General features: G+C 40.2%; 5 protein-coding genes across 8 annotated transcripts; 1 reads left to right on the top strand and 4 right to left on the bottom strand.

Moving 5' to 3' along the window:
- Nucleotides 1-7,153: 7,153 nt before the first annotated feature.
- LOC113444692 (hexokinase HKDC1-like) lies at nucleotides 7,154-56,538 on the bottom strand. Its single transcript, XM_026713549.2, has 18 exons — nucleotides 56,363-56,538; nucleotides 48,021-48,183; nucleotides 45,087-45,235; nucleotides 43,489-43,608; nucleotides 42,462-42,557; nucleotides 40,929-41,028; nucleotides 38,587-38,770; nucleotides 37,533-37,688; nucleotides 35,515-35,748; nucleotides 31,233-31,537; nucleotides 28,539-28,687; nucleotides 28,268-28,387; nucleotides 24,757-24,852; nucleotides 22,203-22,302; nucleotides 21,536-21,719; nucleotides 19,645-19,800; nucleotides 17,776-18,009; nucleotides 7,154-7,901 (listed from the first exon to the last, which is right to left on the bottom strand). The coding sequence occupies exons 1-18, from the start codon at nucleotides 56,423-56,425 to the stop codon at nucleotides 7,757-7,759; spliced, it is 2,754 nt and encodes a 917-aa protein (XP_026569334.1). The 5' UTR covers nucleotides 56,426-56,538; the 3' UTR covers nucleotides 7,154-7,756.
- Nucleotides 56,539-60,153: 3,615 nt separating this feature from the next.
- SUPV3L1 (Suv3 like RNA helicase) lies at nucleotides 60,154-81,396 on the bottom strand. Its single transcript, XM_026713551.2, has 15 exons — nucleotides 81,062-81,396; nucleotides 77,078-77,155; nucleotides 76,356-76,463; nucleotides 75,687-75,801; nucleotides 72,885-73,053; nucleotides 71,665-71,776; nucleotides 71,342-71,419; nucleotides 70,685-70,776; nucleotides 68,913-69,093; nucleotides 67,771-67,864; nucleotides 67,198-67,417; nucleotides 65,110-65,190; nucleotides 63,041-63,217; nucleotides 61,773-61,921; nucleotides 60,154-60,649 (listed from the first exon to the last, which is right to left on the bottom strand). The coding sequence occupies exons 1-15, from the start codon at nucleotides 81,339-81,341 to the stop codon at nucleotides 60,196-60,198; spliced, it is 2,388 nt and encodes a 795-aa protein (XP_026569336.1). The 5' UTR covers nucleotides 81,342-81,396; the 3' UTR covers nucleotides 60,154-60,195.
- A 28-nt stretch (nucleotides 81,397-81,424) lies between these two features.
- Nucleotides 81,425-86,070, top strand: LOC148125759 (uncharacterized). Of its 4 annotated transcripts, none has more exons than XM_087932308.1 (5): nucleotides 81,425-81,767; nucleotides 83,705-83,822; nucleotides 84,014-84,146; nucleotides 84,829-84,969; nucleotides 85,728-86,070. In XM_087932308.1, exons 3-5 carry the CDS (start codon nucleotides 84,023-84,025, stop codon nucleotides 85,826-85,828), a joined length of 366 nt encoding a protein of 121 aa, XP_087788434.1. In that variant the 5' UTR covers nucleotides 81,425-81,767; nucleotides 83,705-83,822; nucleotides 84,014-84,022; the 3' UTR covers nucleotides 85,829-86,070. The 4 variants fall into 4 exon arrangements, with proteins under 4 accessions (XP_087788434.1, XP_087788435.1, XP_087788437.1 ...); XM_087932309.1 differs by having other exon boundaries at nucleotides 83,515-83,822; XM_087932311.1 differs by having other exon boundaries at nucleotides 81,635-81,767; nucleotides 83,515-83,822; nucleotides 84,087-84,146.
- Nucleotides 86,071-90,111: 4,041 nt separating this feature from the next.
- Nucleotides 90,112-104,952, bottom strand: VPS26A (VPS26 retromer complex component A). The gene is made up of 9 exons (XM_087932307.1): nucleotides 104,824-104,952; nucleotides 100,496-100,645; nucleotides 99,403-99,478; nucleotides 97,638-97,794; nucleotides 96,934-97,098; nucleotides 95,822-95,928; nucleotides 93,657-93,725; nucleotides 92,966-93,108; nucleotides 90,112-91,778 (listed from the first exon to the last, which is right to left on the bottom strand). Exons 1-9 carry the CDS (start codon nucleotides 104,824-104,826, stop codon nucleotides 91,665-91,667), a joined length of 984 nt encoding a protein of 327 aa, XP_087788433.1. The 5' UTR covers nucleotides 104,827-104,952; the 3' UTR covers nucleotides 90,112-91,664.
- A 5,338-nt stretch (nucleotides 104,953-110,290) lies between these two features.
- Nucleotides 110,291-122,732, bottom strand: SRGN (serglycin). The gene is made up of 3 exons (XM_026713509.2): nucleotides 122,574-122,732; nucleotides 113,511-113,640; nucleotides 110,291-110,776 (listed from the first exon to the last, which is right to left on the bottom strand). Exons 1-3 carry the CDS (start codon nucleotides 122,644-122,646, stop codon nucleotides 110,572-110,574), a joined length of 408 nt encoding a protein of 135 aa, XP_026569294.1. The 5' UTR covers nucleotides 122,647-122,732; the 3' UTR covers nucleotides 110,291-110,571.
- Between the last annotated feature and the right edge of the window lie 10,045 nt (nucleotides 122,733-132,777).

The following is a 132,777-nucleotide window of genomic DNA, read 5'->3' as shown; positions in this document are numbered from 1 at the left end:
CCTCCACCGCTGAGTGCCCCCCCCCCTCAGGACTGTCAGTGTCCCAGCAAATCTCCATTCCAATCAGTAACTCTGAGACAAACATATCTCAAAAGTACCTTTATTAGAATAGCACCTGGCACATCTGTGGAAACCCGAATCTAAAAGGTTTTTTTTTGGCTTTCCACAATTTCTCAAACTACAAATCCATCCCCACCCCCTTGGTCCCCCTCACATCACATGGCCCAATCACGATCCATCCAAAAGCAAGATCCTTATTTCATCCTGCGCCATACTAAATGACCTTGAACTAACAAAAGAATTTTGTTTTGTCTACTTAGAGCTACTTAATTGAAATCACCCCCCTCCCACTCTCCCAGGCTACGTGGCAGCGTGGAATATGGCTTCCAAAGCTGACAAGGACTCCAGGCCAACTGAGAAAGCCAGGTTTTAATACCCTTCCAGAAGGTCAAAGGGGAGTTCCCATCTTCAGTGGTAGAATGTTCCACAGGGATGGGACCACAGTGGGAAAGGCTCTTCTTGAAACCACTTGCTTCAATTCCCTAGTAGACAGGATCTGTAGCAGGACTCTTACGCTGGTGAGAGGTAAGTGACCTTGTCCCTGGGGGAGAGAGGGCTCCTCAGAAACCCTGGACCTATGTCATGTAGAGCAGTGGTCCCCAACCACTGGGCTCCGAACCGGTAGCGGTCCATGGATCATTTTGTACCGGGCCGCAGGTTTGCTTGGGCGCCGCCATCTTGTTTCGACGGTGCTTGAGAAAGTGCTTCCGGGTGAGCTTGTCGGTCGCCGGTTGTTGGAAAGCGGCGTTTGGATGCTGAAGGAATCCTCGCGCCTTAGTTTCGTTGAGGGGGGGGCGGCTTCGAACGAAGAGCCATCCCAATGGCAGTGGAGTCTCGCATTACTCAGGAGGAGATTAAGAAAGAGCCCGAAAAGCACAAAAAAGGTACAAAGGAGGAGTTGAAGGTGGCGGGGAGAAGCGGGGGACGGCTGGCTGGCCGGTCGCTCGGCTCGCCTTGCCTTGGTTGTGCGTGCTGATGCCGGTACCGGTCCGTGGATCATTTTGTGATGCCGGTACCGGGCCGTGGTACAAAAAAGGTTGGGGGCCACTGATGTAGAGCTTTAAAGGTAACAACCAAAACCTTGAATTGGATCCAGAAGCAAACTAATAACCAATGCAGCTCATGCAGTAATGGTGTTATACCTGCAGCACTAGAAGCTCCAAGGAGCTTGTGTATCACTGCATTCTTCACCAGCTGTTGTTTCCAAATATTCTTCAAGGGTAGCCCCATGTAGAGTATGTTGCAGTAATCTAGTATATCTGATTAGGGTAAACCGGATTACCCAATCTTCCAAACCCAACTCTCCAATTTAGTATCTAATCTGAACAACGAAGGAGAAATGTTTCTATCAATCCCCTTGCTATTTACGTAGCTAAAGACATGCATTTTGGAGCGTGTTCATGCCTGTTTGAAAATGAACCAGTTTTTTTTAAAAAAAACACCTTAGAGGATTCTTCCAAATTAGCGCTGCTTTCTAAGAATTTTGGCATCTTATGGGCAGAGAAATCTCGCCTCTGTTTCTAGAAAATTATTAAAATTATAGAGATTTGAAAGGGAACCAGAACCATTTAAGTGTTTTAAATAAGTGACAGCCTATTGCCAGGAGCAATAGTAATATTTGCACGCCTAAAATTGGATGCTTTATGTAATATTTGCATAAATGAAGAAATTATACATATATATATATATATATATATATATATATATATATATGTTTTCTGAGGTTCTCGCGGGTATTTGTATGTGGATCTTTGGTTGTTCGGGTTTTCTCCCGCGTAAGATTCGAAGTATCTAGGCAACGTTTCGATGAAGTCTCATTCATCATCTTCAGGCTTCTGTCTCCGGCTCTGTGCTTCTCAGAGTATATATATATATTCATGCATATGTAATTCCTAAAAAAAAATCATTTGCACTTAAAAGTGTCATTAGCAGCACCCCAAACTTTAACTTACCGTGATTTGAGAAAATGCAACTGTTGTTCAAAAGGCTTTAGTAGCAAATAATAACAAAAAAGGATTATAACTGATGATAGCAGTCAAACTGATATAGGACCCTCCAGAGGTTTTCTGGTGCATTTAGCTCTCACCCTTCTCTAAGTACACAAAAGGGCCTGTATGTTTGGTTAATGATGGCCGGAAAGGAGATAGCAGACAGAAAACTGGGGAGCGTTGATAAAAGAGTGAGAAGCACGCAAGTCCAAACAGATACTGCAATTCATTGTTTGTCTGCCAGTTCTAGTTATGTGGTCAGATTACTTTCGCTTCCTAAAATACTTCACCAATAGTTTCTCACTTTTATCTGTCCAAGAGGCGATATTTATTATTTGTTTAGATCAACTTTAAGCAAACCCAGTGAAAGGAAGATCGCTGTAGAATTTAGGTAAGGGAAAGAAGTCAGCAGAAAAGTGTGTTTAGTCTCCGCAATGTTAAGATGCATGGACTTCAACTCCCACAATTCTCCAGCCAGCATGCATTTTCTTCATATTTGCAACCAGAACATTCAGATCTTCAGGAATTCTGTGCTACCAATGAAAGAAATAAGAGGAGAAAAGCAGCTGAAAAATTAAAAAAATGTTTTAATAAGCAGAGAAAGCCAGATATTTTGCAAAGAACGCGGTGTGTGCTCCCTTTGAACTAAGATGAGATATTTCTGTCATTTGTAAAGAATATTCTTTCAGAGTTATTTAACAGCTGCTTAATGCTGTGGTGTACTGAATAGGATCAGTTTTGTCCACATATTGTTTCAAATAAGATGTGTTTGTTGATGTAACATCCTTGCAAAACTCCAGACATACCATATTGGACTTTTACTGTCCAGATGAGATATGCCTCGAATTCTGTAATCCCTTTACTCCTAGTTCCATATTAATTGTTTCACCATTTCCAGATAGGAAAAAGATGATAAGAGAGCAAGACATGTCTGATTAAAATCTCCCTCCCTCCCTCTCCAGTTTACAAGGGCAAGGGAAGTATATCAATGACATTGCGGAACAACAGAATACAGTACAATTTTATTTTTAGCATGATTGACTGGTGATTAAGAAAAACAGATTTGAAGCAGATTGAAGCGCAGCGCATCTAATCTGCATATTTTTCCTTTGCAAAAATTTAAAATGTATACCGCATTTAAAAAGTTCAGCCTTTTGTTGCCACATTTATCAAAGCCACAGGGAAATACCTAGCAGGAAACCTGCTCAAGATCTTTTTCACTGCCTTATTTGGAAATAATGTTGGAAATGCGAATAGAATAGAATAGAATAGAATAGAATAGAATAGAATAGAATAGAATAGAATACCTTTATTGTCATTGCATTCCACGAATACAATGAAATCATCACAGTCATACTAGAATAGTCATACTAGAATATTTAATAATAATAATAATAATAATAATAATAATAATAATAATAATAATAATAATAATAAATCACAAATATACTGTTTGATTCAAGACAAATACTGCCTTGGAAAAGAAACTGTTTCTCAATCTATTAGTCCTCATTTTAAGACACCTATAACTCCTCCCTGATGGTATCAGTTCGAAATATGAATGACCAGGATGAGAACGGTCTGTGGAGATTTTTAGTGTTCTAGAGAGGAGTCTGGTCTTTGCAATCTCTTCCAAAGCAGAAAGACAGCAACTGATGATTTTTTTGTGCTGTGTTTATAACTCTCTGGAGCATCTTCTTATCCACTACAGAGCATCCAGCATACCACACCGTTACACAGTATGCCAAAATGCTCTTGATGGTAGAACGGTAAAAAGTAACCAACAACTTCTAGTGTAATGAAGAGAGCAGGAGACCACATATATATATTCTGGCTATTGCTTTTCTCGATAAGGTAAATTCGGTGAAAATGGTATTAATTGATCACTTGCAAAAGTATCCTAAACCAGGGGATCCCCAATTCCCAGTCCACAGACCAGCACTGGTGCAAAGCATGCCAGAAACTGGGCTGTTCAAACAAGCGAAGCCCTATCCCTGGAATGCAGGCAGCATGCAAAATCCCACCCCAGGCAGTCCGCAGAAAATATCTTTCCATGTGTAAACTGTCTTCGCCCTCTAGAGGTCTAGGCAGAAATGCCACATGAATGTTTCTATTAAGATAAAAAATATATATTGAAGAATAACTTGAAAAAGACACAAAGGTTTGGCAGGTGAAAAAGTGATATCGAAATCCCTTGAAGAACAGATTATAGAAATATTTTTTTTAAATGTAAGGAGATAATATTGTTAGAGAATGAGTTCCTTGGAAAAGTGAGGTGGCAAACGGCCAACTGGGAAAGCAACAAGTGCAATATTTTTTATACTTTTTACACTACTGTGCTTAAAGCTATACAGGTGTAACTTGAAAAATTAGAATATCATGCAAAAGTTTATTTATTTCAGTAATGCAACTTAAAAGGTGAAAGTAATTTATGAGATACTCATTACATGCAAAGCAAGATAGTTCAAGCCGTGATTTGTCATAATTGTGATGATTATGGCTTACAACTCATGAAAACCCCAAATCCACAATCCTTTAACCCAACTTCATAACAACCAGTGAACAGTTCGAGAAAGAATGAGTAGGGATGAGATGAGGACAAAGTTGTGGGACATTGCAGAAAGAAAGATATTGCCATGACATCTGTGCTCTGTGCTTAAGCATCAGCAGATAAAGTGCCTCTGTTATATTATTTATTTTTTGTCCAGTGTATTCTTATTTTATAGAATCATAGAGCTGGAGGTCTTGGTCCAACCCCCTACCCAATGCAGGAGAATTTATTCCATCCTGGATGAATGGCTGTCCAATCTTTTCTTAACAAACCTCCAGCAATGGTTTGCTCACAGCTTCTGGAAGCAAGAGGATTAATTGTTCTTTCGGGAAATTTCTTCTTAGTTCCAGGTTACCTTTAATGAGCTTCCATCCATTGCTTGTCTTGCCTTCTTGCTTTAGAGAATAAATTGACTCCGATTTCTCTGTGACAATCCTTTGTTGAAAGGCTGGAAAATGCCTTTCTTTTGAGGATTCGATTTTCCTGCTGGGAGGGCTCCAGTGCAAGGACATAGACAGAGACAACTGCTTGGAAGCGGGTTCCTTTAATTTTCAGGAAGGCAAGAGATAGCAAGAAGTCTGCGTTCCTGGGGCTAGCCATCTTTGTATAATAAACTCCTGATTTTTATACCTTTTCTCCTTTTGTGTGTGAGTGCTTGTGTTTGTATTTCTTAATGTTTTAAATCCTGTCAGGGGGTTGTCTTCATTTCCGCCAGAGGGTAAACTCTGCAGGGTGGTTTGATTGGATTATCAGTTTCATCCTAATGTTTTCTTATATTTGTTTGGTGGCAATCTCCTGTCTGCTATGGAATTTATTTCGTGTCTTTTGTCTATTTGTTTTGCTGATTTGGCATGACCTTTTGTTTGTAAGGGATTTCTTTTTCTTGTTTCCCTAGCTTTCTTAATTACTTGGCTTTTGTCTAGGGGGCTTCTTTCAATACCTTTTATCAAATCTCTTTTCCTATGCAAGTTTGTTTTATGGCTGGCCTGATGTTCCCTTTGGGCTTTTCCTGCTTGGGTATCACCACTGTCCTCATGAAGTTCCCTTTCCACACCTTCAAATACTGGAAGACATTCATGTCATCCCCAATCTTTCTCTTCGATAGGCTAGCGCAGGGGTCTCCAACCTTGGCCACTTTAAGCCTGGAGGACTTCAACTCCCAGAATTCCCCAGCCAGCAAAGCTGGCTGGGGAATTCTGGGAGTTGAAGTCCTCCAGGGTTAAAGTGGCCAGGGTTGGAGGCCCCTGCGCTAGCGTGACATACTCACCTCGGAAGGATAGAAGGTTGAGGCAACTTTGAGCCTGGTGAGATTCAAATCGCCAAATAAATGAATGATAAAATTCTGCAGAAAATCACTGGCTTCTATTAACTCTTAACTGTCATAATTCTCCCCCTTTAGACTTTCTGATATGAAATATTCCATAGTTACTTTCTTGGATAAAACAACAGGAATAAGAACAAGGCATTTTTACTTTTTTTTTTTTTCGTCTATGTGCAGAAGTAGGTAGATCAGTGTTGTTCAGAAGACATTGCATTATCTTTGCATAATGGGATTCTTGGAGAAAGGAGCAGACTTTAAGATGTGTGGACTTCAGTTCCCAGAATTCCCCAGCCAGAATGGCTGGCTGGGGAATTCTGGAAGTTGAAGCAATAGTGGGATTCAAAAATTTTTACTAGCAGTTCTGTGGGCGTGGCTTGGTAGGTGTGGCAAGGGAAGGACACTGTAAAATCCCCATTCCCACCCCTTTCCAGGTGAAAGGTTACTGCAAAATCCCATTCCCTCCCTACCCCACTAACCTGCTTTCCAGCTCCGTTCTCCTATGCAGGGCAACCAAAGAAGACCCAGCCGATCAGCTGGGACTCGGGAGGCAGAGAATAGATGGGGCAGGGCCAGTCAGAGGTGTCATTTGCCGGTTCTCCGAACTACTCAAAATTTCCGCTACCGGTTTTCCAGAACTGGTCAGAACCTACTGAATACCACCTCTGAGTTGTGAAAGTTGGTAAGGTTGAGAACCATGGTCCCAACCTGCTGTGCAAAGGCCCCTGAATCCCTCAAAACCCTAACTAGGAACATACTACTGATGGCTGGAAAATGGGAGGGCTGGACTAAGGTGATTTCTAACATTTTCACACCTAGAATCATTATAATTTCTCTGAGTGCAATCTCAACCAATTCTGAGTTTAGGGAAGGACAGATTAAGGAGCAGGGTATGAAATTGAAGCATTAAAATGAACCCTTGGAGAAAACAAACTTCAGGTGCTGTAACATGCTAATTTTTGTGGGTTGCTGCTTTTTTAAAGTAAGTACAGGACATGAGAACCAATCTGCTTGAGTGTCTCTAGAAAAATAGCTCTTCAAACTGAACAGTGTGTAGCCACAAATGTTTTCTCCAGCAGGCATTGCTTTTTCAAGAAAATGCATGAGGAATTTCTTTTTCTGCTCTCTCAGCATTATTAAACATGCATTGAAATCAAATAGACTTCATATTTTAATAGCAACATCAAATAAATGCAAGAAAACTTAACATACAATGAGTGCCACCCAAGAGACAACTTTTATGGGGGAAAACATTAATTTATTACATTTTATACATTAGCCTTTTTGCTTGCTTGGATGGATATGTGTTGGAGATGCTGTAAGATTCCTCCACCCAGTAGTGAGATTGACTAGGTGATCTCGGAGGTACCTTCCAACCTTCATATTCTGTGAAAAAAAATACTGCAGCAGGTAAACAGCACCAGCTCTCGACATATAGCTATGGTATATTATACCTATTCTCCAATAAGTATTTATGCAATACAAATGATATTTTAACATTAACAAGAAATTACTAAATTAGGACAGAGAACAGGGGTTGTATAAATACACTCAAAAGAAACTGACTTCTTTAAAACAAACCTATGGAACTTGGCCATTTAATATTTTGAATTGTGCTAGGCACAATGAAGAAATACGAAGTACGGTGTTGTATATCAGGCAGCTTAGGAGACAGTGTCCAGATAAGGCAAATTCTCCCATCGGTTTTGACATGACAAATTGTATCCCGTGTTCTTTCTGACCATCAACTGCAAAAATGGACCCTTTTGGATTGATCGGTGCCACAACAGTTGATGTTGCAGTTGATCTTTCTTGCCCACTCAGGTCTGTGAGATCAATTTAATTTTCAGCAACTTGGTGCATACGTTTGGCCACGGCTGTAATTAAGGCTGCTCCTTTTCCACTTCCATCTTCAGACAGCATAAAAGTTACATCACATTGTGGTGCCAGCTCCTTCACAGTTTCTTGCAGAATCCTAGAAAAGCTAAACGCAAAAAGAAGAAACACAAGCAGGTTTTGACAGATATGATGTTTTGCACAATCCAATTGCAAATGTAAGAAATGGTTTACGTTGCAAAGACTGGAGAGAGGAGAATGCACAAGATACTCTGAATGTCTTGTAATGCTCTCAATCCACCGAGGGCAAAATTTTACAGTGTGTGCCCAGGTTAAGAGGGCCAACTTTGCTCTCACATCAATATAAGATAGTATTATGCAGGCAATTATCATTTAATGATCAGATTTGGGGCTGGTAATTCTGTTTGCTAAGGGACATAGTTGTTAAGCAAGAGATCCTGTGACCATGTTAGGCTTACAGCCTCACTTCCACTGTGGTTAAGTGAATCACCGGCAGTCATTAAGTGAGATGACCACGATTTGCAATTTCTTCTTCACTGCTTGTCAGAAGTTGGCTGTGAAGTTCAAAAATGGTGGTCAATGGCCACCCATCGGCTGCCAAGCACCAGAAACTCGATCACAGGGGAAATTGCAATGGTTGTAAGCAGGGGTGGGATTCAAATTTTTTAATAACCAGTTCTGTGGGCATGGCTTAGTTGGTGGGCGTGGCTTGGTGGTCATGTGACTGGCTGGGCATGACCAACTCAACATCACTCACATCGAGGCACTCATCTCCTCGCCTGGCTTCTCATGACTGTGGGGATGCTGCAACAGTCGTAAGTGTGAAAAATGGTCATGAGTCACTTTTCAGTATCATTGTAACTTTGAACGGTCACTCCACACAACCAAAGTACCAGCAAAGGAGGGGGAAAAAACTCCAGAGAAGTTCCTGAGACAGGAAGTCTAGTCCTGCCAAGAATGTAATAAGGATTAACGGAGAGGAAGTTTCTGTAAGCAACACCAGAATGTTTCCTTCCTGCCTTCCTTACAGGATTAGGCCAGTAATTTCTTTTAACAACCGGTTCTCCAAACTGCTTAGAATGTTAATAACCGGTTCTAAAGAATAGGTGCAAACTGGTAGAATCCCACACCTGGTTGTAAGCACATGGACTGGTCATAATGTTACTTTGTCAGTGCCCTTGTAGTTTTAAACAGTTGCTAAACAGGGCAGTTGTTAAGCGAGGTCTTCCTGTTAGTTCTTTGTAAGAGCAAAGGATCTAGGAATGTTGAAGATGTGACTTGGGATGGCCTGGTTCTAAGCTCCTTCACTGCTAACAAATACAAAGAGGAGGTGAGATCCTCACAAGGATTCCTTTAAAGCAGAGGTCTCCAAACGTGGCAACTTTAAGACTTTGGACTTCAATTCCCAGAATTCTCCAGCCAACTGACTGGAGAATTCTGGGAGTTGAAGTCCACAAGTCTTAAAGTTGCTAAGTTTTGGGACCCTTGCTTTAAACCTTCTCCTTTATCTCTTGCTCTGCCAATCCTTGTTTGAAAATTATTAAACACAGTGTCCATCTCTTTCTTTGTTCCTTTCTGATCTTCTGCAAAGTTGTATGTAGCTACTCAAATACACATTCTTCATCTATTTCCAGTATATAAACTTCCTTTTCATTAAAATTACAACATTACAGGCCAGGAAGAAGCCCCCCCCCCCCACCCCCTAGCTAAAAATGTTTCCTGTTCCCTGATACAACGGAAATGCACAAGAATGCCCTTACTTTGAGAAGAGCTATTAGTGACACTCGCCATACGTACCCAAACTAATACATTTGCAAACTACACACCCCTCTTGGTTCTGCTTTGGGGATCATAAGACTATAGAAAAGAATATAAAGGCTCTTTTAAATTTGAATTATTTGCTTCCATATCTGGTTACTCAAGTCAACATTTTCCCAGCAATTCTTCTACCACAGTGTCACCGCTCTCATACTTGAAGTATCTCTTGATATCGCTCAGCCATCGCTGAAATAATATAAAGCCTCTTCTAATGATGTCTCAATGGCCAAATGATGTGCCACAGAGCGAGATGCTCATTGGAGGCATCCTGGTCCAATTTTCATAATGGGTACAGAATAAATATGAAACATTAGCTCTCACTGGAAGAAACATCCCACTTAACATCCGACGTGTAACCCAAGACAGACTTGTCTGAGGCTGTATCAATTGCCCTCCATCAGTTAATATCTCCAGGTTGTGAATATTTCTTGTTGGCAAGTTAGTTGACTCTTCTTGCTCCTAAGACAGAGAGAACATCCCAAGAAGGTCCAATATGAAGTCCCATCTCTGATCCAACATCACTCAAAACTAGGCAAGCATGCCCCCAACTACCTCTATTCCAACCACAACTAGCCTTAAATGCAAGAAGCCCTGTAAATAAAATACCTGAATTTCTCCTCTTACTAAATATGACTAAATTTGACATTATATTTGTCTGTGAAACATGGCTCAACGCATCTCTCCCCGACTCCATTACCACAGTAAGAGACTATCATGTTTACCAATCAGATCGTGAAATCTGTAGAGGAGGTGGTGTTGCTATCTTCTATAAAAAAAGTCCCTACATCTAAAAAACATCCAAGTTACTCAGGAGTTTGCTATCCCTGAGACCATCATCCGTGAACTGTCCTTAAATATCACATTTCAGTTCTTACTATGTTACAGAGCTCCTGATTATGACATCGAACATGCAAACAAGCTAAATACACTACTAACATGGGCAGCATCCTGCCCACACATTTTTATCTTCCTTGGTGACTTCAATCTACCTCATATTAACTGGACCCTTAACAAATGTACAACTGAACCCACACATGCAACTTTCTACAATGCAGTAACAAATCTGGGACTAGAACAACTAGTAACCAACAACACTAGACGTAACAACTGCCTCAATCTCATCTTCTGCAATAGTTTGAATTCAATTTATGGAATACAAATTAAAGAACCTTTTTCCAACACTGACCACAACATGATTGACTTTTGTCTCAAAATACGTCCACACAAAGATCATTACAACAACGGAATCTCCAATTATAACTTCAAAAAAGGCAACTATGATCTTAAAAACAACGATCTCTCATCCCTTGATTGGCAATTTCTATTCTCTGGATGCAATACTGTAGAAGACCATTACAATATATTTTTATTTGAAGTCAAAAGAGTCATCAAACTATATGTACCATTAACAAGTCCCAAAACCAGAAAAAATAAATTACCCATAACAATAAGGAAGCTTCAATCCAAAAAGAAATCACTTTGGCAGAAAAACAAATCTGATCATGTTGCCAACTTCAAAAGCCGATACAAAAATTTATGCCACCAGATAAAAACTGAATGCACAAATTATCACATTAAACAGGAAGAAAAACTTCTAAGCACCAATTCTACCCACACTTTCTACAATTTTGTAAACAACAAACTAAAAGACCCAAGGTCCATCCCACCCCTGAAAGGACCTAATGGTAAGGACTGCAACAACGACACTATTAAAGCCAACTTCTTTAACACATTCTTTGGCTCAGTATTTGTAAACAGCAATGGATCATGCCCAGTATTTCCTAGTCGAACCACAGACAACTACAATGATCTAATATATATTGATTTTACAGAAGACAATGTTGAAAAAGCACTACGCAATATAAAACCATCTCTATCTATTGGACCACACAGAATATGTGCCTACTTCTTTAAAAAGCTATCCACTGCCATAGCAGAACCTCTAAGCATAATCTTTGAAAAATCTTTCAGGACCATCTCCTTGCCAAAACTATGGTCACAAGCCATGGTCATCCCCATCTTCAAAAAGGGAGACCCCAGCCTCGTTGAAAACTACAGACCAATCTCTTGGTCTCTCTCCTGTAAAGTCATGGAATCAATTATTAACTAATCCATCATCCTCCACTTAGAAACCCAAAACCTTCTCTCTAATAAACAATTTGGTTTCAGGAAAAAACTATCATGTAATCTGCAACCCTTACACTGCAAAAACATATGGACTACACAACTCGATCAGGGCAAAGCAATAGACGTAATCTACACAGACTTCTATAAAGCCTTTGATTCAGTGGTACATGACAAACTACTCCTAAAACTAAAATCTTACAGTATCTCTGGACACCTGCATAACTGGATAGAAGAATTCCTGTCAAACAGACAACAAATGGTCAAAATTGGGAGCATCCTATCAAATTCTGTACCTGTCAACAGTGGTGTCCCCCAAGGCAGTGTTCTAGGACTAACTCTTTTCATACTCTACATAAATGACCTCTGTGATCATATAAAGAGCAACTGCATTCTCTTCGCTGATGATGTAAAGCTATTCAACACCACAGACAATACTGCTACCCTTCAAAAAGACCTTGACTATGTATCAGAATGGTCAAGCAAATGGCAACTTCAAATCTCAACAAATAAATGCTCTGTCCTACATATCGGCAAAAAAAATCAGAAAATAAAATACAGGCTGAATAGTCAAGATCTTGTTGATGATCCAAACTCTGTCAAGGATCTTGGAGTACTCATCTCTAATGATCTAAGTGCTACAGCCCACTGTAACTACATAGCCAAAAAGGCGTTAAGAGTTGTTAAGCTAATTTTACGTAGCTTTTTCTCTGGTAATATTTCACTAATAACTAGAGCATACAAACCATTTGCTAGACCAATACTCGAATACAGTTTATCAGTCTGGAACCCACATTATGTATCTGATATTAACACAGTTGAGAAAGTCCAGAAATATTGCACAAGAAGAGTTCTCAACTCCTCTACTTGTTGCAGAATACCTTATGCCACCAGACTCAAAATTCTAGACCTAGAAAACCTAGAACTACGCCGCCTTCGGTCCAATCTAAGTATAGTATATAAAATCATGCATTGCAATGTCCTACCTGTCAAGGAATACTTCAGCTTCAACCATAACAACACAAGAGCAAATAATAGATACAAACTCAAGGTTAATCGCACCAAACTTGATTGCAGGAAATACGACTTCAGCAACAGAGTGCTCAATGTCTGGAATACTCTACCTGACTCTTCCCAAAACCCCAAAAACTTTAACCTTAGACTGTCTACTTTTGACCTCACCCCTTTCCTAAGAGGCCTGTAGGGGGCGTGCATAAGTGCACCAACGTGGCTACCGTCCCTGTCTTATTGTTTCTTTTATATTTTTTTAATTCTTCTTATATGTATCCATGTATTCAGAACTATGTTTTTACCTATACCTATTATCTTGTAAGTAAAAAATAAATAAAATAAATAAATAAAATATTGGATTACATAATACAATGCTGTTTCTATCAAAAGTACACTTAAAATTATATTGTAATAGATTTCCAGGCAGCAATGATTGGAAATCACAGCTCTGCTTTTTGCGGAGTCAACAAATGTAGCCAGTGAATGGATCGGCTTCTTGGAATTCCTCTCTGGACTAAGGAGAGGACATGGATCACCCCTGTTGGCTCCATACAGAATCTCCCTGTGAAGAGATCATAAAACAGTGTTCTCCAGCAGGGAAAGAAATAGGGATTTTCAAAAGCTAAGAGGCTTGTTGGACTAGAAAGAATATTTGCTGTGGGGTGTTTAAAAATGTATAAAAGAATGTATGCAGTAATTGAATTGTAAGTATTCCTTCCGTGAGAAAGTTTTGTTGATTGGAAAATAAACAGATAAAAGGGGACTTGAAGGCTGGCTGGAGGGAACCAGGGAGAACAAAACAATTATTCTTAAAAGAAAACAGTCACATAAATGCAATGGAGCAATTTGACTACAGAAGAAATGAAGGCTATTTGGGACAATATACTCAGAAGTTGCTTACAAGATTGTTTGACACTAAAGCCAGGATGTAGAATGACAAGAGAATTTATCGGATAGAACAGAGTCTGATTTGAATGTGGATTTGATTTTTAAAAAAGTTGCAAAAGTGAAATGGAAAAAAGATGCTGTGGATCTGAAAACGGATTTTAAAATGCTAAGAGCATAAAATCGAAATGGAAAACGATGCCAAAATGGATTTGGAAACGAAACAAATTGATGTCTTGATCATCAAAGGGGTCAAAAATAATAATAAAAGGGCAGAATGACATTGAAAGCCTTCTTTTTTTTGATTTACAAAAAGGAAGTGTGAAGCCAATGAAACTCTTTCTGAGAGGAGATAGAGAGGAATTACAAAGCTATTCTTGAAAGTAGACCAAGAGAAAATGATAAGAAATCAATTTGTAAGATTCTAGTGGACAGAACTAAAGATCAATATTTTTTTTTAAAAAAAATAATAAATTCAGGATTAAAATATATATGTTGTAATTCCTCACAACTGTTGATGAAATACCAGGACTGAAGGTTCAGACTTTAAATATCTGTTTATAAGTGAAAAAATAATTCTTTTGCCTCATTTCTTCACTGAAATGTATATATGTTAATATTTTTGGTAGCTCTCAGTAGACTTTGGCATTTGCAATTTGATTATTACACAGGATGAGATATGGGGAAAGCTTTTTTCATTGAAGTATTAGAGAAAGTGTCAAATTATTCAAATTGTTTATACTTGCCTGTAGGGAGGGAGGAGTTATTTTTTTTATTTCTTATTTTTCTTTTCTCTTTTTTCTATTTCTTTTCACTTTTCTTTTTCCTTAATTTTTATATTTTATTTCATTTCTATTAATTCATTTGCATTTGCAAACTTTGACAAGATTATTGTAAAAAATTATCACATAATACAATATAATAGATGTTCAATGGATACTGCAAACTTCAAAAAATTGTAAGCTTGATAAATAAATTATTTATTTTTTAGCTGATTAAGTGATGCTGGAAAATTTCTTAAGACTATTTTCAGGTGCATTAGTGAAGCAGAACACTTATAAAATATTCATGATAGCCTTCTAACAATGGAAGCGATAGTGCATTTCTTTAACGATAAGAATTCTTATACCACCTTAGGCATAACAGAAGATTTCCATTTTATGGTTTTGATGGAGTACACATTTATGAAATTTTCCATTCATAAAAAAAGTACATGACAAGTGATTTGGAAATTCTCTTTTTCAGGTAGGTAGCAAGAGAAAGACTGATCTATGTATGGAAACTGTGAAACAATCTGAATTTGAAGAGAAAAGGGAATTTGGAAAGTGGATAGTTGTGCCTGATTCTGTCTCTATATTATAATATACTGCTGTTATACTATAATAATGGAGTGGTATTCCTGGAATCTCTGTGGGAGTATTTCTCAGCCTCGGCAGCTTTAAGATGTATGAACTTCAATTCCCAGAATCCCTCAGCCATCAAACTGGCTGGGGAATTCTGGGAGTTGAAATCCTCACATTTTGAGGCTGCGCTAGTGTGTCCACTTCTTGAACTGGAGGTGTCCACTTGAACTGGAGGGATGATGTTGATTAGATGGTCTTCAAAACCAGTGCAGTTAAAGGCAACTTAAGTCTGTTGCCCTCACAGACTGCAGCCAAAGTGAAGACTGTGTTATGAGGGCACAGCAGAAAACCATTTGTACTATGGTTAAATGCCAGTGGGGATCACTACAGAGGTGGTATTCAGCAGGTTCTGACCAGTTCTGGAGAACTGGTAGCGGAAATTTAGAGTAGTTCGGAGAACCGGCAAATACCACGTATTACTGGAGATTTTACAGTATCCTTGCCCTGCCATGCCCACCAAGCCACACCCACAGAACCGGTAGTAAAAAAATTTGAATCCCACCATTGCATCACTAGTATAAGTATAAATAATCTTTGACTTAAAACAGTTCATTTAAGGTAAAGGCTCCCCCCGCACGTACATGCTGGTCATTTCCGTCTCTAGGGGGCCGTGCTCATCTCCATTACAAAGCTGAAGAACCAGCGCTGTCCTAAGATGTCTCTGTGGTCATGTTGCCGGCATGACTAAATGCCGAAGGCGCACGGAACTCTTTTACCTTCCCACCAAAATGGTCTCTATTTTTCGACTTGCATTTTTTACATGCTTTCAAACTGCTAGGCTGCCAGGAGCTGGGACAAGCAGGGGTGGGATTCTACCAATTCGCACCTATTCGCTAGAACCGGTTGTTAACATTCTAAGCAGTTCGGAGAACCGGTTGTTAGAAGAAATTATTGGCCTAATCCTGTAAGGAAGGCAGGAAGGAAACATTCTGGTGTTGCTTACAGAAACTGCCTCTGTTAACCCTTATTACATTCTTGGCAGGACTAGACTTCCTGTCTCTGGAACTTCTGTGGAGTTTTTCCCCCTCCTTTGCTGGCACTTAGCTTGTGTGGAGTGACCATTCAAAGTTACAATGGCACTGAAAAAAGTGACTTATAACCATTTTTCACACTTATGACTGTTGCAGCATCCCCACAGTCATGAGAGGCCAAGTGAGAAGATGCATACCTCGATGTGAGTGATGTTGAGTTGGCCACACCCAGCCAATAACATGACTACCAAGCCATGTCCACCCAGTCACATGACCACCAAACCACGCCCACCACCTAAGCCACGCCCACAGAACTGGTTGTTAAAAATTTTGAATCCCACCCCTGGGAACAAGTAACGGGAGCTCACTCTGTTACGCAGCACTAGGGATTCGAACTGCCGAACCGCCGACCATTCTGATCGACAAGCTCAGCATCTTAGCCATTGAGCCACTGCATCTCCCGAAAAACAGTTCATTTAGTAACCATTCAAAGTTACAACAACACTGAAAAAAGTGACATGACCATTTTTCACACTTACAACCCAGTCACATGATCAAAATTCAAACGCTTGTCAATTGACTCATATTTATGACAGTTGCAGTGTCCTGCGGTCATGTGGTCCCCCTTTGTGACCTTCTGACAAGCAGAGTCAATGGGGAAGCCAGATCCACTTAACAACCATGTTGCTAACAACAACTTTCAGTGCTTCACTTAACAACGGTGGCAAGAAAGGTCATAAAACGGGACAAAGCTCACTTAACAAACACCTCACTTAGCAAAAGACCTGTTGGGCTCAATTGGGATCGTAAGTCGAGGACTACCTGTAAATAGGGAAGAATAGAGAGGCATGAAGGGAGATGGAGAATCCTTGAAAAGAAAAGAGCGTCCAATATCTGTGTCCATATTGGACTAAAATACACACAAGGTTGGAAAAAATGATAAAACAACACATAGACATGAGATATTTCTATTGGGGATTTTGCCTGAGACCTACAGTAAAGAAATAACATACTTGATTATTAATGTATTAACTGCAGCTAGAATTGTATTTGCTCAAAATGGGAAAAATGAGAAAATTCCAATGGAGGAGGAGGTGATTAAGAAAATAATGGAACGTGCAGAAATTAGTAGATTAACGTTGGCAATTAGAGAACAAGAAGAAAAGGAGTACTATAAGATTTGGGAGTTATTCTATGGATGGCTAGAAAACAGAGTAAGAAATTAAAGGATATTGTATTAATAATGATACACTAAAATTGATCGTTTTGAATAAGCTTTAATATGAATATAAATTAGTAAGATTTGGGATTTGCCTTTAAGGATAGTTTGAAATTGAAATAAAAGCTTAATGACAATGTAATAATGATATAAGAGGATATATAATGTTAACTATAATATAATATGAATGTAAACTCAATAAGAAATGTATACCAATATTATTATATGCACTAGATATATGTACCTAACCGATACACTGTACAACTGGAAGATGGTTTTATTTGTTGTTTTTGTTATAAAAATAAAAAAATAAAAAATAAAGGAAAGAATAGGGCATCTCATTCTTTGAAGTATTTCTTATTTCCTTTCAAGTTCTACATGAATGCCACAAAAAATGTTATTCTCATCTTAATGCAAAAATGTGAAATCAGTTCAGAGTTGCAGCGTGAAAAAGGTTTTGATCCTTTTTATTCCTAATCACGAAGCAGAATATTTCCTTAGTCCTTTGCTACCCTCAAAAAAAAAAACCCAGCCAAATCCGTACAACCAAAGAGATGCTTAAATACTCACTGTGGGTGTAGCTTGTATAAGGTACCGTCCACTCCGATGGTAGTTTTGAGGTGTTCCAGTTTCCTGTTGTCACGTATCTTCTCAACAACAGCAGCCAATCCACCTCCGCAGAGCTGGGCAGCTCTTTTTGAAACGCAGCCACACACTTCTTTCACAATGATGCTGTCATCACAAGTCCCATCCAGCCCAAGTTGTTGTAAGATTCTCCTCACTTGAAGCAGGGCGAGGCGATCGCTGTCTCAGCCAAAATAGAACAGACCCTTTTGATTACTCAATAGCGCTTCTTACAAAGAACTGGAAAGCTGCATTTCTGTTTTTTTAAGGAGCATTTTGGTGATATGTTGGTTCCTTGGCACTATATTCTTCCCACCCATGACTATGATTCCTTTTTAAACAAGATTTAGAATGATTAATCAAGTGCCATCAAGACATTTTTGACACCTGACAATCGCATAGGCAGATGTTCTCCATGAGTTAAGAATGAACTTTGTTTGAATACTACATGCTACTCTTAGCTTAATGTCACAACACCCTGAAATACAAATTTTTGGAATGTTTAAAATGACTTTTTCCATTCCCAGCAGAAAAAAACATCTCCTTGTCCAGCTATTCCTGAATTGGGGCTCTCAGGAGTCACAGAAAGTATGGCTGATGATGAAGATGACCAGGAACTGAAAATTAACAAAATCTGGAGGACTACAGACTTGAACTCCTTTGCAGAACAGTCTCTCTCTCTCTCTCTCTCTCCCTCTCCCTCTCCCTCTCCCTCTCCCTCCCTCTCTATATATACTGGATATATATTTTTTCATAGATTTTCACAGATACAGGTATGCAGGTCTTGCCGTGTTCGGGTCCATCAAGCAATCAAGAAATGACAACACAGCCAACCTCCCCACCAGTATATATAGGGAGACGGCAGCTCCAATCACGCTTTGCTCGCACAAGCATGAAACCGAAAGCACCAGCCTGAAGATGGCGAGTGGGACCTCGTCGAAACATTGCCAAGGTACTCTCAATCTTACACGGGAAAAGACTCGAACACGCCAAGACCTGCATATCTATCTGTGTGTGTGTGTGTGTGTGTGTGTGTGTGTGTATCTATATAACTATCTATATAGCAATCTATATAGCGCTCTCTCTCTCTCTCTCTCTCTCTCTCTCTCTCTCATAGATGGATTAGGGAGAGGGAGAGGGAGAGAGAGAGAGAGAGAGAAAGATCAAAGAAAGCTTCATGGAAATGCTTATACATATTCATCAGAAACCACAGTCAATTTAACAGAGCCTTTTCCTCCCTATTCAAATCAGCTCCAACCTCTGATGACTACCTGGACAAGTTAATGCAGTTTTGTAGGGGACATCTGTGGAAAGATTTACCTTTTATATTCTTCCTACAGCCAAGAAAGTGATTGGTCCAAAGCTACCCCATAGACTTCTACACTTAAGACAGGATTAAAACTCATATTTTCCTGTTCCTACTCCAGCAGCTTAACCGCTAGACCTGTAGGAGAACGACAGGCGGAGCCTGGGGTGGAGTCAAGAGAGGAATCAGCCCCGAGTTGTTACGTTCCCACCCTCTTGAATTCCGTTAACACTTATCTAGTGCCAGTTTAGTGCTGGGCATTGGTGGACTAGATTCTTGTGTATAGATATGAGCAAGAAATCCGTTTCACCGGAACTTAATGTGTAGTTTTGATTCTTCGTGCCTGAGAAGACCAGGTTGGTTCTCATAACTGAGTCTTTGCCTTTTATATAAGAAACACATATAAATAAATCATGAATCCCATTCAGCTGCTTGTGGTCTCCTATGAGGTCGAGAACTAGAAGACGGGAGATGGAGAGAAAATGCTGTTTGTACAACACAAATCGTACCTTTCAATCTGAGACAAGTATTTTGTTTCAAATATTCCTCGTCTTCTTAGTGATTCTGAAATCTGGCCTCTGAACAGGAGTCCTCTCTTGGTCAGGTCTATCAAGATCTGCCTCACTATTTCACCCAAATACATCCCACTGGTCATTTTCTCATATCTATTAAACACCAAAGGGGGAAAAAACGCCATTTGGATTTGAACAACACCAAACAGATTGTTCGTTATTGCTATGCATAAATGAGCCTTCAAGTAGTGGCCACAATAAAGGTTTCCTTAATCTTGTTTCCTCCAGTGTAGAACTGATAACCTGTGAGAACCACCAAAGGACTCTTCTCAAACCAAGAACTGGTTAAGGAGACTTAATCTTACCTATTGCCACATTTAATATTTTAATAATAGTATTTTAATCTTGCTAGTGTTGCTTAACACACAGGTGGTCCTTGATTTACAAGGACCACTCCAAGTTACAACAGCTTGGAAAAATGTGGCTTATGGCCAGTTGTCACACATACAATTGTCATGTCATTCCCATGGACATGTAATCAAAATTCAGGCGCTTGGCAACCTGCATGTATTGTATTTACATTTGCACTGTCCTGGGTCGTGTGATTACCGTTGTCGTCCTTCCCAACTGGCTTCTGACAATCAGAGTCAATGGAAGAAGACAGATTCACTTAACAATACTGTGATTCATGTAATAAGGCCATGATTCGTTTCATGATATGGCAAGAAAAGCTCGCAAATCAGGCAAACAACTACCTTGCTTAACAATAGAAATTCTAATCCCGTTCGTGATAATAAGGGAAGGACTACCTGTATTTTCATTAGAAAATATGGAATTATGATGAAAGGTTCTAATGCAGTAAGGTTCATTATTATACTCAGAGATTCTGTACTATTTTATTCTAACGTGCATTTTTGGAGAATTTTTTAAAATTATATTTCAAAACACAACGTATATTCCACATTGTAGATCAGAGGACAGTCATGTACATAAATCAATGATTTCAATCACAGTACGTTTGTTCCCAAGATGCCAATAAGATGGATCCCCCCCACCGATGCCAAACGACCAAGAGGACACAATCAAAATTAAAAGCCGTGGTGGCGCAGTGGTTAGAGTGCAGTACTGCAGGCACTTCCGCTGACTGCTGATTGCCAGCAGTTCAGCGGTTCAAGTCCCACTGGCTCAAGGTTGACTCAGCCTTCCATCCCTCCGAGGTGGGTAAAATGAGGACCCAGATTGTTGGGGCCAATATGCTGACTCTGTAAAATTGCTTAGAGAAGGGTGTAAAAAGCACTGTGAAGTGGTATATAAGTCTAAGTGCTAAAATAGAACATTCACAGATGACTTAAAGATGTTAAACATCACCAGGGGAAGATGCCGAAGGACTTGCCCAAAACCGAAAATACAGGAGATTCCTTGCTGCGCAATATGCCATATAGCATGGAAGTGCTAGTGCTGATGCTAATTTTTGTTTGGGCATGTGCACAATGGAAGCAAAATAGTCAGAGTTGACCCAAGTTGCTGCCTGCAACACTGTTTTTAATCAGTCAGACTCTGCGGATTCCCCTGCATCTGTTATGTTTTTATAATGCTGTAAGCAACATTAGATGCATTGATGCAATATTCATTTTAAGGATATTAACTCACAACATACTTTTTAGTCTTCCTGCCTTTTTTCTTTATTATGTCTTTGAATAAAAAACAAAACTGTGTTTATCTTCTTTCTCTCCGATACCTTGAAACTCATTTGTGCTCTAACTCCAGACTTGCAGCTGGAGAAGACAGATTATTTTTAATATTTTGCATTGCCTGTTCTACAGCAGAGGCTACTGAGTTCCAGAGAAAATCTGAAAATTTTGGAGGGCATCAAAACATCTACCCTTACTTTTGCTTCCCAGGATTCAGAGAGCCCGAGTCCACCTCTTGATCATATCTTGTCCTGAAATTATCCATGCAGCCATTGTCACCAAATCCTCCCCATTCTGTGTTGATGCACATTTTGCCTTCGTCGCCTTCTATTATTTCTATATGTTTCATTTCTTCCATATAGCACACGTTACTGCCTGTCCCTGAAAGACAGAAAGAACAAAAGACTTTAAAACAGCAAAACGTTTTTCTCCACGGAAGTTCAAGTGTAAGGAGATGGAAAACAATAGCTGCAGAACACGAAATAGTAATGGTTCTCATGGTTACTGTAGAAAGAGCCAGGTTACATAACTGGGCTGAAAAAATCCAGACAACCTCAAAATGGCAGCAGCGAGATCAGAAAATTCTAATAAAGTCTTTCTCAACTTTGTTTACTTTAAGACGTATGGACTTCAGCTCCCAGAATCCCCCAGTGCTTAAATCAATTTTTAAATGTATACATGTCAAGAAAAAAAGGGAAAATACAATCCTCATCAAGCCAAATCAACACATGTACCATTTTCTTTTGCAGGCCATTAGTGAAAATTAGCATTATCCCAATTATCTATGTCTTCCTGCTGCTCAGGAGTATTAAAACACAATATGAAAGGCTGGGTTTTGTCTGCTGTATATTCCTCTCGTTTTACCTGCAATGAGTCCAATCTCACAATATGGATCTTCATAACCACATGTCATCATTGTCCCAACTGTGTCATTTACCACCGCTACGATATCCAAATCAAATTCCTGCAACAGAAGTGGAGTGAGGGGTAGCCAGTGTTGTAACGCAGCATGCATTAGGGTTATGTGGACTTGAAAAAAAAATGTTTCACTTAAGAATGATTGGATTTGAATAATAATTTAAATCACTGGTTGGACGCTTGCATTCTTGCGCTTTATGTTATTTCACTTTAGCGACTGGTAAACAAAAGTGTGCATAACATCGAAACAGCCCTTGAAAAACCTCGCCAGACAGTTATAAACGTAAAACAAGTTCAGTTCAACACATAGTGGTTATAACTGCGAAGTGAGCTAGAGATACACATTCCAGCCTTAAGCTCTCCATTCAGGGCTAATGGGTTTTGATGGAGCAAGGGTGAAAAAAAATGCACAATTCACTCTGACTGAGCAGAATGACAGTGCTCCAGGCTTCCTCTTAGCCTGAGCTCCCTAACTTAGCTTAACCACTCTTCAGACCTTCTACATCAGTATTTTTCACAGGAAGTTGTGGTGTGTGGGCTTCAACTCCTACAATTTCCCAGATGCCTGGAGAATTCTGGGAGTTGAAGTCCACAAGTCTTAAAGTTGCCGAGTTTGGAGACCTCTGATACAAAGTAAAGCGAGCAACCCAGTTACCTGAGAACTTCTCAGGAATTTGGGGTGGAAATAGTGGGAAGACGGGCTGTTTTATTTTAAAATAATCAATTGCTTAATAAACTGGTATAAACCCATTTGCATAATGAGAGGGAAATCTGCATTTTTAGATTATGTTGGCTGGGTTCTCAACAACCTGTTATATATTAGTATCTTGACTGCCAATTCTAAGTTATCTTTTTGGTCAAAAGTTTGGAAGAATTTTTTTAAAAAAATGCTCAGCAGTCATTGACAGTGACTCTTTCTTTCAGTTTATTGTCCATTTGCTCTAACACTTATATGTTGCTGGACGATAAGAAATTGATTCAAATCACAGGTGTTCCATATAGGTAGTCAAAGTTACAATTGTCAAGTGAGTTTAACATACAGATGCCCAGCAGGTGGCAGCACCACCTTTAGCTTAGCTATTTATTCATTTAAAATTATACTGGCATTTCCCCCCATAAACCTGCGTCCAGGGTTTAAAGGTTTATTCTGGCCAGAACCTCACAACTACTTTTTCTTCAGAATAATGGACTGTAAACAGATTAAAGAAGTTTGTTTTTGTTTAAATGAGAGAATAATATAATGTGTGGTGGCTGTGTACACACCAGTACTTCTACTAGTGAAGCAACTGTTCAGGATAATTCACAAGGACGAGGTCAAAAAAAGCCGAGATGGCAGCCATGGCCACACAAACAAAGCCCCATCCTTTCTTTGTATGTGTCACAGCACACATTAAAAGGGGGTAGAAATTCACTGTATGGTTGTTGAAACTGTCTGTCTGTCTGTCTGTCTGTCTGTCTCTGTCTGTCTGTCTCTCTCTGTCTCTGTTTCTGTCTGTCTCTCTCTCTCTGGGTCTGTCTGTCTGTCTGTCTGTCTCTCTCTCTCTCTCTCTCTCTCTCTCTGTCTGTCTGTCTCTCTCTCTCTCTCTCTCTCTCTGGGTCTGTCTGTCTGTCTCTCTCTCTCTCTCTCTCTCTCTCTCTCTCTCTCTCTCTCTCTCTCTCTCTCTCTCTGGGTCTGTCTGTCTCTCTCTCTCTCTCTGGGTCTGTCTGTCTGCCTGCCTGTCTCTCTCTCTCTCTCTCTCTGGGTCTGTCTGTCTGTCTGTCTGTCTCTCTCTCTATCTCTGGGTCTGTCTGTCTGTCTGTCTCTCTCTCTCTCTCTCTGGGTCTGTCTGTCTGCCTGCCTGTCTCTCTCTCTCTCTCTCTCTCTCTCTCTGGGTCTGTCTGTCTGTCTGTCTGTCTCTCTCTCTGTGGGTCTGTCTGTCTGTCTCTCTCTCTCTCTCCCTCTCTCTCTGGGTCTGTCTGTCTGCCTGCCTGTCTCTCTCTCTCTCTCTCTGGGTCTGTCTGTCTGTCTGTCTCTCTCTCTCTCTCTCTCTCTCTCTGTCTCTTTCTGGGTCTGTCTGTCTGTCTCTCTCTCTCTCTCTGTCTGTCTGTCTCTCTCTCTCTCTCTCTCTCTCTCACACACACACACAGAGTCATCCTGCATCTATATTTTAAAGCCCCCCATCTTTTTTCAGATTTCTACTCATGGCTGAAAAATGAGCCCCAAAGCCATTTTAATGAGGCCACTGTCAAAAGCAACTATCTCATTTCTCTCACCCTGCAAAAGTCTTGATCAAAGATGGGCTGTTTTAATGAACTGCAGTGAAATTATGGTTCCCTGCAAATTCATAAAGAGCTTCTTCCCCTGAATCATTTTCAAAGTGCAAAAGACCCCATGACTTCTACATTTATCTTAATAATTCCAAATGAAACCAACTCGGTAGGAAAACTGCAGTAAGTCAGGGTTTCTTCTCAACCCTGGGGGCAGGCGTTTAGCTCAAAAGATGCAGGATACCGTACTTACATTTCTCCGTTTTATCGCTTCCCTTAGCAAGTCAACAACGTCCTCCCCTTCGCAATTGGTTGCCTTGAAACCTTTTGTCCACCCAACAAGAGCTCCCTGAAAAGTAGTACAACCAAAAAGGACAATTAAAAAGTGTTTACTGAAGGGAGACACCAGAGTTAGATCACCCAAATTCAAAACTGACTTTACATGTTTAGGAAAGACTCATTTCAAATTACATTTCCAAAGAAAGTTTAAGATGGGGGCATCCAACCTGGGCAGCCTTAAAACCTGTAGACTTCAACTTACAGATTTTCCCAGCCAGCATGATTAGTCGGGGGAATTCTGGGAGTTGAAGTCCACAAGACTTGAAGTTACTAAAGTTGTGCACCCCTGATTTAAATAATGTCCACAATTTACCTCCTGACAGAGACCGTGATTTCCTGGAAGAGGGAGCAGGAGGATTATGCTGTTCCACCTCTCTTTCAAGGTTGAAATTGACTTTTTGCACAGAACAAAATCTGGGATCCTCAGAAGAAATTATTAGACCAAGTTTTAGAAACTGTTCTAGCAAAAAAAAAAAAAGCACTAAACTTCTGTTTAAAATTAGATCGAGCATTCTTTCAAAAGAGTGCTAAGCCCATTTTTATGAGAAGCCCACGTAGACCTGGCAAGTGTTTTTGGAAAGCAATGATCAAGCTTTTTATCTGTAGGTGCTTCTCCACCAGCCAGTTTAATGGACTTTCCTGCAGCCAAATCTGAAACAACGGTGAAGGGCAAAGCCTTGTAACCACCAGCCAGTGGAATGGAATGGAAGGGAAGGGAAGAGAAGAATTGGAAGGGACCTTTTAGGTCATCTAATCCAACCCCCCTGCCCAAGCAGGAGACCCTACACCATTTCTGACAGATGTCAGTCTAGTCTCTTCTTGAAAGGTTCCAGTGATGAAGCTCCCACAACTTCCGAAGGCAACTTCTGTTCCATTGGTTGATTGCTTTCACTGTCAGAAAATTTCTCCTTATTTCTAGCTTAAATCTCTCCTTGACCAGTTTCCAACCATTGTTCTATCCTGGCTAAAGCAGGTGACTGTGACAGGAATTGTGTCAGAAGAAAGAAGGAAAACATTGAAAGTGGAACAGTTGAGGATCATTTTAAGCTCAGCCCAGAGTAGGAGTAGTTCTTAACTCCTGATCATAACTGGGTCTGGAATTGATGTCACGAAGCAGTGCAGTGATTAGGTGAATTGTGCCTAGTTTTATACACTTTTTGCTGCAGTCGTTAAGTGAATCTGGCTCTGCTCATCAGAATCCTCACAGGAAGATTGCAAATGGGGATCATGTGCTGCATCTCTCATGTTGCATAGATTAACACTTGTAATTAAAGAGAGAGAGCAAACTGAATATTATAAGGTATGGGAACTATCCTATCAATGGTTAGAGAAAAAAATATGCCAGCTAGACATAATTAATGGATTAGTTAAGAAGGACGATCAGGGGTGGGATCCGACCAGTATAACAACCGGTTCGGTAAGTGTGCGCATGCGCATCAAATGCGTGCAGCATGCGTGTGCATGCTACCGGGTCCGGCAAGCATTTACCTTCTCCAGCTGACAAGCGGCACTCAGCTGTGCCACGCAAAGCAGCTGAGGAGGAAAACGCAGCCACTAAAGGACAGCCTAGAGGCCGGGCGGGCGGGAGGGCCAAACGGCACACCAAAACCTCATCCCAGCGAACTAGTTCAGTGTGAGCTGCTCTTCGGAGCTACCGGTTCTATAGAACCGGACCAAACCGGTAGGATCCCACCCATGAGGACAATAGATATTTTTCATTGATAGAAATCAATAAGCTAAGATGAAAGATAAAGAGACAGTGATATTAAGTACAATAAGTATAATAAGATAAGTCTAGAGAATAATACTATGTAATGAATATGACTGTAAAGATTAACTGTATTGCACAAAATATTTTTAACCAGACGACACGTCGTCCAAATTGTGGTCCCATGACTGCAGGGATACCATCCTAAGTGCAAGCACCAGTCACAGGCCACTTTTTTCAGCACTATTGTAACTTCGAATGGACGCTAAACAAAGGGTCATAAGTCAGGGATAGGCTTGGGGATGGGCAAAGGCAGTATTCTGAGAATATGGGTGACAAATGTGATGACCCAGAGTGTAATACAAATGTAACAAAATCCAAAACGTAAATAAATGTCCTTTAATGCCTCCAACTTGGCCCCACTGTTCAATAATTCTCAGTTGGAGATAAAATATACTCAAAAATAGTCTTCAAAAGAAAGCAATATAGTCCGAACTTAATGAGCAGACAGAGGTGAAATAAAAAACTAAAACAAACTCCAGTGAAAGAAATTCCACAACAGACCGGGATAAGTAATTACCAACTTCAAGGCACAGATAATAAGACACAGTCTGTTGGAAGGACGCCAACCAAGATAACTTCAGCCCAAAATAACACACACTTTGCTTCTGGCAACACTGTGTTGTAATCGTCTCTCTTATATACTATTCTCCCCCGCTGCAACCAATGAGGGGGATCATGGCCGCTTTCTCTCTCGTAAGCCAAGTTGTTGCCTTCTCCGTTCCTCCCTGCATGTCCTAGGATGAAGAGGGGATGGTCCTGGTTCTTCCTCTGACTGCCCAGTTGGCCTCTGCCCTTCTCTAGCCTCCTCCACAACCTCTGGAGCCACAACTCCACTCCCTGTCAGCTGTTCTTCCTCTCCCTCAGAGTCTGACCCTAACAAGGGCATGACAACAAAGTTGATTCCCAGGACATGACCATGCTATGCTTGGGCTGATCAGGAAGACCCCGGAGTTGCATGGTCAGCAGTTCCCACATCAGCATGCCTTACTCAAACAAAAATCAAACAAGAAGGCCTGTTACTTTCATGCGCTCAGCACTGATTTTACACAGTCCCTCCTAATGCTGGTGCTCAAGTTCTTTTAAAGAATTCTTTATTGGCCAAGTATGATTGGATACACAAGGAATTTATCTTCGGTGCATAAGCTCTCAGTGTACATAAAAATACATTCATGAAGACACAACGCTTAGTGATAGTCATAGGATACTAAATAAGCAATCAAAATCATACTAGGCAACTAAATAAAACAATATAAATCGTAAAGTTACAAGCAACAAGGTTATAATTATAAGTGGAAGGAGATTGGCAATAGGAAGGATGAGAAGAATAATAGTAATACAGTCTTAGTAAATAGTTTGACCATGTTGTGGGAATTAGTTGTTTAGCTGAGTGGTAGCATGTGGGAAAAACCTGTCCTTGTGTCTAGTTGTTCAGGTGTGCCTTGCTCTATAATGTTGTTTTGAGGATAGAAGTTGAAAGTATTTATGTTCAGGATGTGAGGGGTCTGTAGATATTTTAAGACTCTGCTAGAGATAACCAAGCAGAAATGGAAGCACAAAATCTATTAAAAAGCATGTTCTTGTGCAAGATTGAGCACCAATTAAAACCACATTAAGAGCAGAAGCCAGTCAAGGTGGAAAATGTCAGCCTTCTCACCTTATCAATACTTGTTTGCCTGCATGGGAAAGAAAAAGTAAAACCAAGAGGAAGCCGGGCACCTTTTATTCCCATGTATTCCAAAAAATCCGCAATGCATTGGACAATGTGATCAAATAACTGAAAGGGGAAAAAAAAAAAGAATAATTAAAGGCATTTAAATACCAGTGTTTTAAATACAAGTGGATCAGCAAGGAGAATTGTTCAGGATCTTGTTAGACTGGAACAGAATATAAGTCCCAGGAATAAATAGTTAAGAAGGAGCTTTTACCTCCTCTCCGGTTCCTTGCATAATTTCCAAAGGAATTGCAAATATCTTATTGTATATCCGAACCGATTTGTTTCTTCCGCTTCTGATTTTGACAAGCAAAACTCTGAAATTTGTTCCTCCGAGATCAAGAGCTAAGTATTTTCCCTTTTCTGCAAAAGAAAAATCAGTATTTATTAAAAGCCTTCTCAATTGCTTAGAATCAATGGTGGGATTCAAAAATTTTGTACTACCGGTTCTGTGGGCGTGGCTTGGTGGGTGTGGCATCACTTGGTGGGCATGGCAGGGGAACAATTCTGTAAAAATCTCCATTCTCTCACCACTCCTGGAGGAAGTCGTTCTCCGAACTACTCTAAATTTTTGCTACCGGTTGTCCAGAACTGGTCACAACCTGCTGAATACCACCTCTGCTTAGAATGTTCCTGGTCCACCTTACACACTACAAAATATCTCAAAAATGGCCTTTTGTCTGTCTAAGGTCAGAGGTCTCCAAACTTGGCCACTTTAAGACTTGTGGACTTCAACTCCCAAAATTCAGGGAGTTGAAGTCCACAAGTCTTAAAGTTGCCCAGTTTGGAGGCCCCTGATTTAAGCAGACATACTGAATTCTAGGTAAGTTTGCTCTCAAGTAGTTATATTCAGATATAGGTAGTTCATAGTGAGATATACAGATGATAGTCCTTTGCCTTACAACTACAATTAAGCCGAACATTTTCATTGACAAGCAAGACAGTTGTTACGTAAATTTTGCCCAGTTCTGCACACTTTCTTGCCTCAGTTATTAAGTGAATGACTTCAGTTGCTAAAATAATCATACAATTGTTAAATGAATCCTGCTTCCCCATTGACTTTTCTTGTCAGGAGGTTTCAAAGGGATCACATGACCCCAGGATACAGCAACTGTACATGCCAGTTGCCAAGTATCCAGATTTTGATCAAGTGATCATGGCGATGCTGCAACGATGAAATGTGTAAATGGTCGCAAGTTGCTTTTTTCAGTGCCATTGTAACTTTGAATGGTCACTAAATGAATGGTTGTAAGTCAAGGTCTACCTACAGTTCTGAGTAAGCCATTGACCAATCCTTGACCATTCTCCAGATCTCTTCAGAAAGCTAAAGTTTAGGGTACATTAGAAACACCTAAACTTTCTATGCATGTTTAATAGTGTTTTAGCACATCTAGACAAAATCTACTTCATCTTTTTTATGCAAAAGACTGAGTCAATCTCCATTTATCATTTATATATTTTAGTATCCAGGGGGGAAACGCACTGAAATCAAAAATGCATTTTTTTTTCTTCAAAAGCAATCAAACTTGCATCACCAGAAAGATCGGCAGAAATTTAGGCTCAAGGCATTTTGAGAACGCTATATATGTACAATCCACCTTCCCTAAAACTGTTAGAGCAGAGAAATACAGATATTATACTAAGTCATGCCCCTTTGTATCGGATTTTTCATAACTTCTATCCTCCCCCTGACATTTTTAAACACCCATCCCACCCTATAGAATTAAGGAGACATTTCCTAACAGTTAGAACAATTAATCACTGGAAAGACTCCCCTCTAAGAAGTTGTGAATGCTCCAGCACTGCACATTTTTAAGAAGAGTTTGGACAACCACTTGTCTGAAGTGGTGTAGGGTTTCCTGCATAAGCAGTAGGTTTGACTAGAAGAACTCCAAGGTCCCCTCCAACTCTGCTATTCTATTCTATTCTATTCTATTCTATTCTATTCTATTCTATTCTATTCTATTCTATTCTATTCTATTCTATTCTATTCTATTCCTGTCCTGTCCTGTCCTGTTCTATCCTATCCTATCCTATCCCTATCCTATCCTTTCTTATCCTATCCTATTCCTATCCTATTCCTATCCTATTCCTATCTAATCCTATTCCTATCCTATCCTATCCTATTCAATTCTATTCTATTCCTATTCTATTCCTATTCTATTCCTATTCTATTCTATTCCTGTCCTGTCCTATCCTATCCTATCTTATCCTATTCCTATCCTATTCCTATCCTATTCCTATCCTATTCCTATCTAATCCTATTCCTATCCTATCCTATTCAATTCTATTCTATTCCTATTCTATTCTATTCCTATTCTATTCCTATTCCTGTTCTATTCTATTCTATTCTATTCTATTCTATTTTACCCTATTCCTATTTCTATTCTATTCTATTCCTATTCTATTCTATTTTATCCTATCCTATCCTATCCTATTCCTATTCCTATTCTATTCCATTCCTATTCTATTCTATCCTATCCTATCCTATTCCTATTCTATTCCTATTCCTATTCCTATTCTATTCTATTCCTATTCTATTCCTATCCTATCCTATTCCTATCCTATTCCTATTCCTATCCTATTCAATGCTATTCCTATTCTATTCTATTCTATTCTATTCTATTCTATTCTATTCTATTCTATTCTATTCTATTCTATTCTATTCTATTCTATTCCTATTCTATTCTATTCTATTCTATTCTATTCTATTCTATTCTATTCTATTCCATTCCATTCCATTCTATTCTATTCTATGGACACGCTTGCTATGTGGTAGGCTGCCTAGGAGATAGTGAATCAGTTATAAACAGGTCCTGACTGATGGCTTTTTCCCAGATTTTTGCAAATCCCCTTGAGCTCCCCCAAGTGAGCAGCCTACACAGCCGGGAAAGGAATGAGGAAATACCTGTGCCATCAGGAGTGCTGCAAACAAACGTGGGCAGCATTTTCACAGTGGCTGCCGGGTGGGTTTCTTTCTTCAGGCCGTACTCCAGTTCTGTCCTCATTTTGTTTCTGACCTCGATGAGATTCTCTCGGGTTAATTTGAAAAGGGCCAAGACCTCATCAATCTGCTTCCGCTGAGACAGCAGCCTGTAGGCCACGGCGGTGACCATGGCAGCCCCCTTCCCGCTTCCACTCTCCGAAAGCAGGAATCGGACGTCACAATTGGGCACCAGCCGCCGGACGACCTTATGGAGACGCTTGGCATACCTGATAAGGAAGACCGCGGAGGTGACAGCAGTTGGGGCAGATTTACACCTTGTCATACAACCGTTGCACAACACCAGCACCTAACACCACTCACAGATGTCGGGTACTTATGTTAATGTGATAAAAGCGATGTCACAATAACACCGCTCCTTCTAGTTAGCTGGGACAGAAGGCCCAATGTAGGGGATCCCTACATTGTTCTTCAACAGCACGACCCCTGAAAGAGTCAATCCACAGCTTGGGGATCTTCCAGGGCCCGTTGCTCTCCCACCTTCAGCTGAAGTGCTGGTTGCACCCCAGCCCCACCTGGGGTGGGAGGATTTTGCTCTGTCTTACATATTGGCAAAAAAAATCAGAAAATAAAATACAAGCTGAATAGTCAAGACCTTATTGATGATCCAAGCTCTGTAAAGGACCTTGGAGTAGTCATCTCTAATGATCTAAGTGTTAGAGCCCACTGTAACTACATAGCCAAAAAGGCATTAAGAGTTGTTAACCTAATCCTACGTAGCTTTTTCCCTGGTAATATCACACTACTAACTAGAGCATACAAAACATTGGCTAGACCAATACTTGAATACAGCTCATCAGTATAGAACCCGCATTATGTATCTGATATTAGCACAGTTGAGAAAGTCCAGAAATATTTCACAAGAAGAGTTCTCCACTCCTCCACTCGTTGCAGAATACTTTATGCCACCAGTCTTGAAATTCTAGACCTAGAAAACCTTGAATTATGCCATCTTCAGTCTGATCTAAGTATGGTATATAAAATCATACATTGCAATGACTTACCTGTCAATGAATACTTCAGCTTCAACCATAACAACACAAGAGCACACAATAGATACAAACTCAAGGTTAACCGCATCAAACTTGATTGCAGGAAATACGACTTCAGCAACAGAGTGGTCAATGTCTGGAATACTCTACCTGACTCTGTGGCTTCTTCCCCAAAAACTTTAATCTTAGACTGTCTATTATTGACCTCACCCCTTTCCTAAGAGGTCTGTAGGGGGTGTGCATAAGCGCACCAACGTGCCTACCGTCCCTGTCCTATTGTTTCTTTTATTTTTCTTATATGTACCCATTTCATGTATTCATAACTGTGGCATTCGGAAAAGACTGAGCTGAAGTCTTCACTCCGGTCCGTGTTTCCAGCGGAAACACGGACTGTTCCTATTGGCTGATGCCGTTTGACAGCCGGCTATAAAAGAGAGCTGTCAAGCGGCATCAGCTGTTGTCCACCAGGTGGCTGCCTTGTTAGCACGGCAGCCGCGGCAAACCTTTATTGTTACAATAAAGTAAAAGCTGAAGTTCGCTCCGTGTTCGCCTCAGGTTATTCCGCCGCTCTACAACAATAACTATGTATATACTTATACCTATTATCTTGTAAGCAATTGACAAATCAAAATAAATAAATAAAATAAAAATAAAGTGACTCATATCCTTGTCCCCTCCCACTCCAACGCCTGCAACATGCTTTAAGATGAGGCTGCCTTAGAAGTTCACTTGAAGGTTATAGTTTCAGAGCTCAGTGGCCCATGTACTGGTCTGGTTCGTTAGCAAAAACCCCTGGCGTCATTGCTGTGGGTCCTACACTGGCTGCCAGTTGTTTGGGGCACCATTTAAACTGCTGATGTTACCGTAGAAAGCCCTACCTGCTCCGGCTATTCATTAGTTGCAGGCTCACATTCTTCTATTGGAGAAGGCCCAGCCAGGAGAAACTGGTAGTGGTTCTCCTCTACAGGGAGGTGAGAGGCGGCCAAGGCTCTGCGATGACCCCTTCTGGTGTCTGAAACTGTCCTGTGGATGAGTCCTCTGGTGGGCTCTTTTCAGAAGGAGCTCAAACGGGGGGCTCCTCCAGTGGGCATTCGGACCTTGATCTTACTTCAGGGGTCATTGGGTTTTGTTACTTTAATTGTATTCTGTATTTATTTCATTCTACATCATTGTGCAACTTTTACTTATATACTTTCACTGTATGTTGTTTTTATCTTGTAAAATCTGTCACATTTGTAATCTAATTCCAGACACAAAAGAAGGAGCGAGAGGGAGGGAGGGAGAGGCGGTGGGAAAAAGACAGAGACAGAGAGAGAGGGAGGGAGGGAAGGAGAGGGAGAGACAGAGTGACAGACAGAAAGAGAGGGAGGGAGAAGGAGAGGGAGAGACAGACAGACAGAAAGAGAGGGAGGGAGGGACAGGGAGAGGAGGAGACAGAGAGACAGAGACAGGGAGGGAGGGAGGGAAGGAGAAGGAGAGGGGGAGGGAGGGAGGGAGGGAGAAAGAGAGGCAGAGAGAGAGAGAGAGAGAAACTCCTTCCTTTTTGAAATACATTCTTGGTAGATAGGATGTTGATTTAAGTGAAATCTCAGTGGCTCATTCTACACAAGAAGAAAAATTAATAAGCTGCCCAGAGTTGCCTCAAGTTATGAGATGGGTGACATATATAAATTTTATAAGCAAGCAAATAAGTAAGTAAACAAACAAACAAACAAATAAATAAATAAGGCATATTCAACAAAACTGCCAGAATTGCATTTCTCCCTCCCTCCAATAGCAATTCTTCTAGCTTCCTAAACTTTTTAGGATCCAAAAGTCAGATAAGGGGACGTCCCGCCCCCACCCATCCACTCTGCGGCCCCCATGGCACATGCTTCCATACCCTATTTTTCAAGAACTGTGGAATCCAACCCACATGGAAAAAAAAAAGAAGTTTCTTCCAGTTCCTCTGCAGAAATTTAAATCTGGATTCGGCAGAAAGTGAGTGCTTTTGCGGCATCAGAATTACGCTTCATTTAACCCCACTTTCTGCCTCTCTAGACAAATATTAATCAGCTGAGCAAATTAAACACAATTTGCTCTTGTTTTGATCTGTTACTTGGTAACCAGAGACAAAGAACATTTCCAGACCACTAGGCTGTTTGATTCCAAAGCCTTCACAATGCATCTTAAATCACAGTTGGGTTGAGTTTCATCACTTTTTTCCAGACCTAAACCGACAGCAAAGACTATAGTCATAGACAAGTCTGTACACTATTTTGTAAACAGAGAGTACAGTGTAGGCATCAACATTCAATCCTCTCTCTTCATGTCTCCAAGCTAGCCAGTACATATTAATGCAAAAGATTACATATAAAATAAACTACCCGTATTTGGGGGGGAAGCAAACGTGGTAAGCAAAATGCATAAAGTAAGGAGGGTTAGCCAAGGAAAATGTGGCATGGGATAAGAAAAGAAGGTATCAACCTGTCTAGATCAGTATTTTTCAAACTTAGCAAAAAAGGTAAAAGATTGTTAGACTAGAATAGAATAGACCAGGCGTAGGGAAACTTGGCTCTTTTATCACTTATGGACTTCGACTCCCAGAATTCCTGAGTGAGCCCTAAAAGGTTCCCCATCCCTGGCCTACTGGTTTTTCAGTTGTGGGGGAAATCAATTTTTGACTTGAATGGGACTGTTTAATATACAAATGTATATGGCTCACTCAGGAATTCTGGGAGTTGAAGTCCATAAGTGATAAAAGAGCCAAATTTCCCTACCCCTGCAATAGAATAGCAGAGTTGGAAGGGACCTTGTAGGTCATTTAGTCCAACTTGGGTGGACTTCAACTCCCAGAATTCCCCAGTTGGCACTCTAGGAGTTGATATCCACCCATCTTAAAATTGCCAAATTTGAAAAAGACTGACCTAAATGTACTGATACCATTTACCATGACTCTCCTTGCCTTCTCATTCTTGCAAGACATCTTCAGCTCCACCCACCTCCACGTAAATACTGCTTTCCTGCCGTCTCCCTTCTGAAGGAGATCGTGGTTGGTACCACTATATACCTGCCTATCTTTAAACACGTGTGTGCATATCATTCGACTGAAGCCGCAGCACGCAGTTCAGCCATCCAATCGATCCTCTGACTCACTGGAAGGAGGAAGCATTGCCCACGGCTCCCCTGCTCCACACTCTTAACATCCAACTTACTGTGGATGGGTCTTGTACAGGGTCCCATCAATGCCAACCGTGGTTCGGAGCCTCAACAGTTTCTTATTTTCACGGAGCCGCGTCAGGATTGCTGCCAAGGCCGTGGCGCAGAGGTTGGCCGAGCGAAACGAAACAATTGTGCAAACATGCTGGACAGCAATGCAATCTTCTTCGGAGGGATCCAAGCCCAGTTCCCTTAGAATTTCTTTTGTGTTTCTTAGGCCTTCTTTATTCCTAGAGTCCAACCAAGAAATTAGGAAAATGGAATTTCAGTTACGGGAAGGGATAAAGTGACTTCTTAAAAGTTGAGGATGTACTGTGAATTACAAATTATACTGCAGGAGGGCCCTTTCTGTGAGAGGGAGGAATGGAGAGAGAGGGGGAGAGAGGGAGGAAGGGAGAGGGAGACAGTTGTTCTCAAATATGTCCAGAAATATTTCACAAGAAGAGTTCTCCACTCCTCCACTCATTGCAGAATACCTTATGCCACCAGACTTGAAACTCTAGACCTACAAAAATCTAGAACTATGCTGCCTCCGGTCCGATTTAAGTATAATACATAAAATCATACATTGCAATGTCCTACCTGTCAATGAATACTTCAGCTTTAATCATAACAACATAAGAGCAAACAATAGATACAAACTCAAGGTTAATCGCACCAAACTTGATTGCAGGAAATACGAGTGCTCAATGTCTGGAATACACTACCTGACTCTGAGGTTTCTTCCCCAAACCCCAAAAACTTTAACCTTAGACTGTCTACTATTGACCTCACCACTTTCCTAAGAGGCCTGTAGGGGGCGTGCATAAGCGCATCAACGTGCCTACCGTCCCTGTCCTGTTGTTTCTTTTCTTTTCTTATTTTTCTTATAGGTATCCATGTATTCATAACTATGTTTTTACTTATACCTATTATCTTGTAAGCAATTGACAAATCAAATAAATAAATAAATAAGAGAGGGAGAGAGAGGGAGACGGAGGGAGGGAGAGAGAGAGATTACCTTGGAGAATCAAAATGAAGACTTCTGTGAGGCTGTTATAGCAGCAGCTGAAGCTGAAAAGACAACCAGGACTATTTGCCACACTCAGGGCAGTAACAATGTTTTATAGGTGGTCTTACTTTCACAACCACAACTGAGCCCCAAATTTCTGTTCCTAAGCAAGACTCTTATTGCATAACCCTAACCCCCAAAACGTCAACCTCAAACTGTCTACCGTGGACCTCACTCCATTCTTAAGAGGTCTTTAAAGGGGGCGTGCATAAGCGCACCAGCGTGCCTACCGTCCCTGTCCTACTGTTCCCATTTATTTGTACATGAATTTCGCCTACAGTTGTTAAGTGAATCTGTTCGGCCTGGCTTCCCCATTCACTTTGCTTGTCAGATGGTTGCAAAAGGGGATCATCATGTGACTCTGGGACCCTGCAACCGTCATAAATATGAGTCGGTTGCCAAGCTTCCGAATTTTGATCATGTGATTATGGGGATAGTCGTAAGTTTGAAAAAAGTCACTTTTTTCAGTGCCATTGTAACTTCAAACGGTCACTAAATGAGCAGTTGTAAGTCAAAGACTATCTGTATTATCTTTTCTATATTGCATAGATATTCAAGTGAGCACCTCACCTCCACCACCCACCCCACAAAATCTCACAAATGCCTCCCTTACTTTCTGCCATGAAAAATCCCAATATTAAGTCAATTAATTAAATATTGATTTCTTTAAAAACCCTTTTCTGCTATCCTTGCATAGAGACTTCTTATCTGTGGCTCTACGGATAGGATCAAAGCCCAAACCAACTGCTTAAAGCAGCCAACTCACTTCGGACCATGTATTTAGTTAACTTTGAAGAGAACAGAAGGAAATATTTCCAGGGAAAGAACTGTGTAAATCCATGAAAGCAAAACTCTCAAGAGTCTTTTTAGAACAAATATAATTTTACAAGCTTACGCTTTCATCTTTTAAGGTAACGAAGAGTAAAAGAATATAAAAGAATACTGTAGATTCAAACCTCTTACTTTTCCATAGCGGCCACGTGTCTCGTCTCAATCTTCCCCTTAGTACAGAGTGCTGTGGATAACTTCCCATTGAAGAGCAAGCCTTTTCTTGCCATTTTTAAAAGGATAAACCTGACCAGTTCTCCCAGATATAATCCACTAATCATCTTCTCAAACCTACATTCAAACCGAGAAGAGTCAAATGTTAGATATATATCCCTGTAGGGAGATGTCAAAAAGGTTAAAGTGATGAAGCTTCAAACCCCATTTCATGTTCAAGTGGCCTTCAGTGAGAATTTCCTATTACAACAGATGACAAATTTCCTTTCACCCAGTGAAAATTTTCTTTTCAAAAACGTATGTTTTAAAATACAGGCATCTGATGTTTTGGAATTATTTCAAGGATGGTATTTTTGCACTTTGGATAAATAATCTGCCAAAAGTCTGAAATATGTCAGTCTGTGTTCAGTTTTAACTCAACGTTTCGCAATCTTCACAACTTTAAGATATGTGGACTTCAACTCCCAGAATGGCTGAGTGGCCAGAGAATTTGTGGAGTTGAAGTCCACATATCTGAAGGCTACCAAGGCTGAGAAAAAACTAGTTTAGTTTTCGCACAGCACTATTCTCAGCTGTTTGTCTGGAGGTCTTTTAGGCCATCAATTTATAAATTATCTGAACCAAAAGGCCTTTGGAATATAGGACTTACCAAGGTATTTGGACTCCAGCTCTCTCCAGTTCTTTTATATAGCACCTCCACTAATCACACAAATTCTTAGAGCTAAACTCAGAGTTACTGTGTGATAAGATGGGCGACTAATAAATTTTACAAACAAACAAACTTATTCAGCATAATTCCTGTTCCAATGTATGACTTAATTCAGTGTTTCTCCACCTTGGCAATTTTAAGATACATGGATTTCAACTCCCAGAATTTCCTCAGCCAGCATGCTTAGCTGGAGGATTCTGGGAGTTGAAGTCCACGCATTTTAAAGTTGTCAAGGTTGAGAGGCACTAGCCTCATTTGCTGCCTTAGTAGAAGAAAACCTTACAACGGCCTGACAACTCCACTTACAATTGTTTTCCAGGATTTATAGACCCCGAGTCAATCTCCTTGTCAAACTCTGTCCTAATGTCTTCCAGAGATGCATCGTCTCCAAAGGCTCCCCATTCAGTGTTAATGCACATCCGGCCTTCGTCCCCTTCTACTAGATCAATATTGCTCATCTCCTCCATGTAGCAAGCGTTGGTGCCTGTTCCTGCTCAGTCGTCGCAGTTTGAAAGGTGGAAAAAAAAAACAGAGAGATGAATAAACAGCTTACGTCACTCAGTCTAGAATGCGTTTCAAAACTACATGCATGAAGGACCCGATAACAAGATTGCTGGGGGAGGCACAGCTTGAAAGACATTTGCAATTCTGGAATATACAATAACAGAGTTGGAAGGGTTCTTGGAGGCCTTCTAGCCCAACCCTATTATACTATATTATACTATTCTGGACATATGATTGTCCAATCTCTTCTTAAAAAACCTCCAGCGATGGCGCATCCACAAGTTCTGGAGACAAGCCATTCCACTGATTAATTGTTTTCACTGTCAGGAAATTCTCCTTAGGTTTAGTTTGGATCTTTCCTTGACAAGTTTCCATCCATTGCTTCTTGTCCCGCTTCGGACAATAAATTGACCCCCTTTCCCCTGTGACAGCCTCCCAAATACTGAAAGACATCTATCATGTCACGCTTAATCCTCTCTTCGATAGGCTAGACATACGGAGTCCCTTTAATCAATCATTCATAGACAAGGAATAATGGATGGAAACTGAACAAGGAAAGATTCAGCCTGGAAATAAGGAGAAACTTTCTGACAGTGAGAACAATCAACCAATGGAACAGAAGTTGCCCTCGGAAGTTGTGGGAGTGCCATCACTTGAGACTTTCAAGAAGAGATTGGACTGGCATTTGTCAGAAATGGTGTAGGGTCTCCCGCTTGGGTGGGGGCTTGGACTAGATGACCTACAAGGTCCCTTCCAACTCTGATTATCTGTTATCGTACGGTTTAGCCTCCAGCCCCCTATTCAACTTTGTTGCTCTTCTTTGCACTCTTTCTTAGAGTCTCAATGTGTTTTTTTTGTATCATGGTGGCCAAAACCGGAGACAGTATTTCAAGGTCGCTCTTACCAAAGCAGTATAAAGTGGTACTAACATTTCATATGATCTTGATACTATCCCTCTGTTGATGAGCCTAGGATCGCATTGGCTATTTGGGTAGGTGCAGCACACTGGTGGATGATACTTATGTGGTTGACCACAAGGACTCCTAGATCCTCTTCACAATTTCTGCTGTTGAGGCAGTTATCTCCTATTCTATGCCTATGCATTTGGGTTTTCTTGCCTAGGTATAAAACCTTACTTTTATCACCTCCGAGTTCCATTTTGTTGGACAGGGTGCTCAACGGGGTTCAAGTTTGTCAAGATGCCAGCAAGATGCCAGGCAGTACAGGGAGTCCTCAACTTATGACCCTAATTGAGTTTGAGATTATGGCTATAAGCCATGCCGGTTGTTAGGTAGATTATCACATGGTCTATTTCACAACACTTTTTTTGTGATGGTCATTAAGCAATCCCATCGCCTAAAAATGGGTGTTTTTTTGTCAGAAATCAGAAGTAAGTGCCATTTTTTCAGCAAAAAAAAAAACCAGTGTGTTGTGGTCTTGCGACTTCAGGACATTGTAAATGGCCATAAAAACAGGCCAGTTCCTGAGTACCCAAAATGTGGGCAGCTATCAGAACTTTGAATGTGGGTGGTAAGTAGGTAAGCAACGGGTTGTAAATCGAAGACTGCCTTTATTCAAGCAGCCATATAAAAATTCAATTAACCAAGATTAGTTATTTCGATCAAAACAATGATAAACTAACTTGCATTAGCTGAAACAATGATAAAATAATAAATGTATTAGCTCAAGGCCCATGGGTTAGATATGGCCTGCGGAGTGCTTAGATCTGGCCAGTGGGCTTCCTCTAGAAACAGTGAAGGACTGGCCCACAGTGCCCCTGCACATGAAAATGGAACTTGGGAGGGCCACGGGCAGCCTTCCTGGGCTCTGTTTTCAGCCATGATGGCCCTCTGCCAGCAAAAACAAAGCCCGGGGAGGCCGGAAACAGGGCGTCAGTGACTTATGTTGAGCTAGTCACGCCCCTCCTGGCCACGCCCCCCCAAAGATCAAACACAACCCGGATGTGGGTCTCAATGAAATCCAGTTTGACACCTTTGGCCTAGAGCAAAATGCGGTGATTGAATTATTAAATGATTTTTTTTAACAACATCTATAATTTATTCAAATTAAACTTAAATTTGGAACATAAGTCTTAGCATCAGCTAGTCTGACTCCATCTTCTTACTAAAAGAATATAAACTTACCAATAATGACACCAACTTCGCATCGCTGGTCATCATATCCACAAGTCATCATTGTTCCCACAGTGTCATTGACCAATGCCAAAACTTCTACATCAACATCCTAATGACACAAATGCAACAGAACCTCCAATGGTTTTCAACAAGTCTAATTTTTTTTTAAGGAAGTAAGATCTATTCATGATATTACATAAGTTTGCTTTATACCAAGGGTCTGCAACTTGAAACACTCAAAGAGTTGTTTGGACCTGTTTCTCCACAGAAAAGAAAACACTGGGAGCCAATAATTTAACAACCGGTGTGACTGGGTGGATGTGGCCAACTCGAAGTTGCTCACTCCCACCCAGTCATCTCCTGCTCTGGAACATGAAGTGAATCTCCATCCCCCACCATCACCCTTACCTTCTCAGGCCAAGCGAGGAGTGATGGGGGAGGGGAGGCGCAGGGGCAGCCAGTGGTGAGAACAGCCAACAGGGAACCGCAACAGAGGGCCGAAAGAGCCGCATATGGCTCCAGAGCCACAGGTTGCAGGACCTTGCTTTATACAATCAGTATTGTTATATTATTGGACAGAGCTTTTGGGTCACTGGTATTCCCAGAACATGGGTCACTGGTAACTCCAGATACCTTAGGTCAGGAATTTCAACAATGGCAAAAAAAATCAAATGATCAGGCTTATATTACAAATAAATTACTGTCCATAAATAAATCAAAGTATCGGTGAAACCATCTAAATGCCGTTAAAACTCTTGTGTCGGTATCCTTTAGGTGAACTAGACCATCATAGGACCACAATTTTTTAACCAAGGTACACAAATGGGCTAACTTACAGAAATGTATCTGAAATCTGGGACTCCCACCACCTGTGGAACTGAAATCTGCCAAATTTTATAAACCATTTTATGACATTAAAATGATCCTAAAGTATTTTGTGACACAAAACAAAATGTCATAACACATTTCCCATGGCCAACTCGGATGTTTGATTGTGCTATACAGTTCAACATGGGCTACTCCCAAGGCAGATCTATCTTTGAATATCTCCTTGAATTTTTAAGAACTTTTAAGTACCTCAGAAGCTCTGTTTATGTGAAGGCATTGAGGAATCTGGTAAGGAAATTTCTCTGAGCTGTTTAGCTTTGAAATAATGAATGGGACGGTTTTTTGTGTGTGTCAAATTCAGTATGCACATCCACAGAAGTCTGGTAGTATCTTTTCCAACACATCTATTTTATTCTCATAAAAGACATCACTTTGTGCCTGTTAACAAAAGTCAGAACTGGTGCTATCAGAATCTTGATTGTTTTGTCACTATAGACCAGGGGTCCCCAAAATTGGCAACTTTAAGACTTGTGGACATAGCTGGCTGGAGAATTCTGGGAGTTGAAGTCCACAAGTCTTAACGTTGCCAAGTTTAGAGACCTCTGCTGTAGACCAAAAGAACTTTCCTTCTATTCAGCAGGCATAATCAATAAACAATATACACACTGCAGCTGAAACACAGGTTATTCAGAAAACGTATCAGGTTGAACTTGCCTTGTGCTTTCTGAGGGCTTTGCACAGATTGTCCACCACATCCGTCTGTTGCACCCCTCGGACTTTAAAATGTTTCGTCCACGAAAGAAGGACCCCCTACCAAAGGAGCAATTATTAATAATAATAAATTAGACGATGTTGATATAAATCCATTCATGTTTGTGACTGGTGACTCAGCAAAAGCGATAGGATAAAAACATAATTTATCACTGAATAAAAGAAGGACTTTTTGGTGACACGAGAGCAGCATTCCAGTATTTGAGGGGCTGCCACAAAGAAGAGGGGGTCAAGTTATTTCCCAAAGCACCAGAGGGCAAGACAAGAAATAATGGATCGAAATTAACCAAGGAGAGAAGCAACCTGGAATTCAGGAGAAACTTCTGAACAGTGAGGACAATTAACCAGTGGAACAGCTTTGCCTTCAGACCTTGTGGGTGCTTCATCACTGGAGGTTTTTAAGAAGAGACTGAGCAGCCATTCGTCTGAAAAGGTATAAGGTCTGCTGCTTGGTTGGATTAGAAAAACTCCAAGGTCCCTTCTAGCTCTATTCTGACTAAAATGCTTAAGTTTTTTCCTGGTTTTGAAATGCAATTGAGTCCTGATGTCTTAAAGTTTAATGATTCCTAGAGGAGCCCAGATTCCCTATTCTATACCGACGTTCGGGAAAAAAATGCATAGGATTGGAACAGTACCAAATGGCTTCATCTCAAGCACCATTCAGTTCTTTTCAGACAGGAGCATGGATGGCCCAGATCCTCATCCTCTCATTTTCACCCCTTTTTCAGGTTGTTTAAAAGCAAGGTCCTAGACTAGATTTGGATGAAAAACTAATTGATATATCCTACTATAATATTAGCTTGCACACTTTAGAGCAGAATTCTGGGAGTTGAAATCCACACATCTTCAAATTGTCAGAGTTGAGAAACGCTGCTTAAAATTATTTGGTGACAGTAAGTAATTTATTACCAATAATTTACCAACCATAACTTTACTCTGCTTTTAATGTGACACACACGGTTGCGCTTACCTCCTCCAATTTTTTCTGCCTACAGGGAAAAGAAAAGGTAAAACCAAGAGGTAGTTTCTTATATTTTATGTCCTTTGTCTCCATAAAGTCTGCAAGACAGTCAGCCACATATTGAAACAGCTGGAAAGGAACACAGACTAAATATTATTTTAATGGGTTAATAATACAAAATGCTTTTTGCATTTCCTTTCAAATAAAGATTCTAAGCAGCTCACACTGAAGAAGAGGTAAATATTATCAATTATCTATATAGATAGTTCTTTTTCTTAAGCATGCACGCCGGCTAAAACGTCTTCTTACATCAGTGTAACTAATTTGTTACCATTACAATAAAAAATAATATTTATTCTCAAACTCAACCTCCAAGTGTTTGGGGCTGTAATCTCTCAGAATTTGTAGCCATCAGGAATTCCGCAAACTGCAATGCTAATATAGAGGGGAAATCTGTTAGATCGCGGGAAAAGGGACTCGAGACCAGGGTGACTATTCAGCTCTTTATTTGGTATACAGATCTGTGTTGGACCTGCGAGCCGCGGCAGCCCTTCGTATAGGGATTGCCGGCGGCTCGCAACCAATGACGGCTCTTTGAATCTCCCGCGATCAGCGCGGCCAATCGCAGTTGATTCATTACGAGCCAATCACTGCAGTTCTTTCCACCAATCACAGAGTAGTCCGTTTGGACCAATCAAGTGAGGGTATTCCAAGAATACTAATATGGAACAAAATCTATGTGTCAGACCTACTCCAGTCAGATGCCTTAGGAAAGAAAGGCCTTCAACTCCATTAGGGTGAAGTCAGGCTCTTTTACCGAAGGTTGCTGGTTGCAGTAAAATCAGGCTAGAACTAAGATTCCTGTGCAAAAGGATACAAATTTCCCCCCTCATCCCAGCCCTCTTCATTCATAGGTGTTTTGAGAATCGCCAAGATGTCTGGGACAATCCACATTCCATTCTCAGGGTGCATGGCCTTGAATACTGGAACAAACTGGTTCTGTGCTTTCCTGGTCTTCATCAAACCGAAATCCCCCCTCCCTATTTTCCATCACATCCCCCATGCTTGTTTATTGCTCATTTATCGTCCCCCCGCTTGCCCCCTCCCCACTAGCTTTTGATGGCAGGATGCTGGCAAGGCACCAACCCGAAGATGGCAGAACTGACACTATGTTTGGTGTTGAACCTTCCTTATTTGAGCTTTCCAACCAGAGAGAAAGAGTTGTTAACTCAGACCATCCTCCCCATAAGCAATGTTTTTCAATCTCGGCCCCTTTAAGATGTGGGGGTTTCTGGGAGCTGAACTTCGTACATCTTAAAGGGGCTGAGACTGAAAATATACTAGAGATTTCATGATTTTGCTATCCAAGGAAGAGTTTGACAAATTAATCTGTAAAACCACAGGAACTAGAATTCACAGATTTAGGAAATCAATTTGCAGATACCTATCATCCACTGAGTTGAATGCAGCAAATTCTGGTGAAAGTTCCAGAATTTGCAACGATTAAACAAGAAGTTGTAGGATGCAATGTTCATTTATGACATGCCTCAAAATCCATACGAGCAAATCCCAAAGGGATACAAATCTCAAAATGATACGGTACTTACATCTGTTCCACTTCCTTGTATGATTTCTTTAGGAGTTGGGTAGAACTGACTATCCATTTGTACATGTTGTTTTCCTTCTTCGGCTACTTTAACGTGCAGGACTTTAAATTTGGAACCACCCAAGTCCAAAGCTAGGAATTCTCCCTTTTCTGTAATGGAAGTAATAGTGAGTAATGATTAATTCCTGTACAAATTCTTGCCAAATGATGCTTCATGAGCCTCAATAGTTTTTTAATACAGAGACAGGATACGGCTATTGGATGCAGCCATGTTTGAAGAACCTCTAGTCTACAAACACATGAGCCCACATTTAGCCTTCAGTACAACATTTAGTCTACAAAAACATGAGCTGTGGTGGCACAGTGGTTAGAATGTCGTATTGCAGGCTAATTCTGCTGACTACCAGCAGTTCAATTCTCAACAGCTCAAGGTTGATTCAGCCTTCCATTGTTCTGAGGTGGGTAAAATAAGGACCCAGATTTTTGGGGGCAATACGCTGACTTTGTAAACTGCTTAGAGGGCTGTGAAGTAGTATATAAGTGAGTACTATTGCTATCTATAAAGACATACAAGTGTCATAAAAGATCAATTTCTTGTGAATATATCAGGTGAATACTGTCCCAAGACTACGAGTAGAGCCTCACTGTGGACTTTCATCACAAATATTAAAAGTGTCATAATATCAAGAAATAATCTGAGACTTAAGCTATTGTAGGGGTGCAAACTCAATTTCATTGAGGGGTTGCATCAAGGCTGTGGTTGACCTCAGGGGAGCCAGGGGACGTGATTAACTGGGTGAGTGTGGCCAGCTTGACACCACTCCCCAAGTGCTGGCATGTTTCCTCTTCACACTGGGTAGACCGTGTAGGAGCCATTCTGGCCCGATGTTTCCTCTTCTCATTGATGACCGCACAGGCCGGATCTGACCACATTGCGGGCCAGATGCAGCCCATGGGTCTTGTGTTTGACACCCCGAGCCAGGGGTGGGATTCAAATTTTTCAACAACCGGTTCTGTGGGCGTGGTTTAGTTGGTGGGCATGACTTGGTGGTCATGTGACTGGCTGGGCATGGCCAACCCAACATCACTCACATTGAGGCACACATCTCCTCGCCTGGCCTCTTGTGACTGTGGGGATGCTGCAACAGTTGTAAGTCATAAGTCATTTTTTTCAGTGCCATTGTAACTTTGCATGGTCACTTCACACAAGCAAAGTACCAGCAAAGGAGGGGGAAAAAAAACTCCAGAGAAGTTCCAGAGACAGGAAGTCTAGTCCTGCCAAGAATGTAATAAGGGTTAACGGAGAGGCAGGTTCTGTAAGCAACACCAGAATGTTTCCTTCCTGCCTTCCTTACAGGATTAGGCCTGTAATTTCTTCTAACAACCGGTTCTCCAAACTGCTTAGAATGTAAACAACCAGTTCTAGCGAATAGGTGCGAACTGGTAGAATCCCACTGCTGCCCTGAGCTCTACCTGACTCTGTGGTTTCTTCCCCAAACCCCAAAAACTTTAACCTTAGACTGTCTACTAATGACTCACCCCTTTCCTAAGAATTCTGTAGGGGGCATGCATAAGCGCACCAACGTGCCTACTGTCCCTGTCCTATTGTTTCTTTTTTATTCGTATCCATTTCATGTATTCATAACCATGTTTATACTTATACCTGTTATCTAATACTTGCTTGACAAATAAATAAATAATAAATAAATAAATATTGGGTAAAGATCTTCTAACGTCAGAGCGATCCTGCCATTCTTGGATTTGCAAAGTTATCCAAGAATAGCAGGATCCCTCTGACATTATAACAAGGGATCCATTATAACGAGGGCTCGGTAGTGAGCTACTGTCAACTGTCTCACTCAAGTCATCTAGCAAAGAACAAGTCCTGGCCATTGGTTTTGCCAAGAGTATGCTTTACTGAAGCTTAATGGTTACAGAAGTAGTGTAAGCTGAATGCGAGGATTTTCCGTGCAAACAGCACAGTGGAAATTTCTCTCTCCCCCTTCCCCCCCCCTCTGGTTATCTGCAAATGTTCCATCAGGTGCTTGTATATTGTTCAGGAGACAGGTAGTCAGCTCCCAGCTCAGCACTTCATTAATGACCTTGGGTGGTTGTAGCTTCTCCCAAGGCTCAACTGGGCTTTCACCCCCTACCCCACTCCCGCTTCTTCCTTGCATTCCAATCTTTCCCTCCCCACCCCCGCCAATGGTGCTAATGTCAGGCTGTCGGCTCATGGAAGCTTGCATAGGTGAGATGCAGCCATGACAGATACAATGAGGATGTGGTCATGATGCAGGGATGTCAACAGAAAAGGGTTGGGGCCTGAATGTTTGGGGTTGAGCTTGGATTATTCCCAAGTTAAGTGTGTTAAGTATGTCAGAATTTTAGAGCTTGTTTAGAGCCAGGGTTCCCAACCAAGGGCGTAAGACGATGTTCCAGGAGGTGCAAAAAACTTGGGTTTAGAAGTTTTAAAATTTAAAAAGTGCATATGCACAATTATATGGATATGATTACTTATTTTTGTAAGAGGTGCGAGAATATATCAGAAGCATTCTAGGGGTGCGGAGTATAGAAAAAGTTGGGAACCTCTATTTTAGAGCTTATTTTTTTCTAAAACAGCAAAAAATAATAGCGTACTACCAAAAATGTGCTGCCAGATTTTACCAGTGTAACCTGGAAAGGCTCTAAGAACCAGAACAATGACGTTGGAGCTACCTGAAACTTTAAGCCTCCTGCCTATTGGGACACCGTGACCATTATCAATACATGCCAATTGCCAAGCACCCAAATTTTGGTCACATGACTGGGGATGCTTGCAGCAATCATAAATGCCAGGACCCATCATAACTTGTAACTGCCATCATAACTTTGAATCGTCTCTAATTGAATGATTGTAAGTTGGGGAATACCTGTTGGATCAAAAGAAAGACCTTACCTGAGCCATCGGGAAGTGACCTCACAAAAGTTGGTAGCATTTTTACAGCAGCTGTTGGATTGGTATCTCTTCCTAGACCTTTCACCATCTCTGCTTGGAAGCGAGTCATCACATCGTGTAAAATATCATCAGAAAGGCGCATCTGGTATAGGTACCGATCAACCTTGGAATAAAATATGCTAGCAACTCGTTATTGTTCTCTTTCTCTCTCTTTCACTCACTCACTCACTCCCTCGCTCGCTCCCTCTCAATAGAACTTTTGTAGGGAATATACCTATGTGTGCTTGTTGTGGGAATGAATGTGTAACTCCAGATAAGTGAACACAAGGGGAATAAAACGGAAGACCTCCCAACCTTTGGGAAGATGGAAAATGCCATCGGGTGAATCAGAAGATCAATGGAAAAAAGCTTCTAGAAGACAAAGTATTCCATTTCCACCCTGAAAACAACATTCCCTCTTTGAAAACATCAAAAATGCCCCCAAATTGTGCTGCTAATTTTGGGTACCAAAATTAATGCATTTTGACACCGTAATTTTCAGGGCCCTGGAGGCATTACAAGCGGGAAAGAACTTGACTACTTTTAATTCTGAGCACAAAAAATAAGGGGGAAGGGTTTTCCCCCAAAACAGCCACTTCATTTATGCCATCTGTGGCAGTTTTTATTTTATTTATTTGTTTGTTTGTTTATTTATTTATTTATTTGTCAATAGCTTACAAGATAATAAGTATAAATACAGGAAATGGGTACGAATAATTGGGGACAATAGGACAGGGACGGTAGGCGCGATTGTGCACTTTATGCACGCCCCTTTCTGACCTCTTAGGAATGGGGTGAGGTCAATAGTGGTTAGTTTGAGAGAAAAGGAGTGGGGGTTTGGTGTGTAGTAGTAGAGTCTGGTAGTGTGTGCAAGGCATTGACCACTCTGTTGCTGAAGTCGTACTTTCTGCAATCAAGTTTGGAGTGGTTTACATTGAGTTTGTATCTGTTGGGTGCTCTTGTATTGTTACAGTTGAAGGTGAAAAAGTCATTGATTGGTAGTCCATTAAAGCAAATTATTTTATAAACTATGCTTAAGTCAAACCGCAGGCGGCGGAGTTCTAGGTTGTCCGAGTTCAAAATCTCAAGACTGGTGGTTTCTTTTTCTTTTCTTTTTCCTTTTATTTGTAACAGCTCAGGCAGAGCTGGCCCAAAGCACTTTGCAGCTTGAAAGTCCAGATAAAAGTGGAAAGCACACCATATGGAGGAGCTAAGTCTGGACTGGGAGAAGAACTTTCCTTCAGGTTTGGTGGCAAGGCAGCATCTTTCATGATGTGTGAGGGAAGGGCGCTTGCTTAGCCTATACAGTATGGAGGGAATTGCTTTGCTTCCTGTAGGCAAGTTCCAACTTCTTCTCCTTGGAATCCCCTACCTAACCAAATAGCGATCCTTAAAAAGGAGCAAAGTCTATTGTCAGGCAGGGATTTATAATGCCTGGTCTTCTAGAGTTTGCATATTTATTCTGCGCTACCCATCAAGGAATTGGTTTGGTTCTGTCTTAATGAGAGAGTACAATCGTTGCAAGTTTATGTGCCCGAGTGGGGAAACGGTAGCTCTCCAGAGGTTGTGAGTTAAATGTTGCCCACAGCTGCAGCACACCTACCTTGTACTTGGAAACATGGAGCGCTCATGTCAAAATGCTAAATTAAAACTGTCCGTTACTGACTGAGAAATGCCATTGTGGGTACAAATGTGTTTGGAAAGAAGATGGATTGGGGAAATTAGGTCTGGTGTCCCTAGAAATTCCTCTATCTGGATATTTCATAAATAGATTCTGTTATGCAGCCAATGACTTTTACTCACACTGTATTTCGGATGATTTTATCTGTTGTCATTACTTTTGAAGCCAAATTGTAAGGATTTACAATGCTTACACAGAGGGAACGAGAGAGAGAGAAGGATTGTTAGAAACGAAGCAGATACTGTTGGGACCTTATTAGAAAAGATATTGCCTTTTATTGGGAAAATTCTCATAGATAACACATGGTGGGGCTTTGATCACATAGTTGTAGCTGCCATTTTGACTTTTTTAAGCACCCCACTTCCCCAAGCCTTCTCCTTGCATATTCCTGGACATTGAATCATGACTTCTGGTGGAGGCAGAATTACAGAATAACGTAAGACCTTGGAGGCCAAATCCTTCTCAGGCAGGAAACCCTATACCAGTGGTGGCTAACCTTTTTGGGCTCCTGTGCCAACAATTGTGCGCACGCTCGCATGCCAGCACCCAAAAGGCAATGCGCATGCCCCTCCACCCCTGCGCATGCGTGCACAATCCCCCCATCGCCCCCTGACCTGCACTGCGCATGCGTGTGCCTCCCAGCTGATTTTCAGCCTGTTTGAGGCCTTTTTCGGGCTCCCAGAGGCTCGAGGGAAGCCTCTGCAACCTTTGGAGGCCGAAATATGGGCCCGTTTCATCATTTCCAGTATTTCCAGAAATACAGCTGGGAGGTGTGCACATGCGCACTGAGGTAAGTTTGCCTGGGGCTCCGGTGCCCGTACAAATGGCTCTGTGTGCCACCTGTGGCACACTGCCATAGGTTCGCCATCACCATTTCAGACAAATTGTTCTCCATTCCTTTCTTAGAAGCCTCCAATGATGGATCACCCATTAATCAGCCATTCCACAGATTAAGTTTTCTCACTGTCAGGAAATTTCTCCTTGGTTCTCTAGGTTGCTTCTCTCCTTGGTTAGTTTCCACCCATCGCTTCTTGTCCTGCCCTTAGGTGCTTTGAAAAATAGGTTGACACCCCCTTTTTTTGTGGCAGCCCTTCAAATATTGAAACACTGCTAGCATGTCTCCCCTCATCCTTCATTTCACTAGACTAGACGGGCCCAATTCCTGCAACTTTTCTTCATAGGTTTTAGCCTCCAGTCCCCTAATCTTCTTTGTTGCTCTTCTCTGCACTCTTTCCAGAGACTCAAAATCTTTTTTATAATATGGAGACCAAAACTGAATGCAACATTCTAAGTGTGATCTTATTAAAGTTTTATACAGCAGTACTAATACTCCACATGATTCTAATTCTATCTCTCTGTTAAGGCAACCTAGGATTACATTGGGTTTTTGGGCTGCTACCGCACACTGGTGGCTCATATTTAAGTGACTGTCCACTAGAACTCCAAGATCCCTCTCATAGTTGAGCCAAGTTTCATCTTATCTATTCCTGTACATTTAGTTTTTCTTGCCTAAACCTTACTTTTTGAGTTTCTCTGAATCAGATTAAACTTTGCAGATATGGATGGGTTCTCTGAATGAGTTCTGTTACACACAGCTTACAATTTGGTTTCATGCACACACTGACTCAGAGTAGCGACTTCTTATGCCTCCTACGTATAAGATGGGAAGAAGCCGATACTACACACTTGAGTCTGTGCCTATCCCTGGATTGACAAAACACAGCTATCTCTGTGATCAAAAAGCTAACATTTGTTTTGTCTTTCTTGCAGAGTGAGTCTTCAACCCTTTGACCCTTTCTGGAAACTCAGATTAAGGAAAGGTGATGTGAGCACATATTCATACCTTCCATTTCCAGTGTTAATAATAACTGAAACCTGGGAAAGTAAACCTTTAAAATAAAGCTGTTCTTATCAGTTGGCCTGAATGTTTTCTGCATTGAAAATAGTAATTATGATTTGATTTTTGCGGATCAAAAATCCTCAACTTCTGGTTTTAGAAACAATGAAGAGAGATCTTTGTTCTCTACTAATCAAAGAGATTACCAGCTATTGATAGTGAGTTCTGATCAGCAGCTTGTAGTTTTTGTTAGTAATGCTCATAGTATGCAATACTTAAACTTTCTACACGTAGTAGTTTAGACATTACCTACAGGCTTGTAGTTTTTGTTAGCCATGCTCATAGTATGCAATACTTAAAACTTTCTACACGTAGCAGAGTTTACACATTACCCATAGACTTGTGAAATGGCCTGTTGATTTCCCCAGAACAAAAGTTTAAGACTGCAATCTTGGATTTATCCTTAATCCCCTTTGTACTGCTGAAGTAAGTTTTGAGAGGGAGTGGTTTTTAAAGACAAACCTGAAATGGCAGCACTTGAAAATCTGACCCAATCCCAAGAGCAAATAAGGGAGAGAAGAGGTTCTAACTTTTATAATAGGGATTTGGAAGGGGGAGAAAATAGAGCTGACTATCTTGGAGTATATAAATGTGGCTAAGTAACAAAAATTACAGTAAGACTACTATTAACGATGACTCGAGGAGGCAAGCAAAACTTGTTGGGAAATAGGTCAAGACTTAGGCGCGAGTGTCCACATATGGATTTTTTTTCTCTCCAGAAATCAGACTGTGTTTTTTAGAATTAAGAGGGGTGTGATTCCAGTTAGAGCCATGGTGAAATTGAAGGTGAAGGTCTAATTCTTTATCCACACATCAATCACATCACTTTCACTGTTTAAAATTAACTTCAGAAGAAAAATATTTCCTGAAGTGGTACAAAATATCTAGGTTTCCAAATAAAATAAATGGTTGAAATGTGTTTGGAGTATTAGTAGTTCAGGTTAGAAGTTAGGCTGTTGGTTTGAGCTCCGAGTTTGGCAATTGGGTTGCAAACATTTTGTCACCATTCAAGGAGACATTGTCAGTGTGTTTTGAGTATAAATGGTTTGTTCTGTAAAGTAAAGAGTAGGCTTCAGGTTTGGTCAACTGTATTAATATGTGTAGTTCTGTCAAACTTTACAAAATCCTGGAAAGAATTTGGAAGAGAATCAACTCGGACATCTTCATAAACTTTATTGGGGTCAAAGAAGAGGATGACCTGACTTACACATTATAGAAAATACTGGCCCCAACAATGACCCTTTGTTGCTCATTGTTTTGAATGACAAGCTTCATTATGCGTCTACAGCAACATCTTTGTTCTCCAGTGGTTAATACTACTGGGAAAGGGCATTTGTGTAATTTCTCTACAGTGTGAGTAGCCATCTTTGGAACAAAGCAAATTCTACATGGGGGAGGAAAGAATGGAAATATCTTAATTTTCCTAGAATTAATTTGCATCTCTAAGTTATTAATCTTAATAAATAAAACTCTGTGTGACTAACTGATAATGTTTGAATTACCGATATAGTCAGGCTAAAAAGAAAAGATGCTAAAATGAAGGGTCCTTCTAAAGTTTTGAGATAGATTCATGTGATACATATGAGGTAGATTTGAGACAGGATAATATATCTTAGATGGGCTGTGAAAAGAATCCAGATTAGCCAGCAATGGTCCATACTTGCTTGGAGGTTTTAGCTCCACATCTGAAAAGCAACAGGTTGGAAATATCCAGCCACATTAAGATTCATATTCTGCATTTTGGTTTTAGATCTTAGAGACATTGTTGAATGTCCTCCAATAACTCTGGTGAAGTGCAGATTGGCACACTATGGAATGTGAAATAGTGAGTCCCAGTTACCACACTGCTGGCAGTTAGATTAATAAAATTATCCCCCAGAGAGGAGTCCCTAACCTCCAATCCTCAGACCAGTACTGGTCCGCAGCGCATTGGGAACCAAGCCACACAAATGGGCAAGTGCGCAAAGCTCCATTTGTGCATGTGCGGGGATTAGGTTGTGTGCATGAAACCATCCCATTCCCCCCTGCCATCGGTGATCTGTGGAACTGGGAATGTTGGGGACCACTGCCTTAGAGAACCCACCTTAAGTTCATCTACGTAGAAGGAGGCCCAGAAGAGATTTTCTTCTAGTGGACCTTCTCAAACATGGAGCCAAGATCTAGACAAACAGGTGGTCTCACTGAATCTATTTTTTTTAAACTACTTATTAATGTAATCAGTTTACTCATAGAGTTGTTTTGAGTATTGTGGGCTATTTCTTAAGTATGCAAGTATTTCCTAAATATTCTGGTTGAAGTGCATGAATGAAGTCAAGAACATAAGGAAACCTGCTAGGTCAAGCCAAGGTTTATCTTACTTTGTTTCTCACAGTGGCCATTATAAGCTTCTGGGGTGTTCATTAGCAGATATGGTCCTCTCTTGCCACCGTTCTCCACACCTGGTATGTGCAGGTATGCTGTCCCCACTTGTTGTCAATGGCAGTTTCAGATGTGAATGTACTGTAGATTTGTGTAACCTCATTATAATGATGACAACATTATTTCCAGTTATTTTCGTATTGATCCTTTGCAAGGGACTGACCTTTTCACAGAACACTGCACACTGAGTCTACATCCTCCATCACTCAGTATGACCACATCATCTTTTTCCTGGTAGTAACTGACCACTTAGCCCCATTGGTATATAAGTGAAGTTTGAGGGTGGTTTGTTCCAACATGCACCCCTTCACACTCAAAAAGTGAATAGTATTTGCCATTTGATCATTCCCTCAGTTTAGAGAACCATTAGGAGCCCTTCATAGTCACTTTTGAATAGTTTAGTATAACTGTATGTTCAAGCTCAGCCAATTTACTTTTTGGCCCTAATGAAGAACCTTTATGAACAAGTTAGAAAGCCAGATTCTTTGAGAGAATCAAAACCAATAGAAAAGAATAAATGTAGCTCAGAGTTGAACTGTGGGGAACTTTGTGCTCTCTAAATTTTCTTTTAATCTCTCTTCAGCACTGAAGGTGTTGTCTTGTCCAGTCATAAAACATCTGCAAGCAAGCAATTGCGTTCAGAAAGAGAACCAAGGAATTCACTACTTGACTCCTTCCTTCCTTCCTTCCTTCCACTGAGAAAATTTGCCATTGGTTTCTACTCTTTGCTTCTCCTTTGTGACTGGATTAACAAGAGGACCTGGGCCTGTTTAGATGTGCAAGGTTCTTAAAGTCTTCTCAAAAATTCAGTGTCAGTAGGGAATCACCTCATCTACATGTCTGCTGACTTTGTAAAAAAGAAAAAAAAAGGGTGCAGAAGTTTGATAAGTAAGCTAGACTTCTGCAGATTTCCCACCAGCCAGCAAGGTTGGTTCCTGTATACAATGAGCTTCATTCTTCCCCTCAGCTTTCCACTTCCACCTACTTGGTCCAATTAGTTTGAATCTCTTCTTTTGGGGCCCTCTTCAAGAATTAGTTTCATAGGCAACCGTCCAGTCCACTGGGATTGAGGCCAATTTAAGAATCTCCGTTCCATTTTCTGCTAGGATGTTAGCAGTCATGTCTGAGCCCTTAAGAATGCTCAGGAGGATACCATCAGAACCAAGCGCTGTTGGGGGCATAGTTGAAAAACCCAGAAATCATTATCAATTCCAAATTAAGGTGGTAGAATCGCTTCATTTCAGTGCTTCCTTTACGAAGGTTGGAAGTCTGCATGACAAACTTCTCATGGTTGTAGGAATTCCTTCCAGATGATGGCCGCAAGATTACAAGGGGGTGGGGAGGCAGGCAGAAGAGCAGAAACCCGTAAGTTATTGAAGGACAAGAACAGACCCAGGAAACCACAGATTGGAATAACACTCAGCTCCATCCAGGTGCACCAACTCTACCCCTAATGATGCGATTACAGGGTCATAAATGGGGAGTTTAGAACTTTTTCCCCGTTGAATAAAATTATAGGGCATTTGATGGAAGGACCTCCAGTTGTATCGCTGTAACATTTAGCTCTGGAAAGAGATTCGGTGGTCTCTCCTAATCTTGATTTATTTTCATCTCAGGTAATGATTCATTTAAATATAAGACCGAAAATGTTACACCGATCGATGCAGGCGTGAGAAGTAACCCATAGGAACTGAACCTTCCTGTCTCATTTAAAAAAAAAGATATTTATTACACAAAACATTAGGGAGAGTTCTATCACGGCTTCATGACAACTGGTGCTGCTTTTTGACTGTATTTTGCTTCTGGATAAAATGGATAAAATAAGTTTCAGCTGAGGATAAGATCGTATATTTTAATGTGGCTTTAGGAATGGCACACTAAATTTGGTGTGCGTAGCTTACAGCACACCTTGTTTCGTAAGTAATAAAATCAGTAAGCAAATAGGAGCGCACCCTTTAGTAATTTGACATTTTGAGAATGTCAAGTTACTAAATCATCTTCTACATCAGGGAATCCTTTTAGTTGAGACTTCTGAATTTTATGCACAACCTGTTGGATTTTTTTTAAAAAGCACATATATATATTGCAATTCTTAGTTCAGTTTATTTATGCAAGTTGTAAGCCACCCAAGAGTGGCAATGAGGCTGGCTGGATTATAAAGTTAATAAATGAAAGTTGTTATATACAGGGCTGTACAATTCCTCCCTTTCTACTCTCTCTCTACTAGCATTGATTAGCAACAGGTCCACTTAGAATGCAGCTAGTCCCCTTTTGCCCCCAGAGAGCCGCACAACCAGATCTTCTTACCTTTTTGATCTGATCTTCTTTTAGCTTTGTGAAATAAAAGGCCACAAGGTGCACCGCCAGCATGTTTGCTAGTAGTTCGGCGTTTACAGCAAGTTCCTGAGGCCAAAGCTGGAATTGATATGCTGAAGAAGCCAGCAGGATCTTACCACCCAGCCATTTCTCCGATGAGTCTCCGGAGCAGCAGAGCTGAAGTAAAGCCAATCCTTCTGCATGGTTCAATGATTAAGCTTCCAGCGCCTTTCGTTGCTCCCCCCACCCCCCCCCCGGGTACCGTATAATGCTGAGCAGATGGCAAACTGCCAAGAGGCAAGGAAAAAAAAAAAGGATGATTAGTTACAGGCCCAACTTGGCAATGTTTTACTTCAGAACAATCCCAGTTGCTATGAGATATCCCTCGTTTCACCCAAACCCAGCACGGATTTCCTTAGGGTGGCACACGTCCAGCTGTCGAGTTTTTCATCCAACTGCAATGAAAACAAGGCACCTCAATGGGTATTACTGAATCTGAAACATTGGGAGGGGAGAGAGATCTTGCGAATGTAGGACCTTCCCGGGTTTTTTTTTTCCCTCTTCTTTTGCCTTCCCTCTAGCACTGTAAAATCGGGTAGATTGGAGATGGTTTTGTTCCCCCGACCTCTTTGCATTGTTTTATTGTGGGGTTTGTTTTTTTTTCCTGTGGTGGATCTTAATGATTAGCCACCATCTCTGCTGAGGGAGTAGATTTCCCAGGGAAGGTTGTGAAGTGAAATACCACAAAGATTAACTCTGTGAATGCTGCTTTGAGGACCTGTTGAACTTAAGGAGGCATAGAACTGGTTAAGTGTGCCTGGTCAGGTTTCCCCAAACTGACATGTTGCACTACAATATCCCTCATCCCAAGCCAGCATGGGGACCAGCACATGGCCTTTAAGTTTGGGATTAGCTGCAAAACAAAGCCAAAACCAAACCCACATTAGTCTTTGAAATCAGACGTGGCCATCATCTAAGTGAGCATTATTAAAACTGTGATTGCATGTCTTTTCCAAGTATTTGCAGAAGGGGTTGAAAAAGTCAAGATGGAAGCTGCAACTGCACCAATGAAGCCCCCATCCCATTTTCGTACCTGTCCCCTGGGCAGCACATGTATTAAAGAGGCCAGGTTTTGATCACACAAACATGGCTGCCATCTTGAACCCCACTATTCAGATGCCCGTCTTTGTATGTATTCACCTATGTATTGCCCCCCCAAATAACCCTTTGGATACAGACAGTTGAGGGCATAGATGTTGCTTTGCATTGCTTTAAGATCGGTTTTTCAACGCTGACAACTTTTTAAGATGTGTGGACTTCAATTCCCAGAGTTCCACAGCCAACATGGAGAAGTCCAAACATCTCAAAAGTTTGCTAAGGTTGAAAAACATGGATCTAGGCATTGGCAAGTCAAGGCAAACGATGCTTCCCAATTAAGCATTCCAGTGACTTAGGAGAACGTCCTGCTCCAGAAGACTCCAGGCTTCTTGCGATAGCTGGGTCCAGGTACAAAAGATGCGTAAAGTAATCTCAACATTCCCTCAGAGTCACATTTGGCTCAGCAGAGGAATATTTTCAGTTTGTTCTCTGCTTTCTTTCTTCATGTGAGGGCCCCTGCCACACAACCGCCTGCAAGACAAGAGATTCATTGTCTACCCGCGACCTCATATTCCCATCACTGGGCAACAGTAGTACATCACCATGCCAATCAAACATGCTTCTCTTTGTTCTTATGGCCTCTGGAAGAGAGCAGTAGGGTGCCCAGGTTCCTAAATATGCCATCCTTGTGGGGTGAGCTAGTTCGAGTCACAACTGGATACGTACAAGACGCAATGACAGCACTCTCTCTAAACATACTACTGTTATCAGCGTTGCAGAAATTAGTCCCAATTTTAAGACAACAGTGGAGAGCAGCTACTTGCAAGCATTCCAATATTATAAATACCGTAGATTGTTTAAGCAGGGAGTTGATTTTAGTAGTGTAGTAGCCTTCCCTAACAGCCCTTTTTCTAACAAAGATTAGAATAAATTTACACCCTATAAATTTCAGACAAGCTAAAAGAATGAACTCTTTGGTTGGCCTGACGAATTTTAACGTTTCTCTTGGCTTGCTATACAAAAGTTCCAGTTGCGTTTGCCACATTCCACCCTCTTCCACCAAACACAAATTCAAAATCTGCCTCTGATGTGATAATCCCTCATACTTCTGAATCCTAACAAGCAGAAAGGAGTTTTCTGTTCTGTGCTAAGTAACTCCAGATTTTTTTTTTTCAACAAAGGATTAACACAGCAGTGCACGCAATTCATTCCTGGCCCATGAAACGGGCGCTCTTCCTTGAGACTAATTGCATGCACCTCATTAGAGGAGGTGACCTTCACTTAGATTTCAGATCACCTGAACAAACTTCAAAGGGCTTATTGATGTTACTATGGAGACACTGTGGGAACCTTCCATGAATGAAATGCTAATCTCAGAAATGTGAGGGTTAGCGTTTTACTTCTTAAAAAAGACTGGAATGCAAAGCTTTCATTTTATATTTCCTAAACTGCACAGCGCACACGCTTTCCTGTCAGAAATCCAAAACAAACAGGTATCTTTAAAGGCTGCTTATGTCACAAAACTACCATCCTAAGATTGCTCCTGAAAGTGGAAGCTGCCTTCACATCCTCATTTTATACACATACGTATATAAAACAAAACATGTGTGCCGTGTTCAAAATGTCCTATTTTTTTCTGAATTTAAATGCATTCATACTAAAAACATTTGATAAAGATCATAAAAACAATTTTTGTTTCAAATTTACATACAACAGTTGACTCTGAAAGTGTTTTTAAAAGGCAGAGGTCTTTATTTGGTATAATTATGATTTTTCCCTCAAAAGTATTTCCCCCACCCCCAAATATAATTGTGGAAGATTTTAAAAATGCTGATTTCTCTGCCAAAGTTCGTATCAACCAAGTGGCCAGTCTACTAATCTGATTTCTGGTCAAGTTGTATATTAGCATTTAAAATGCTTTTATCTGCTGAACTATGTACTCTGAGGAAGCAGCAGAATGGTGAGCTAAGCTCCATTGTCATGGAACAAGCTCAAACATGACTCAGTGTGCTAACCAGTCAACATTTAAGCAATATTTGGGCTCTTTTGACAGAATTTCCTAGCTGGAGTCTACATTCACTGAAATGCAGCTGCTCCAGCTATTACAGGTAGTCCTCCACTTACAACAGTTCACTTAGTGAACGTTGAAAGGTACAACGGCACTAAATAAAAGTGAATTATGACATGACCGCTGCAGTATCCCCCATGGCCATGTGATTTACTCAATGTATGACGATTGCAGTGTCCTGTGGTCATGTGATCACCTTTTGCAACCTTTCTAATAAGCAAAATCAGTGGGGAAACCAGATTCACTTCACAATGATATAACTAATTTTAATAGCGGCAAGAGATTCACTTCACAGATGTGGCAAAAAAAGCCACAGAAAGGGGCAAAACTCACTTAACAAATTCCTCGCCTTGGGCTCAACTGTGGTCGTAAGTTGAGGACTACCTGCATTAGGCCCACACTGCGATCGCTCAGCGGTTTGAGACCTAACTTCTCCCTTTATCCTTATTATAGCTGTGCTCTCTGATCTCTCATTTCAATTTAAAATGAAAATTCCTTGGCCATTTTGATGGCTTCTGCGAAGTTGCATTTTTAAGAAGATGCCCAAGGCTCACAGATCTCCCCCGGCTCGTAGTGAGATTTCTAAAATCTGTGTTAAGATCAAAACACAAAATACTTAAGAAACGACTTTCTTTTTATTGGAAGCAGAGGCATGACTTCATTTCTTTTTTTCTTTGTGTTTGGCTGAGCCCCTGTTTTCGTTCACCTCAGGGTGAGCATCCTGTTGAGCGAGCCATTCCTTCTCCAGTTGCTTCAGCACTTCCTTGCTGAGGAGCCCCTGCTGTATTAGTCTTTCAGTCAGGGGGCCCTTCATTTGGGACAGGGGCCCCAGCTGCGCATCCGCCGACTGTAAGCCCCTGGCTCTAGGTCCTCTTGCTCTGCGGTAGCCAGGGACCATCTCTTTGTTGGCGGACATTTCTGTCATTTCTGCCTGAGGGAGCCTCTCGTCAGTGCTGAGGCTCTCCGCAGGAATACCCATGGCCTCAGAAGTGACTTGGGAAGCTTGAATCAGCCTCGTAATATTCAGCACTCCAATCTGTATGATGTCATCCAGTTCCTTCTGAATCGCCCTCACGCGACCCGCATCTGGGAACATGTCCATAAACCGATAACTGTGGTTTTTTTTTTTTTAAAAGAAAAAAGAAAAGAAAACACAAATGTGCCATCAACTTGAGAAGAGGAATTCTTCCAAAAGCAAATCAATTCTTTGTGGGTCTACAAATACTTCATTAGGGGGCATCACTTGACAAGAATTTAGTACTGACTCTTATTCACCAATCTCAAAGGTTACAAAAATGTGTGACAAATCCTGGGTCCGTAGCTCATGAATACAAACAACTGGTATTTGTCCTCTCAAAAGTCTACAATGGGGTCCCCAAACTTGGCAACTTTAAGACTTGTGGACTTCAGCTCCCAGAATTCTCCAGCCAGCATATGCTGGCTGGAGAAGTCTGAGGGGCTGAAATCCACAAGTCTTAAAGTTGCCAAGTTTGGAGACCTCCGTTATAAAGCAAAGCAAGCAATCCAGTTACCTGAGGGATTTTAGAAGGAAATAGTGGGAAGACTGGCTGTTTTATTTTAAAATAATCAGTTCTGGGAGTTGATGTCCACAAGTCTTAAAGCTGCCAAGTTTGGAGCCCTCTGGTCTACAACAATAGGGTTGTGACATGCAATAGTTTGTTTGACAATTAAATTTAAAAAAAAAAAAAGCTTGATGATTTAAATATTGTACAGGTATCATTTAGTGACTGACTCATCCAGCAACCATTTGCAATTACAACGACGAAAGAAAAAGTCATTTTATGACCAGTCCTTGCATTTGCAAACTTCGCAAGTCTGTAAAGCAAAGGAAAGCTGAAGGAAGACCACAATTAGTCACACAGTTTCACTTATGGACTATTTTACTTAATGACCAAGTTGCCAGTTCCAGTCTGGTTGCTAAAGGAGGACTACTGCATAGACTAGCATAAAAGATGAGCAAAAGAGCCTATTTTCTTCAAGAATGAGAGTCCAGCTTATTCCTGGAGAAGAGGAAGTGGAGAGAGAGATGTCACAGACCTTTTGGCAAAGATGGATGTTCACACAAAGAGGTCCCCACAGCCCTATAAAATTACATACATATTATCCCAGGAAAAGTGTATCCTTGGGGCAGATTCTCCCAACAGAAGAGATAATTTCTTAAGCTGGCCCTTTAAGAAGAAGTGGGAGGGGAGAACCACTGTTCTGTTCCCATACCTCAGCCAGAGATAGAGATCAAGAACGTCATGCACAGCTTCAAGATGGACAAGGTCCTTGATGTTCTTGGGTGGGACCAGGGGCCAGTTAATATGCCGGCAGAGCCAATCAAACATCACCGGTTCATTCCTGCTGAACTGCCGTGCAAACTGGAACACAAAAAGAGATGATTAGGCAAACGGGACCTCCACAACAGCAATGCCCTCACATTGCCAGATGCTCTCGGTAACCACCATGCTCAAGCAAGGAAAAGCAATTCCCATAATCTATAACAAGGGTCTTCAAACTTGGCAAGTTTATGACTTGTGGACTTCAATTCCCAGAATTCCTGACTGACTGACATGACTGGAGGAGGAATTCTGGGAGTTGAAGTCCACAAGTCTTAAAGCTGTCAAGTTTAAAGACCCCTGATCTATCTTATTAACTTTTTACCAAGTTTAGCACTCACATTCAAATAACAGGCAAAGCATTTGACAGTTTTTCAAAGCATCAACAAAATGCTTCCCTTCTCTTAGTACTTTAGACATTGGAAGAAAAAGAAAACGGTGAACATTCCAAACTTTCCAAAACAGGGAACAACTATCCACCTTACTTTTCTAGAAAGCTTCTAACAATTTCTTACGCTTCACAAAACAGAAACTTTGCTCTAAAATGTCAGCTGAGAGATCAAATCAGATATCTAATCTGCGAATCCTCATTAGCAGTTATAGGTGGCATTTCAGTTGATACAGTGGGATTGCCTTTAGCCAACACTCAATTTCTGAGAAACTAAAAGCTAGCTCATATGATCTTCCAGTAATGTCTTTCCCCATTGGTGCAAAAAATAGTATTTGATCTCACACACATATTTGCGAATGTGCGAATCAGCAAATTATGCTGGATTGCCTTCTGTTCTCAACTAAACAATCAAACCTATAAACATAAAATAAGAGACAGTGCAAGCTGTTCATTACTCCGTCTGTTTCTATGGTTCTAATGGAATCTACAAAAGCTGTCCCTGACAAAGAAATTTTGCAGCTGCTGCTTAGGAAACTGAAGCAGAAAAGAATATTTTGGAAAGACTTATTTAAACTGGCAAATAAGACTAGGAAATCTCCTTGCTGGAGTGGTTATTGCCAGGGATAACTTGATCCACTACAACAAAATGCACACACATATATAAAATATAAGCACATCTACTGTTTGGGCATACTGGGAGCTTAGATAGGCACCTCCTGGGAAATATGCTAAAAAAACCCTAAAAATATTACAAAACAGATGCAAGTTACCTTTAGGAGTGAGGTGCACACAAAGGGCTCCTTTTGATTAATGGGAGCTGTGCAAAACACGTATCTTGCCCTCAAATGGAGTGGAATGTGTTGAATCATTTTGGCTAAAAATTTGAAGTTATCAATATTGCAGACAAAGTAGAGTCCATCAACTTGAGAGAGGCTCACAAAAATATCCTGTTTAAAAACAACAACATTTAATTAGACAAAATCCCAGCTCTGTTAAAAGCTTTCAAACATTCATAGACCCGGTAAATTTGAAACTTTCTCTTTTCCAACCCCTGCCTCCTCACAAAATTATCAGAAACCTGGTTCTTTTAGGTTTTCTTTCCTCTACCAAGTTTTTCCCACAGAAAAAAATGTATTTTATGGCGGAGGAAAAGGTGAGATCTTTAGAATGTGTGTTATACTAGAGCCGGAATGCAGAGATGCCACGTGGTTAGCAACTTACTAGAGGTTTATTGCTCATGAGAAGGAATGATCAGTCTGTTGACAAGTGGCAAGGAAAGCAGTGATTTGGCCACTGATACATGTGGACAAGCAGAGTAGATACTTTATTACACTGACCTTCATAGAGCAGGTCAATAAACAACCCATTCACCCATTCCCAAACCCATCTCCCCAAAATGGAAAGCAACACTGGGAGACCATAAGTAAAACTACAGTAAAATCTAATAATTATCACATTTCCTACAGATAGTTAACAACCTCAAATAAAATGGATTCAGGGAGCCTGGAAATCCAACCAGGCATCATTCTCATGAGAGCAATGTGACAAACACCGGTTAATGTACCAGGAAGTAGTGGGGTACTCATACTTCGCTATGAAACTATGTGATCGGGCAAGTTTTTTGGGGAGGAAAATAAGTGGGGGAAATTCTGCCTTTGCCTACCAGCATCCATCGGTATTCATCTGGCTAGTGTCCGGTCAGTGTGTGAGAGTTGAGGGCTGTCTGGAAACTGAAACAGTATTTGCTATGTGAGCAAGGAAACAGCAAGGAGCCTGGGTGTGGCTTAGCTCAACTGTAGTTGGAACAGATTTCTTTTCATGTGGGGAAGGGGAGTAGAACTCTTTAGCATCAGAGCGTGTTAATAATAATATACAAAATACTAATGCTCTAATAGTGATTTTGAAAAATCCTTTCTTAGTGATCACCCTAGAAGCCAAGAGGAACATACGTGCCAAATTTCAAGACTGTAGGGTTTACGGTTCTGGAGATTTTGTGATGATGCGTGAGTAAGTGGTATTTCGTTTTTATATATATAGATTGCCCCACTACAGGGACAACCCTTGCTTCAAGTGGAAACCCCCATAATTTCCCAGAGGTGGTGGGAAAACGTTAAATCTTGCCAGTGGTAGGGGTTTCTGAATGCGGAAAGCCCTTTTGGCTTAAATATCTAGTCAGCTTGGAAAGAAAGGTGAATGAAAAACTAACAAATGCAATGAAGATCCAGTAGGGGTCCCATTCCTAGATGAAACAAAACCATCACTTAAAATTTGAGACATTAAGCCTCGGGTGGAGTGGGAATTAACCCTGACCACAGTAAGAGTTCAATCCAGAAGAAAAAAAAATATGGTTGTTTTATATAAAAATAAATTCAGGACACGCACAGCCTATCAAAATCTTATTGCGTGTAATTTAGAAAAAAAAACTGCCAGAAAAAGTGATTTGGCAGAGTTCTGGAAGCAATATGCATAAGGTGACAGGATTGTCTATGTCAGGGGTCCCCAGACTTGGCAACTTTAAGACTTGTGGACTTCAACTCCCAGAATTCTCCAGCCAGCATTGCATCATGAGTTCTAATTGGCACTGAGTCTCTGCTGCTGACTTTCACTTGTGCAACACAGTCCCGTGAATGAAGAATGAGTTACCCCTTTTCCTCCTGTAGCTCTCAAGAGTTTAAAAGGGAAAGTTGCCGTCACAACCTTTAAGCTTTGCTATCAGCTGCAAAAACCAACGTAAGATTCACACAAGCCTAAAACACCCAGCATGCCCCAGCTTATGTAAAGCGGCATTTAAACAGCTGCCTGCTGAAAAGGTCGAGCTAAGAAGCTTTTCCAGTCTTACAATGAGATTTGACAGAGTGGCTCCTGGGAGGTGATATGCAAACATCTCAATCTGCTCAGCTGTGGGGTGCAAGCCAGCAGCCTGGAGGGAGAAAGAAAGAAAAGGGGTGTCATTTCCTCCCAATTTATAAAGTTTGTGAGCATTTGTTGCATTAAAACAGCAACTGCCACACGTGTAACAAAATCAGGCAGAATTTCCATCGTATCAGTGTGGCAAACCATCTTGCCACTTTTGCCCAAATCTCATGCAACCCTGCAGCCTTGCAAGGATTACAAATGATGTGGCTGCTTTAAAGACCAGGAGACCCCGGCTCCTCCTGTCTGTTTGGGATACCCCTTTCAGATACTCTGCGCGCCTCTAGATTAAAAAGCAGAAATTGTCCTCATTTTCGATGTGTTCTGCTGATGGGAGTTTGCCCGCTTCGTCTACACGTATTGCATTTCAGTTCACACCAGCTGTCCCTGAGTCTGTCCAGCCCACAGTCCCAAGAGACATATAGCACAGTAGCAGAGTATCTACTTAAGTCTTTGTGGGCAGTCCTTGACTTAGAGCTGGCTGTTTAATAATCAGTCAAAGTTATGACAAAGTTTTAAAAAGCTACTCGTCAACCGTTGTCCCACTCAAGTCATCTAGCAAAGAAAGACTCCTGGCCATTTGTTTTGCCAAGAATATACTCGACCGAAGCTTAAATGGTTACACAGAAGTAGCGTAAGCAGAATCTGAAGTTTTCACCCTGCAAACAGCTCAACGGAAAATCCCCTTTCCCCTCCACCCCACAGCCACCCCCCCAGTTATCTGCAAAGGTCCAATCGGGCGCTTTTGTATTGTTCAGGAAACAGATGCTTGGTTCCCAGCTCTGTACATTGTCAGTGATCTCGATGGGTTGAAGCTTCTCACAAGCCTCGGCTGGACTTCCATCCCCATCGTCTTCCTTACGTTCCAATTCTTCCTTCTCCCCCAACCCCACCTGCTAATGTCTGGCTCTCGGCTCATGAACCTTGGATAGGTGAGACGCAGCCATGACACTACGGTCAAGGATGAACGTTTGGCAGCTACTTGCCTCTTCCTTCCAACTTGGCATTAGAGTAAAGGGGGGGTGGGGCGGGGCAGGTGTTGCTTTAGAATGGGTGAAATGGAGACATGAACAATTCCACGGAAGGCCGAGAGCCTGAAACCTTTTCAAGGACATCGTAGCAGGTGTGGAGCTGAAGCAGACGGTTCCCATAACAAAGGGAACTTGTTTACATGGGCTACGTGAGAGGTCGGGGGCTTGGCTGGGGAAATTATTGTTTAATTCTACGAACTGGCGTCTGGGAACCTCCGAGTTGGTTTTGCTTTGACATTACCATGCAGTGTATTCAATAAAGAGTAAGATTTTAGGAAACGGAATGAACCTGGAGCTTTATTTGGATTCTCGAACTGGAGTTGACAACTACTTACAACACTTCCTTGAAGTGTTCTCTCCCCCTCTGCATTTTGGCAACTGGCCTGCATTGACGACCACTTGCAATCTCCCCGTCAACGATTGTGATTTGTGACACTTGTTGTGGTTTCCAGCAAAAAAACACCCATTTGGAAGAATGGATTTGCTGAACAATCCCAGGAGTTGCTTAATGACATGATTCGCTTTGACTACAGTGACTCACTTTGTGATCCTCATTAAAGAGCCATAAAATGAAGTCCAACCATGTGGTGGTGCCTCGACTTACAACCGCAACAACTTAAGACTGATGTTCCAGCCCCCACTGTGGTCATTAAGTCAAGGACTAACTGTAAAAAATTCTGGGATACAACTCTGACATTGTCTGTTAACAGTATCAAAAATAGGAAAAGCTTCAGCTGAAGATCAAAGTAGATAATTCTAGATTAGATGGATAAATAGGAAGACCTGGTAGACTCCCCCTGTGCTAAATATGATGGCAAGTGTAGACTGGCACATCTGGAGAGCTCTGGGTGATAGGCAGCTACGGAAGGAAGTAATTCCTGGGCTCCTGTGATTAACCTATACTGTGTTGTACATTCAGAGCAGGCTCATCACCCAAGAACTGTAAAATGAACTTAACAATCTCAGAGCGTTGATTAATATACCTCTATAGGATCCACGGGCTCACTCAAAATCTTCTTTAGCAGATTGAGGTCATCTCCATGCATCGTAGTAACTTCCCCTTCTTTAAACGTAGAGCTAAATCGGCCAGCTCGGCCTGAAATTTGCAGCGCCTGAGAAGTTGTGATTTTATTCATTTCCTTTTCTCCTTTCTCGTTGATTTGTGGCTTCATTAGGGAGTTGAAAATGATCCTTTTGATGCTCCTAGAATGAGGATGAAGAACATCGAAGTCACACAAATGAATATGTTTGCATTACAACCGTGCGGTTCTCCAAATGTGATCCTAACTGAGCTAACATACCAACCCAACATGTAAATTGTGAAGAATTCCTAGAGGGCTGTGAGGGAAGTAACAGACCCCCGTGTCCCATACTGAAGCCTCTGCAGGGTCACCTGCAATGTGGAGGAAGCTCACCCACGGAAGGACACCGCAGGACCCATCTCACGGCTCTTGACCTGCTCAGCTGCGGAAAAGGAGCCTTACAACTCTCAAATCCTTTCTGATTCTACCAATACCTTGGGGGTTCATTAAGAGACCATTTTTAATTGTACTTACAAATTGAGACCCATCCCAATTGCATCGGTGGCAACCATGATTTTACATGGATCATCCGGATCGTTGAACTTCTTTGCCTGGGTAAGTTTTGTTCCTGTAACAATCAGAACAACAGATGAAGTCCCAATTACGAAAAAGATCTGACTACTTACTTTTATTTAGATTTATAATATTTACTTCTTAAAAATTCCCTTCTGAAGCTGACATTTTAATTAGGCGGTGAAAAAAATGCAGCACCGAAAACTTCATCGGGACCAGCTTCGCTATGTGACTACAAAGTATGTCCCAGGATCACACCTTCTGCATTTGCACGGAGATCTCCATCTGTCTGGAGTAGTATCGTCCACATACAATCCTACGTACATTTATGTTTCTCATAATTAAATGTTCTCAAATTATTGAATTTATAGTGGCTATTCAACAAGCCACGAGGAACTGCTAATTCACAGTACTAACATTGCTGTAAGATGACCTTAAATTAAGAAAAATATTGCAATATAAGAGAAGCTGATCTGTTTGTCTGTGGAAGAGACAACCAAGGAAAGAAAGTCATTTTGTAAGAACTTTTTAAACAGAGGAAATGTTGCCACATGCCAACATAGAGTAGGAAAATGTTTATACTGACAGGAACTTAAACTAAATGCCTTCTGGGGATATTTTCTAATTCTATTATGGTTTTGGAGTAGCACAAAATAAAGATTTCTTAAGAGTGGTATATCCCTGCTGTTTCTCTCTTACATCTTACAAGGAGTCATTCTGCTATCTATATAAATCTCTGTGAGAGAAAATTATGTCAACCCATTCAAGAAAATACAATTCATACACAGTAATAGAAAACATTTTTAAAGAAGGAACTAAAATAAAAGGAATACCACTGAGTTGCATATATTATCTTCAAGTAGCTGGTGTCTAAATAAGGGGCAGTTAATTCAAGAATCAACAAATGAAACAAAGAGTGGATGTAAACACTACAAAATTCCAAAGATAAATAAACAAATAATACATCTAAACTATCAGATGTAGAAATATGGCACAATTTAGTAATCAAAAGTAAACCCTACCAATTCTACTTTTCAATAATAATTACAGTGATAATAAGTATTTCCCGCATATAATTCACCCAAAGAATTTAGAATATGTACCAGGTGGAAGACTTCCATATATGACTGCACATTCCAAGCCCCGGAATTCAATTTGTCGACTCACTGAATAAATGTCATTCTTGTTAAAACAAACAATGCAGTCTCCAGGGTGAAGGTTATCCAGAGATCCAAGAGCCTTATTCAGAATCTTGATGGGAGTAAGCCTCTTGTATCTTTTCACCTATAAACAAACCATATTATTTATAGCCATAATTAGAATGCAATAATACTGACCCAAAGACATTGGTTACAGTCAAGAGTTTCTGAATGGGCAGCCTTTGACCCTAAAAGGCTCTCAACTTGACCTTGATCACAAGCTGTAAGAACAATGACTAAAAGTGAAGGACTCTTTCCTAGCTCCTCATCCTAAGCAGGGCATCTAGCAACCCCTTTGTAACAAATGGAGCTATTGACAGGAAAGAGAATAAATATGGGAAAGAAACAGGGACCGAACAATTGGTGAATGGCTTTTCTTAGTGGCTGGATAGGGAAGGAGACTTCACGTATTGGGGGGAAGGGGGGAAAAACCTTGTATATTCACAAGAAATTACTTTCTGCTTCAGTCATTAATAAAAGCTGCTACTTTGAGAACAATATTCCCCTTTGTAGGTTTCATTTCTAAGTGAATTTCAGAATTCAGAATTTTTTTTGAGTGAGGTGACCTCAAAATCCTATAAATTAAATTACATTTCTAGAAGTTTCTCAATAGTGGCGAATAGAGAGAAAATAAAATAAAGTGTGTAAAACCGGGGTGTCAAACTGGCCAGATGTGTCACGTGCAGGCCACGCCCACTCCGTCATGCTATGTCATGTGACTTGAGTTTGACACCCGTGGTGTAAAAGCACCGTATAATTTGCATTCAGTAAATATCACTGAGCAATTTAGCTTTAAGGATATTAACTGCTGGTGGAGGGGATAAAATATACTTTATTTATTTTATCTGTTAAGGAAAAGCATCTGGAAGAAATCTGCACAGTAAATAGCAATAGCACTTTGACTTATATACCGCTTTATAGTGCTTTACAGCCCTCTCTAAGCAGTTTTACGAAGTCAGCCTACTGCCCCCAACAATCTGGGTCCTCATTTTACCCACCTCAGAAGGACGGAAGGCTGAGTCAACCTTGACTCATTGGACAATACGAGGTTTCAAAGGGGTTGAAGGATCCTGAGGCACTTTTTTGAACCCTAAGAGTCCATTCTGTCCATAATTACTCAAAACCAGAAATATAATTACCATTACTTTGAGTGGGAAACACATGAAAACCATAGTATAAGCCAGGGGTCTCCAACTTGCAGTTCTAGAGCCACATGCGGCTCTTTCGGTCCTCTGCTGCGGCCCCCTGTCGGCCGATTTCACCACTAGCTGGCCCCTCCCCTCCCCGTCACCCCTTGCCTGGCCCAAGAAGGGTGATAGCGGGGGTTGGAGACTTGCTCCATATTCCAGAGCAGGAGGTGACTGGCTGGGAGTGAGTGAGTGATGTCGAGTTGGCCACACCTACCCAGTCACACCAATTGTTAAATTATTGGCTCCAGGAAAACGGGTCCAAATGGCTCTTTGAGTGTTTAAGGTTGCAGACCCCTGGTATAAGCCCTACAAGATATATTTTAGAAAGAAGGGAACGACTGAAAAACACTTAAAATGATTTCCCAAACTCCAGAGGAAAAAAAAAATCACTCTCTCTCTCTCACACACATACATTTTCCTGCAGCTCCAACCATTGGGCCTCCTTTCTTATCCTGGATATACAGGAAAGCAAAGAAGAGCACCTACCTCAACCTCTTCTCCTGTAGTAAACATGAGCTCTGTCACTAAATTAATAGCAGCCTCTTCGCCACAAACATGGATTTCTTTTGCACAAAGTCCTGAACAAAATAATGATGTACAAGCATTACAAAATTACATGGTGGAATTACATGAAAACAAAATGCTTTGTCTATAGTGGCGTTTCTTAACCTCAGCCATTTTAAGGCATGTGAACTCCCAAACTCTCAAAATTCCCCAGCCAGCCATTCTGTAGTCCCAGGAGGAAGGGCTTTTCCCCAGTGGGGGTAAAAAGGCAACAGAACTTGGGATGTCTGCTAGGTAGGGATAAGATGGTCCCTCTCTAACAGTTCAGAGTATGTCTATATAGTTATGTATTGCTTTAGTCTGGTAAGATTCTGTCTGTAGGCAAACAATAATAAAGACACTACTCAGAAGTAACTCCACATGTTATTCTTGAGTTTTAGAACCTGACAAATTTTTAGAACAAATATCGAAGGCATCCAAACTTGTGGGATTTTTCCATGACTGAAAGTGTTGGCCAATGTACTCTGAACAAATCTTGTGAGCTTGAGACTTGGGAAGATTGCTCGAAAACACTACGCTGCAAATTACATACAATATGCATTAAGGTAACACCATTTGGTAATAATCAACTGCCCGTACCCAAGAGTGCTCGTGTCCAGGCCCAGCCTCTGGAAGGATCTCTGATCATCTGAATTTCATCAATCACAGCCACGTCATCTTAAAAGAACAGCACGCAATAAAAGAGTCATTTGTTTATCTGTCAAATGTAAAAGTTTACTAACATTCATAAACTCTCACTACAGGAATAAGAGGCATTTCCGTAATGAAGTATTTGAAGTGGGCATCTTTTAATGGGCATTAAAAACTATGTTGTGTTTTCTCTTCTGGCCAATTTTGTATACAATATTACAAGCACTTCAAAACTAAATATGTTTTTTTTTTAAAAAAAAGCGCCTACGTACAAGGTGTGTTAACACTGCACATCTCAATAGTGCAAGCAACATGGGCAGCTGCTCTCCCTTCAGGATCAATACAGACTCGTTCTTCTCCCGTAATCAGGTCACATGGTACATTCTGTAACGTTAAAAAATGAAAAACGAAATGAACATTTCCTTCAAAGACAAGGCACTCCCAAACAAAGCACTTGAAAGCGATAACAAAACCACAGATAAATCCTCTCTTAACAATAATTGGGATTGAAATTTTCTTCACTATGTGAGGCAGTTGTTAAAATGTGATATCGAATTACTGGCTTGCTTAGCGACAACAACACTGCTATCGTTAAAAAAAAAGGGCCTCCTTGAAGGTCCCAGGAGGCTTGCAAGCAGGCCGATGGCCCGTGTAAGTGGCTACTACTGGATAGGGAAGGGGTGTGGATGGCTGGTGAGGTATGAGTGCAGTGAAGCCAAAGGTGTGGGGGAGGACAACTCACCAGAGACTTACAACCTTCCTTGACTGCTTCTCCATTGATTTGTGTGTGCGGGGGTGGGGGTGGGGGGGCGGGGCAGCAAGGCAGTAGGGAAGATCGCAAATGAACGCAGGACATTGCAATGCCCTAAGCGCGAACCAGTTGCCAAGCACCCCAATTGGGTTCATGGGACTGTATGGGTGATGGGATGGCTGTAATTGCGAGGTCCATGCGTAAGGACATTCACTGTAACTATGAATGTTTGCGGAAAGTGTGGTGGTTAACTTAGGTCTACCTGTGGTCTTATGACATCATGGATTCACGTAACCTAAAGCGGAAGATTTCTATTATTAGAACGCAGTGGAAGAAATCTCTTTTTCTCTAAAATATGGTCCAGAAAGATTTGGATTCTTCCAGAGCAGACTTCTGAGAGGGTTAGTAAATTGTAGTAAAGAGTGAAAACCACTGACAATTGTTATCTTCCCTATTCCAGTGGTGAAAGCTTTCTCATGGCCAATACAATTCGTTGAAATCCACTTTTTTTTTGTTGCTATCTTTAGCAGACTCTAAATTTGGAATGCCCTTGAAAAATACCGTAACCTTAAAACCCACCCACTGTTTCTAAAAACTCTTTATGTTTTTTCACTCCACCTTATAAGCTGTATTTGGACTCCAGACAGACACTGACAACGCACATTTTTTAAACCAACAATCATGTTCACAGAATGACTGCAAAAAAGGCAATATCAGAAGCAAATTCAATAACATACTGACAGCATCATTACTCTTTTGGAAGATTTCGTGAGCCAAGAGCTTTAAAGGACCACAATATACTCCGGATTCTGCTTTTAAATATCTCTGGATTGCATGATAGGTTTTCCCACTATTTGTAGGGCCAGCATGAAACACAATCTTTCTTTCAACGGCCCTGGCTTCCGGATACCTAGAACACATAAGTAGAAATGTAACAATAAATCAAGTAAAATGAATTCGTACTTAGTCATCATTAAATGTGTAGCTCTGTAACATTTGGAGGATGATTGTTTAATAGCAAGTTGGACAAATAGGCTGAAAAACAGCTTCTATCCCAGGGCAGTAGCTCTGTTGAACTCTACTGTATAGTGCTGTACTGTATTGGTGTGGTATCGGGAGTTTCCAATTCAATGTTTGGGGTGTGAAGGATGTGTGTTTGTGTTTATTTTCATGGTCATGAAGTGCACTGAAGATGGTGTTTGATTTCGTTGTACGAGGTGCAATGACAATAAACTAAAGTAAAGTAAACTAAACTAGTCACCCCTAGGTGAAATGGGGTGGAGAAAATGAGGTAAGAAAAACAAAGGAAAAAACAAGGGTGTTCCCTACAATACCACTTTTGCGTCTTTTCTTACATCTGGGATGGACAACACACAGCCCTTCCCAGACGTTTTATTTGTTGCCCTGCCTGGAGTATACCAGATTGAGTGTTAAGATGCAGCACCTAAGTGGTAACATTTGACAAAGCTGTTTTTCAGCCCTTTGAAAACTAAGATTGTGTAAGGTTTAATAAATTGATGTTTCTGTTTTTAAAGTGAAGGTTAAACTTCCATCTCAAATATATCACCCAGAGATATTCCATCTCTTTTCTGGTGATGTCACAATACTACTATGATGTCTTCTGAATTTCTTTCCTAAGTATATGCTCTGCCCTCAGAAAAGGAGAATTTTATTCTACTGTAAAGTTTCACATGATTTCTCAAATACTGTGTATTTTTTTTAATGAAGACATTTTTGGTTACAGGTAGTCCTCACAACCATTCATTTAGTGATTGTTCAAAGTTATAATGGCACTGAAAAAAAGGGACATATGACTGTTTTTCACACTTACGACCATTGCAGCATTCCCCCCCCCCCCCGGTCCTATGATCAAAATTCATGTATTTATTCATGTAGCTGCAGTGTCCCAGAGTCATGTCATCACCTTTTTTGCAACTTTCTGACAAGCAAGGCAACAGGGAGCCCAGATGCTCCTAACTACTGTGTTACTAATTTAACAACTACTATGATTCACTTAATAGTTCTGAAAAGAAAGGACATCAAATGGGGGCAAAACTCATTTATCAACTGTTTTGCTTAGCAAAGGAATGTTGGGAAATTGTGGTCGTAAGTCAAGGATTGCCTGTATTCTAAGTACTTTATTTTCAGTACATTTTAGGAAAAAAAAACAATATTTGTGACTGCAAGCTATCATTATTTAGAATCCAAACTTGGTTAAATTTTATTATTGCCACTGATTGCTAGGGTATTATGTTTTTCTGTTGTTTGATCTATTGGAAATATTTTAAGTGAAAAATATCTTACCATCAAAATTTACCAAGTAAACTGAGTGCAAAAGTGGTAATCAAATTATGTACTCTTGAGTATTTCTGTTTTAACAATACAGGAAACTGAACCAAAGCATTTCTGCACCAAAACTAAGCCAAAGTACGACAGTAAAAGAAACTGTCCAGAAGCCAGGTTTACTTGTCCAAATTTCCAAGTCTCTAAACTTTAACTAAAACTAAGATAGCCAAACATATACTGTAAGTATGCAATTTCAAATAAGTCTCTGAACAGAATATGCATCAGATATAAATTAATTTGCATACTGCACCAAGTGACAGCATGTTGATGAACAGTGACCAGCCATACACAATATACTAAGCCATAAGCCAACCATGTCAGGTTAAGTGCAACATGTAAATCTAAACATGGACTGGAATCCTACATTCATTAATTTCAAGCACACCTAACTTAACTGAACAGAAGTTACTCCAAAATGAGCTATAGCCAGCATCAGAGAGGAGCATATTATTGAAATTTTAAAATATATACATGTTTACTATAAAGCTACATGATCTCAAGTTCAATAGCCAACATTTCAAATAGGTAAAAGTCATCTTGTAATTCCAGTAACATTAACAGACTCCTGTTAACTAGAAGAAATCTAATATGCTTCAGTACAAATATAAATTATAAGGAATAACATAGGTTACCTAACGTAGTTTGGGTAAAATAATATATATAAACTATGATTGTAAGTTTAAGTGTGTGTCACTTTAAAACTGCAAAGCATGTAATTTTGGGTGCGGTGTGAAACCACCATAAGAGGGAGCAAGAGAACCTGACTGATTGCTGACAATTACTGGATTGCTTGGATTGATGGTTTGTTAACTGCGTGTTTCCCCTACTGCTGAGTTGCTGAAGGAAGAGAGGAGTTTTTGAGTTCTTCATATCTCTACTGCAAGGAGATATATTACTGGACTGATATTTGTAAGTTTACTGACCTCTCTTTTTCGACACTGGAATTTGCAACTGAATAATCCCTGGACGGACTGAACTAGTGAATGATATATGGACTGTTGGACTATGCTATAACTCTTACTGGAATAAACTGTTTAATTAGCACTGTGTATCTGTTTTACTGAGTGTAAGCTACAAAAACGTTTATCTCACATATTTTGCCTGCCTGCCTGACTGCTGTGCAGATTCTGCTAGGGTGTATCCCTAACATAAATGATAATGATTACACAGTATCTATAGGTAATTTAAAAATCTAACCAGTTTGGAGGCAATCTTAAATCACTGATTTTACGTAGATCATCCATACACTCCAACATAGGAAAGATCTGCCTAGCATGTTGCAAGAAAAATGGAAACAGATCATCAACATGACCTGAGGGATAAAAGAAGAGAAAAACATGCATTTAAAAAAATCACAAGTATGCCCCATTCAAAGACATATTTAGGGTATTTGTAGTTTTCTATACAATTTCTGTCTGTATATAATTTTTCACACCTCTAAAAATTAACTGGAAAGTAACTCCACATGACTTTCAGGAAATATGACTACTCCAAATTAAACCTAACAAAACAAATAACAAAAGATAAACATTAGGGTTTAAGTAAGTTTGATCGGCTTTCTCTGGCTTCTAGTTTTTCTTCTACTCTATAATTTCTGCTATAAAATTGTATTAATCACTGGGCAATGATAATAAATTTGATTCATTCATTTATGAACAGCTGTGTATCTAATAATATTTACTATTCAATTATATACATGACTTTTTTTTTTAAAAAAAAGAGTATGCTTATGAAATGTTTTAGCATCATTCATCTCCAACACAGGGCATCTAAGAGACCTGTTATATTTGGCCATGATAAAGGGGAAATGATCAGAGAGCATATCTGAAGAGCATCAAATTGCAAAGGGTTCTATTATCCACTTACCTGCACCACAGCATATATCATTGAGAATAATGTGCAGATCAGGATTCAGAAAACTAGACTCTATAATGTATTTCCTAAAACTTACAAATACTTGATGAAAAAGACGAGCTGAAAAGAAAAAACAAACAAACCTAAGTTTGGTACTGCATGTAACATTCAAAATTCCTAAAATCTGAATCGTATCTTAATACAAATATTTTAAAACACGTGTCAATAAAACTTAACTGGGTGGGGAGTGACTGATGTTGAGTTGGCCACACCCACCCAGTCACCCCAGTGGTTAAATTATTGGCTCCCAGTGTTTTCTGTGGGAAACAGGTCCAAATGGCTCTTTGAGTGTTTAAGGTTGCAGACCCCTGACCTAAACCTACATTTGTATTATACAGCAATATTCAAATATATTGTAATGCTGGTCACAAAAGACCAGTTTTAGTAAAAAGATCTGCTTAGAAAGGTAACATATAGCTTCCATGAAATCAATATGTAAAGAAGAGCCAAACACCAAACAGGTCAAAACTTCATCCACTTCATTCCAGTGACACAAATTACTCTTTGTTCTCAAAGAGGAAGGAACAACAGTAAGAATAGGCCCCAGTTGAAGAAAACAATGCTTGCCCCAGCTTAGAATACCCCAAAAGCGATCAAATCTGAACATGTGGTTTTCTAATAGCTGAAAGAAATATCCAGTAACATTCATTTATTCATCCCCAAGAATTACATACCATCCAGTCCATTTTCTGCTGCCAGTTTCTGAACTTCTCTCCTCTTGCAAAATTTATTTAATGCCTTTAGTACTTCGCCTAGAAATCAAAATATAGATGTTATCATGCTTACTGAATCAACAATACATGGAAAGCCTTTTCCTCAATAATTCTGAAGTATGTTATCAAGCTTTGGAAGAAACAGCTGTTGTACAAAAACTGTCTCAGTTCACACTAGGTGAATTCAGTTCTGAAAGAAACTTGTCATTTTTGCTGCCTCCTCTTACAAGAAACTACAAGGGATAGTGGGGTGGTAATTTAAAACAAAATACTAGAGAAACCAGTAACAATGTTTTTCTCTCTTGTTCCAAAGCATTCTTCCATGTTATAATGTTATATTTAATGTTATATTAGTAACACACTGACTTATACTAAGAAATGGTAGGAGTGACTAAACTCTTTCAAGATTAACCTATAATGTGCAAATTCTCTCACTACAAATCCATATTTAGAATTAAGGAATCGGAGAGCTTCCGGTTTGAGTTCCTTCGGCAACAAACAGAAATCCGTGATCGTGTGCGGTTTCGGTCTGGGCTCGCCGCTGGAGCGCCCCAAGCCGGCTGGTTTCGGGGCTAAGCCATCCCGTAGAGATTGTGAAGAGGGGAGAGACTGCCAGCAGGGTTGAGGAGAGCCGCATCTTTCCTCCTCAGCTGGCCATTACTCCCTTTCCCGAAGGTGGTTACAGCGGTGGTCAGAAATGGCCACCACAAAGAAGAACTCGACCAGAAAAGAATGTGCAGGAGGAAGATAAGAAGAGAAAGTTTTGGCTGACCGGGTTAAATTGCAAAAGCAACAACTAAGGTACCCTGGAATTTAAACTTACAAAAAAAATAACATCACTCCCAAAGAAGAGTCGGAAGCAGCGAAGGAAAGTGAAAAGGGAAAGGTTTGGTTTTTTTTTTTCTTCTCTCCCTTTCCCTATACTGACAACTAAGAGACTTAAATAAGAAATCAGAAAAATCCGCTTTGACATCAACAGGCAATTAAGCCGAAAATAAAACAAAATGTCAAAGGGATAATTAAGATTTCTGGACACTAAAATTTTTTTTCATAAGCAGGAAGGGAGAGAAAAAGAATAAAAGGGCAGGATCTGGAAAGAGGGAGGAGACTGCTTGGAATTAAAAAGAATCTACAATAAAACTTCAACAAGACTTCTAAAAGATACATTTTAACTGAAACTTTGTAACAAAACAATAGAACCCCAGGAAGAGAAAGTGAAAAAAAAGAGCAAAAAGAAACAGCTTGCGTGTATTTGGATTACTTGGTGATCTTTGGATTCTTGGTTATTGCATTTGAATGACTAACATTAATCGGGTGGTTGTTTAAAAATTTATACAATGGCACTACTTCTGGATGAATTGAAAATGGAACTTAAAAAGTACAAAGAAGATGCACAAGAAGGGAGAGGTTCTTTTGGCTCCGTTTTTCAATTCTTAGAAATGGAGATTTGGAACTACAAGAAACAACAAGAAACGTCTGCAAAACAAGAAGACTGGGACAAAGAAGAAGCCATCTTTAATGAACAAGTAATTCTATGTGGAGAAGAAAAAGGAAAGGGGGGAAAGCGAATGGAGAATTTAAGACTTAAAAAAACAACCAACGAAAAGAAAAATAATTCGAAAAATAAGTATAATACCGGAAAGCAACAGAAGAGGGGAATACAGAAGAGATAAATAGAGGTAGAGAGACAAGGGGGTAAAAAGGGGAGAGAGAAGAGAGGGAAGAAGGAAAGAAAAAGAAGTTACAATGAGAAAATTGAATTAGGAAGGGATGGGAATATTTTAATTAGTTAATGTTTTATAAAATATAAGTGAGGGGGGAATTAATTATGGAAAGCTTATAATTGTTCCCATAGAAGTATGATATTTAATTGAAAAGTAATGTTAAAGAAGTTAAGATTTTAATGAATATTAACATTAATGATAGAATTGAATTGGAATGGAATGTGTTGTTTTAATTACATATATTTATAATTTTTTTCTTTTTTTAAGAATATAATGTGCATTTTAAGAATGTACCAAGCAGAATCTGAATGGAAGTTATGTATTATATTGAATGTTATAACTTTAGGGTATATATTGAAGCCTAAATAAGAGTTAAATGGATAAACTTAAAAGATATAAAGGCGTCATACTCCAATCAGTAACTACAGGAGAAACTTTGTTTAATGAGAAAAGATAATAGATAATTGAAATAGGACAGACAAAAAATATAAATATAATGATTTGAATTGAGACGAGATAATTAAAATAAAATTGAGAAAATTAAAAGGGAGAAGCTATGCAGAAAATGTAAAACAGTAATAAGATATGGAATAGAACATAAAAATGAGCATGAAATTGAATTTGTGTCTGTACGAAGAAATGTAACCTGGGATTACGCTACTTTCAAAAAAGATGTTTTATTTGTTTTTGTTTTTTGTGAAAACTCAAATAAAATTTACCAAAAAAAAAAAAAAGAATTAAGGAATCAAAACTTAATAGAGATATGCAGCATTTTGGATCCAAAGCAGAAAAAGGTGCTTGGGAAAGACAAAGTCATGTTTATCAAACCCTTCCTCATCTTTTAAAGGACCTTCGTCTTTTCTGGTCTCTCACAATAGCTTCATTTTCTCCGGAAAATAAACGTTTCAACTGACCAAATGTTGAAAGCATGCTTTATAACTGGCTCTATCACATTCTGTCTGCAAGCACCTCTTTACCTAGGATCTCATGGTTAGGATATAAACTTAGAGAAAGAGGCGAAGGAGGCAACTCTGGCACACAACGTGAGTGCCCATATTTCTTCTGAAACATCTTTTTCACCCTTTGGATCCAAAGCACCAACACCTTTAAGGATTACTGGCCTAATATTCAAGTTGTCCTCACTTAATGACTTTGCTGCCTAGTTTCATCACTGCTCAGGTAAGCCCTGTTTTTAAAAAAATGGACGCCTAATATCAAAAACATCATCAAAAAAGCACAACAAAGAATGTTCTTTCTGCACCAACTCAGAACGCTCAAACTGCCCAAGGAGCTGCTGATCCAGTTCTACAGAGGAATTATTGAGTCTGTCATCTGCACCTCTATAACTGTCTGGTTTGGTTCTGCAACCCAACAGGACAGAGACAGACTTCAGAGGATAATTAGGACTGCAGAAAAAAACAATTACTACCAACCTGCTTCCAATCGAAGACCTGTATACTGCATGAGTCAAAAAGAGGGCTGTGAAAATATTTACAGACCCCTCACATCCCGGACAGAAACTGTTTCAACTCCTTCCCACAAAACGATGCTATAGGGCACTGCACACCAGAACAACTAGACACAAGGACAGTTTTTTCCCCCGAATGCCATCACTCTGCTAAATAATTCCCTCAACACTGTCCAACTATTTACAAAGTCTGCACTGCTATTACTATTAATCTACTCATCACTCCTTATCACCCATCCCCTCCCACTTGTATGACTGTAACTTTGTTGCTTGTGTCCTTACGATTTATATGGACTGTTTCCTAGAATGATTTGATTGTTGATTGTACCTTATGACTCTCATTAACTGTTGTACCTTATGATTCTTGACAAATGTAACACTTATCTATACTGAGAGTATTTACACCAGGACAAATTCCTGGTGTGTCCAATCACACTTGGCCAATAAACTATTCCCATTCCCATTTCCTTATTCTATTCTATTCCTATTCTATACCTATCCTATCCTATCCTCCTATGAGTTATGGGAAGCACGTTCATCAGGGAAGATTCTCCCTGCCTTTCCCGAGCAGGTCTCCAAGCCAGCCAGGCTCAAGGACGGTCGACCCTCGGTCAGCACCGGCCACTATTGGCCGGCGTGGCTCCTCCCGATTATCCGGTCACGACCCGCCAAGCAACCCTTGGAGACGCCGCAGCCAAAAGGAAAAGCGCGGGAAAGGGGCCTCCTCCTCCTCCTCCTCCTCCTCCGGCTTACTCTTATTCAGAGGGCTGGTCAGCTCGGCTCCCACGTCGACCTCCGGGGCGAAGGTCTGCGGGGACACTTGCAGAGGCACGAACAAGGACGTGTCCGGGCTTTTGACGCCCGAGTCCTCGTCGCCATTGGAGGAAGCGAAGAAGGCGATTCTCGCGGTGGCCGGGAGAGAAGAGGCCCGGCTCAGGCCGCCGCCCCGGCTCCGGAGAGCCAGAGGGCATCCGCAGCGGAACTGGCCGGAGGGGAGCCGAGAAAGCAACCGCGCGCAGCCGGTCACGGACATCGAAGCTCAAGCCCTTTCGGTCGCCGCATGCAAGGCCGCGCGCGGCTATCGCGTCACTGCTAAGCGACTCGAGGATCCGGGGCTGGCCCCTGGAAACGCCTGAGTGAGAGAGAGTAAATCGTAAGCTTTCTCGGCAAAGCTGGCTTGAAAGAGGCTTTCGTCCGACCAGCCGCGTGTGCCCCGTCGCCTCTGTCTATCAACACTTCTGAACGGGGCCGCTCGGAGTAAAGAAAGCTCACCCATCCCCGGCAGTGCCGTGAACACCTAGTAAGGGTCCTCTAAAATCGCACCGGAAATCAGCGGCGGGTTTGGGAGTTGTAGTCCGAGGATGAGCTGAGGCTCGTATTGGCTGCACTGGAGCCTCGCAGACGTTTGGATGGGGCACGGAGGAGCGGCGTCCCTGGGAGCCGCGGGGCGCAGGGACAGGTAAGCCCGAGGACCGTCTGTTCTCCCGATCGGGATCTCCTTTTGACCACCAGGCTGTGTTCTTTGCCTCCCTCTCCGTAAGAAAAAAAATTAAAGGTTCTATTGGCGAGTTGTGGCCTCCCCTCTTGCCTTTTTTGACCCCTGCCTGCTAGCATCCCTTATTGGTGTAGCCCAGCCAAGAGATCGCAGGTTGCACTATGTCCCTGGAAAGTGACTTACTTACTTACTTATCTGGTGAGAATGGGGCGTGCATAAGCGCACAATCGCTCTTACAGTCCCTGTCCTATTGTCCCCAATTATTAGTTTTTACTTATTTATTTTTGTCAATTGCTTACAAGATAATAGGTATAAGTAAAAACATAGTTGTTTTCTTAAAAACATAGTTATGAATACATGGATACGTATTATATATATATATATATATATATATATAGAGAGAGAGAGAGAGAGAGAGAGAGAGAGAGAGAGAGAGAGAGAGAGAGGCACGTTGGTGCGCTTATGCACGCCCCCTACAGACCTCTTAGGAAAGGGGTGAGGTCAATAGTAGACAATCTAAGGTTAAAGTTCCTATATCTTGTATTTAAACTTATTCTTGTTTCTGCTATATTGTAAGCTTTTGACAAACAAACAAATAAATAAATAAGAATGACCCTTGGTCTACTCAACCTCTTATAAAGGGAGGAGGCTACAGGTACCAAGTTTTTATTGTACCTGCCACTAGTTTCATTGGGTACCCTGGGGGTTTGCATTGAAGGACGGTGGCTTAGCCAACCCTATTCAGCCCATATGTGATTATCCCCATCCCCAATTTGGTGAATGGAGATATTGCTTCTGGAAAAGCAACTGCCCCTCTATCTCGTTAGACATTTTAAAGAAAAGACTTAAAACAGTGACTAAAAAAAAAAGAAAAAATATATGGATATAAAATACAACTATATAAACAAGGAATGAAAATGGCTATAGATTATAGTTGTTGATTATATTGTTCAGATTCAGAAGATTAAACATTGCTACAGTCTAAGCCGGGGTCTTCAAAATTGACAGCTTTAAGACTTGTGGACTTCAACTCCCAGAATTCCTCCTCCAGTCATGTTAGCTCAGGAATTCTGGGAGTTGAAGTCCACAAGTCTTAAAGCTGTCAAATTTGAAGATCCTTGGTCTAAGCTAAATATTAACATCAAGAACTATGATCAACATATTATAAATCAGCAAATGAGATTTCTCTGCTGGATTAAATGAAGCCTAAGCATCTAAAATATGGACTCCATATATAGGAACCTAAATTTTAAATGGGTACAAATCCACATATTAAACTGTAATAGTTTGTTTGAATTTAATTCGGTTCTTAGCTTAACCTTAAGATTCAGCTATTGTAGACATCAAAGCATGCTCCTACAACTTCTTCCAATTCTTCCAATAAGAAAATCCAAGGAACCTTCCTCACCAACACTCTCTGGTACTTATTACCATAATATTTAATTACTTCAGTAATTAAATGCTTCAGGGATTCCCACCCTGAGTGTCCCAGGGGTACTTATTTTCCCATTGCAAAAGAAGTAAATGAAATTGTACTGCAATTGTGAGTTGGCATTTTTGCAAGAATTTGGTAGAGGGAAGATGATGATGCAGACTGCATCCAATCATTGGTGAGACATTTTTTTCTAGACCTTTTTTAAGTGGTGAGGGATTAGTGACTGGTATGGCAGAGATGCAAGCCAAGCTATCAACTCTTCTTTCTCTTTTCTAGTGTACTGTCACTTCCTCTAAGCACCAATCATAGTGCATGACATGTTGAAGCAAGCAGGCTGCTGCAATAACTGGGCACTTTCATCTTGAAAAAGGACAAGGTTCCATGGTTTTTGCATTCATTCCCACTTTCTCTTCCTGCTTACTCATTACAGAGATAGCTCCAGTGTCTCTCTCTTGGTAATTCACAGGGTGTCAATGTCAGGTTAGGAAGCTGGTAACAGTGAAGATCTTTTTGTTGTCGTTGTCTTCGCTTGAAGTAGCCACAAAGATCCCAGCAAAAGCCAGCAAAGGAAGAAGAACCTACTTGTAAGTATAGCTGTGACTCCCCTGTTGAGTTCTGTTAATTCTGCCATTGTTACCCCAAAACACTCAGAAGTATCCCATAACTCTGAAGTTGGTTCTGCATGCACCGTGCTTCCAATTTAGTGAAGCAGTGAGTGACCTTTCTGGGCAAGTGTTGTATGCATGTTCTTGCTGATATTTGTATATCTGTTCAGGGCTACACAATGAGGGAAGGTTGTTCCCCTCTTCCTAATTCTGTGCCTTCTCATCCAAACACCTCTTTGGAAGATCCCAGGCCATCCACTTCTGCTATGGCACTAGAGGAACTGGATAGTCCCAAACGACATGGTAAGCTGGCATCTCAAAACCTCTGCCACTGAGGGCTACCAGACAGGCCATGTGCCAAATGCCTTAGAGATGCATGCTTTGCCCATTTTGCCTGTCTAATGCAGAGGTCTCCAAACTTGGCAAACTTGCCTCTACCTAATGCAGAGGTCTCCAGACTTGTGGATTTCAACTCCCAAAAGCCAGCATAGTTGGCTGGAGAATTCTGGGAGTTGAAGTCCACAAGTCTTAAAGTTGCTAAGTTTGGGGGCCCCTTATCCAGGGGTGGGATTCTACCAGTTCACACCTATTTGCTAGAACCAGTTGTTAACATTCTAAGCAGATCGGAGAACCAGTTGTTAGAAGAAATTACTGGCCTAATCCTGTAAGGCAGGCAGGAAGGAAACATCCTGGTGTTGCTTACAGAAACTGCCTTGCCATTAATCCTTATTACATTCTTGGCAGGACTGGACTTCCTATCTCAGGAACTTCACACGACCACCAAGCCATGCCCATCAACTAAGCCTTGCCCACAGAACCGGTTGTTAAAAAATTTGAATCCCACCCCTGCCCTGATCTAATGCACCTTAAAGTGAATGTGGTACAATAAAGCCCATCATGATCCCATTGTCTAGTGGGAATAATTTCATTTAGTCATCCGAAGTATTCATATTGTATCTCAAATAGCTTTCACACTGTGCCACAGGGAAACTACAAAGGAAAGGAATGGAGACCAGAGATGCTTTGACTGTTCTGGCACCAACATCACAGCCAAAGGAGGGAAGTACCAGTATGGAGGCCTTTCGACTCTCCCTGGAGGATCTCAGGGTAGCAGTCCTCCAGAACTGTAAGCCTGAAACACTTTCAACTTTTGTCTTATTCACGTACTCCCTTGACATGGAAGCCTCTTCAGCCACACTCCACAAAAATAGCTAGGAGCAATATTCCCAGGTATGCCCAAACAGAGGGAAAGATGCTTCAAGTCAAATGAATTGACCGATCAAAATTAATATGAAAGCTCAGATAGAAATGAAGATCTTGAAATCCAAGAGGGATGTCATTTTACTGAACAACTGTATAGCTTCTTTAGATTGGTTCCAGGTCTTACTTACACACTCCCATTAGTCCTGCATAGTGGAAAGGAACAATCTGTGTTGAAACCATTCCCCTTTAGACTGGTGCTGTGTCCAGAGGGCTCCCCAAAGCCATGATGGTTCTGAGAAGACATCTTGAGATTCATCTTGCTTATCAGAGCACTCTTTGAGAGAGAAAGCACTGAACAGCTTTAACTTGGGGAAGATAATGGAAATGCCAAGTGTTCCTCAGCATGCTGCCTGAGGAATTCTCGGAGTTGAAGTCCATACATCGTAAAGTTGCTGAGGCAGAGAAACACTGCTTTAACCTTTCCCGGCTCTCCTTTGGAAATATGGTTTTAATATATTTTTTTTCCTGTTGGCTCCCTCTTTGGTAACCAAGAACAGTAACTGCATTTACTGTAAGCTCATGGGATGTGGTACATTTAAAGTAGGCTTTTTCCCCAATGCTAAATGCAATCACTGCCATCAGCTTTGGTGATGTAGCTTCTTACCTTACCTCTCTTGACAGTGAAATCCATGAACCGTCGTCTTGAGGCACAAAACAGAAGACTCTGCGCCCTGGAAGAATGGAGGGCAGACTCAGAGGCCCATAGAAATGGTTTGCCCTAACCCTCCACATTCTTCAGTCCTCCACCTTTCTTCATTTTCGATTTATTTTCGATTTTTTAATGTATTTAAGTAAACCTTTTGGTGAAGGGGAGCATCAAACAAATGTATTGTCTTATTTATTTTATTCATTTGATTTATACTTCACTTTTCATCCTGGAGTTCTGGGTGGAAGATACAGTACTCCCCTCAATTTTCTCCCCACAGCAGCAGCTCTGAAATAAAGACCCAGTCCCGTATTTTAACCACCTATACTATTCTGGCTCTTTCCACACAGCAGAAATCCCCCTATCTTCATTTTCTCTGGGTGTTGAATGGAGAAGGGGCAGCTCGGCTTCTGACATTCACAAATAATTCACCTTCCCCGCTTTACACATTCAAATTCTTGGCTACACTACAACCTCTATTGGTGGAAAACTCATCCTCATATACTAACAGTATTCCAGACACTAAGCTGCATTGATTGTAGGACATCAAGCCACTTCGACTTTTCTCAAATATGAATCAAACAAAAGGAATGCTTTCCTTCAAAACAAATTCAGGCACTATCTGTTGAACGCAGAAAGTGCTGTCATTTTTCTGATGCTTTTTGTCATGAAATCAAATATTTTCATAGGTAACTATTACAGCTGGTAAGAAACTAACCTGAAAGCATTTCAACATTTCAAATTATGACCTAGAATGTGCTTATACTCCAGAAGCACCTTGAATCTTGACTAGTATCCATCCCGGTAGAATTTCTCTTAGGTTTATTTTGAAAATATCAATATTACAGTAGTTGAATTGCATATCTTTTCCCCACCTCAGATTCCCAGCAATGCAATTGTCTCTGTTGTTTTTCAATCACTCCCTATCAACACTTTGTAAGCTGCTTTCCTAGGTGGCTGATCGCCTGCAGGCTACTAGGAAGAAGGAAATAGAATTCTTTATTGGCCAAGTGTGATTGGGCACACAAGGAATTTGTCTTAGTGCAAATGCTCTCAGTGTACATAAAAGATACATTTGTCAAGAGTCAAGAATCATAAGGTACAACACTTCATAGGGTACAATAAGCCATCAAATGAGTTAATATAAGGATACAAGCGACAAAGTTACAGTCATACAGTCACAAGTGGGAGGGGATGGGTGATAAGGAGTGATGAGAAGATTAATAGTAATAGTGCAGACTTTGTAAATAATTGGGACACTATTGAGGGAATTATTTGTTTAGCAGAGTGATGGCGTTTGGGGGAAAGAAACAGTCCGAAACCTCTATACCAAGGAAGCAAATTCTCCATCCACAGGTAGTTGTGCAAGGGAAAGTTGTGCAAGCACTTATTAGTGCTAATAAGCCCAGTTCTGTGGCTGGTAACACCTGGAAGTAGCCTGGATATACGGTTGTGATTGGCTACTGTAACTAGGCCGAAGATAAAGTACCTCAAGCAAAACGATGTCCCTCTATCAGGAGCAATGTAAATAAATCGTAAGTTTCCACAAGGGTGCACTTTCATAGTACTGGTTCCAGGCATAGTGATCAGTCAAGGTGTCGGGTACGGTACTGATGCACAAGTTCTCAGAAACAGGAACATTATTGTAAAGAGTAAAAAATTGTGGCCCTGGGAACCATTGTCAGCAGAAAAGCAAAACTCTGTACTGCACTTCATACAACAGAACAAGCAACAGTTTGTAGTACTAAGCTCAGAGGCGCTCAAAAGAGTACCAAACCCATGTTTCATAAAGCTTTTAAGTGGTTTGGAAAGTTTCAGCTTGGTGTTATGCAAGCCAAGTGCCTGTGACAGTATGAAACAGCCATACAAGCTGTGCATATCCCAATATCCGACCACGTCACAGAATCTATGAAAGCATGTTAACTGCACTACACCAGGAGAAGGAAAGCAGGACCTTATAACTTGGAACAACTACTGAAGGTTAATTAAGCCTCAGGTGCGGGTTGGAAATGAGACAAAGTTTCAAAGATCGATGGTGAAGGTTTGTCATAAAAATGGTTACCAGGGCATATCTGTCCTGCAACTAAAGGACATGAAGAAGTCCACAGACATTTCTATCATTTGATCCTCCAATATATCCATGACACAAGAAACATTGAACAGAAGAACCGCCTTTGCTTTGCCTTGGGAAAAACGTAATCTATGCAGTAATCTGAATGTTTCATATGAAATTGAAAAAATGCAATAGTCTGCCCTATTCTCACTTTAACAATTCACCAGGTCATCGAAAGACATAATAAGCTGATGCATAATCCAACTGCCTCCTTAATATTAGAATTTCCTGAGGAAGTCCACTTAATTTAAGATTTTCACTTGGTAATTTTTGTATTAAGTAAACATTGCCATCTCCATCCAATACACTGAATGCTCCAGGTCCCATCCCTGATGGAGATAAACCTGGTGGGACCCAGAAGAAAGGCCTTCTTTGTGGTGGCTCCCTCTCTCTGGAACATCATTCCCCCAGAAATTAGAATGGCCCCCACTCTAATACTCTTCCACAAGGCGCTAAAGACCTGGTTCTGTCAGCGGGCCTGGGGAACCCAGAGTGGGATGGACCGCATCAAATGGTTCATGTGATCTGCTGTCATGGTGGGTGGGAGTTGGGGGTGATTTTTTATTTATTTTTTTCCAGATTTTGTTCTATTGTACATTATTAATTTGATTCTTTTTGTTGTTTTTATTGTTTTTTATTTAAAATACAGTTTTCTGTAAGCCGCCTCAAGTCGCCATGGGCAAATAGGCGGCAATATAAATTCAATAAATAAATAAATAAATCTCAAAAACTAATTATGCTTCAAGCAATAAGACAATAGTTTTATAAATGAATCAATGTGAAGATCTCCATATTGTTTAATGTATAAAACTATAAAGACAGAATTTAGTTTATAAAATGGGAAGGAAGGAATCCAGAAAGTTCAGTAGTCAACACACCCCTGCCCTTAAAGAATCATTCTTCCCGACACCATGGTCGATGCTAATATTTCAGAATAAAGAAATAAAATGCTATTTTTAAATATGACATTACTTTCCTTGTATTAAAATAGAAATTCTCAGACCTGAGACTACAGGAGTGTACCTTTGAGGTAATATTTAGTCCCTGCAATTACCTTGGCAACTGGTTTGTCCTTTCTAGAGCTGAGTGCAACTGGGGCTCAAAGTCATCCAGCTGGCAATACCTACAATGGAACCAGATTCAGTCTGCTTGCCTTACCATTTTGCTAACTTGGCTTTCCACTAACGTTTACATATTTGTTTTAATTTAAACAATGAAAGCAACCAAGTGTCTTCCCAGTTTATACAAAAAATTTTTTTCCTATCGCAAGAACTTTACGCCCAACCTACCAGTAGAATACAAGACACCAAGAAGTCTCCGTTTTCCCCATAAACTACTGCTCCCTTTTCAAAACTATCTTTTCTTAAGACAAAAAAATATTCTTCCCCATGAAGGCTATAAAAAAAAGAATTAGTAGGGCTCCAAATACGTGGCTATGACCACCATTTTGACTGACAATCCTGGAGCCAATCCAACCAATAAAAAAGCTAAAAATATTTGTTCTTCTTAGAGGTTTATTGAAGCCCACCATTCTTCTCTATCTAAATATTCTCACTCTGGGTTCTGTTTTTACGTCAGAACAAACTGCTGACACCTAAGCGATTGTCGTTGCTAGTTCTTATGTTGCCAGACTAATCAGTAATAATCTTTTTCCAAATCTACAGATTATGCTTTCAGTATGTTTGATTTAATAGATTTGAAAAATTAACCTAAATCAGTGTTCCTCAAACGCTCTCATCATAGAACCTGTGACCCCCCTCAGATAGACAGCAACACACAGCATCCCTCATCATTAACCAGGCTGACTAATGCTGCCCTGAACTATAATGCAACAATAAAGATGCACTAATATAATGCAATTTGCATGGCGGAATAGATGTATACTGAAAACAAATGGCCACTGAAACTGCTTGTATAACTGAGACTGTCTCTGCAATAAATGGATTGGTACTATAAAGTATATTACTGTCTCTCTGGAGTTTTGGAAGATTTATACCTACAATTTTAAAAAAACATTGTGAAGATATTTATGAACAAACTTGGCATCCATTGAGAATCATTAACCACTTCCACCTAAGGACTTACAATGGAGAAATCAGTGAATTTTGGAGATGGAAGTGTAATTTTCTTTTTTCCATGATGGATTAGATGCCATTTAAAACATGCAGGTCGGTTAAAGTTGTAGATTACCAATTAGAAGAGACAGATTTACTTCACAGGATATTGCACATAAAATAGTCAAGAGATTTTAGGGAGAATACAGTTATTTTTAATAATTCAAATAGCAATTTATTATGTCTATTATACATAGTTGCACAATTTGAGGCTGGTTAAATACAATCAATTTTCAAAATTTCTTGGAATAGTTTCTAGATTGCAACATGCAAGTGTCCATGAAAATATTTGGCTTTTTTTTTTCTTTTGAAATTCTGAACAGGCACTTACATGAAGGAATCAAGTTGTCTCTGTCACAGGTTTTAAGAAGAGAAATATCTCAGCACACAGATTATTCTTGGCTTTATCAAAGTGCCCCAGTAATAAAACAATTCTTTCCTAAATATAATTTAGCAATTTTGTTACTTGACACAGTAAGATAACCAACAATACTTGCACTTTAGAAACAGTTTAATAAATAGGCCAAGTGAATTGTAAATGTGAGTAACTTTCTAATTCAACAGGTCCCCATAGTGTGCTGAACAGGCAGTGTGGCTCTAAAAACTATATGTTAGTTGTGGACAAATGGAGGCTAACAAGGTTTGCCTAAAGATACTACATTCCAGAATGAATTATAAAAATAAACCAATCTTTGGCTGCACAAGAATACCATCTTCGGAAATTCAGGTGTTTTTCATCTATATATTTTTGTACAAGCCCACATTTCCTCACAGAAGCTCAGCATGGAAAAGGAATACGATATTTTACATTTGAGGAGGAAGGTGAAAAATATGTATTTGATGAGAAATAAAATTTTGTGCAAACGATCTGGTATTCAACAGTGTAAATTAGTAAAAATTATCTTAAAACATTTTATCACATACACGCATCCTCAATCAAATTGGGGTTTAATGAGAGAATACTGTATTCTAGCCCAGGTCATACAAATCTTGAAGTGAATTGGAATCTGATCAGAGTCATTGGAATGAATATGCTAAGGGGAAGAAAAGGAAGTGCAGATGCTCATTTTGAAAAACTGATTCCAAAAGAAGCTTGTTTATATACACATTCCTCAAAAAAATTCCAAAAACAGTAATATGCTCTCAGATCTATTCCAAATACATTGTATTTTGTATATATTATCTACTTCCCTGGGGTAAAGACAAAATATCATTATAAAACCTGAATTTGTCATTTTAAGACTTTTTTTTTTATTAAGTCTCCAATGTTACAGACAGCAGACACTGAGGAAATATGTATGATATGCAGTCGGATAGAAAGAGGAAATGCTTTAGTTTACCATCAATGAAAGCAAAACTTAGATGCACCATACTACATGCATGGAAACACATAACTAGACTTCTTTAAGCTTTATGCATCTCTGACTGCATCACACCAGACAAAAGTAAAATGTGCAGTATAAAATAGCTTAAGAAAGTTCCAGTGTTTCAGAAAGCACTTACTTTAAATGTATGTACAGAAGTGAATATTAACTTGAAGAATGTTTTAGTAGTATGGGAAATGCAGCACTGTAAGATGAGGAAGACTGTTGTAATGGGAGCTTGGCCTTTCTTTCCTACAGGCTGTTGCCACCTTTAATCTGCTGATCTGCTGACATCCCAGTTTTTCATCTCGTAGATCCAGTTCACATTTCAGGTTGTTCTGCAGATGCCTGGGGCTCTGGGCTTTCAAACCGCTGGTGGAAGTTGGTTCTTTGTTTCCTCAGTTTTTCAGGAGCTTTTCTCCAGAGAATGATTTCCTATTTCAGGATGCAAGAACATACTGGATTAAAATACTGGTATGAACATTTGGTCAAAGTCCTAGCAGCTGCGCTGTAAACTATCCAATCAGCCCACTTCTTTGCATGTACTTCTGTTCTGATGAAGTACAGCAGAACAGCTGCCCTGTTTTTATTCTCCTTTATACAACAGAATGAAGGTCATAGTACAGACAGTCCTTGTTTAATGATCATTTGCTGAGTGACTATTCAAATTTACAATGGTGCCCAAGCAAAAGTTATGGCTGACCCTCAAAGTTATGGCCAGTGCAGTGCCCCTGGAATCATGATGAAAATTTGGGGCATTTGGCAGCTCGCCAGATTTATAACAACAGCACGCGCTTCAACTTCCCCCGCCCGCCTGTCTTCCTCTCCATCTCTAGTCCATCCTGCACTTCCTCCTGTCATTCCCTGCTGCTCTTCATCAATTTTTTCCTCCTGCAGCAGGCAAGGCGCATCCGGCCAAAGCAACTGCTGACCCTTCACAAGACCATGCAAGGCCTCCCTCGCGCAGCATCTGAAAGGGTCGGCAGCAAGAGGAAGAAGGTGGCGAAAGAGAGTTCAGGGCAGGGGTAGGCAAAAGTAGCACACAGGATGGCCAAAAGAGCAGAGACGGGAGGGGAGAAAGGTGGGAGGGAGTTAAAGCGGAGGTACTGTAGGACAGCAGGGCAGCAGGAGTGCAAGGTGCTTGTCTAACAACAGTGCAATTCTGGCCTAATAGCTGCAACCAAGACTACCAGAACTGCTGTTGCTAAGCGGTGTGATAGGTTTTGCCTAAATGACTACCTCGCTTAATGACAGAAATTCCAGTCCCAAATATAACAATTAGGCAATCAAATAATTAGGCAAACTGCCTGAATCAAACTGTGATAATGAGGTGTCTTAAGACTGCATTAAGATCAGTATTAGTTGAAAAGTCATTAAGTACTGTAACATTTGTAAGCATGCAGATTAATGCTGAAAAGTTTCTGTTCAGTGGATACAGCTTCTTTTAATTATATCCATTTCCCTGAGACAAAGCCAAAAGGTTTGTGAAGGTTTGTGATGTTAGTCCTAATTTTTAAACATACACTTCCATATGATTTTTTAGCTGTAAAAAACTACCATATCTGGAAGCTATTATAAATACACCAATTTCATTAAACTATTCCAGTTACAAAACCTTATACCTGCTGCTTGAAGTACCGTCTGTCTTCTTCGTCTACTAGCACTAGGTTCAAGAAGTATCTTACTGAAAATTTTTTGTTTACATCTCTCATTGTGGGAGTAGGATCATAGCCAGCCAAGAAGAGTCTTATGGGAATAGATTCACCTGAAATGAAAAACAAAATCATTCTTAGTTTTGTTAAATAAATTGGTTGCAAAGTTTCATATAGAATGATTTGCAAATTCATAGATTACATTATTTTTTACAAGCCATTTTTCAATAAAGCCAGCTGAGTTAATTTCCTGAGAGCACAAATTTGTGCTTTGTGGAAATTACTTTTAGGGAATTTAAGATATCCCTGTGCATATCGTTTTCTGGGAAATAATAGCTTTGGAGAGTATTACATTCATCTTATATAGGAGTTAGAAAGCTTTTCAGTCCAATAAATTCTCACTGAATATTTAGTTTATCATAATAAAAGAACACATTTTACTTGACATATGAAAGCAAGTAATGTTTTCTCATCTTACTTGCTTCATCAAAAAAGTAAGACAAGGTGTACAGAAAGCAGCTTCTAAATTAAGAATTCAGTGATTTTAATACAACAAGATTTATTGTTGAAGGTTTTCTTTAAAATCTCAACTGATACAAATAGAATATCCTACTAGCTATTCTGGATTACAGATAAATAAGAGCTAAATGCACCTACTCACCTTTAACTGGTGCACCATCCATTATTTCGTATTTTGCAATGGTCTCTGTTTCTGTTGTTGTACTGGGTCCTATATAATTATATAGAAGTACAAATTATTAGCATGATGTTTAGTATAGCCTTTTTAAAAAAAATTCTATTTATAACTGCAATTATTTCAGTAAGATAAAATCCAATATGAAATATATAGTACTTTAACTGTATACAGGTAGTTCTCAACTTACGACCCTAACTGACCTCAAAATTTCTGTTGTTAAGTGGGTCATTTATTAAGTGAATTTTGCCCCATTTTAATGACACTTCTTGCCACATTGTTAAGTGAATCACTACAACTGATACTTTAATAACATGGTTGTTAAATAAATTTGGCTTGTCAGAAGGTCGCAAAAGATGATCCAATGATCCCGGGACATTGCAATGGTCGTAAACATGAACCAGTTGGCAAACATCTGAATTTTGATTACATGATCATGGGAATGCTCCAAAGGTCCTAACTGTGAAGAATGGTCATAAGTCACTTTTTTCAGTACCATTGTAACTTTGAACAGTCACTGCTGTAAGTTGAGGACTACCTGCATTATAACGGTACAATTGTACATTATTTGATTACACAATTATAATTTTTAAATGGCTCTGTCATGGTTCCAAGCAACAGACCCAATGCAATCAAAACTCAGAGGCCAAGGTGCTCCACAAAGTCCAAATTTATTAGTATGTCTTTTTGGCACATCTGGTGAAAACCCAACTCTGAAGGTCCAGGGGTTTTCCCCACTCAAATTAAAAATCAAAGTTCTTCCTCCCAGTCCATCATATGATCCAACCAGGTCACAGTCCCAATTCCAGTTGTTTTCAGTCCATGCCTCCCCAGCACCTGATGAGAATGTCCTTGGTTCCCAGGAGAAAGACTTTTGTTTTGGCTATAAGTCCCCAGCTATCTCTACTCTCCCCTCCCACTCCCACAGCTCCAACCAGCCTTGCTGTGGCTGCCCTGAAGACGCTCTAAAATGGTTTCTAGGTTGACAGGATCTTTCTAAATATCATAGCCGAATTTTAATTAATACATCAAGCAAGGTTTTTGCACTCCTATACTAAAATAAACTATCAAGATAATTGAATATACCTTGTTTCCCTGAAAATACAACCTACCCCGCAAACAAGCTATAGTCCGTTTTTCCACGTCTGTGCCTAATTTAAGCCCTACCCTAAAAATAAGCCCTACCCACCATCTGGTTGTATGAGGTGGGGCAAGGCCGAGGTGTAAAAATCAAGTTAGAGTGAGGGTATTGGGGTGGGTGGGTGGAGCTGCTTCACACGCCCCGCTTACCTTAGGACTGCCGCAGCCAGGCCTCTGACAGTCCTGACACCTGTCGCACTGCTGCTCAACACCACATGGCTCATCGCACCAGTGCTGCCGCTCGTGCACACAATGACACAACTCACCACCGCTCACAGTAGCACCAGCGCAACAAGCCTCACAGCATTGTGCCACAAATGGTAGCACCGGCATGGCGAACCACACGGTGTCTGGCTGCGAGCGGCCAGAAAAGTCAAGCAGTGGCGCAACAGGTGTCAGGGTGCAGGAGGCGTGGCTGTGATGGTCCTAAGGTAAGTGTATAAGACATTCCCCGAAAACAAGATCTGGTGCTTATTTTGGGACGAAAAAGAAAATAAGACTGAGTCTTATTTTGGGGGAAACACAGTAGTGTAAATCATGCCCAGAATATGCGCTAATTATTTCTGCATATTAATTTGCCAAAGCAAACAAATGTAACTCTAACTTCTGAATATTTATTATAATTTATTATTGTTCTGAATCATCTCTATTATCAAAAACTCTTATGCTATGCTCTCTTTTTTGAGATTCTTCTATATTTTAAGCCATTGTACAAAAATTTCCATTTTTTGTAATGCAACTGAAAGATAAAACGAAATTACATATGACAATTTAAGGGTAATACTTTCAAAACTACTTCAAAGGTCCCTTTGAAGAAAATTGTTATCTGCAAATCAAACTAATTAACTTTAAAGTTACAGTAAATTTTCATAATATCTTAAATGGCATTCATGCTAACAAATTATATTCAAAGATTATTAAAAAAAACAAGAGCTTAATAGAAAAGGCAAAATCTAAATAATTAACAATGAACTATTATTTTTTCACCTTACCAATTCCAGTTATTTCTTTTTTTATCAGCTGTAATTCCATATGTTGAATTTTTATTCTTACTAAGAGGAAGTAGATTTTTCCAACAATCACATCCTTTAAGTGATACCTTAAAAGAAAGAAAGAGATTTGTAAAAAGTTGAACTCTGTATGCATTAATATCTCTGTATGCATTTGGTCTCAGAGAGACCAAAGGTTGGAACACAACTATTAAGTTGGGATGATTAACAACCAACTAGCAGCTGTTAATTTTTCCATCAGCACAAAAGAAGGATTTCCCACAATTCAAGAGTAGGGAGGGAGTACTACATTGAAGTTAGTATGATTTAAACATGTTTTCTTGAATACTGTTAGGACATTAAACATATTACTAGCATTTGAACTGAACTCAGAAACAGACAATAGCTAAAGAGTCACATGGTCAAAAAAAACAACCTAGCCAGTCAAAACTCCAGCTACCAAGATTTTTCAAAGTTTGTCTCATATGCCCTCAGACATGTACTCTGCATGTACTCTTCATCTTGGTGAAGTCAGATATGCAATTAGAAGACCAGTTTAAATTAAATAAAAATACCCCTAGCTGTAGCCATTGCTTGATAATGTCATCAGCAACATAATATTCAAGAGTATCCCCAGTTAACATAATGATGTATAGCAAAAGAAGAAAAATCATGAGACAGATTTTAATATTCCCCGCAAATAATTAATTTGCTTCATAAGAGAAATCTATTCCAATTTATTCTTTATAGTATTATAAGGTTTCATTTGCTGTTCTGGGGATGCTTTAAATACCCAAGAATATGCAAGATTGTGATCTCTCCACCTAAGCCTAAAGTTCAATCTATCATGTCAAAACTCACTACTTCTATTTTCTATGAGTAAACAAGTTTATATGTAAGGAAAAAGAAAAGCTATATAAGCACTGTTTCAAAATAAAGATGAATCTTTCTGAATTTTAATCACTATGGGCCAACATTTTTTTGATAGTTTTCCCCAAAAACAATAATTTAGCAATCAATTGCTAATCATTTCCATGTGCCTTGAACTGTTCTTGGCTGGCTGAAAACTTGAAAAAAACAAGTTCATATGTGTACTTCATTTAAATCAGACATACTTGGATTTGTTATATTCAAATTCTATATGCAGACAATCTTCAATGCCAACTTCCATTTTAATAGAGTTGTTAACATCTGGGTAAGTTGCAAGCTGGTGAACAATAAGATCGTATTCTTTAATCAAGTCTGACAATCTTCTTACTATCGTCACTTTAAGGAAATACCTATAAAAGAATGACATTACTGGAGACTGCATAACAGAATATTTTAAAACTCACATACACTCCTTCAATATTGGGAACTGCAGAGACAGCCATCTGTATTAAATCATCAGTAGGCTGTTTCTAAAGCTGATAAATTGCATCGGTAGTTTGAAATGCATGAGTCAATCAATTCAGTTTACCTATTCTAGTTTCACAACCATGTTAGTTAATAAGAATTGTTTTATTTCCCAAAGTAAAATGGGAGGTATTCAGTTTTACACTAAAAAATGCATCCACACATCTATAGAAAGAATACAGTTTGAACCCACTTTGTTTTAACTTTTGAATGCTTTTTTTAAACTTTATAGTATTAAGATGAGGGATTTTTATAATAAAACCAAAAAAATATTCTTCACCCTTCTGTTTGTGAAAACCTCTTTTTGATCAAATGTTTTACAAGCAGAACACTTCCATTGGATTTTAAAATGTATATAGTGCATACTGACATTTCAGTTCAGCTAAATTAGAGTGTTATAACGAGCTACATAAAAATTTCATACCTCAATCTAACATTGGCACCAATGTAGGATTCATATGGTTTCTCAACTTGCATAAATTCAAAGTCATAGCTTCTACTTTGTGTTAATTCACCAGGTAAGGCCAGCTCTTTCACTAAGTTTACAAATTCGTGAGTGTTGCTCTTGTCGTTGAAAAGTTCTACAAAATTAAGGAATACAGTCAGAAAATACATAAAAGAAACATTTCTGAAGACAATGCAACAGGTTTTTTAAATAATTTATTATTTGGGTGGTTGTAAGCAACTGGCAAAGAAGACGTAAGTGTTATTTTTTTAAGTGAAACTGGAAGAAAGAACCTATTTTTTAATATTTATAAACAACATTCAATGCAATAGTTTTTCAAAAATTCAATTGCCACACAAAGATTGTATATTTCACTAGAACTCTAAAGTCTTTTGTTAATGATGCTGCTTAAATAGCCTAATGTATTTGAATTATCAACAAGGCCAATAAAACAAACATTTTGATACTGCATATTTAACAAATTCAAATTTTAGTACAACTTCCTCCTCCTAGTTTCACATTTCTCATAGTATAAGCATAGACCAATTCTTTAGAAAAATGTTTGCTGATGAAGCTTAATATCAAAAGCTAAATTCAGTATTACACAAGCCAACTTCCTCTTGTGCAATAGGACTTTCTCCTACTCTCCTTCTTTCAATCAATTATATCATCTTTACTTACTGTACCAGTTTTGGGACCAACTTAATAACTAATATGTTGTGCAAAACATTTTGCAACATGTGGGAGCATAAAAGAACCTCTCTTTGAATCACATGCCTTTTGCAAGGCTCACACAACAGGTTCGGAAGTTGCCTCTGGCTATCTTTATTCATGTGCCAAGGCAGATGAGACTGCTTTAACACGCCTGCAACGTCTCTTTTGAATATTTTGTACAACCCATCATTATGCGAAGCATATTGTAAAGTCTACATTTTTATAGTAGCTTGATAAAACAATAGAGGAAACTTCATTCTTTCTTCTCAAGTATTGTACTATTGACTTCAAATAAGACATATTCAGCGTATTTGAAACTGCTTCAATGGCTCTACAATGGAGGAACGGTTGCTGAAAATGATGGAACTTGCTGAGACAACTGGACTTATTTGATCAGACTTAAGACAGAATCCACATTTATTGCTGAATGGAAACTTCTTTTAGACTTTTGGCATAGAACAGAAAAAAATAAACTGATTTATTATTTTGGTTATTAAAAAGAATTGATTATAGAAAGAGAAAAATGTTGTAACTACAGATGAAGAGATAAACTTATAATTGTACTTATAACCGCTGTAAAGAAAATTGGAAGCTATTTCCCTGAATCTATTTTTTTCTATTTTTACTTTTTCCTTTCTTACACTTTTGATTTCTTTCTCTTCTTTTTCTTACTTCATGTTTTGTTAGACTTTATACTTTTTAAAAAATGTTAATGTGTGTGTTGGTGTGTCTGTGTGTGTGTGCATGTGTGCAAAGATCCATACATTATATACTATATATTCATACACATGTACACACTACTTTATTGGCTATGTCATCACATAAAATTCACTTTTAATGTATATCACATTATATTACACAAATAATTAATAAGCAATTCCGAACAGTTCATTATTAAATTCAATATTTTATATTGTTTGCTATTCAGCTACCTCAGTATTATTCCAGTGCCAACTCCAAATTAAGATTTCTACAAATCATAGTGAACATTTTACATTTTATCCAGATTCAATGCCAGTCTATAACTCACCAATTTGCCCTACGAATTCAATTCTTATTCCTTGATGTTCTAGCCTCTTTCCATGTTGTTTAAAAATTAAGTTTACCTGAAAAAAAACCCAATATATTAATGTAGTGCTCCTGTACCTCTACATAGTTTCATAAATAATTAACTATACAAGGACATAGTTGCGATAGGAATAATTTATACACATTTTTTTCATTTTATTTGTAGATCTTTCTTATGTGTGTGCCTTCAAGTGAGTCAACTCCTGACAACTATTTATTAAATTTCTACACAGTAATGGCCATGCAATTTTCTTCACTATATTTTCAGAAGTGGTTTTCCATTGTCTTCTGCCTAGGGCTGAGAGAAAATGACTGGCTCGAAGTCAACCAGTAGGTTTTCATAGGCTAGAAATCACAATCTCTTGGTTTCTGTCCAACACCTTCAAACCTAATTCTAGAACTATTAATGGCTTATAATAATTTAAAATTAAATTCTTTAGAAGAAATATGCAGGGTAGCATTAACAAGATTTTTAGAAAAAATAAGAGTCTATTTTGCCAACTCCTTTCAATATCTTGGTGGCTTTCAAATAGAATATCAAAATAGTAATATTAAATACTATATATCTATCTGGCAATACAACAATCATAAAAATTCAGGGAAAGAATGACGAAGTTAATCTATTTTAATGCTTTAGGAATACAGCAGTAGGTAGAGAGTCTTAAACATTAATCACAAGTTTTGAGCTGGGATAGCTCTTTTTTCCTGCAATTTCAAAAGTCTTGGTGATGGGTTTTTTTAGCCTAGATTCTGGGTACAGAAGCTTAAAGATATTGACAAAACACTGTTGTTAGTTTTTGCTTCCTTCACTTAAAATGAACATTATACCTGACCAAACTCTCAAAGCAGATATAACTATAAGGGGGCAGCTTTCATACTGAAACCGTTCGTTAACATACAAAAATGGTAATATATTCTAGTTTTACTCAGAAAGCAAATAAAGCATAATTAACCAACCACTGAAACTCTAAAGCACACTATAGCAATATTAACATGTGCTTCTGTTTATATGTTCTATTATCGACCATTTTGAGGGTACAAAGGATACAATTTACCTTTCCTGAAACTGATTCTCCATCATAGAACAAGTAATGTTTTTCTATTTTGTTATCTTCTGTTTTGATTTCAGCTGTTTTTCGTGATTCAGCATCATTCAGAACAACATCTATTTCACATATGGGACCAAACAAATTTCCAAGAAAACTCTGCAATAAAAGTAATACTTATTTAAATGTACGACACAGGAACTTTATCTAGTACAATGCTGTAGTCAAAAACATTGGAAGCTTTGGAAGTAATTATTCAAAGTATAAAATTAAAAATCTATACATTCATAATAGAAATTCTTACAGCAAGATATTAGGAGCAGAATACTGATAAATTCACTGTAAAAAGCAAATATCTTGCTACAGTAGAAACCTAACTACTTTTTATAGCATAGACTCCCTCTATTCTGTTATATTTGTATCACTTTAAATCAATGGTAAGTTTTAAAGATTTCATTTCTGGGTTTTAAATACTGTAATTCAAATTACAGTAAATTAATTTAATATACTGAATGAATGGTTGTTTATGAAAAATATAAGTTATGTGGTATTCGAACTACCCTAGACCCTAAATTAAGCCTAAATCATGACATAATATATAACATTTGGGAAGCGAAACCCCTTCTGAGATTCTGCCTGTAAGAGTGGTCTGTAAAGTTTGAGCCAACTGGACACTATTTTTATGAACTGATCACCATGAGGGGCTCAACCAATTACAAAGCACCCCCTTATGAGATGCAGGTTAATGAGGTTGTTACTTCCTACCGGTCTCTTTTATCATTCTTTATGCTGTCTGCCAATTCAATTCAACAAAGCACAAATAAAATGGGTGCCATAGAATTTATTGCCCACATTCTACCGTACAGGTAAACCTTGACTTACAGCCATTCATTCAACATCTGTTGAAGTGATGACAGCGCTGAAAAAAAGGACTTACAATGCCTGCCCAAAGTTATAGCCATGGTACCATCCTCATGATCAAAACTAGGGAACTTGGCAGCCTGCTTGCAATTACGACTTCAAGGGCACTGCAACTCTCCTCCCCACCAATCTATCTCCCTCTCAACTAAATACCCTTTTGCTTAGCTGCTGCCCCGTTTTACAAGGAGGCAAACAGCTGCAGAATCATGCAGCTCTGGAGCTGCTTGCCATACTCCAGAATGCATCCATTCACCACTCGCCTTTTCTCTTCAGCCACACATGGCTTCCCAGCCCAGCCCAGTGTGGGCCAGCAAGCATTCATTTGCTCCCAGACCACTCCAGCCAGCGCCAGCAAGCATTCATTCACCCAGCTGCCTTCTCTTCCAGAATAGACCTTTCACCTTTTGCTGTGTCCTCTTTGGATCCAGCTTCTCCTGTGAGGGTTCTTACAGCACTCATGACTTTCTGAGCCTTTGTAAAGCTGCACTCTCTTTGCAAAGTTAAGCCATCTTTCCAAAGGCATTCCACAACTTTACAAAGGCTCAGTACTGTAGGAAACATTTGCAAGGAGAAACTTGGTCTGAAAAGGAGACAGCAAGAGGCCAAAGGTCAGTGCAGAAAACTGGGAGAAATGAATGTTTGCTGGTGGTTGGCTGAGTCCGGTTGGAGCCACATGGAGCTGTGGGGGGGGGTAGTACCTGTGCAAATGAATGTTACTGGCATTTGCTGATTGCTGCCCTTCAATTCAGGGGCCAAAAAGGCATAGATGGGGGAGACAGGTGATTGGGTGGAGTTGGAGGAAGTCCCTTATCTGGGCTGAGCCCAGAATGGCAGGGATCAGGGTGCATTAATGACCCATGATTTTCAGTTAATGGCTGAGTCACATGACAACTCACTTTAAGACTAAACTGATATTTTGACAGTAATGCCAGTCCAAATTATGCTTGTAAGTCTACTGTTGCCGTTATACATACCGTATATTTTTCCTCACCCAGTAAATGTACTCTGACACTTTCAACATACATATTCTGCTTCCTAATAAAAGGGACTCTACCTTTTCCAGATGTTACTACATTCTATTATTCTGCTAGTAAAACAAGATTTAAGATGACCAATTCCCATTCCACAATACAGTGTAACTATGCCTAACTTTTGAACAATATTAAAATAAGTACATATAGATAGATGCCACTTTATATTAAGTTACTTTTAATTTTTTAGCTTTATGTCTTAGTTTTAGATAAATATTCTGGGGGTTTTGATCCTGCAGATGTAACTTGCGGTGGTAACAATAGTGAATTGCCTTTATTCATAATACTTTGTATTATTCTTTTAGCTTGCATTTTGTGTGGTTCTCTTTTTTCTACTTATAAACAGTATGTTAATTGTTATGTTCTATGGTGCTCTTTGACCAAAGGGAGGTTTGACTGACTAAAAACAAAGCACTGAGCCACAACCATCTACCATTTATTTTCTGTGAGAACTACAGGCACAGCTAGAAATGCTTCCACTCTGAAGCTGGTGACCAAAACTTTTTTAAAAAAAACATCAGGAAACCTAGCAGGCACTGAAGTATTATAGGCATTTTGGCACTCTCTCTCTCTCTCAGCCCTGTTGACCATATTTTGATATTTCTACCCAGTTGAAAGACAATATGAATACAAGAATTCTAGGAGACTCATTTGCCTCACGGAAGCTGTTATTTTCTGTTTAATAAATGTACATTTTGTATATTTCATAAGGAAATCAGTTAAGAACTTGAGATGTTGTTGCAACATTTTACTTTCCCAAATATGCAGCCAGTGTGCACTATTACACAACATATGGCAAAGAATGCAGCGACAAAACTGATCTAACAATGCTTTTTCCTTGGAGCAATAATCGGATATTCACTTTTACCTCATAAAAAGGCAGAGTTTAAAACAAACATAAAATAAACAGCAATGCCACACAATTGTGTATTCTAGAAAAAATGTAAGAAACTACTGAAACTTTGTCAGTATCTTTTATGTCCTTTTTCCAACTCAGCTCAGAGAGCATGGAGGATCCCCTCAGGCATCAGTGAATATATTGCGGTGAGTTCATTTTCTATACTTATCAGGTTCCGGAACTAATTGATATTTCCTGAGCTGGATTGTTAAATTCAAGCCCGATGCTGCTCCTCAGGCTATCTAAATAAACTGTAGGTACACATCAGGATAAAAAAGATGGCAAGCAGTTCAGTAATTGCTGCACAAGGAAAGTTAAGTCTCCCTTTCAAGGGTTCCCAGCCTAGCTTTGGCTTTTGAAGAATTCGTAATAAAGGGCATTGTCCTACATGTGGTAAGGACATTTCCCGGCACCATTTTGCAGCTTGGGTGTGCTTTCTAGTGGTCTCCAACCTTGGCAACTTGAAGACTTGTGGACTTCAACTCCCAGAAGTCCTCAGCCAGCACCATTTTGCAGCTTGGGTGTGCTTTCTAGTGGTCTCCAACCTTGGCAAGTTGAAGACTTGTGGACTTCAACTCCCAGAATTCCTCAGCCAGCTGGCTGAGGAATTCTGGGAGTTGAAGTCCACAAGTCTTCAACTTGCTAAGGTTGGAGACCCCCTAAGCAACCCGTCCAGGCCCAGCACGCCTAAAGCCCTGGGGAAACACTAAGCACTAAAAAGAAGCAAAAAGATAATTCTCGGCTGCCATTTAAAGCGGTCTTTCGGATTTTTGCAGCCCCGATCCGGTCGCCCTCAGTATAACCACATTTGAGGGACACTTGAGGGCGAGGGGTTAAGTTGGAAGGTGCAGCGGTCCCACACCCCAAGGAGCCGCCGCGATGCAACCAACCCCCCACCCCACCCCGATGTTTCCTTCCACCTGTCACTAATTTCCCTCGCTCCTCGGCTCTCGCGGCCAGAGAGAGAGAGACAGAGAGAGAGAGAGACACGGCGCTCGGCCGCGAAGGGGCGCCGGCCCGGCAAGCGAAAGGGCTTCCCCTTTCCTCCGAGTGTGCGCGCGACCGATTTCAACGTCACCGAGGCGGGCGGAATGCGTGCGTGGAGGAGAAGGAGGGGGTGGGTGGGAACTCGAGTGGGCCGCTCACGCGCGCGGCGAGAAACTGCCCTCGGCGGAGGCGGAGTCAGCAGCGGTCGAAAGAAGGCACGGGGGGGGGCGGAAACCCCGTCTCCATGGGAACGACCCGCCGTTCTCACAGCCTCTGCCTCGAGCGCGCCCGAGGCCCAGCCCGCTCAGAAGGGTGGGAAAGGTTGGGGGGTGGCGAGGGAGGGCAAGGGGAAAGAAGCAGCGTCGGCGCCATTCGCAACCCATCGGTTCCCCCCTCCCTCCCTCCTTCCCTGTAGGTTCCACCGCGGGGCGTCCCGACAGCCTTAATTAACCCTTCCCCCGCTTCCTTTATAAACCGGGCGGCCGCCGCCGCTCACTTACCATTGTCAGCCAGACTCCGGGCCCCCCCCGCCCCGAGCAACCGTAGCAACTCCGGCCCGCGCCACTATCATGTGACCCGGAGAGGCCGTCACTTCATTCCACGCCCCAGACACGTGACCGAGGAGGAGTAAAAAGCGGCGCGGGCGACTCGGGTAGCCTGGGCGACGGTTGGGGCGCTGTCCTGGGCGGGCCCAGCGAGGAGGGATCTTCTCTAGGATGCGGAGGTTTGATATCTCAGTGGTGAAGATGCTTTTCTCTCTCTCTCTCTCTCTCTCTCTGAACCATTAATTACACACCCAGGCAGCGTCGGTTGGAAGTGGTGCCTCCAGTTTATTTTATTGGAGTCATCTTTTGCACATAAAACCTTGTGGAGCAACTCTTATTGTTTTATTTATTTATTTCTATTTATTTGATTTGTCAAGCGCTTACAAGAGAACAGGTATAACTATTTCCCCCCTGTATCTATATCTTCTTTTTTGCAAAATAGACTGATCTTACCAAAAAAATATTTTTAAAGAAAAAATATGTAAAAATCTCTTATCTTTAGCAGTCTCAAACAAAAACAGAAGACAATACAGATTTGTTCAAATTACTGTATAACTAATAATGTAAATGGTTGTTCCATATAGAAATATATATAAATATAAATATGGCAGGCCGTGAGATAGTGGTCATCTGCTCCTATATTGTGGAGGCAGCTCTGCTATAAAGAGTTCAAAGTTGTATAAAACAAAGTGCTAGTAGTGAGAACATAGGGATTGGAGGCAATGTATAAGATGTTAAACAAGAATAAAAGAAATCAACCCTTCCCACCAGGGGCCAAGACAACCAAACTGTTAGCCTCCTGACTTAACCACCCCACTCCACTCTTCCTAGCCGAGCATGAAAGATGAACATCTTCATGGTCTTCTGATGGCTAAAATTTATTTTATTGATTGATTTATTTATTTTGATTTGTCAAGTGCTTACAAGATAATAGGTATAAATATATACATAGTTATGAATACATGAACTGGGTACATATAAGAAAAATAAAAGAAACAATCGGACAGGCACGGTAGGCACGTTGGTGCGCTTATGCACGCCCCCTACAGGCCTCTTAGGAAAGGGGTGAGGTCAACAGTAGACAGTCTAAGGTTAAAGTTTTTGGGGTTTGGGGAAGAAACCACAGAGTCAGGTAGAGTATTCCAGACATCGACCACTCTGTTGCTGAAGTCGTATTTCCTGCAATCAAGTTTGGTGCGATTAACCTTGAGCTTGTATCTATTGTTTGCTCTTGTGTTGTTACGGTTGAAGCTGAAGTACTCATTGACAGGTAGGACATTGCAATGTATGATTTTATATACTATACTTAGATCGGACCGAAGGCGGCATAATTCAAGGTTTTCTAGGTCTAGAATTTCGAATCTGGTGGCATAAGGTATTCTGCAATGAGTAGAGGAGTGGAGAACTCTTCTTGTGAAAGGACTTTCTCAACTGTGTTAATATCAGATACGTAATGTGGGTTCCAGACTGATGAGCTGTATTGGAGTATAGGTCCAGCAAATGTTTTGTATGCTGTAGTTAGTAGTGTAATATTACCAGAGAAAAAGCTACATAAGATTAGGTTAACAACTCTTAATGCCTTTTTGGCTATGCAGTTACAGTGGGCTCTAGCACTTAGATCATTAGAGATGAATATTCCAAGGTCCTTGACAGAGTTTGGATCATCAACAAGGTCTTGACTTTTCAGCCTGTATTTTATTTTCTGATATATATTTTTTTGCCAATATATAGGACAGAGCATTTATTTGTTGAGATTTGAAGTTGCCATTTGTTTGACCATTCTGATACATAATCAAGGTCTTTTTGAAGGGTAGCAGTATTGTCTGTGGTATTGAACAGCTTTACATCATCAGCGAAGAGAACGCAGTTGCTCTTGATATGATCACAGAGGTCATTTATGTAGAATATGAAGAGATTTGGTCCTAGAACACTGCCTTGGGGGACACCACTGTTGACAGGTACAGAATTTGATAGGATGCTCCCAATTTTGACCATTGTCTGTTTGACAGGAATGCTTCTATCCAGTTATGCAGGAGTCCAGATTGATTTCATAGTCGGAGAGCCCTGATGATGGCAGCTACAGGTCAGGAAAGCTCCTGCCTCTTAATAGGAGTCACAGTTTCATAAATAATTAAAATAAAATTTATTAGCTGGAAAAAAAGGATTACCAGACCCTTCTAGATTTCTTAGAACATAGAATAACAGAGTTGGAACGGATCTTTGAGGTCATCTAGTCAAACCCCCTGCTCCAGTAGTCTATTCCAAATATTTGCCTCTACCTAGGATCGAACTCACAGCCTTCTGAGTGTGAGGCAAGAGCTTCACCTCTACTAACTTCAAATACAGGCAGTCCTTGACTTACAACAATTTGTTTAGTGACCATTCAAAGTTACAACAGCACTAAAAAAGTGACATATTTTTCACACTTATGATCACTGCAGCATCCCCAGGGTCAAAATTCGGATGCTTGGCGACTGGCCTGTATTTAGGATGGTTGCAATGTCCCAAGATCATGTCATCACCTTTTGTGACCCTATGACAAAGTTAATGGGAAAGTCAGATTCACTTAACCATGTTACTAACTTAACAAATGCATTGGTTCATTTAACAATTGTGACATAAATGGTCATAAAATGAATCAAAAGTCACAACTGTCTTGCTTAGCAGTGGAAGTTTTGGACTCAGTTGTTGTAAGTCAAGAATTACCTGTAATTGTACTGTCATGGGGTTGGGAACAATTAATTTGCTGACATGCAGAGTTTTTCAGGTAGGGGAAAGTATTTGTTTTTTGACACCGCCAGCAGATGTGTTGTTTCCACCCTGGTTCAGTGACCAAAACAGGGATTTTTTGACAACTAGATGGGCCCCACCCCTTACTGCCCTGAATGTAAGCTATTCTTTTGGATCTAACAACATACTAGAAGCAGAAGAAAAGAGTTTGCACTGAGATCTTTGAGGATTGAATATTTTTACTCAGGAAATATATTTGAGACAACAGTCCCAAGTGCATTTTGGTACCTGGCCACTTTAGCATTGCATAGGAGGAAATGTGCATGTCAGTGTTGAACTGAACTGGACAGAAATAAGTTTTTCTTCCTCTCTGAACATACCAGGCAGGCTCTGGATCATCCTTTGAGTTGAAGGTTGGGAGATTCCAGAGAAATCAGTGGAAGTACTTCATGCAGAATGTAATTAACTTTGGGGTTTACTTTCAGAAGATGTAGTGATGTGGAGTTCGACAAAGTAGTGGAAAATATGGCTTTGGGTGTCATTAATAGAAGTCTATGGAGATTCTCAGTCATCCAGGTCATGGTTGTCCCAAATGTGCTTTTTGAAGAAGAAGAAGAAGAAGCTTCTTGGATGAGAAGCACAACACCTTCAAAGAAAAACCAGAAAGTCCAGTCGCCTCTTGAAAAAACACCTTTGGGAGGGTCATTAATAGTTATACATTTACCTGCATTATTGGGGAAGTAGTTATAGTTGGTAAAACTAGGAATGGACAGTTGCACTCTGGCCTTACCTTCTGGAATTCCCATTGTCGTCAGGTAATTATTATCCTGGTTCTGTCAGGAGGGTTCCAATTTGTCGGGAGTTAGAGGCATCAAGTTTTCTTGATGGCTCCCCAATAGGGCAAAATCAGTTTTAAAATGTAAATGTTATAGCCAAGAACACAGACAAGGGGTGTGTCTGTCTGTCTGTGTGTGCGTGATGTAGTTTCTACCCTTTTGTTGTTATGATTACTCATACATGTTATAAGTTGCCAATTTATAATTGTGGCGGGATATCCATGTCACCTTATTTATTAAATACGGGGAGGGAAATGTAACAGTACTATATAACAACTAAAGGCAGCTTTAAGATGCCTCCACAGAGGTGTCTCCTATGAAGAGGTGTCTCCTATGAAGAGGTGTCTCCTATAAGGGCTGAACCATTAAGTGGGGCTGGCTTTTCTCTGAACCTTGGCTAAAATGGCTGGCGCTCCTATGCGTTTTGTTGATAATTTATTAAACTTATATGCTGCCCAACTCCCAGTGACTCAGTGGAAACCAAGAGAAACATCCAGTTTCTAAGTTTGATGATCTACTGTATTACTTTTTTATTACCTTTGATTTAGACTTGATTCCTGGCAATTACAAAACAAATGGGTTAACAATGAGTTCTGTTCCTAATTTAAATTTGTATGTAAGTCTGAACTTGTACCTACAAGTGTGTCCATTAGTAAAATGCCAGACAGCGTTCTCTTTCTACGAGCCAACAAACTACTGAAGTGGCCCAATGTTTTTATAAACCGCTGAAAACTGGTTGTATACTTGAAAAGCCCGGCTTCAGCAGTTCCCGAAAGCATTGGGCAGCTTCAATGGTTTACCACCATCCACCATTTTTAGTAATAGGCAATCCGATTCAATCTAGGGATTGTTCTTAAATGGTATGTTCTTAAACCAGGGACTGCCTTTCATGAAAAAAAACACTACACCATTTTTTTTGGCAAACATTTTCAGAAGTGCTTTGCTCTTTTCTTTTTCCTAGAGTGAAAGAAAGAATGTCCTAGCTGTCCATTCAAGCATCTAAATGAGACTAAGAGATGTCCAAGACAACTCATATATCAGAAGTTAGAATATAGAATAAGTTACAGGTGGGGAAATTTATTGAATGTAGGAAAAAAAAATCTTAGATTAGGTCAATAAAGAAGTATTAGCTCTCCTTAGATACCTAGGTTAAAAATACAATTTAGATATGTGCAAATGTTCATAGGATAAAACATCCTGAGGTCTTATGCCATTGTATTTTTCTCTGGAATTCACCAGTCTGGCCATTCTCAGTTGGTTCCTTGTTACCAGAAATACATAATCCAGAACAGGAAATGGTTTACTAGGTGCCAGACATGGTCCAGCACTGACTTCAACCCCCACCACAAACAACTTATTATTGCGGATTTGCTTTTGGTAAACTGCCAAATGATTTAATCCATACATGTTGTGCTTCCTAAAATGTTATTTCATACGCATTTTGTTCTCTGACTTGATGATTGTTTTAATGGATTTCACATCTTAGATTTTCTATGCTGAATAGCATGTTAAAAGTTAAACAATACTGTTTTAATCTAGTATTTCAGTTGGTTTCCAGATAATATTTGAGTGTGGACATTATATATTATTTTGGTCATGTGTTCTGTACAAATTGTATTTTTAACTTTTTAAAAAATTATTTTTGATAATGTTATTGCTCTTAGAATGGAATGGAACGGAATATTTTATTTGGCCAAATGTGATTAGGCACACAAGGAATTTGTCTCTGGTGCGGAAGCTCTCACTGTACATGCAAAGCAATAGAGTAGTAATAATTATTAATTGGCCGTTGAGAGTCTTTTTATAATTGAGGTGGGATAATACATCTGATTAATAAATAATATTTAAGAAATGAATATGAGTCCATAGTTGCATTAGATTTTAATAGAAAGATAGCTGAATAATTGAAGACATAAGAAAATGCTTATCAAGTGGCTGAAATTAGTTTAACTTGCTTTGTTTGCTTCTGTTTTTCAGCTTAGAAATAATAGATTTTATCAAAGAAAAGCACTAAACATTTTAAGATATACATGGTTAGCTATAATATTTTTATAACATATATGCCTAGTCTAGGGTATACATTTCATCAAAACCTATGATATGTAAAAAGAAAGATCACATTAAGCCATAACAGAAATCACAGTACATTTTCATGGGGAAGTAAGCCTTCATCTGATAGCTTAAATTTCAGGTTCACATTTGGTTGGTTCACAAAGTCAGACACATCGGGCTCTTCCATATCAGACTCCGCGCCCGATCCTGTCTCGGGATCAACTTCATTGCCAGATCCTTCTTCATCTCCAGAAAATGGCAAAGGACTGGGTTGGTCTTGAAGCATCTCTCTGAAAATGCATATTTTTTTTAAAAAAAAAAACAATCATTAAGTCTTAGCTACAGTGTTTAGATTTTCTTTATTCCCTAGCTGGAAATAAGCAATGAGTAATGTATGATATGAAAAGAAAGTAAAACAAGATATCTGGTCTATCTGTTGGTTTAAAAAAAAAAACCTGTCACATTTATATGCAGAGGCAGACAAAAATTAAATATGCATTTTTCTGTTAGCTGTTATGGTTTTTCTCTAGCCTCTTTGGTAGAGTCTAGCCCTCCACAACCTTTTGTTTTGGAGATTAATCAGAATTACAGAATAATGGACGGTTCCTTGGAGGTCTTCTAGTGCAAGCCCCTGCCTCATTAGGAGACCTTATACCATTCCAGACCAATGGCTGTCCAATCTCTTCTTAAAAACCTCCAATGATGGAGTATCCACAACTTCTGAAAGCAAGCCTTTCCACTGGTTAATTGTTTTAGCTGTTAAATTTCTATCCCTTACTTCTTGTTCTACCCTCAAATGCTTTGGAGAATAGGTTGATCCCCTATTAACTGTTAATATTAGCTATAAGTTGAATATTTGATTTTCATAATCCCCAGCCAGTATGGTCAAAGGCTGATTCAGATAAACAAGACTAAGCTATGTAACAAAAGCACACATGCATCCTTTATATTGTATACGTACAATACTAACTGCACAAACTTTCATAAGCAACACACATACCTCCAAAGTTTTCTGGTTCCCTCCCTATCATTCAGAGTTTGCCAACTAAAATGTTGAAGTAAGAAAATGATTGAAAATGTAGTAAGACGACCTATGAGCCGCGGTGGCGCAGTGGTTAGAGTGTAGTATTGCAAGCTACTTCTGCTGACTACCGGCTGCCTGAAATCTGGCAGTTTGAATCTCACCAGGCTCAAGGTTGACTCATCCTTCCATCCTTTTGAGGTGGATAAAATAAAAGACTGTTGGGGGCAATATGCTGATTCTGTAAACTGCACTATAAAGCGGTATATAAGTCTTAAGTGCTATGGCTATTGCTATTCTTTGTACTCATGCAGAGGTGTTGCTGTAAAATAGATTTCACACAAGATAAACCATGAGAAAAGCAACGGTTTGAATCAAAAGCCACACGAGAGATACCAGCTTCTAGCCCTCTAATGCAGATGGGTCTCATTGAGAGCCAGATACTTCATCTAGTTTCCATCTCTGGATGAGATGTTCTTGCATTGGTGGCCTGGAATCCTGTGTCTTTCATAGAAGAAAAGGGTTTGCCCAATCAATCTCTGTTTTGTTAAAAAGGTACTGCCAAGAAAGAAAGAAAAAGATTGGTTCACATGTACAGGTAGTTCTTGACTTGTGACCAATCACTTAGCAACCGTTTGAAGTTACAATGGACCCTTGAAAAGCTACTTGCAGCCCTATTTCAAAGTTTCGGCATCAACTTCCCCCTTGTGGTCACATGCAGTCACAATGTATCATGCTTTATTGCCAGTTTTTACTTCCAGTTTCTGGCAAAAACTGGCCCATAGCAAAAAAAAAATGGCTTCACTTAATGACCATGGTGTTTGCTTCATGACCAGTGCAAAAAAGTCATAACTGGTGACCTACTTTACAACCACCATGACTTATGACCATAATTTCCAGGCTCAGGTCCAGTCATAAATCAAGGACTACCTCTATCTTTAAAGTTCAGGTTATGAACATAAAGATCATTACAATTTGCATGATGCCAATGTATATATTGCCAAAAATTTATGTTATTTTGTAATATCACTGCCAGCAGTATTAATTGATTGGTTTTATTTATGTCAAATAGTTAGCCGCCTCAGTCACCAAGGCAACTTTAGGCAGTATAAAGACAAAACAGGATGAAAAATGGAAATTGTGAATATATGCCTTTTATTATGTAATAAATATATGATTTTGCATAATGGCCATGTAAAAATCATGAATTATTTATTTACTTATAAATTTATCTGCCACCCATTTCATCATAAGGTGATTTTGGGTGGCTAGACCATTTTGCTTGCTTAGACCCTTTTCAAGATTCTAAAGGACAACGTCATGCCCCTGTCAGAGTCTGAATCCAAGGAGGAAGACGAACAGCTGACAGGGAGTGGGAGTGTGGTTCCATTGGCTGTGGAGGAAACTGGGGAAGGGCAAAGTCCGGCTGGGCAAAGCAGGGGAGAGGGAGAACAAGGGAGAGGGAATTCAGAGGAAGATCCAGGCCCACCCCCTCTTCATCCTAGGATACACAGGGAGGAACGGAGAAGAGAGCAACGTGGGTTGCATGGCTTACGGGGGAGGAAAGGGGCCTGATTCCCTTCATTAGCCACAGCTGGGAAGAGAATTTAAAAGAAATGCATGCAGTGTGCGGCAGTTTCTGGGAGCAAATGTGAGTTTATCTTGTGTTGACTTTGCTTATCTGTGTTCCTGGCATCTTCCCAACCGTGTTGAGTTATTGCCGTGCCTTCACATCTAGAATTCTTGCTCCTGCCCTGCTAGACTAATTACCTCATTTTGCCTTGATTGGACTTTTAGTTGCAGTTTTTGTTGATCACGTTTTGGACTTGATTCTCTGCAGCCAAAGGCTGCTCCTGGGAGAGTTTTTCTCCAGCCAGAAGGTAACCAGGACATTGGGAGCAAAGCTGGAGCTGATAAAGGGATTCCTACTGATTATCTGACCGTGTGGCCTTTGTGCCACACCCCGGGTCATCACAGACAACTGAAAGTTTATTTTATCTTACCGTGTGGGGTTTGCCTCAAAGGGGATCTTCGCATTCTCATCTGTCATGACAAAACTTGGCCCCTTTTCTTCAATGCAGTTGGCATCGGGTTTACATCGGAGCGATATGTACCGGCCTTTTTGAGGAGCTCCTAATGAAAAATGGTCTATGTGTTGAAATCAAGTTTATAACTTATCAAATGTTGCTACAACCACTTTGTAATGTTGGTACACATTTATTTGTTTGTTTGTTTGTTTGTTTATTCAGTCAGTTTAGAGGCCACCAAGATCCTGGGTGGCTTGCCACTGGAAAAGCAAGGAAACCACTAAAAAAAAATGAAAACAATTGTGGGTGTAAGGAAAAAGAAGAATACTTTGTTAAATAAAATTTCCAGAGGAGCTGGAGTCACTCTTCCTCAGGTCCTGGGGAATCTGGTGGGTTTTTAGCGCCATTTTGAACAACATCAGGCTGGGAGGCAGACTGTTCCCTGGGGAGATGCTGCTTCCTGGGTCCCAGTCGATGGCACTATTTGAAGGGAACACCACGTTGCCCAATCTTACGAGATGGGCAGAAATGATCAGAGATACACAGTCCTTCAAATAACCAAGTCAAAATGGTTTTCCTTTCACAAGAAAACTCTTGCCGAGGGGTTTAAAAGTTAATTTTACATTTTAAAACATCTTAGTCAAGAGAGACTAATTAGAAACAATAAATCTAAACATGATGTCTGATAGTAGGCAGCTTGCTCAGCAAACATTTTGTCCCATTTTTATTGATTACTAGCTTCAATACCTTATTGGGGAAAAAAACCCAATATAAACTGAAATAAATTTACAAGTAAGAACTGAGGAGTTTTCTCCAAACTGTAGGGTGCCAGATGAGTGGAAAAATATTCCTAAATTTCCACTGGCTACATTCATTCAAAATCCTCAGAACTAAAATGTAGGACACAAAACTGGGAAAAGCTACGTAATGAAGGTTTGTCATAAAAGCCCTAAATGCACTAAATTGAAATAGGTAGTGAGCACCCAGGAATAATGCCTAAAACTCTAGAACTGTCAAGTTCAAACTCATATTGTACCAATATTATCTTAACACCGTTGATAATTTTAAAAAATCTTTCAGCCATAAAATACGTCATGGTAAGTTCACAAGACACAGGCAAACAGAACCAGACTGTTTGCAGCATTCCAAAGATGAATTGTAGGCATTTGGGATGAGTGTACTAAGCAAAGAAAGGCTGAGAAACAGGGTGGCAAGGCCATCTGAAACGGGTCAGGCCATGAAATACAAGTATTTATCAGATGTTCTAAATCTAGCAAATAGTGTTCAGGTTGGGGGTAGGAAGATATATTAGTTTTTAGTCCACCTCCTAAAATCGGGTGCTTTCCAGGTGTGTTGAAGTAACTTCATCATCTCTAGCAAGCATCTCTTTAATCATCTCCAGGTTTAAAAAAAAGCTCCAAACATTCTTTTCAAACCGTATAACCGGTCTGGCTGACCTTGGTATAAAAACTCAAACCATTTCCTTTTTATTACCACAACATAGATAGCTAAGTTTCCATGACAGGGCTGAGACAATCATCTCCCCTAGTTAAGTTCATTGCACATCTAAGCACGTGATCAGGAATCACCACGTCAGCGGAGAGGAGTCATTTTCAAAGTGTCAGAATGCGATTTTCTGCAAACTCCAGTAGGAATGAACTTTATGAAACTTCTGAGATAGGTTGAAAAAACGTTCCTGGTGTTTATGTTCCCACAAGAGCAGAATTGGAAGATCAAGCCAAGGTACAGTTTAACTGTGAAGTGATTGACGCACCGCAAAGCTATCATTCATTCGTTTCATTTGTTTCTTCATTCGTTGAGCTTCAGATCTTGTAAGAGAAATTATAAAACTTGCTTACTGCCTTTGCAGTTTGAAGATGCCAAGTGTCCTGTCCGATGGAATAAGAGAGGATTTTTATTGTTGCTAATTCTGAACCAGCTCAGGGCAAAGAGATGCCCCGCACAAGCTCAGAAATCTAGTCTGTTACCAAAACAAAGTAAGAGTGAAACCATCCCTCCCCAAAATCAACTTGGGTTACGCCATTTGTACAGTGGTGGGATACAAATTTTGTTACTCCCGGTTCTGTGGGCGTGGCTTGGTGGATGTGGCTGGAGAAGGCTACTGCAAAATCCCCATTCCCTCCCCACCCCGCTAACCTGCTTTCCAGCTCCATTCTCCTGTGCAGGGCAACCAAAGAAGACCCAGGCAATCAGCTGGGACTCGGGAGGCAGAGAAGAGATGGGGGTGGGGCTAGTCAGAGGTGGGATTTGCCGGTTCTCCGAACTACTCAAAATTTCTGCTATCCCTTCTCCAGAACTGGTCAGAACTTACTGAGTACCACCTCTGCATTTGTACCACAAAGCTGTCCAGGCAGATTGAAACCTTGATGTCACTATAAATGTTACCGGAATTCTTTGTAATGGCTTACAGAATACAGAATAACAAAGTTGGAAGGTCTCTTAGTTCAATCCCGTGCCCAAGCAGAATCTCTTTTTGATAACTTTCCATTTGTTACTTCTTGTCCTGCCCTCGGTGGCTTTGAGGAATAGATTGCCTACCTCTTCTTTTTGACCAGGATCTCAAATATTGGAACACCGCTTTCATGTCACCCCTAGTCCTTTTCTTCATTAGGCTAGATATATGCAGTCCCTGCAACCGTTCATAAACGTTATTTTGACGATAAACCTGCTTATTTTGATGATAAACCTGCTTATCAGAGATTTGCTTCCTTGGATGTCTGCTGACTTCAGCTTCCATTTCTAATCTTCTTGTAGAAGCAAGGCTGGCAGGTCGTTGTCACCATTTCAAACCGGCAGCAGTAAAAGGCAATTATTTCCCAGATTTCGGAAAATGAAAAGCCTGATGGTGTAGAAGGACACATTTCCTGATCAAGCAATGATTCTTGTAAAAAAAAAAATACCTAGAAGGGTATGCACTAATATTTCTCTGTTTTTTTTTTTTTTTAATGACATGTGAAAATGGGATAGAACTAACGTAAAAGTAAACACATACAAAAGTACAGTTAGTCCTCTTCTAATGGCCACAAACGGGGCAAGGTTTGCTGTTGTAAGTCATAAAGCGACATGTCACGTGACCACATTAATTTAACACTGGCAATCCCCATTGTGGTCATTAATAATCACAAGTTGTTAAGCAGCACCCAGCCCAGATCCTCAGAAAGGATCTGCCTCCAACTCTACCACCCACCTATCTCCCTCGATCTCTCGCAGGCCCTGCACCCTACCACGTGGGGTGGCAAACACCCCAGACCCATGTGACTCTAAGGACTACTTGCAGTGCCCTGGGAAGCCTCAGCCACCCAAGCAAGCATTCATATTCACCCAGCTGTTTTCCAGTTCCCTGCGCCAACTTTTTGCCTTTAGCGCCCAGTCACCCCAGTCAAAGCAGAAATTCCTCACTGTTTCTTGAGCTCAGCTTCTCCAGCGAACATTTCCTATGTGTGGCTCACAGAGCTTTTGTAAAGGTGCAGCATCTTCGTAAAGTATTCCGAAGGCAATGCAACTTTCGGAAAGACAGCCCGGGTTAAAAAAAATAAAAAGTTCAGTGCAGGGAATGGAAGTGAAGGCAGCTGGGTGAACGAACGCTTCGCTGGGGCAGCTGAATGGGTAGTTCTAGGGCTACTTGCTACCCCATAAGGAAGGATGTAAGGTGGCCAAAAGGGCATAGATGAGGGGAGATAGGTGGTGGGTGAGGGAATTGAAGCACCCTGCAGTTATAAGGGCGGGCAGGCTGCCAGGCACCCAAACTTTGATCAGGTGGGAGCACTGCAGTAGCCATAACTTGAGGCATAGTCACTAGTCCATATTTCTCAGCACTGTTGTAACTTGAATGGTCATTGAATGAATGGTCAGAGGTCAAGGACTACCTGTAATAACAACTGGAAATGGAAATTTATTTTCTCAGTCATTTTTTTTCCCTCTTATGCAAATCCAGGTGTTCTATTCAGGTAAATTAGAAAAAGGGGAGCTAAGAGAGTTTTTGTGTACAGCCAAGGTAATAGATCATACAAGAGAGATAGTTGATAACACACTGGCCTTGGCTCGTAGTAGCTTAGATCAAACTCTGCTGTTGATTATTTTACGGCAAATGCTCTTTCTTATTTTAATCACTTCGACAGAAATTCTTACAGGTAGTCCTCGACTTATGACCACGATTGAGCCCAAAAGTTCTGTTGCCAAGCGAGACATTTGTTAAGTGAATTTTGCCCTATTTTACGACCTTTCCTGCCATGGTTCTTAAGTGAATCACCGCTTCACTTAACATATTAACCTAGTAACATGGTTGTTAAGTGAATCTGACTTTCCCATTGACTTTGCTTGTCAGAAGGCCACAAAAGGTGGCCCTATGACCCCAGGACGCTGCAACCGTCATAAATACTAGTCACCTGCCAAGCATCTGAATTTTGATCACGTGACCATGGGGAAACTAACTGCAAGTCATGAATGTGAAAAATGGCCATAAGTAACTTTTTTCAATGCTGTTGCAATTTTGAACAGTCACTAAACAAACTGTTGTAAGTCAAGGAATACTTATATTGTGGGGAGTCAAGCCATCTATCTTTACATCTCTTACTCCTCTTCTGTGATTGTTCATAATTCTGGCATAACTTAAGTTTCAAGGAAGAATGGCATAACAGTGAACAGGTAGTGCTGAAAAGACCATTTCCTTGGGAACACAGGAGGTGTTATTCCCACATTTAACCTAAGACACAATCTTGGTAAACCAAGAAATGCACAAAACCTGGTAGGATCCTCCGGTAGGTTCTTATGAAGAAAGAAGGGAGCAGACTGTACTTTGTTTTGTATTAGTTTAGGTTGGTGAAGACCTAGAAGGGAGGTGAAACTAAAAATCAAGTGAACTGTGTGTGACAAGGAATTTATAGAAATTCTTGACAATTTCTCAGCAAATCAATTATTGCTAATGATTAGTGGGCCACACATCTAAATCATAACACTATAATGGGAGTAGATCCTGGAAATGTAGGTGGCGTAAATCTTTTCATTTATGAGAATCACTACAAAGCCTTCTCAGATCAGCTCCTCCATTTAAAGGAGCTCAATTTTCTCATGTGAGCTTCCGTAGGAGTCCATTTTGTCTCGGGAGGACATGAGGTGGAATTCAGTAATGGAGAAGGCCTCGATAGGGCCAGGCTGTCTTGATGTAGAGCAAACACAAGCTCAGGAGATGGGGATGTTTAGCAGAAAAAGAGATGATGGGAAAAAGGACAATTTAGCTTTTCAATCTATTGTCCACCCTGCACACAGAAGTATAATTCCAAACACACCTCCCATCTCCAGATCACCAGGCTGGGGAGACCCTAACCCCTAATGCCCCCCCCCCCCAGCCACTCCTCTTTTAGATAATTAGGGTATGATCGGTTGTGAGAAACAGCAACTGCAGATGTTTCCTTGATCTTTTTACGATTTAAGTGACTGAATCATTTAAATCATTTAACCTCTTTTCTTTTTTTTTAGATTAACCACATTCCTCTGAAGTTTTTTTCTGCTTCTATTTCTGAACAGAAAGAAGCATTTGAAATCTTGCTGAACAATGTACAAACTTAACTTTTCATTCCTCTGTCAGAAATATTAGTTGGTTAGAGCGTAGACTCTTTAGCAGTGTTCAGTCTTCATTGCTGTTTTTACCCCAGTCCCACTGAGCTTTTACTGTATGATAGCATCTTTCTGTTACGTTTCCTTCAGTTTGCAGTATTAAACGATTTTCTTATTCTTTTGAGAATCACAGACATTATTGTCAGTAAAACAAAACTAAGGAAAACCATTGGAAGTTGATGTCTTAGATTAAAACTATCAACCCATATCTTCAACCATACCTTCAGAAAACTCTTATATACTAGCTATGAAGGATAGTTTTTGTCATCAACACTGATTAAGAATCCAAATGGATGACACTGACTTCCCCAACCTGCAGACTCTTACGTATTTTGTCTTTCTTCAGCAGCCACCTAATTGTAAACTTGAAGGAAGTTACAGAAGAGAGTTGAGCTATGCCTGCTTTTCAAACTGACAGAGAGGAGATGTGTTGGATTAACACTCTTGTATCACAAAGCCATTCTCCAGAGTTGATTGGGTTGAATCCAGAGTGGTACATTATGATATTATACATGAGAGAGACAACATAAGAACAGGAAGAGCTCAGCAAGTTGCCCTGCTTAATTGCATATTGCACTGTATACAATTAAATAAATCAAGCTCATAATTAAATTCGCTCAACTGTGAAAGTGTAACTCAAAGATTTGCTGCATCAGAGATTTCTTTGTGAATTACCAGAGGCATCAATAAGACTGGTACAAAAGGGAAAAATTTGGAGGCTTTTTCATATTTAATACCAGGTGCCTTTCTTCAAGGTTTCAGACAGTCAGCCATGCCCTTCACAAGGCTATTCTATCCAACCTCCATGACATTAATCTTGTCTTCCACACTTGAGTGACTTTGGACCTAGTGATTTCTAGCATCGTGAAGCATCACTCAACTAGTTTCTCATAGTTAGACTTCGTTTGTTTGACTTCATCTCTAATAAAAGAGCTATCTATAGCTAGGGTTGAATTGTGGAGTTCTGGGTGCTTTCTGAGCTTAGTTCTCTTGTAGACACTTCATTATCCAACTAGATAACATCACCAGTCATGTGCAAGCAAGCATCCAAGGTCAGAAAGCACCAGGAATTCTAAATTTTATCTGACCAGGATAATATAAATTACAATAGTTGAGTAATCTATAAATCACTAATGAACCAGTGGCCTTGAAATTCCCTTCCTGGGTTATTCTTTAAGGGTTATTGTGTTGATGGTACTTTTGCAAATGGTATGACTTTACTATTGCAACTGCCCTATGTCCAGAAGCATCTCTGACTGAACAGAAAAACCAGTATTTTAAAAATGAGACTGGAGGTTAGAAAATATGATATATTTGGATAATTTGTGATTTGTCTTTTAGCTTTTGAAAATTGTACTCCTATATCCAGCAGGAATTTAGCTCACTGAAAGTGGAAGTTTGTTCTGAATAAAGACAGTAAAAGCATCCTGTGTGGTAACTGGTAAAAGAACAGACATCAGTTTCTTCACGCTTACACCAATTTCCTTTTGCATCACAAGACAAACCTAATGCTCTTAACAGAAAAAAAAAATTACCTTTTCAAATATCTTGCTAGGGTGCCAAATGAGCTGCTAATATTATTTCTTAAAAGATGCCAAGCAGAATGAAACGGAATAAAATGGATCCTTCTAAACTGTGTGATCAAGGGAGCATGATTGCCTTTCTAAAAGTCTATGGTGTAACTTCCCATTATACTCGGGATTATGATTAAATCCCCAAACAAACCACCATTTGTAAGCCAATAGCAAACACTTGCTTGAAGTCATCTTTATCCTTGATAACCATTGTATCACAAGCCTGTTCCTAATCAGTTTGTCTTTCCTCACAAGGGGAAGAATGAAGACATATCTAACTGGCTATGTAGAGTTGTATTTTTAATCTAATGTGGTTTATTGCACCACAATTCAGGCCAATTACAGAGTGCATAGAATGATAATAATGAACCAGAAAATTGTATCACACTGCTGCCATCTAGCAGACATAAGGAGTTTTGCAGCCCCGATATCCAAGAACTAAAAACGGATAATGTAACTTTTTTTTTCTTTTCCAATTAACATTTTGAATATTTCTCTACATAAATGGCACAAAACAAATGTTTTTGGCACATAACTAGCAGATCAATCTTTACAGTTTTATTGGATTGTAGACTTAGACTGCACAGCTAGTTCAGTGTAAATCCTGTTAAATACTGAGTAAACGTGTCCTCAAGGTGGTTTTCCAAAAGGTAACTGGACTTTCTTCATTTTTTTCCTTGAAAATGTTTCACTTCTCATCCAAGAAGCTTCTTCAGTTCTGACTGAATGGTGGGGAAAACCAGTCCAGTTGCCTTATAGAAAAGTACCTTTCAGTTAACCATGACCTTGATGATTGAGAATCTCCATAGACATCTGTCTAAATATGTATAGAACTGGATTGTCCAGTTTCTGGATAAATATATAAAATAAAAGTGCCCTCAGGTAGTCTCACATTAAACTGCTTTTGGAATTTAACTTTTCTGTATTTTATCACATGCAGCATATTTTAAAAATAGAGTATATTTTGTAAAATAGAGTATGCACATAATTTTTTTTTTAATGGTAAAACTGCATTCTTTACTCCTTCCAAATTTCTGTAGTTAATTCTGTAATCAGTCTTCCAGATTATAATTTTGGGCAGATTAAACGTTTTTATTATTATTATTACCTTAATATTGTTTGTATTACTACTTGCAAGAAAATAGGATCCTCTTTAAGACAATTTTAATTGCGTAAGGAACTCTACTTTTTTACTCAGGTTTCACTCCCAGCATTTAAGATGAAAGCATCTTCCCACTATAAAATGGAACTTCTGAAAAAAAGGAAAAACGCCACCCCGTCTCTGCTATAGACTCTGCATGGGTGAGCTACTATGGTACCTGTAAGGACACGGATCATGAATGAGTGTGGGACAGTTTCCTCATCCTGCTCAAAAACAGAAGAGCCCTTGAAAACGTTTAAAGACAGAACAACGAATAGAAATATTAAACACCAACATAATCATAAATACATGCTCCAAAGACTCTGTTTGCTTTCCTTTAGCAAAGTCATTTCTGTTGCACTTACTAAACTTCAGGGATTATGCCTTTTTGTCCGAAGAATGCACACCTTCTCTGCCACCCTTCATCCCACTGTACATATGAGCCTCCACATTCCTACTTGGAGAAGGGACATGGCTGTCACTTGTTAGTGTAATCTCCAGGGAGAAGAACATCTGCCAGAGCCCAAGATTTTGGAGCGATTCTGTCCTCTTTTCTTTGGGTGTAAGCCCACCTGAATTCACGGATGCCTATTCTTGAATCAACATGTACAGAATTGCCGTGCAAATCTCACCCTTGTTAACACATCTTATCAAGGAGATTAGGAAAAGAAGAGCCACCGGAAATTTTACCTTGTCCTGGGCATCCTAGAAAGAGGATTACACCAAGAGCCACAAAGATCCTCCCAATGGGTTTGACAAGCATTTCCAATTTGGCTTGGGCACCTCCACACTCCGCCAACCGTCACTGCTGATGTGGAAATGAAACAGTGGCTGCCTTTACAAAAGGTTTCCAAACCTCAAACCCAACCCTTTCCTTGCATCACGACTTCCTGAGCTCAGAAAAGGGACACCTCTACTAACAAAGCCTAGATCCTAATTCTACACTCTTGATCTAGTTGCTACAGGAAGCCAGTGTTTCCTCTGCAGATAAAGGGTAGAAGGTCTACTCAGAGTAAAATCTTACCAGATTCAGTGTTACTCCCAAAGAACAAGGGTGATTTGCAGCATTGGGTTCAATTTTTTGGGGGGTGGGGTGGGGGGAATCATTTACCTAGGAGTAAATTCTACTCAGTCGGTATCCATGGACTTCCATAATATGAGAACCCATCAATTGAAACATTTTGGAAGTTCTCCTCTACCAGCAGCCAAATTTCAATGAAGAATATTTATTATAAGTTTAACTTTATCATAAACTAATCCACGTCAGAATATATTAAAATAAAATAACACACATTAATCTAAAAGTATATTAGCATGACAGAGGTAGTCCTCAAGCTATGGCCGAAATGGAGCCTGCCCATTATGGTCACAAGTCATGAGGGTTGGGTTGTTAAGCAAAGTGCCCATGTGATCACCTCAATTAATTACCCGTTACCCCTGCTCTCCCTGGTGCAGTCATTAAGTGACTACACAGGTTGTTAATCAGAGCACAGGGTGTGTGACTCATACATCAGTACTGTCTCTGAGTTCATCTCCCAAATCCTTGGAAAGAGTGTGAAGGGGACTTGTGACTGGATTTCCTTCTGCTGTTCTAAAATTCTGAGGAAAAAAAAGGTTCTGGAATAGCTGAATTCCCTTCCTGCAAAATCATTTCTGCCACCATCGGGCTGAGCTGTCAATAGTGAACTTTGGTTTCCCAGTTTCCCAGTCATGGAAATGCAAAGGCCTGCATTCAAACTAGTACACGCTTTATCTGGATGTGACCCAAACCGATAACAAACAAACTGACCCCAAAGGCATCCAATACATTTTTATAAAGAAATATTTTGTATTATTGATTCAGTTTGTGGGTGCCCAGCTCCACAGCTTCTTCTGAGCGATTTACGATTTAGAAAATTAAAAAGAAAAGAAGGCACGTCAAAGAAAAAAAGGATATAGCTGACCAGAAGTCAGAACCAAAGGCGCTCAACCACCATCCTGATCTGGAAGAAAATCCTGGCCTTGAACAATTTGCAGAAAATGGAAAAGATGGAAGAAGTATGGAACGCCAGAGTCAAGCCATTGCACATGTTCTCATTCAAACCATCTGTTATTGAAGTCGGACCTCTCTATCTCTTGTCACTTCAAATGGAGACATAACTGCATCGTGGCGATTCTCATTTTACCATGGTCAGAGAAGCATGGCTCCATTTCTTGATCAAGGAAGAAAAGCAAACAGATAACAAATCAGTATTGGTAGCCCTTGACTTACAACTCGGATCAGAATATCTGTTGCTAAGCAAGCCAATTGTTAAGTGAATCATGTCCGATTTGATGACCCATTTTGCCATGGTTAGTAAGCAAATCACTGCAGTTGTTAAGCGGATAATGCAGTTGTTTAAGCAACTCCGACTTTGCTTCTTGGGAAACCAGCTGGGAAGTGGTGATCATGTGATCCAGCGATGCTGCAACCATTGTAAATGCATGCCAGCATCTGCCAAGCATCTGAATTTTGATCATGTGACTGTGGGGAGGCTGCAGTGGTTGTAAGTGTGAAGAATGGACATAAGTCCCTTTTTCCAGTGCTGTTGTAGCTTTCAATAGGTCACTAAACAAATGATTGCAAATCGAGAACTACCCGTACGTGCTGGTAAGTGATGGGAACATTACAGACATATTCAAGGACTCCCCAAAACATAAAGTCTGTCAATCATGTACTCTGCTATTGATGAAATGTAGGCAGTACGCATATCAAGCTTCTCTCTGTATTATTATTTTTAAAAAAGTTTTTTATTTTTATTTTAAAAACAAATCCATCTTTCAGTTATACAGTGTGTGTGACTGGGTACATATATCTTGTGCACTTATTAATATTTTGTATACATTTCTTACTAAGATTACATTCGTATTACAACCTGTTCAACATTATATATCTTATCATTATAACAATCTCATTTAATTTCTTACTTCATTTTCCAACCATTTATAAAATAAGCCCCATATCATCTAATATTCCATTTCTTCTTGTTCTCTGATTGCCAATGTTACATCTACTCATTTCTGCACATTCCAATATTTTCTTAATCACCTCCCCCTCTATTGGACCCTTTTCATTTTCCCAATTTTGAGCAAATACCATTCTAGCTTCTCTCTGTATAATTATCCTTTTTTCGAAATTGACATTTTATTTTTCCTGGAGCAAAAATCTGATGTTTGAATTTTGCATCTTCCTTTGGCCTTCAGCTAAGACTTTGGCTATCATATTTTCCTCTGGATGCCTATAATCTTAAGAGGAGTTATTATGTATGTGTGTTGCAGCTAAGACCAGAAGTGCCTTACTCTTATGTCTGGGCAAAGTTTTCAATCTTTTAGCATGGTGGGGTTGGCATCACCACTGTGTTTTCAGAACATGGCCAGAGCAGAGAAGATGAAAGCTGCCTACTCTAACAAACACTTATATCGAAAATTCAGCTCCTGTGTCTTTATGACTGGGCCAGCAATTTGAGAAATATTCATTGGAAAAAAATATATATCATTGTCGAAAGAACATTTTGTGTAGCATAAAGGAAGTTGTACTCAACAAGTATGCATACCACAGAGTCATTCCACGCAATTGATTTCCTATCGATGCTTTTTCTCACCTCTTAATGTGACATTTATTAACAAAATAGGAAGTGATAATTACAGTAGTCTTTGACTTACAACCATTCAATTATGGACTGTTGAAAGTTACAGTGGCACTGAAAAAAGTGTCATGACTAGTTTTTACACTTCAGCCATTGCAACATTCCCATGGTCACATGATCAAACTTAGAGCACTTGGCCACTGGCATGTACTTATGACAGTTCCACTGTCCCAGAGTCATGTGATTCACCATTTGTGACCATCCCAGCCAGCTTCTGACAAACAAAGTCAATGAGGGAAGGCAGATTTGTTTAATGACCACATGAGTCACTTATCAACTGCAGTGATTCACTTAGCAACTGTGGCAAAAAAGGTTGTAAAATGAGGGAAAACTCACTGAACATCTGACTTGCTTAGCAGCAGAATTTTTGGGCTCAATTGTGGTCATAAGTCAAGGACTACTTTAGTAGTGGGATTCCAATTCTTTTACTAGCGGTTCTGTGGACGTGGCTTGGTGGGTGTGGCATGGCTTGGTGGGTGTGGCTTGATGGGCATGGCAGAGAAGGATACTTCAAAATCCCCATTCCCTCCCCACCTAGCTAACCTGCTTTCCAATTCCATTCTCCTGTGCAGAGCAACCAAAGAAGACCCAGCCAATCTGCTGGGACTTGGAAGGCAGAGAATAGATGGAGGCGGGGCCAGTCAGAGGCGGCATTTGCTGGTTCTCTGAACTACTCAAAATTTCCACTACTGCTTCTCCAGAACTGGTCAGAACCTGCTGAATACCACCTCTGGACTACCTATACTTGTACATTAAGTGATGTGGTCTGCAAAATCTCAGAAAGATATTTCAAATTACCAGTGTTTGCTTTTGTAAACCTTCCAATGATTCCAAACAGGGCATAAACAATGTAAGTATGTACACAGGTACTGTAGCTTACATCCTTTTCTTTTTAGGAAAACTTTTCTTTTTAGGAAAACTAAAAGCTTGGATTCAGGGGAATCGGACCTTCATCACACACAAAAAGTGACTATGGGCTACCTTGTTGTTTGCTATAGCACTGATGGAAAGACTTCTGCCCGATTTGGTTTCCTCTCTAATTCAGCACCTGAAGATAGTTTATTCTAAATATTTTATTGTCCCATCTGGCCTGTGACAAAGTACTGTACAATTGCTAAGGGGTTGACTGACAAAGGAAAGTGAAATTAACATGCTTCCACACTTTGAATGGTTAAAAGGTGATCATTAATTTTACCATTCATAGTCAGGTTGGGAGGAAAAACAGGATAACATTCTAAGTCTATAAGGTTTTTCCTATAAGGTGGTTGTCTGGATTTTATGCAAAACAAAATGGCACCATCTTAACTACTGTCTAAATCAGGGGTGTCCAACCAGGGGTGGGATTCAAAAATTTTAACAACCAGTTCTGTGGGTATGGCTTAGGTGGTGGGCGTGGCATGATGGTCATGTTATTGGCTGGCTGTGGTCAACTCAATATCACTCACATCAAGGTACGCATCTCCTTGCCTGGCCTCTCATGACTGTGGGGATGCTGCAACAGTCGTAAGTGTGAAAAATGGTCATAAGTCACTTTTATCAGTGCCATTGTAACTTTAAATGGTTACTCCACACAAGCAAAGTACCAGCAAAGGAGGGGGAAAAAAACTCCAGAGAAGCTCCTGAGACAGGAAGTCTAGTCCTGCCAAGAATGTAATAAGGGTTAACGGAGAGGCAGTTTCTGTAAGCAACACCAGAATGTTTCCTTCCTGCCTTCCTTACAGGATTAGGCCAGTAATTTCTTCTAACAACCAGTTCTCCAAACTGCTTAGAATGTTAACAACCAGTTCTAGCGAATAGGTGCGAACTGGTAGAATCCCACCCCTGTGTCCAACCCTGGCAACTTTTAAGGCTTGTGGACTTCAACTCCCAGAATTCCGTAGCCAGCATACCTCTTGCTAGGGTTCCTTTTACGGCAATCGGACATTTTTTTCTGATGGAGTATTTCAACTGCTTGTCACTATCTCTCTTAAGATGTTTCAAAATACATCCTAGCCATTCTAGTTCAGCAAGCTGTTCTTTCAAGGGAAATTGAACCTTGACTTGTGTTCCCAAGAAACCTCAGCACAAGATCGTGTTCAGATAAGATTACATTGTTCAGCAAGAAAAATGTGATTTGCAAAATAAAGCAGAATCCGCACTCTGTAATTATCTTAATTGACACATCCACAAATTAAATTATATATTGTATCCAATACATAACAGCATATAGTCTAATGGGTCATTGTCTGCACAAAGGCTGACAATTACAAACTGAGAAGGCTTAAGAAAGATTTTATCCCTCCATTGCTGCTTCTTTCCAAATAATGCAAGCGCGTTCCAGCAACTTTGACTATGTGTAAAACCACTTGTCCAGAATGTAACAGGGTCTCCTGCCTTCACCTGGGAATTAGATTAGATGACCTCCAAGGTCCCTTCCAAACCCTGTTTTTCTATGATATTTTTTTTCAAAGAATTCTAACCCAACATTTGTGACTAGCTTCTAGTTCAGGGGTCCCCAAACTTGGCCACTTTAAGACTGGCTGGACAATTATGGGAGTTCAAGTCCACAAGTCTTAAAGTGGCCAAGTTTGGGGACCCCTGCTCTAACAAAATCCATTAGCATCTGTGCTGCATTGCCTTTATCAGAGGTCAATATTGTTAAGTTAAATAGGAAATACTTAATAGAAATATAATATTCTTACCATTACCTATTATAATTTTTTTATTGATTTAAGCATAAGCCTTAAGACATTGATTCTTTAAAAAGATTTGAAACAGCTGCCTCCATGGATACATATTGAGGTCCGTTTTTAAAATAGCTGCCAGGCAAAATCTGATATGAGTATTGATGATGATAAATGCCTCCTTCGAGGAAACGGTCTTGCTGGTTTAACAGTAAACTTTTCGTAAGTTTAAGATTTTCTCTCCTTGTCTTAACCCTTTCTCCAGAGTCCAATTCTGCAGCACTTCCACCCCATGCCATTTCTAGTTCTAAATCCTTCTTTAATATGTTAATTTGGAGCTGACACAGAGAACTCTTCCATTTTGAAATGCAGAAAACCATTAACTCTGAAACGCAGGAAATACACAGGGGACACAAGGAGCAAGTCAGTGCTGCAACTCGGGAGAAGACTCTCAAGTTTAGGCCATCAGCATTTCACCTCCTGAGCTAGTAGGGCCCATCCCACTATAACAAAAATCCCCTCCTCTACTTCTCCCCCCTCCCCCCCGCCCCGGAAATAAAATACATTCTAGTGGCTCCACAATCTAAGTTCACGTTTTTAGTGTATTTAAGAAGGTGTTTGGTGGTTTGCAAAACAGAAACAACGGAGCCTTTGCAATCCAAGGAAATATCCCAGCTACCAGGTAACCATGCTTGCATCTCCATGCCACAAAGAAGAGGAGGTAAACCTATTCTCCAAATCATCTGAAGGCAGGGCAAGAAACAATGGACAGAAAGAAGAGACATTCTCTCTTATTGAAGAGAGAACCAACCTAGAATTTGAGGAGAAATTTTTCGGCGGTGAGAACCACTCAATGGAATGGCTTGCCTCAAGAAATTGTGAGTGCTCCTTCACCAGAGAAGAGATTGAACAACCATTTGTCCAGAATAGTATAGGGACCCATGTTTGAACAGAGGGCTGGACTAGAAGACCTGTAAGAGCCCTCCAACTCTGTTATTCAGTTCTTCTGTTAAAATAATGAAATTATATTAATGGCAAAATGGTAGCACCTTGGCAACTTTCAAACTAGGTATTTTCCTAATCGTTACCATTATGTTGGCATATTGATACTGCAGATGGGTTGGAGGGTGGGAACGTAAGACCTAAAGAATCGAACGCCAACAAACAATAGGAAAAGCGGGGATAAGGTGGGTGGGAAGGACAGTGTCATGGCTTCCTTTAGTCAAGAAGCTGGAGTTTGGGGGTGAGTCACAAAGAGCCATCTAGGCCAAACTCTGCAAGGTGATTATGATATAAGATTAAAACAAATCAAAACACATAAAAGATGAGTGTGGGGAGGCGGGGCTACTTCAAATAGGCCGAAGCAGAGTCAGAAAAGAAGCAACTCAGTCGGCCCAAACAACAGGCGTTGTGTGGTAGGACCAGACGGGGTGAAGAGAATGAGTCTTAGCAAAACATGACATTACTTCTTATTCCTTCTGAAAGTCATAATTATTCCTAGAAAACGTCACATTATTATGACGAGAAGTGTTGTTGGAAACATTTGGCCATTTTCTGCAGTCCTAGAGTTCCCCCCAACAATCACTACTGATTATTATTATTATTATTTTTATGAATCAGAATAGAGCTGGAAAAGGGACCTTAGATTAGAAGTCTTCTAGTCCAGCCCCCTGCAGGAGATCCTATACCATCAAACAGGAGATCCTATACCATCAAACAGGAGATCCTATACCATTTCAGACAAGTGACTGTCCAGTCTAAAACCTCCAGTGATGAAGCAACCACAACACCTGAAGGCAAGCTATTCCATTGGTTAATTGTCCATGCTCTTAAGAAGTTTCTCCTCAAATCTCGGCTGCTTCTCTCTTTGACTTCTCTTCCATGCATTGTTTATTGTCCTGCTCCATTATTTATTGAAAAATAAACTGACCCCTTCTTCTTTGTGGCAGCCTCTCAAATACTGGAATACTGTTATCATGTCATGTCCTACCTAGTCCTTCTTTTCTCTAGACTAGCCAAACCCAAATCCTCCAACCGTTCTTCGTATGGTTTAGGAGTCTTTAATTATCTTAGTTGCTCTTCTTTGCAGTTTTCCCAAAGCCTCAAAATCTTTTTTGTAATGGGGTGACCAAAACTGGATGCAGTGTTCCAGGTGTGGTCTTAGCATTTTGAGACAGAAGACAGAAACTGCATTGATCAGCTCTCCTCTTAACATGGCGTAAAAACAAACACCCGCCATTACCCCAGGGGGGAAAAGAAACTAAAGATTTCAGCTTCCTCCAGGCGTATGACAGGGCTGTCTTCTCATATTTTCTCCACCTCCTGTGGGTTTTGCCACTCTGCCCAGATGCTAAGGCTGCCCACGAGAAGTTGCCAACCTCTAGCGCTAAATTTGGATTGGCTCTGGTTCAACAAAGAGCTGGTGGGATTCCTCATATGAACCACGAAGGAACCATAGTTTTCAAATACCTGGAGGGAACATAGCCCTTAATTCATACATAAATAAAGCTGGGGCTTAATGTGACTTTTCCCCCCTAAAAAAAATGCCTATAACCTGTCAAGATGAAATTATAACAAGCAGGTGATTTCGCAAGGATTCAGGCTTAGGGATGCCACGGTGGTTGGATTGGACGAGAAAGACTGAATACAGCAGTGATGGTATTCAGCCGGTTCGCACCGGATCGCGTGAACTGGTAGCAAGGATTGCCGAACTGGGTTGCCGAACTGGTAGTAAGTTCTGGCTGGCCACACCCCCGACCTGGTCACCTGGTCGCCTCTGGCTCACCCACCCATCCGATGCTTGCTCACCCCACCCGCCTGACGCTGGCCCCTTAAGGTATTTCTTTTTTTCCCCCTTCTGACAATCAGCTGTTCATTCAATCAGCTGTGCCGGGATTCCCCTTGTTGAGGCCCAGGAAGGCAAAAAATGGAGCCCTCCCTTCATTTTTTGCCTCCCTGAGCCTCAGAGGAGCCTTCTGTGAGGAAAAATTCCCCCCCCGAGACTCTTCAGGAAGGTCCCAAAACGGAGCGTGGAGGGGTGCTGCGTGCCCCTGCCATGGTCTTTTTTCCCCCTGAACCCCAGAGGAGCCTTCTAGGAGCAAAAACATTCCCCCCGCAAGGCTATTCTGAGGCCCAGAAGGCCCAAAAAACAGGTGGTGGTGGGGTAACTGCAAAAAAGAAAAAAAAACCATGCCCACTCAATCGCATGGCCACACCCACTAAGCCACGGCCACAGAACCGGTAGAAAAAAATTTTTGAAACCCACCCCTGGAATACAGGCAATACTTGCAACCTCATTTGAGCCCCACATCCCCATTGCTAAGTGAGACAGTTGTTAGGTGAGTTTTGCTCCATTTTATGACCCTTCTTGCCACAGTTGTTAAAGGAGTTGCTGCAGTTGTTAAGTAACATAGCTTTAAAGTGAATCTGGCTTCCCCGATGACTTTGCCCATCGGAAAGTTGCAAAAGCTGATCTCATGGGACGATGTATCCGTCGTGAATATGAGTCAGTTGCTAAGGGGCTGGATTTTGATCACGTGACCATGGGGATGCTGCAACAGTGTGAAAAATGGTCCCAAGTCACTTTTGGGGGGGGGCCTTCAAAGGGTCACTAAACGAAAAGTTGTAAGTGGAGGACTACCTGTAAAGATAAATTCTCCTCTGTGGGGAGACATAGTTTAGCTTAGTTTACTTTATTGTCATTGCACCTCATACAACGAAATCAAGCACCGTCTTCAGTGCACATCATGACCATGAAAATAAACACAAACCACATCCTTCACGCACCACACATTGAACTGTAAACCCCCGACACCACACCAATACTGCAATATATAACAGAATTCAAAAGAGCTACTGCCCTGGAATAGAAGCTGTTTTTCAGCCTATTTGTCCTTGTTTTCATTATTCTGTACCGTCGGCCAGATGGTAATAGTTCAAAAAAAGGGTTCCCAGGATGAGATGGATCTTTGTGAATGTTTTGAACTTTCTTAAGGTAGCAGGAGCTATAAAGCTCTTCCAAAGAGGGGAGAGGGCAACCAATGATCTTCTGGGCAATGACATTAACCCTCTGGAGTGCTTTCCTACCTGTCACTGTGCAATTGGCAAACCATACAGAGATGCAGTAAGTTAAGATACTCTATGGTGCAGCAGTAGAAGGTCACCAGCAGTTTTTCACTCAGTTGTTGTTTTCTGAGAAGTCTCAGGTCATATAATCTCTGCTGAGCCCCTTTGACCGGAGCTGCAATGTGGGCACCCCAGGTCAGGTCCTCTTTTATGGTAATACCCAGAAATTTAAAACTGGCCACTTGCTCCACTCGGTCTCCATTGATAAGCAAGGGCTGGATGTCTGATCTCTTCCTCCTATAGTCCACTATAAGTTTCTTGGTCTTATTGGTGTTGAGGACCAAGTTATTGTCTCCACACCACGAAAGCAACTGGTCCACCTCATCTTGGTAGGCAGACTTCATTGTGGTGGAGTAATGGCAGCTAGAATACTGGTGCCAGAAGGCTAGTTGAGGCAAGAATTCCTAGCAAGGGGAAGACTGACTACCCAAAAGGACTATA

This window comes from Pseudonaja textilis, chromosome 4 (genome assembly GCF_049901715.1).
Source record: "Pseudonaja textilis isolate UNSWEBS1 chromosome 4, rPseTex1.2, whole genome shotgun sequence".
Lineage (NCBI taxonomy): Eukaryota > Metazoa > Chordata > Lepidosauria > Squamata > Elapidae > Pseudonaja > Pseudonaja textilis.
This window is presented reverse-complemented; position numbering and strand designations above follow the sequence as displayed.

Coding starts and splice junctions, on each gene's coding strand:
- LOC113444692 (XM_026713549.2), bottom strand. CDS start 56,425: ATGCTGGCGGTGCACCTTGTGGCCTTTTATTTCACAAAGCTAAAAGAA. Junction 41,029..42,461: donor AAGCCCTCAGAAAGCACAAG/GCAAGTTCAACC, acceptor TTGTGTCATTAG/GATGTTGATGTAGAAGTTTT. Junction 22,303..24,756: donor AAGCGATAAAACGGAGAAAT/GTAAGTACGGTA, acceptor CTTCTGTTGCAG/GAATTTGATTTGGATATCGT.
- SUPV3L1 (XM_026713551.2), bottom strand. CDS start 81,341: ATGTCCGTGACCGGCTGCGCGCGGTTGCTTTCTCGGCTCCCCTCCGGC. Junction 71,420..71,664: donor GTGCAGTGTTAACACACCTT/GTACGTAGGCGC, acceptor TGTTCTTTTAAG/ATGACGTGGCTGTGATTGAT. Junction 67,418..67,770: donor ATTGGGATGGGTCTCAATTT/GTAAGTACAATT, acceptor TCCTCATTCTAG/GAGCATCAAAAGGATCATTT.
- LOC148125759 (XM_087932308.1), top strand. CDS start 84,023: ATGAGGGAAGGTTGTTCCCCTCTTCCTAATTCTGTGCCTTCTCATCCA. Junction 84,147..84,828: donor GGATAGTCCCAAACGACATG/GTAAGCTGGCAT, acceptor ACTGTGCCACAG/GGAAACTACAAAGGAAAGGA. Junction 84,970..85,727: donor GGTAGCAGTCCTCCAGAACT/GTAAGCCTGAAA, acceptor CTCTCTTGACAG/TGAAATCCATGAACCGTCGT.
- VPS26A (XM_087932307.1), bottom strand. Junction 95,929..96,933: donor TTTGAATATAACAAATCCAA/GTATGTCTGATT, acceptor CTTTCTTTTAAG/GTATCACTTAAAGGATGTGA. Junction 91,779..92,965: donor GACGGTACTTCAAGCAGCAG/GTATAAGGTTTT, acceptor ATCCTGAAATAG/GAAATCATTCTCTGGAGAAA.
- SRGN (XM_026713509.2), bottom strand. CDS start 122,646: ATGCTTGTCAAACCCATTGGGAGGATCTTTGTGGCTCTTGGTGTAATC. Junction 113,641..122,573: donor TCTAGGATGCCCAGGACAAG/GTAAAATTTCCG, acceptor ATTTTTCATTAG/GAGCTCCTCAAAAAGGCCGG. Junction 110,777..113,510: donor TTTGAGGCAAACCCCACACG/GTAAGATAAAAT, acceptor ATGCATTTTCAG/AGAGATGCTTCAAGACCAAC.